At 41.4% G+C, this 125169-nt stretch overlaps 1 protein-coding gene across 2 annotated transcripts; it reads right to left on the reverse strand.

Moving 5' to 3' along the window:
- Positions 1-508: 508 nt before the first annotated feature.
- On the reverse strand, positions 509-88950 carry ada (adenosine deaminase). 2 transcript variants are annotated; one of them, XM_034173365.1, is made up of 11 exons: positions 88831-88950; positions 79588-79649; positions 70414-70536; positions 29866-30009; positions 29645-29760; positions 18169-18293; positions 13533-13604; positions 8773-8874; positions 3176-3243; positions 2962-3091; positions 509-2637 (listed from the first exon to the last, which is right to left on the reverse strand). In XM_034173365.1, exons 1-11 carry the CDS (start codon positions 88870-88872, stop codon positions 2533-2535), a joined length of 1089 nt encoding a protein of 362 aa, XP_034029256.1. In that variant the 5' UTR covers positions 88873-88950; the 3' UTR covers positions 509-2532. The 2 variants fall into 2 exon arrangements, 1 of the variants encoding a protein (XP_034029256.1); XR_004561444.1 differs by lacking the exons at positions 70414-70536; positions 79588-79649; positions 88831-88950 and adding an exon at positions 49442-49590 and having other exon boundaries at positions 509-924; positions 980-2637.
- Positions 88951-125169: the final 36219 nt, after the last annotated feature.

Below are 125169 nucleotides of genomic sequence, written 5' to 3' on the forward strand. Positions count from 1 at the left end.
TGCAGAAGAGGTTACAATTTGCCAAAGAACACATCAACTGGCATAAAGAGTAATGGAATATTTTGTGGACTGATGAGAGTAAAATTTTTCTTTTAAGGATGGAATTTTCCCAGTGCCCCCCCCCCCATTTCTCCATGTAATGTGGAGTTGTATCAGGAAGGGTATCTGGCGTAGAATTTGTGCCAATTCAACATGCAGATCCATGTCGGATTTGCTGTGGTGACCCAGAGTGCCAACACGGGACTTATGTACAGTTGACACTTTGCCACACATTTGAGCAGCTTGTCGCCATCTACTGGTTGATCTAAGCATTTCAGGGCTTCTGTATGTTTCCTACTTGAAAGCCAAAGTTCAGTTTTTAAAAACAAAAATGCATTTATAAATGTCAGAAATGCACGATTTTATTTGTGTGTGTGTGTGTGAGGGGGGGAATAAAGACCTCCCAGTATTGATGTATAAAATTTCTCTTGACAGGCACAACTTAGTTGTGAAAATACAGTATTACAGACAGTCTTGCAAAAATATTTATTTTTTTCTGTTAATTCAATTTCTGTAATTGGTGATAAATGATATTTAACACAGGTTGACTTGCAACAAGCCCCCACTTCACTTTTTTGCTTTAAATGAGCAAACATACTTCTTGGGGTCATAAATGAGGCAGTAAGAACAATGGAAGTGCTTTATAGTGAAGCCAAGCAATAGCTAAATACGTATTTAAAAAGTTTTTAATGAATCGTAAAAGCACACACTGTACATGAGCAGTGCTTTTTCCACTTCAGTGATGGCAGTGTGCCACCTGGTGTTCAAATGAAAGATAAACAGTGTTTGATATTCACCTTTTTCACCTGAAGTGTTGTTACTTTTATAAGATGACAGTAAATGCCACATTTTTGAAGGGATGGGACTGAATGACCTCTGGTCTCCCTTAAACTAAAAGATGACTGATCAGAAGAACTTTCTCTCAGCCTGGTCAAATCACCGGAGTCTTCAGCAAGAAGGCGACTACCTGCTGAATCGTGCTCAAGAAAACACGACACGGCGCTCATTTGACACAGTCATTCCAGTGGTACCCAGGGATTCTCTGAAGACATCAAAATCATGCTGAAACTAGCACCAAAAGTCTGAAAGCTTAGACCTTCATTCTTCTGCATAGATGGTGTACCATCTCAGTATCATACACTCCTGTCTAAAGACCTTGTGCCATTTGAGCTGAATTTACAGAAGCAGAGATGTGACTGCTGGGAAAAGTGAATTTCACAGTAGATTTAACATTCATCACACACACACTGCTTTTAGAACAGTTCCAAGAAGTTACTAAAAGCCTGGAGACTGGACATTCACAAGTCTAGACACTCTTGAGTCCTCACCCAGCTTCTTGAATGCTGCTGGTCATCCACAGTGTCCACAAAAGGCAGTGTCATCTCTGGAGTTAAGATCAGTGAACTTGTCCTCACAAAAGGCAATTGGGTCACTGAACTCCACTGAGCTCTAGTCAAAACTGTGCAGGATCGTATCTGGTACCAATAGCAGCAGAATGCACTCAGCTCCCAGCAAAGTGTAACAGCAATACAGGCAAACCCCATTTCCTTTAAAGACAGAGTGTGCTGATATTGTGAATTTATGGTCTGAAATGCATACAGCAAATCCATTTGGCATGTGTCAAAAAGATTTGTGCAGTTTAGGGGTAGGATTTGTTCTCTTCATTAGTCTCGGGTGTGTTTGGGGCATAACATGAAGTAAATAACAGTGCACCAGGCGCACAGCGCTCTAGCAAAAGTGGACAGTGAGGGTTTTTTTTTCTTCTTAATTAGCATCAACTTCTGTGTGCGTTAGCAGATGGCTGCCACTCAAGCTCCCTGAGGTGAAGCAGTAAGGCAGAGCTCTGTAATTTTCTACAAGTGTGTGTATCATGTGGTGGTTACCGATTGTATATCGAAGCAGGGTCTACATGTCGTAAACCTGCTTATGTAAGGTGTGCCTGAGTGATGTGCTCTGTAAATACCAAAAATACACTGCACTCAACTTTAGATCAGGTTTTAGCTGTTCTGTGGTGCAACAGTGTTCTGTTGCCAGATGATAAAGATCCACATGCACTCCACCTCACCACACGTCATTTTTAGGCCGACACACCCACAGGCCATCATACAAGCATCTTTCTGTTCAGTATTTAGACCACATGGGCACTAGGTGTGAAATCCACAATAGCATTGGGTGGGAATGATCAATAGTGCTTAGTGCATTTTTTTAAAAAGATGGGTCCCGGCGATAAGGACCTTCTTCCAGTGTGATTGATATCCATGTGCTAGAATGGAAGATTGTAGCGGTGCCAGGAGAGCATCATCTTATGCATGATGACGTTCAACCTGGATACCACAGAGCAACTTTTCTCGCCTTTTGTAAAATGCATATTCCCAGTCAACCATGTTTGGCGTAGGTAGCTATAAACCTACACCCAAGCCTTTAACGCATATAATTACTTTGCTGGATTCTATATATTTATTCCTGGATTAGCTCGGACTGTCTTCTCGTGGTTTAAAAGGCTGTGCTCTGGATCATCCCATAGGCTTCATACAGTCTGTAGAGAAGCTCCTTCTTCTCTCCCTCGGGCAAGAAGCATGCCTGTGCAGAATTGATGTTCTGGAAAACACAAGGCCAGATTTTAATCTGCATGCTAATACGTGACAACCTCATTTTGGAGCAGATGATCTACTGCATCCCAAATGCAATTATGCAAACCCGGTCGATCCTGGATGTGCGGGATAATTCTTCAGGCGTTTTAAAATACCTTAAGAAATGTATGCGAGGTTTCACCTTGCACGTCTTGAGTTTTTCTTCCAGATTTAATTAGCAAAGCATTGTAATGCACATCACATCTGTACTGTACCCCCCGGTATCATTTCAAATCACATCATGATGCTTTAATCCTGTGAAGTACTGCTGGATTTATTCATTTCAGCTCACCACTCTTATGAATTCCTCCTCGGTGAAACCCATATATTTCTGTGCAATGCTGTAGTCAAGGTTGAGCGTGGAGTTGAAAATTAAAGGGTCATCTGTATTCAGAGAGTAGTTAGCCTTGTCCTTCCTGAACCTGCACAAAATCCAAATTGAAGTAAGTGCAAATAAATGGCTTTCACATCATTGTATTGCATTAAAAACCAAGTGTTGCACTCACGTGATGATGGGATGCTTTGTAAAATCTGAGTCACAGGCACTTGTGAGCTTACTGGAAATAGGACACACCTGCAATCACAGCAATATAAGAGAAAATCACTGAAGGGTTTTCATCCTTCCAGTGATGCTATTAAAATCTCCAGTAGGGGTCACTGTATCACTTCAAAAGGTGTAATAAACTGCAACAAACAGTATATTGCATGACGGCACTGTGTTAGTGGTCCTGATATACAGGCACATATTCACCTCTAGCAAGGTGAAATAATATATATCCACAGAAAATACTCAGAGATATGTATCAGTCAGAGCAATAGTGTGACATAAACGCATGGGCCACTTTATTAGGTACACCTTTCTAGTGCTAAGTTGAATCCCCTCTTGCCTTCAGAACTGCCTTAATTCTTCATGGCATAGATTCAACAAGATGTTGGAAACGTTCCTCAAATGTTGGTCCATACTGACGTGACGGCATCACGCTGTCACCCAATCAACCAGTCTGCCCATTCTCCCGCCATCAACAAGGCATGTATGGTCACACAACTGCAGGTTCCTGCATGTGTTCTCTTTTTCAGACCGTTCTCTGTAAACCCTAGACATGGTTGTACAGTAGTGTTCAGAATAATAGTAGTGCTATGTGACTAAAAAGATTAATCCAGGTTTTGAGTATATTTCTTATTGTTACATGGGAAACAAGGTACCCGTAGATTTAGTAGATTCTCACAAATCCAACAAGACCAAGCATTCATGATATGCACACTCTTAAGGGTATGAAATTGGGCTATTAGTAAAAAAAAGTAGAAAAGGGGGTGTTCACAATAATAGTAGTGTGGCATTCAGTCAGTGAATCAGGTGTCCCATATTTAAGGATGAAGCCAGCACCTGTTGAACATGCTTTTCTCTTTGAAAGCCTGAGGAAAATGGGACGTTCAAAACATTGTTCAGAAGAACAGCGTAGTTTGATTAAAAAGTCCCTCTGTTAAATAAAAGACGTGCAGAAGAGGTTACAATTTGCCAAAGAACACATCAACTGGCCTAAAGAGAAATGGAGGAATATTTTATGGACTGATGAGAGTAAATTGTTCTTTTTGGGGTCCAAGGGCCACAGACAGTTTGTGAGACGACCCCCAAACTCTGAATTCAAGCCACAGTTCACAGTGAGACAGTGAAGCATGGTGGTGCAAGCATCATGATATGGGCATGTTTCTCCTACTATGGTGCTGGGCCTATATATCGCATGCCAGGTATCATGGATCAGTTTGGATATATCAGAATACTTGAAGAGGTCATGTTGCCTTATGCTGAAGAGGACATGCCCTTGAAATGGGTGTTTCAACAAGACAATGACCCCAAACACACTAGTAAACCAGCAAAATCTTGGTTCCAAACCAACAAAATTAATGCCTCGCAGATGTGAAGAAATCATGAAAAACTGTGGTTATACAACTAAATACTAGTTTAGTGATTCACAGGATTGCTAAAAAAAGCAGTTTGAACATAATAGTTTTGAGTTTGTAGCGTCAACAGCAGATGCTACTATTATTGTGAACACCCTCTTTTCTACTTTTTTTTTTACTAATAGCCCAATTTCATAGCCTTAAGAGTGTGCATATCATGAATGCTTGGTCTTGTTGGATTTGTGAGAATCTATTGAATCTACTGGTACCTTGTTTCCCATGTAACAATAAGAAATATACTCAAAACCTGGATTAATCTTTTTAGTCACATAGCATTACTATTATTCTGAACACTACTGTATGTGAAAATCCCAGTAGATCAGCAGTTTCTGAAATACTCAGATCAGCCCCTCTGACGCAAACAACCATGCGACGTTCAAATTCACTTAAATCCCCTTTCTTCACCATTTTGATGCTTGGTTTGAACTTCAGCAAGTCGTCTTCACCACATCTAGATGCCTAAATGCATTGATTTGCTGCCACGTGATGGGCTGATTAGCTCTTTGTGTTAATAAGCAATTGAACAGGTGTAACATTAGAACTACTAGTTTGATGGTTTTGAAAGTTTGACCTGTCATAACTCTGGTTAATTAAAACCATTCTCTTCCTGGCATCCTGACTTTGTCTAAACCTTTGTTCTGTTTGTTCCCGTGTCTTTATTTAAAATAAAAAAGTGCAAAGAAGATCTAAGTACACTCAACAAAAATATAAACGCAACACTTTTGGTTTTGCTCCCATTTTGTATGAGATGAACTCAAAGATCTAAAACTTTTTCCACATACACAATATCACCATTTCTCTCAAATATTGTTCACAAACCAGTCTAAATCTGTGATAGTGAGCACTTCTCCTTTGCTGAGATAATCCATCCCACCTCACAGGTGTGCCATATCAAGATGCTAACCCTAACCCTAAATCAAATTAATCCAGATAGATTAACTACATTAATGTCAACTCTGTCATTTGTACAAAGTGAAAATATAACACATCTGTTAATTTTAAAATAATACATTAATTCTGAAATTATGAATATTAACACACAGATGCCCAAAGGGATTATGGGTAAACCGAGCATCCGCTCACACTGATTGGTTGACTCAGTCATTCTATGTAAAAAACAACACAACTTAACGTAACGTGTGTTGGTGTTTATAAATAAATGAGGTTTTGTAATATCTGCCATTTTTTTCATTGGTAAAAAAAAAAAAAAAAAAGACATTTGCAAAACAGCTCAGTTTACCCATAATCCCTTTGGGCATTTGTGTGTGCTAAATGTTCAAAACTTCAGAATTAGTGCATTATTTTAAAATTAAATGATATGCCTTATAGTTTCACTTTGCACAAACGACAGAGTTGACATTAATGTAGTTATTCTATCCAGATTAATTTGATTTAAACATCAAAACAATAAGTCAAACCTTCTTTTTTTTCAAGACATCTCATGGATGGACCACTCTATGCTGTCAAGGAAAATGACTTTTTTTGGGACAGCTTGGTGGCCAGGCTCCTTCTGCTGGGGTATAGTTGAGTTCAGCACCTCATAGCCTCCTTGCTGCTGAAAAATACGTAGCAGGCAGGAGCCAACAGGGTTTATAAATGTTTTTCACTTTTTTTTGCACAAACGTTAGCGGTCTAATGGCGCGTTCACACTGCACGCGACACGAGCGACGGTGGTGACAGGTTGCCATGCAATCCCTATGGAAGGACACATTATGGCGCCACAAAAGTTCAAGCCATGCAACACGACGCAATGGACACAAGTGATTTTGAGCGATTAGCACGTTTGTGGCACGATATCGCGTCGCGTTGCCCTCCTCCCCAAGTTGAAAAATCTGAACTTTTTCATCTTGTCGCATCGCGATGACCACTCAGTGACTGGATATGTAGTGATGTGGAGATGTCTGGAGTTTATACTTGATGTGGACATGTCCTGTCTCTGGCAGCCAGCCCGTGAGCAGGACTTATGTCCCCTTTGTCCTTTATTTCACAATTATGACAGAGTTTGAGGGGAGAGTGAGCATCTAGTTTTTTTTTTTGTTTTGTTTTTTTTACACGTGTGCGCGCAAATGAATCGTCCGCAAGGTAATTTTATTAACTACACAGATGTATAATAAAACCAATGGTGACTGGTTTATAACACAATTATGATAGAGCTGGAGAGGAGAGCAAGGAACTGCAGCAGCCAGGTTTTTTTTTTTAATTTGTTTGCATGTGCGCACACAAACGGGACAGGAGGTCCTCAAACTGGGTTCTGGAGAGGTGGAAGTACCGCTGAAAGTGGCCGTCATCCAGACGCAGCTCCTGCAGCAAATGATGAAACTCCCCGAACTGGGAACATGTCATGAGGATGTTGTGAACCCAGGGATGGCGCCGCTGGCGATGTTTGTCAGCTTTCCACAACAAATAGAGCACAGCAACTCGCTCCATGTGATCAAGGTCCGCCATGTTGACTTGACGGCAAGCGGAATGGAAGCTCCTCCTATTTGATGATGCATTGGGGCGAATTTTTGCAGTGAAAGCAGAGCAACACACCGGGCGATGGTGGCACGTCCATCGCCAGGCGAGAGACGCAAATTGTGGCGTCGCGTGAACGCAGCATAAAAGTTATCAGAACTAAATTTATTCTAAGCTAATTTGTCCGCTGATGGTTTCTGAAGTTATCTGAAAAGCTCATCCACTAACAAGAAAGTTTGCTTTGCTAATCAGCGGTTAGTGGATCTGTGCCCACCACTGGTTAAGAGTGTCTTGGAGGTCAAGCGAGTGTCTGACAGGGTGATTAGTGTTAAGTTGGAAATTGAAGGGGTGATGATGAATATCATCAGTGCATATGCCCCACAGGTAGATTTCTGGAGTGAGTTAGATGAGGTGGTGGAGAGTGTGCCCAAGCATGAAAGAGTAGTGATAGTAGCGGACTTCAATGGGCATGTTGGTGAAGGGAACAGAGGTGATGAGGAAGTAATGGGTAGAGATGGTATCAAGGACAGGAATGGTGAAGGACAGATGGTAGTTGATTTTGCAAAAAGGATGGAAATGGTTGTGGTGAATACCTACTTTAAGAAAAGGGAGGAGCACAGGGTAACATATAAGAGTGGAGGAAGGTGCACACAGGTGGACTACATTCTTTATAGGAGATGCAAGCTAAAAGAAATTAGAGCCTGTAAGGTGGTGGCAGGAGGGAGTGTAGCTAGACAGCACAGGATGGTTGTTTGTAGGATGACTTTAAAGGTAAAGAAGAGAGTGAATGAAACCTCAAAGGATCAGATGGTGGAAGCTGAAGGAGGAAGACTGTTGTGTGAAATTCAGTGAGCAGGTGAGAGAAGCACTGGATGAGGGGAAGCAATTTTGGACAACTGGAAAAGTACTGCAGACATGGCGAGGGAGACAACTAGGAAGGTACTAGGTGTGACATCTGGACAGTGGAAGGAAGAGAAGGAGACTTGGTAGTGGAATGAAGATGTTCAGGAAATCATAAGGAGAAAGAGGTTGGCAAAAAGTTTTGGGATAGTCGGAGAGATGAAGAAAGTAGACAACCGTACAAGGCGATGCAGTGTAAGGCAAAAAGAGAAGTGTGAAAATCTAAGGACAAGGCATGTACAAGAAGATGAATAGTAAGGAAGGAGAAAAGGACTTGTACCGACTGGCCAGACAAAGGGACAGAGCTGGAAAGGACCTGCAGCAGGTCAGGGTGGTAACAGATGCAGATGATGAGATCAGGAGATTGGGATGGACCAGTTTGGTTGGGATGGACCACTTGTCTACCATGGTGGATGCTAATGCAGTGAAGCACGACACTAGCACATGGTCCCGGACCTGGTCCTTCTATTCAGAATTTGTGTTTATTTAGCCTGAACTCACTTGCAATATCTAGTCACTCCATTTGACCTATGGCCTGTGTTTTACTTTGCTTCAAGTGTCCTGTGTATTTGTATTTAATGTTAATGAATAACATTATACACCTTTGTTGTCTTGCCTTTTATCTATTTATGCCTCTTTTCAGCACTTTGCTCAATAGGAGTTGTTTTCAGTGTGCTATGAAAGTTGACTCGATATGGTCTTGACCAGACTGTAATATAACCTGCACGGCAGAAATATTTGTCTTGTTGGCAACTCGGCTGTTGATCCTGTCACTGTGCTGCTTCCTCACCTCAAAGTGCATATTTAGAGCCAACAGCTGCTTGTACAGATGTTCATCTTCCAGCGTTCTGTAACCATGTCCAACCCGTTCAGCTTTCAGCACTTCCACAGCCTGAAAAATCAAATGTGCAGGGTTGGAAATTGTAAACCAAATAGAGACACTTTGTTGCATTTATCAGCAGACACACCATACTTTGAAGACTGACCTCCTTGAAGAAAGAGTTCTTCACACTTACAGTGAGACAGAATACAATTTTTTTTTTATCATCTTACAGCTACAGTGTGTACTATTTACTGTCATCTAGTGGTGAGAATGGAGATTGCATTATGCCATCACCGAATATGATTTTGTCTCCCTTCATGTTTTTGCTTCATTGGTGACAGAGGTTCATCAAGAGAGGGAGGTCACAACGCGCCCAACGTCTCACCAGGTGGCAGACAAACTACAGTAGTCTTCAGAATAATAGTAGTGCCAGGTGACTAAAAAGATTAATCCAGGTTTTGAGTATATTTCTTATTGTTACATGGAAACAAGGTACCAGTAGATTCAGTAGATTCTCACAAATCCAACAAGACCAAGCATTCATGATATGCACACTCTTAAGGCTATGAAATTGGGCTATAAGTAAAAAAAAGTAGAAAAGGGGGTGTTCACAATAACAGTAGCATCTGCTGTTGACGCTACAAACTCAAAACTATTATGTTCAAACTGCTTTTTTAGCAATCCTGTGAATCACTAAACTAGTATTTACGAGGTCTGTCCGTAAAGTATAGGTCCTTTTTATTTTTTTCAAAAACTATATGGATTTCATTCATATGTTTTTACGTCAGACATGCTTGAACCCTCCTGCGCATGCGCGAGTTTTTCTACGCCTGCCGGTGACGTCATTCGCCTGTGAGCACTCCTTGTGGGAGGAGTCGTCCAGCCCCTCGTCGCAATTCCTTTGTCTGAGAAGTTGCTGAGAGACTGGCGCTTTGTTTGATCAAAATTTTTTCTAAACCTGTGAGACACATCGAAGTGGACATGGTTCGAAAAATTAAGCTGGTCTTCAGTGAAAATTTTAACAGTTGATAAGAGATTTTGAGGTGATACTGTCGCTTTAAGGACTTCCCACGGTGCGAGACGTCGCGCAGCGCTCTCAGGCGCTGTCGTCAGCCTGTTTCAAGCTGAAAACCTCCACATTTCAGGCTCTATTGATCCAGGACGTCGTGAGAGAACAGAGAAGTTTCAGAAGAAGTCGGTTTCAGCATTTTATCCGGATATTCCACTGTTAAAGGAGATTTTTTTAATGAAAGACGTGCGGGCGGATTGCAGCGTGGGCTCGCAGCCGCCGCGACGCTCCGCCACAGGAAAAACACCTCTTTTGGAAGCCTTGAGGACACGGAACATCTCCAGCTGATAAACAATTTCTCATATACTCACTCCACTGAAAGCCATCAAAAGCCAACTGGATTTTAACAAATGGTTATCAACATGGAGGTGTTTTTCCTGTGCTGCCGCGCCGCGTCGGCTGCGTCCGACGCGCGGACCCGTCCGCAGTCTTTCATTAAAAAATCTCCTTTAACAGTGGAATATCCGGATAAAATGCTGAAAACCAACTTCTTCTGAAACTTCTCTGTTCTCTCACGACGTCCTGTGATCAATAGAGCCTGAACTGTGGAGGTTTTAAGCTTGAAACAGGCTGGAGAACTGCCTGAGAGCGCTGCCACGACGTTCGCACCTGTGAAAGTCCTTTAAAGCGACAGAATCACCTCAAAATCTCTCATCAGCTGTTAAAATTTTCACTGAAAACCAGCTTAATTTTTCGAACGTGTCCACTTCGATGTGTCTCACAGGTTAGAAAAATTTTGATCAAACAAAGGGCCAGTCTCTCAGCAACTTCTCAGACAAAGGAATTCCGACGAGGGGCTGGACGACTCCTCCCACAAGGAGTGCTCACAGGCGAATGACGTCACCGGCAGGCGTGGAAAAACTCGCGCATGCGCACGAGGGTGCAAGCATGTCTGACATAAAAACATATGAATGAAATCCATATAGTTTTTGAAAAAAATAAAAAGGACCTATACTTTATGGACAGCCCTCGTAGTTGTATAACCACAGTTTTTCATGATTTCTTCGCATCTGCGAGGCATTAATTTTGTTGGCTTGGAACCAAGATTTTGCTGGTTTACTAGTGTGCTTGGGGTCATTGTCTTGTTGAAACACCCATTTCAAGGGCATGTCCTCTTCAGCATAAGGCAACATGACCTCTTCAAGTATTTTGACATATCCAAACTGATCCATGATACCTGGTATGCGATATATAGGGCCAACACCATAGTAGGAGAAACATGCCCATATCATGATGCTTGCACCACCATGCTTCACTGTCTTCACTGTGAACTGTGGCTTGAATTCAGAGTTTGTGGGTCGTCTCACAAACTGTATGCAACCCTTGGCCCCAAAAAGAACAATTTTACTCTCATCAGTCCACAAAATATTCCTCCATTTCTCTTTAGGCCAGTTGTGTTCTTTGGCAAATTGTAACCTCTTCTGCACATCTTATTTAACAGAGGCACTTTGCGGGGGATTCTTGCAAATAAATTAGCTTCACACAGGCGTCTTCTAACTGTCACAGCACTTACAGGTAACTCCAGACTGTCTTTGATCATCCTGGAGCTGATCAATGGGTGAGCCTTTGCCATTCTTGTATTCTTCTATCCATTTTGATGGTTCTTTCAATTTCTTCCACGCGTCTTTTTTTTTTTTCTTTTTTTTCCCCATTTTAAAGCATTGGAGATCATTGTAGATGAACAGCCTATAATTTTTTGCACCTGCATATAAGTTTTCCCCTCTCCAACCAACTTTTTAATCAAACTACGCTGTTCTTCTGAACAATGTCTTGAACGTCCCATTTTCCTCAGGCTTTCAAAGAGGAAAAGCATGTTCAACAGGTGCTGCTTCATCCTTAAATAGGGGACACCTGATTCACACCTGTTTGTTCCACAAAATTGACGAACTCACTGACTGAATGCCAACTACTATTATTGTGAACACCCCCTTTTCTACTTTTTTTTTTACTAATAGCCCAATTTCATAGCCTTAAGAGTGTGCATATCATGAATGCTTGGTCTTGTTGGATTTGTGAGAATCTACTGGTACCTTGTTTCCCATGTAACAATAAGAAATATACTCAAAACCTGGATTAATCTTTTTAGTCACATAGCACTATTATTATTCTGAACACTACTGTACATGTAAGCATCACAGCTGTTTGTGGTTTTTCATAATGCATCCAGCATGAACCAATCACAGTCAAGCTGCTCTGTGCAGACCTGATGGAATGTGGATCTGTACCAAATCCACCGTGGGGACCCTGAACAATTGGAGGCAGCCAAAAGCTGTGACAAACAAACAAATAAATAAATAAATAAAAATCCAGCATCCACTAATCATCCAGCAGGTGGCAGACATGCCTTTGGGATATTACATAGACAAAACAGTTGCTTCTAGGATTGGTATTAGTCATGATGTGCTCTTTTTTTTTTATTTGGGTGAGGTGTTGGCAAGGTGTCGTAGCACGGACCCACAACAGGGGGCGCAAATGAACGGACAATGAATAAGCCAAAAAGTAACAATTTAATGTTGTGACAACACACAATGAAATACACAAAATTTGTAAAGTCAATTAACACCAGGTGATGTGTGGGCAGGCTCGAAGATAGAAGACCCCCGACGAGAGAGAAGCCGCGTCCCACACGGCTTCCACCACCAACGGTCTGAAGAACACTGGAGCCGCCAAGTCCCGAGTCCCTAGGTGGCCTCTGTCTTTGGCTGTCGACCCTGGTACTGCTGGCAGAAAGCAAAGACAAGATGAATGAGTGTGAGTCCGCACACTCAGTAATCCACAGTCTGCACTCAGTTAGGAGGGAGCACCTCCACCTCCAATCACACACTCGTGCAGCTCCTGTTTAATCCACTTATCTGGTTTGGGGTGTGAGGCGAAGCCGTCGCTGTCACACCAAACACCAATCCCACAGATAAGGACGAACACCACAGGATAACGGCTGCAAGAGAAGTTCAGATTATCACTCAATGATATGAGTCCGCAGAGAAAATTACCTCTTCGGTAGTTGATTTCTCGGCGAGGAGGTGGAGTTGCAGTCCGGCTTATAAAGTGGTGTAGATGAGTGACAGCTGGTGCGATGAGTGACAGCTGTCACTTCTTCTGGGTCTGGCGCCCTCTCGTGCTTGGAGCCCGCACTCCAAGCAGGGCGCCCTCTGGTGGTGGTGGGCCAGCAGTACCTCCTCTTCAGCGGCCCACATAACATGAGGCACAGTATGACAGCATTTTTTGTGCTTGGTTTATTGTTTTCCAAAAGCTGGCGGGGCTGGACTAACCAGCTGGACGTTTTGGTGTCCAAGTCCCACGCTGTTGCTAGCACAGGAACTGGGATAAGATAACTTTATTCATGGTGTAGGAAATTATTTTGCCAGAGTACCTAAAGTGTGAACTTTTTTTTAAACAGTAAGTACAACAAATTTATATGAAATGACTGGAAGACATTTGCACAAGAAAATATTGCACATAACTGAGTAACTGAATAACTGTTCATTATGTAGTCATCCTGCAGAAGGGAGAGGAATTATACAGTCTGATATGTTAGCGTGACATGCAGGGGGTGGGAAGTGCTGTCCAGGATGCTGAGCAGTTTCCTCACCATCCTCCTCTCTGATGCCTCCAGATGATCATAAACTTCTCAGAAAATGTTACTTATTGGATATCTTACCTCCTTCACCACAGACGGAGGGCCCACCTCTCCTGCATGAACTGTTCTATGGATCCCAGAGCGCACTGCTTCCTGTTAACAATATTAATCACAGAGCACATCAGCAGCAGCCCAGCATCTGGTTTTCAAATCAACATTGTTGCAGTTCCTGCTGAGGAATCTTATTATCGACAAGCTTCTAAGTTCACTTTGTTTGGAGGAAAATAGGAGCTACTTTGTTCACATATGTCATAAAAGTAAACATTAACAAGAGTTTTACACTGTACCTGGGATGATATTTAAAATTCTCAAGGCGATAATCTTACTTACAAATCTAAAGGTTGAGACAACTCAGTATTAGCATGGACTCTTGTTCTTTGACTTCTTCCTTCAGTTAATAATCAGTTAAACTCAGATTTGTCTTCATGGAACTTGAAATCAGAATTTTCATTGCTGGGGTGGTTGAGCTGTTATGCAAGTTGCTGCTGACACTGGGAAAGAAGCTGGTTATATTTTATTGCGCAACATGTCTGGGAGCAGTAATTCACTGGATAGACTGAGTTGGTGTCCAACCAGTAGATCAGAATATTAAATCTGTTACTCCTGCCTTTGTGTAGAAGTGCCCTTGAGCAAGGCGCCGAACCTGAAACTGCTCTGCGGTGGATATGAATTTAAATTCTGTATCTGTGCCTGTAGAAATGTCTGGACAGAGTTGGAAAGCAGATCAGCACTCCACTCAAACACAAACAGTCACACTGCTGTAAAACAAAGGGCTGGAGACTGGACTGACGGGAATGTCCAGCCGCACAGCAATGTGGAAACAGACATGTTCCAAGAAGTTGTGACATATTCTACTTTAAAGCTCATTCATTGGTTTTATTTTCAAGAACCAGCACTCATGAAATAATTTTTTTTTTTTTTTTTTAGGGAAGACGTCACCTGACGGGTGAGTCAACAACACACATGTTGAACCAGGCACCTTCTTTGGCGTGTTTGCTGGAGCAGCCGTGTGGTGATGTGAGGAAAACCACCCAAGGCCTTTATTTGAAAGTCAAACTTGTTTAACAGAAGAGTACAACTGAACACAATATGAATGTGTTATTACAGTCATTGTCGACCGTACAGAATGGTTTTTACTTAGCGGGAAGGTCGACAGAAACCAGCCTCAAAAAGGAGTTTGTGAAAAGGTCACAACACCAGGAGATCTTGCAGAACTACAAGAATATTAGTGATTATCTGATCTGAATTTATACCTGCATATCATCTACAGTCCTTGTTAGAATTATTAACATCCCTTTATTTTAATAACAGAATTTAAGATTTATTCAGAAATAAATATACATTAATGAATTCTATATCATCAGAATGAATAAAGGCAAATAAGTATGTAGAAGTCTGCAGTTTGGATCCAGTCAAAACCAAATTTATTGTGCTGATGGCTTGAGTCTCTGAGCATATTTAAAATATGTTTTATTGCACATTTAACAGAATATTCACATTTCTTCTATTTACTGTTTTTTTTATTCTAATGGACAGTCAGCATTTACTCTGCCACGCTAAAACTGCAATTGCAATTCCCTGATGAATCACAACAGTTTGTCACTCCGTCCATAGGTACAACAAATAAAGCAGAACAGGAAACAATAAAATGAAAAAAGAAAAATCATGAAAACGCATTAGGAAACATTGTGAGTATATGATAGTTGTAGCACAATCACACAGAACTTCCAGAACATTGATTTTATGCAATTATTGACTAATGACTGAACCTTGTACTGTGTTGTGACTGGGAAAAATTTATTTTATTTCCAAAACTTAAATGACAGAATCTACAATAGCTTCATTCACTGTTTTACTTTCTGCATTTGACACACACATTATATATATATATATATAAAAATAAATAAATGTGCAGCCAGTACATTCTGAGTGCCAGTCCCAAGCCTGGATAAATGACGACGGTTGCGTCAGGAAGGGCATCTGGTGTAAAACGTGCTACAAAATTAGAGATACAGAGTACAAATCTAATTTCCATAACGTATCAGTTAAGGCCCGGCGTTGCAGACTGAATGGTCCCCCCTAAAAATCGGTCCCCCCTGCCTTCACTGTGCAAGTGTCATTTCTGTGCGTCAGCTGCAGTTCACTGATTATCACCTCATTTCTGCTTCAAACTGCCTCCAGTCATCTTCTAACTCAGCGACATATATCTGAAGCTTTTGCACAACAATCAGTTCCACATCAATTCAGCATTATTTCATAATGAAAAACGGAGGAAGCGATCAGAGCACCACAGCCAGACAAGCTGCTGATGCTGTGTTCACTGCGCCTCCGTCATTTCTAAGCGTCAGTCGCAACTCACAGATTATTGCCTGGTTTCTCCTTAAAATTGACTTAAGAATGATTTAAGAGGTTTTACTTTGTCATCTAATGGTTAATAATCACATTAGTCCTTTAAATTGCTTTGGGTGAAGAGACTCAGTCTCAGACGAGCTGCTATGGTCCGATATGACGCATGTGCAGTGAAGGCGGGGTGGGCCGTTCGGTCTGCGACAGGTGAACAACGACAGACACCGGTGCAGTTGGCCAACAGGGTGTCAGCGGAAATTGGACTACTGCTATATTATATACATCTTATTTAGATGAAGATAAATAAATAAATGGTCACGTTTTGCTCATTTAACAGAGTAATCATTTTTACTCTGATTGGGGGGGGGGGGGGGGGGGGGATTTAGTGTATGTCACAAATGTCTACATAATCTCACACCCGAACACTGACATCTAGACTCACTGCTGGTGAAATGAAATATCCACCCATATTTAAAAGAATGATAAACAATATTGCTGCTTTTTGACAAAAATGAGACGGAGCAGCAAAACTATTAAAACTACACATGAAGGAGCGAATCCTTAAAGTGTGTTGTTGGAGGCCTGCACATTTCATATCCAGCATTGGCTCGTACAAATCTTTACCACTCCAGAACTGTCGGTGGCGCTACCATTGGCAGGTTGTCAATAGGGGGCGCTACCCCGTCTGAAATTTGACAGAGAAAAATCTACAAAACATAGGAAAGTTTGTCATTATATTAAAATTTTAAATAAGCATTTACCACAAAATGACAGCCTGTCAGCACCTGTCATTTAATAAAAGGAGTTTCACAATGTATGAATTAATAGCTACGATGTTTTGAATACGTAATTTATGAACGGAGGGGCACCAGTATAACAGGAGTCAATGCTAAGCCTTGAACTTTTGCCCAGCACGTGACCTGATGCTTTTCTCTGATTGGCTGCCTCAATTTTGCCTGCGGGGCACACAGAACTGCGCCTCGGACACTCCAATTTTTTTTTTTTATTGACAGCAAATTATATTGTTTTATTGTTTGTTTTCCTCATGTGACTGGACAATTAGCACCATCAATCATATGCACATCATCTCTGCAGCAGATGTCATTTACTCATCCGCAGCAATCGTACACGCCCTTTCTCTCTCCTACCAGTGTCAAAAATGGCAGCTAGTAGAGCCACAGAAAACTTCTCAAGGCGTTCACTGGAAGAGATAAAGAGGATAAAGGAGCTCGGACCTGATACAGTTAAGTGATCGAGGGCGAGTTTACACTCCGGGCTTCTCTCGCTCTTGCTGTGCTAAGCGGAGCTGACTAGCAGGCTGCGGTGTGAGTAACGCCTTTTATTGCTCTCCCTGTTTGCTGTTTTGAACTCTCGGCACTGATGTGTTGTGACGACAGCGGGAGTTCAAGACCTGAAGCACCTCTCCGAGAAATGCAAACGGCACGAGAAGCCAGCTAGACAACTGTTTAAGTCTGACATTTTTTTGGACAGCACAGCATAGCTGAACAGCTCGGTGAAGGCTACAGGATTAGCACTGACACATTCTGTCTGGAATAATAAACTGTGTTAAACTTTGTGGAGCCTTTGAGTTGGTTCTAAGAAGTCATGATGGGAGCAAGAGCTCAGACAACTCTGGGATTTTCCGTGGCTTGGTGGACTTCGTTGCCTCTCTTGACGGGGTGTTGAAAGAGCACCTAGAGAACACCACAGTATTCAAGGGGACCTCAAAAATGGTGAAAAGTGAGCTGCTGGACTGTATGCTGTCTGCTGTGACGGAGGAAATCATCAAAGAAGTCCAGGGCAGTGAGTTTTTATCCATTCATGCAGATGAAACATGGATATTGCCACTCAATCCCAGTCCTGAAGATGCCCTCAGCAGCACCCTGAAGGCCTACCTGATGCTCAGTGGAAGCAAGCTGAAGACAGAGCTGAGTTCGAGGCCTGCAAGTGCAAGTGTAAGAACAAACTAAAGAGAATTGTAAAAATGGCGGGGAAAATTGGCGGGGAAAACCCCAGAAGCCCCTGGCCCACATTTCCACTGACAGGACGAGGACGAGCTCAGAGAGTCCTGGCAGACGGCTCTCATCCTCTGTCCTGTCAGTCTGAGCTCCTGAAGTCCGGGAGGCACGGCTGAGCTCCTCTGGCCAAAGGTTCTTGTGCCTATTATACGTTTTTCTGTATGACAATGTTTGTATTTTAGTGTTGTCTTTTTGGTGCCGGTGAGCCGAAGACAATTTTCCACCTCGGTGGACAATAAAGAATTATTCTATTCTATTCTATTAACGACACATTTTGGTTTTGACACTCTCACCTCATAAGCTTTCATGTGTCCCGGGCAGGTTTCACAATTCAGCAACTCATCTCCTGCCAGGTCAATGGCCACCACCCCCTCATGACGATATTTCTTACACAGCTCTACTACCTCCATGGACCAGCCTGAAAGGAGAAACAAAACACCAACACTTAGGCCCCTACCATGACGATTCATGGCGCATGGTTCAGACTGCATTGCACAAGTGCATCTCCACTTACACTTTGTTCCTCAGAAGGTGTGTAATCTGAGTGAGAAGTGAGATGTAGGGTGCATAGAGGTTGGAATGAGCCTAATTAATTAATCATGGATATGTTTTGGGTATCAAATCAATTTTATTTATATAGCGCCAAATCACAACAAACAGTTGCCCCAAGGCACCTTATATTGTAAGGCAAGGCCATACAATAATTACGGAAAAACCCCAACGGTCAAAACGACCCCCTGTGAGCAAGCACTTGGCAACAGTGGGAAGGAAAAACTCCCTTTTAACAGGAAGAAACCTCCAGCAGAACCAGGCTCAGGGAGGGGCAGTCTTCTGCTGGGACTGGTTGGGGCTGAGGGAGAGAACCAGGAAAAAGACATGCTGTGGAGGGGAGCAGAGATCGATCACTAATGATTAAATGCAGAGTGGTGCATACAGAGCAAAAAGAGAAAGAAACACTCAGTGCATCATGGGAACCCCCCAGCAGTCTAAGTCTATAGCAGCATATAACTAAGGGATGGCTCAGGGTCACCTGATCCAGCCCTAACTATAAGCTTTAGCAAAAAGGAAAGTTTTAAGCCTAATCTTAAAAGTAGAGAGGGTGTCTGTCTCCCTGATCTGAATTGGGAGCTGGTTCCACAGGAGAGGAGCCTGAAAGCTGAAGGCTCTGCCTCCCATTCTACTCTTACAAACCCTAGGAACTACAAGTAAGCCTGCAGTCTGAGAGTGAAGCGCTCTATTGGGGTGATGTGGTACTATGAGGTCCCTAAGATAAGATGGGACCTGATTATTCAAAACCTTATAAGTAAGAAGAAGAATTTTAAATTCTATTCTAGAATTAACAGGAAGCCAATGAAGAGAGGCCAATATGGGTGAGATATGCTCTCTCCTTCTAGTCCCTGTCAGCACTCTAGCTGCAGCAATCTGAATTAACTGAAGGCTTTTCAGGGAACTTTTAGGACATCCTGATAATAATGAATTACAATAGTCCAGCCTAGAGGAAATAAATGCATGAATTAGTTTTTCAGCATCATTCTGAGACAAGACCTTTCTAATTTTAGAGATATTGCGCAAATGCAAAAAAGCAGTCCTACATATTTGTTTAATATGCGCATTGAATGACATATCCTGATCAAAAATGACTCCAAGATTTCTCACAGTATTACTAGAGGTCAGGGTAATGCCATCCAGAGTAAGGATCTGGTTAGACACCATGTTTCTAAGATTTGTGGGGCCAAGTACAATAACTTCAGTTTTATCTGAGTTAAAAGCAGGAAATTAGAGGTCATCCTGTCTTTATGTCTGTAAGACAATCCTGCAGTTTAGCTAATTGGTGTGTGTCCTCTGGCTTCATGGATAGATAAAGCTGGGTATCATCTGCGTAACAATGAAAATTTAAGCAATGCTGTCTAATAATACTGCCTAAGGGAAACATGTATAAAGTGAATAAAATTGGTCCTAGCACAGAACCTTGTGGAACTCCATAATTAACCTTAGTCTGTGAAGAAGACTCCCCATTTACATGAACAAATTGTAATCTATTAGATAAATATGATTCAAACCACCGCAGCGCAGTGCCTTTAATACCTATGGCTTGCTCTAATCTCTGTAATAAAATTTTATGGTCAACAGTATCAAAAGCAGCACTGAGGTCTAACAGAACAAGCACAGAGATGAGTCCACTGTCTGAGGCCATAAGAAGATCATTTGTAACCTTCACTAATGCTGTTTCTGTACTATGATGAATTCTAAAACCTGACAAACTCTTCAAATAGACCATTCCTCTGCAGATGATCAGTTAGCTGTTTTACAACTACCCTTTCAAGAATTTTTGAGAGAAAAGGAAGGTTGGAGATTGGCCTATAATTAGCTAAGATAGCTGGGTCAAGTGATGGCTTTTTAAGTAATGGTTTAATTACTGCCACCTTAAAAGCCTGTGGTACATAGCCAACTAATAAAGTTAGATTGATCATATTTAAGATCGAAGCATTAATTAATGGTAGGGCTTCCTTGAGCAGCCTGGTAGGAATGGTGTCTAATAGACATGTTGATGGTTTGGATGAAGTAACTAATGAAAATAACTCAGACAGAACAATCGGAGAGAAAGAGTCTAGCCAAATACCGGCATTACTGAAAGCAGCCAAAGATAACGATACATCTTTGGGATGGTTATGAGTAATTTTTTCTCTAATAGTTAGATGTCTAGCTTTACGGAGGGCTTTTTTTTTTATAGAGCAACAGACTCTTTTTCCAGGCTAAGTGAAGATCTTCTAAATTAGTGAGACGCCATTTCCTCTCCAACTTACGGGTTATCTGCTTTAAGCTGCGAGTTTGTGAGTTATACCACGGAGTCAGGCACTTCTGATTTAAAGCTCTTTTTTTCAGAGGAGCTACAGCATCCAAAGTTGTCTTCAATGAGGATGTAAAACTACTGACGAGATACTCCATCTCACTTACAGAGTTTAGGTAGCTACTCTGCACTGTGTTGGTATATGGCATTAGAGAACATAAAGAAGGAATCATATCCTTAAACCTAGTTACAGCGCTTTCTGAAAGACTTCTAGTGTAATGAAACGTATTCCCCACTGCTGGGTAGTCCATCATAGTAAATGTAAATGTTATTAAGAAATGATCAGACAGAAGGGAGTTTTCAGGGAATACTGTTAAGTCTTCAATTTCCATACCATAAGTCAGAACAAGATCTAAGATATGATTAAAGTGGTGGGTGGACTCATTTACATTTTGAGCAAAGCCAATTGAGTCTAATAATAGATTAAATGCAGTGTTGAGGCTGTCATTCTCAGCATCTGTGTGGATGTTAAAATCACCCACTATAATTATCTTATCTGAGCTAAGCACTAAGTCAGACAAAAGGTCCGAAAATTCACAGAGAAACTCACAGTAACGACCAGGTGGACGATAGATAATAACAAATAAAACTGGTTTTTGGGACTTCCAATTTGGATGGACAAGACTAAGAGTCAAGCTTTCAAATGAATTAAAGCTCTGTCTGGGTTTTTGATTAATTAATAAGCTGGAATGGAAGATTGCTGCTAATCCTCCGCCTCGGCCCATGCTACGAGCGTTCTGGCAGTTAGTGTGGCTCGGGGGTGTTGACTCATTTAAACTAACATATTCATCCTGCTGTAACCAGGTTTCTGTAAGGCAGAATAAATCAATATGTTGATCAATTATTATATCATTTACTAACAGGGACTTAGAAGAGAGAGACCTAATGTTTAATAGACCACATTTAACTGTTTTAGTCTGTGGTGCAGTTGAAGGTGCTATATTATTTTTTCTTTGAATTTTTATGCTTAAATAGATTTTTACTGGTTATTGGTAGTCTGGGAGCAGGCACCGTCTCTACGGGGATGGGGTAATGAGGGGATGGCAGGGGGAGAGAAGCTGCAGAGAGGTGTGTAAGACTACAACTCTGCTTCCTGGTCCCAACCCTGGATAGTCACGGGTTGGAGGATTTAAGAAAATTGGCCAGATTTCTAGAAATGAGAGCTGCTCCATCCAAAGTGGGATGGATGCTGTCTCTCCTAACAAGACCAGGTTTTCCCCTGAAGCTTTGCCAATTATCTATGAAGCCCACCTCATTTTTTGGACACCACTCAGACAGCCAATTCAGGGAGAACATGCGGCTAAACATGTCACTCCCGGTCCGATTGGGGAGGGGCCCAGAGAAAACTACAGAGTCCGACATTGTTTTTGCAAAGTTACACACCGATTCAATGTTAATTTTAGTGACCTCCGATTGGCGTAACCGGGTGTCATTACTGCCGACGTGAATTACAATCTTACCAAATTTACGCTTAGCCTTAGCCAGCAGTTTCAAATTTCCTTCAATGTCACCTGCTCTGGCCCCCGGAAGACAATTGACTATGGTTGCTGGTGTCGCTAACTTCACATTTCTCAAAACAGAGTTGCCAATAACCAGAGTTTGATCCTCGGCGGGTGTGTCGTCGAGTGGGGAAAAACGGTTAGAAATGTGAACGGGTTGGCGGTGTACACGGGGCTTCTGTTTAGAACTACGCTTCTTCGTCACAGTCACCGAGTCAGCCTGCTTTCCCGGCTGCTCAGGATCTGCTGGAAGGGAACTAACGGCGGCTAAGCTACCTTGGTCCGCACCGACTACAGGGGCCTGGCTAGCTGTAAGCGAACTTGGCGAACTTGGAAGTGAGATGTTTTCTGGCAAGGAAATGGATCTGCACATAAAGCCGACACTCTCCTGTCAACAGATCTCCTCTATTCCATCCTGCACAGAGAACCTTCTCTCAACTAAACAGCCCCATCTTGGTGTGCTCCCCATCTGCAAACCCGGAGAGGAAATTCTCCTGAATGCAAATATAGATCTTTGTGCTTTTGTTCAAATTACAGCTGTTTCACCATCTATTAAAGAACAACATGCAAGGATATCATGCAGAAGATCAGGAACAAGAAACTTTTGTATGTGGCAAGAGAACATATGAGTCATCTCAGTACAGGAAACAGGTGTACCAACAAAGCAGATTAAACATGACTACTGTTGTTGATGGTGGAGCAGTTATTTCTACCACCACAACTCTACACATGAAGGCGGAACAATACGAGGACAAATTCATATTGTGATATTTTATGCTGTTGTGGTATAATTCAGCTATTTGAAAAATGTACTGTGACTCTACTGAATGATTACGATCTAAAACTATTTATTTCTTTAAGATTAGAAACAATTCAAACCTTTTTTTCCCTTATAGTTTATGTCAGTTTCATTTTGGCTGTTGTTTGAAACCTATTTGTTCACATCCGATAATTTCACATAAACAGAACAGTTACTGAAATAATGTTTGTGTCAGCAATGTAAAATGTCCTTGCACCGTTTGTCCAGTAGATGGAGCTTTGACTCCATTCAATTGAGAGCTGCTTACACCCCTGCTTAAATGTGTTCATCACCGACCCCCATAGTTCGCCATCACACTGCACTGATCGGCTGACAAAAGCATACAAGTAAGTTTATAAGGATGTTGTTTGTAATAACTTTGCGATTACATTCACCCCACATTTCTACTCAGTTCAACTCAGTTTGATTAACTCAGTTTATGTAGAAATGTGTCAAATGTGCTTCATTGCGTCGGTCATGCTTTTTATTAAGACCACATTGTGTAGACCTTATTTCTAGCATGAAAAACTTTCATTTACTGCTAAGAGGTTGAAACATTCAGATTCACTGATCGTCTGGAAGGGTTCTGGGAATTACTGCCGTTCGCCATTAACCCTTTGGGGCCAACACCGTCGTATATGATGGCTGGGATCAAGCTTTACTAAATTGTAAATAACTTTTTAATGATATGAGATAGAAACTTACTTTTTTGCTGAAAAGTTAACTCCGTGGACTTTCGGTCCACCGTTGGCCATCTTGGTACTCCTCATAGAGGATGTGTGATGACGTGCGCAATGTAGGTGTCCAATCGGAATTGGTTCTCCGTCACATGGTTTTCCAAAATCCAATCATAGGGCAGATTTACTACACATGATATGGCAAAGATCATTTTCAGGAGTGATATCTTACTAGTTGGCCCGTTTGAATAGCCCCCTAACTGCTCCAATTGCATTTTTGCATTTTTTTGAAATTCTTCTGTTACCAAGTTAATCAATATGAGGACAAAGCTTCAGCTTTTAGCTCATGCCTTTTTTGTTAAGGGTCCAAAAAAGAACATTTTATTCATTAAAAAAAAAAAAAAAAATCGGCTGGTTTATCGGCTATCGGCAAATCAGCTGATTTATCGATTATCGGCATTTTTTCCATCCAAATATCTTTATCGGTGTCGGCCTCAAAAAATCCATATCAGTCGGGCTCTAATGCATACAGCTGGGAAAACCCTGCATGACTGATTTAATTTTCTTACAACCCCAAGTCAGAAAAAAGTTGGTACGACCTGGAAATTTTTTTGGGGGGGGGGGGGGGGGGGGGGCAACAATTCTTACATTTTAACTTTCAACATGTCACGTTTTTTTTTTTTGTGGTCAACTTCATTTAATTTGTTCATATGCATCCATTCCTACAGTTAAGGCCTACAGAAAATCCCCCCCATCCCAAAAAAGTTGGGACAGGGAAAATGTATTCTAAATATCAGGATTAATCCATCAATTTTCAGTCAGTTTTCTTGAGACAAGTCAGGGGATGGATACATGAACATTTCAAAGTCACTGCACATGTCCTGGACTTCATTTACATTAGTCCTCAAGAAATAAACAGCATGGTACTGTATAGTAAATCTGTGCAGGGTAGGCAGTTCTCAAAAAAATGAGTGACCAAGCTGAAAGGAGAGTGAGGGAAGCCACCAAGACACCCATGACAGCTCTGAAAGGATTATAGTTTTGTGTGGATGTGAGGGCACAAACTGGTAATGATACACCATTGAACTGTTGCATCCCCATTCATATCTTCATGTTGGAGTAGAGTAGAGATGGATTCTAAACCAGGAAAATTGCTCAATCAAGGCTTGGGTTTCCGATGTGCCTTCTGGGAAACAGTAGCTGAAATTTTGCATGTTCTTTTTAAGAAAACCCTCCTATATACACTTCATCATGACGCTGTATAACTAGTGTTTCAAGAGGCAAACGTTCCACTGTATAGTTTCTCCTGTGTCTTTGTGGACTCCCCTGAGTTTCCTTCAAGTGTGTTCCCTTACTTCTTGAGAACTGCCTACTTGGCACACATTTACCATTCAGTACCATACTGTTTGAATTTAAGATAAAACTAATGATCTCACAGAGGAGAAATTCACATGTTACATCAGCTCTTAAAAAACACACAAGATGGGTGCAAGTAGAGGAAAATGTGCATCAAACAGCGTGTGCAAGGATAAGCAATAATAATAATACTTGTAACAGTACAATAAAATAAGAAAATGAGGTAGATATAGAATATGTATACACACACACACATATATATACGTATATGTACGTACATATGCATATATATAAAAATGATTGGGATTGAAAAAAGAGATAGGAGCATCTTATTTACAATATGTGAGATGGAGTTTAGATGTGATAAGGTGACATTAGTGCAGGGATTTGTAAACGAGTTGTTATTGCACATGATATGTGGACATATTAATAATATTGCACGTGATTTGGGGACATATTATTGCATGTGGTTATTTCACAGTGTTATTGTACAGTCTGACAGCAGCAGGGAGGAACGACCTGCGGTATCGTTCCTTCTTGCACTGATGGTGCCTCAGTCTGTCACTGAACGAGCTGCTCAGCTCCACTACAGTCCGGTGCAGAGGGTGAGAGGAGTTGTTCATGATGGATTTGAACTTGGCTAACATTCTCCTCTCAGCTACCTCCTCCAGAGAGTCCAGAGGACAGCCCAGGACTTCCTGACCAGCTTGTTCAGTCTCTTTCTCTCCCACTCTGTGCTGCCCGGGGCCCAACAGACGACAGCATAGAGGAGAGCAGAGGCTACAACAGAGTCAATGAAGGTCTTAAGCAGAGGCCTGCTCACTCCAAAGGATCTCAGTCTTCTCAGGAGGTGGAGGCAACTCTCGCCTTTTTTGTACAGGGCATCGGTGTTGTGAGTCAAGTCCAGTTTGCTGTTGAGGTGAACACCCAGGTATTTGAAACTGTCCACAGTCTCTATATCCTCCCCTGGATGTTCACTAGTGGGTGAGGTGGTGGTTTCCTCCTGAAGTCAATCGCCATCTCCTTCGTCTTACTAGTGTTGAGACAAGTTGTTGTGCTCACACCAGTCCACGAAGTCTGTGATGGCTGACCGGTACTCCAGCTCGTTCCCCTCAGACACACGACCCACAATGGTGGAGTCAGAGAACTTCTGGAGATGGCAGCTGCCTGTGTTGTAGGTGAAGATCGAGGTGTAGAGGGTGAAGAGGAAAGGCGAGAGGAAGGTGTTGGGCCTGTAGACGTACTGCAGTGGGTCCAGGGTGTCGCTCACCACGGTGCGGAGGTGAGACAGGACGAGCCGTTCCATGGTCTTCATGAGGTGGGAGGTCAGGGCAACTGGTCTGTAGTGGGCTGGTTCCTTGGCGTGCGGTGCTTTGGGAACCGGGACCACGCAGGAGGTCTTCCACAGGATGGGGACCACCCCCAGGCTGAGGCTCATGTTGAAGATGTGGCTGAGGACCTCACAGAGCTCATCTGCACAGGTCCTCAGCAGCCTCGGGGGGATCCCATCAGGTCCTGCTGCTTTCCTCTGCTTCAGCCGCAGAAGCTGGCCTCTCACCTCAGTCAGTCGGAGTTACAGTGAGGGGGAGCTGAGGTGTGAGCTGAGGTGGGCTGGTGCTGAATACAGTCCGGGGGGAGGAGGGACAAAGTCTGGGGTGCAGTGGAGGTGACCGGGGGGTAGAAGGTGGGGGGGTCAGAGGGACTGGAGGGCTGGCTGCTGGAGACATGTGGAGCGCTGGGAGCAGGCAGGGGGGCAGGTGTGGAGGAGCCAAAACGGTTAAAGTAACTGTTTAGCTCCTCTGCAAACCGAGAATCTCCGTCTGCAGTCCTGCTGGCACCCTGCCCAAATCTGGAGGCGGTCTTGAGGCATCTCCACATTTTCCCTGATGTTGTTCCGGGCCAGCTGCTCCTCCATCTTCCTTCCATACTCCTTCTTGGCTGCACGGATCTTCCACTGGAGCTCCTGTTGGACTCTACGCTGCTCCTCTCTGTCTCCCGAGTTGAAAGCCCTCTTCTTCTGGTTCATCAGGACCTTCACCTCGGGGGTCATCCAGGAGTGGTTGTTGGAAAGCACTGTACCCTCCAGGTGGGCACAGTGCTCTCCACACAGAAGTTCATGTAGTCAGTGACACACTGGGTCAGGCCGTTGATGTCTTCACTGTGGGAGTTTTGAAACATGATCCAGTCTGTGGTTCTGAAACAGTCCATCTGCCTCTCGGTGGCCTCTTCAGTCCAGAGTTTCACTGACCTTTTCTGCACTGGCTCTCTTCTCACCCTGGGTGTGTACTGGGGGAGCAGGTAGATGAGATTGTGATCCGAGTATCCCAGCGGGGGGGAGGGGAGTGGAGGTGTAAGAGTCCTCCACATTAGCGTAAAAAAGGTCCAGTATTCTATTGTCCCTGGTTTTGCATGTGACATACTGGGTGAACGTGGGGAGGGTGGCGAAGAGGGAGGCATGGTTAAAATCCCCGGTGATGCAGAGGAGGGCGCGGGGATGTTGTGTCTGCAGCCGCGTGACTGTACTGTGGATCCACTCGCAGGCAGCGTTTGCAGAGGGAGGAATATATGTGCACAGCGTAATTACACTTCCAAACTCCCGTGGGAGATAGTACGGCCTCATGCTCACCGCAAGTAGCTCCACGTCCGAGGAGCAGATCTGCTCCTTCATGTGAACATGAGCTGCCATCTCTCACTCACATAAAAGGCGAGCCCTCCTCCTCTTATTTTCCGCTCTCCGCCAACGTCCTGTCCGCGCGGATGAGTGTAAATCCATCCATGTTAATGACCGAGTCCGGTACATGTTCATCCAACCATGTCTCCATGAAGTACATGAGACTGCAGTCTTTATACAGCCTCTGGAAATGGGTTAGCGCTGCTAGCTCCTCGGTCTTGTTGTGGAGAGATCTTACATTCCCCATGACCACAGACGGAATTTAAGTCCTTCTCCACTTCGTCCGTCCACCCCTGCAGCCTCTCCGTCTCCTCTGTATGTCTGCAGGTATGTCCAGGTGTTCAGCATAGCGGGGACCGGTCCACTGTACATAGAGTCTCTTAGTCCAAGCAGCTATTCTTGCTATAAACAGTGGGACGTCCTGGGTCGCGGACAAAGGGATTTCCCCGCGCTGCCTCAAATAGTGCTGAAAGCAACATAAAACTAATCACAAGAGTAACAAAAGTGGGTTTCCCAAGTGCATACTTGCACAGGGTACCACCCACTGCAAATAAAGACAAATAAGAACGATTAAAAAGTATTAAAAATAGCGAAAGCAGGAAAAGAGGGGGAAGAGCTGCAATAACAGGCAGCTGCATCGGCAGCGCCATCTTAATGACTGAAGGTAAATGAAATCCAAGAAGCTATTGAGTGACTTGAAAATGTACATGTATCCATCCCCTGATTTGTCTCAAGAAAACTGGCTGGAAAAGTGATGGTTTAATTCTTATATTTAGAACAAATTGCCCCAGTCCCAATTTTTTTTTTTTTTTGGAATGTGTTGCAAGCCTGAAATGCAGGCACGGAGCTGTATTTAGGGAATAACCCTGTTGTGTCTGATGATCTGCAGATATTAATGCTGAATTGAGTTTTACCGGCTCCGCTAACGTGTCGCTGGTAAAACGGATAGTAGTGACCGTAAAATCGCATTAACATTTGCAAATCAGACACCAGGGGGTTATTCCCATATTCTAATCCAATTCCATCCTTTGCTCGCTTTATTTTCCTGTAAGTAATTCGACCTGGATCCCTGTTTTCAGTGAAAGACCGCTTCACCACTGAAGGCTACATCTAAACCCGCATAATAATATAGTTTGATAAAACTGTTATGCAGACCGTAGTTTTAGGGAAATGTTGCTAGATTCCTGGTCCCGAGTCATCAAATAATCACAGTTAGTATTGTATTTATCGGTTATAGTCACCCATTTTGGCATCATCGTTGTTCCACCACTTTCTCTCGCTCTCAGCTGATAGCGCCATTATTGACATCGGCGTAGCAACACGGTCAGGGTGCGGAGTAACACATCCAATGTGAAATGGTCAAATATTTTGCCACAGTCGACGCTATATTTTATGGTCGGAAATCTCACACGATTAACCAATAAGATTTGCGGATCAAATGTAATTGTATTAGAATCACAAATTAAGTGAAGCTAACCACACAAAACATGAAATATCTTGGGTGCAATGAAACCAAAGTCAATGTAAATTTGAGGATCACTGCAGTTTTAGAAATGTGCATTTTTCCTCTCTTGTCCTAGCTGTTTCTAATTTGGGCTGTAATTTTACAGTACGCATTTGTCAATACAAGTATTGCCTATAGCCATGCAATGATATACAGTATACGAGTATAGTATTGTGCAGCCCTAGTTCTACATAGTTTTTACTATGCTGTTTGCTATAAATCTACTACTATAATAGATATGGAAAACAATAATGGCTATAGTTTATAATGTGTTTGGATAGAATGTTCTTCAGTGAAGCAATCCTCTTTATATTGTGTTGATCTAAACAGGATAACGGAGTCAAAGCTGGAAGACAGTAAATGGCCTTATCTCACAAGGTTGTGTGGGCAGACAGGAGCATGAAAAGTTCATTACTTGGCATGTGGCGCATGCAGCATAGAATGGACCTGGCTTTAATATTGAAGCCCCTTTCCCCCTCTCTCAGGCCCTCATTGACCAAATGCACCACCTCATCCGGGCTCAGGTCACCCCTGACGGGAGGAAACACAGTGACACGTTTGGAAAGCATCATAACCAGAATGCACATTATTAAATGACTCCGTGATTTGGCAATAACAGCTGCAGGAAGCACTTACCGTTTCTGGTTCCATGGGATGGGATCCACCTTTGTGTTAGCCAGTAAATGTGGGCTGTATCTGACCTCAACATAAATCACTCCCTCCTTTGCTTTGTCCTCCACAAACTCGTAGGCCATCCTTTTTATGGCCTCCCTGTTGCCGCTGAACAAGAAACAAAGAACAACGAGCGGCATCTCACCCTTTGACTCTGATAAACTCAGCAATGAAGGACACATAAAACCATTACCCATCTGTTAATCCATTATCGAAATTGTGATGGCTTTAAAATGACTGGTGATGTGTATTTACACAATGATAGTTATGTTACGAAATTGGATTTCATTCACGCTGACTAGCTTATGGAGAGAATAATTCATTCAATGTCATTCATTCCCGTTCTATACTTATACTCCACTTACTCCAGCCAAGGGTCACAGGGAGGCTGGAGCCTGTCCCAACGGAGAGAAGAATGATCATTCCTTATTTTGATAAAGTTCTACATCATTTATTTAGACAAAATTCTTTGAGTTCTTCAAATTCTTTTATTTTGGCAAACACGTCACTATGTTCTACTTCTGTTATTTGCTGTAGCAGATAGAATCCCAAGTGAAACTGACAATACGTATGAAGGACTGTTAAAAATGCACCTACAAACGTCTGGTCACCAGTTTGCACAGCAAACTTTTAGGTTTTTAACCTGTTCAAGCTTCTCAACATTGAGTATGAGTGGACCATTCATACTCTGTGGGCCGTCTTTAATCCGATATATATATATATATATATATATATATATATATATATATATATATATACACACACACATACGAGGTCTGTCCAAAAAGTATCAGACCTTTTTATTTTTTTCAAAAACCATATGGATTTGAATCGTGTGCTTGCATGAGCCAACCTTGAACCTTCATGCGCATGCGCGTCGGTTGCATCATTCGCCTGTGAGCAGGCTTTGTGTGAGCACTGGTCCTCCGCTCTCGTTGGATTTTCATTGCGAGGTGGAACAATTTGGAGCTTTGCTGCATCAAATTTTCCAGAAACTGTGAGAGACAGCCAGGTGGAAACCATTCAGAAGATTCAGACGGCTTTCGGTGACGATCCTATGGGCATCACACAGATTAAGGAGTGTTACAACCGGTTTAAAGACGGCGCACAATGGCGAAGGGTGCGCCATGCTCCGAGCGGCCATCGACAGGCTGAAATGACCAGATAATTTCCAAAGTGAACGCTGTGTTGATCCGGGACGTCGTCTGACTACCAGAGAAATTGCAGAAGAGGTGTACATCAGCACTTTTTCAGCGCATTCCACTGTTACAGGAGATTTTGTAATGAAAGACGTGCGGAAGTTGGAAGTCTCACAGGACATGTTGTGACATGTCCAGCTCTTACACAATTCCTCGGATACGCACTCGACTGAAAAGCCACCGAAAGCCGTTTGAATCTTCCGAATGGTTTCCACCTGGCTGTCTCTCACAGTTTCTGGAAAAATTTGATTCAGCGCTGCTCCAATCGTTCAGACATTTTCCTCGAAATGAAAATCCAACAAGGGGGGAGGACCAGTGCTCACTCAAAGCCTACTCACAGGCGAATGACGCAACCGACAGGCGTGAAAAAACTCACGCATGCACACGAAGGTTCAAGGTTGGCTCATGCAAGCACACGTGATTCAAATCCATAAGGTTTTTGAAAAAAATAAAAAGGTCTGATACTTTTTGGACAGACCTTGTATATATATATATCGATATATATATAGATATATATATATATCTATATATCTATAAGGAGTAATGCAGTTAATGCATTACTCCTTCATGGGGAGCCTTAGAACTTTTCAGCCTACCCTCGTATATACGCACACACACACACACATATATATATAACATGAGATTATAATGATAAAAAGAAACACAATATGAATATACAACCCCTGGCAAAAATTATGGAATCACCGGTTTCGGAGGATGTTCATTCTGTTGTTTAATTTTGTAGAAAAAAAGCAGATCACAGACATGACACAAAACTAAAGTCATTTCAAATGGCAACTTTCTGGTTTTAAGAAACACTATAAGAAATCAAGAAAAAAAGATTGTGGCAGTCAGTAACGGTTACTTTTTTAGACCAAGCAGAGGAAAAAAATATGGACTCACTCAATTCTGAGGAATAAATTATGGAATCACCCTGTAAATTTCCATCCCCAAAACTAACACCTGCATCAAATCACATCTGCTCGTTGACATTAACCCTATGTCATGAAATTGACCCTATGTGTCTTTTTGCAAGGAATGTTTTCACAGTTTTTGCTCTATGGCAAGATGCATTATCTTCTTGAAAAATGATTTCATCATCCTTAAACATCAGAAAAGTGTCCAAAATATCAACATAAACTTGTGCATTTATTGATGATGTAATGACAGCCATCTCCCCAGTGCCTTTACCTGACATGCAGCCCCATATCATCAATGACTGTGGAAATTTACATGTTGTCTTCAGGCAGTCATTGGAACGGCACCAAACAAAAGTTCCAGCATCATCACCTTGCCCAATACAGATTCGAGATTCATCACTGAATATGACTTTCATCCAGTCATCCACAGTCCACGATTGCTTTTCTTTAGCCCATTGTAACCTTGTTTTTTTCTCTTTAGGTGTTAATGATGGCTTTCGTTTAGCTTTTCTGTATGTAAATCCCATTTCCTTTAGGCGGTTTCTTACAGTTTGGTCACAGACGTTGACTCCAGTTTCCTCCCATTCGTTCCTCATTTGTTTTGTTGTGCATTTTCGATTTTTGAGACATATTGCTTTAAGTTTTCTGTCTTGACGCTTTGATGTCTTCCTTGGTCTACCAGTATGTTTGCCTTTAACAACCTTCCCATGTTGTTTGTATTTGGTCCAGAGTTTAGACACAGCTGACTGTGAACAACCAACATCTTTTGCAACATTGCATGATGATTTACCCTCTTTTAAGAGTTTGATAATCCTCTCCTTTGTTTCAACTGACATCTCTCGTGTTGGAGCCATGATTCATGTCAGTCCACTTGGTGCAACAGCTCTCCAAGGTGTGATCACTCCTTTTTAGATGCAGACTAACAAGCAGATGTGATTTGATGCAGGTGTTAGTTTTGGGGATGAAAATTTACAGGGTGATTCCATAATTTATTCCTCAGAATTGAGTGAGTCCATATTTTTTTCCTCTGCTTGGTCTAAAAAAGTAACCGTTACTGACTGCCACAATCTTTTTTTCTTGATTTCTTATAGTGTTTCTTAAAGCCAGAAAGTTGCCATTTGAAATGACTTTAGTTTTGTGTCATGTCTGTGATCTGCTTTTTTTCTACAAAATTAAACAACTGAATGAACATCCTCAGAGGCCGGTGATTCCATAATTTTTGCCAGGGGTTGTACTGTGCAGGGGAGAGGTAGAAGCCAAAGAGGCTTATCGGAAACCCACTCCCAAACAAAAATAAAAACAAAAATATCACAATAATAAACAAAAGAATTAAATCAATTCATGAAGTATAAGATGTCTGAATCAGTTAAAACCAGGTAATATATTAACATTATAAATACTCATACAGAAGCTCTGCTTTTAATCCACTTTTATATCTGTATAAGGTGATGGGTGGATTTAGATGTACTGTATTATAGATTTAACACCATGATATCTAATGTGATGCTGATAACGAGTCGTTCTATGCAAAAATAAATGCAAATATGAGGTCTGCCTTGTCGGATAATTATGAATTTGATGGTTATGCGCAAAATAATATTTAATAAAAAAGGCCAACTAATATCATGAAGAGCTCTGAAGACAAATATACAGGTCAGGAAAATATTTATATGATAGATATTTAAGAGCTGCAATTAAAAAAAAAAAACAAAAAAAAAAACAAAGGTGCCCTAGGAGCGCTAGGTTTCGAAAAGGTAGCTGTTCGAACAAATTTTTTCTGTAAGAGAAAAATTTTGTTTATATAAGTTACAAAGGTGCTTCCACATACAATATTGCAATAAGTTAAATACGGATAAACTAAACTGCAATATAATGTTAAAAGACATTTGTAATGTACAAAATATCTTATTTTGCTTATGATTCCTACTGACTTAGTTATTTTTTACAAACATGTTCAATATGTTCTTTCCAACACAATTTGTCATCCATCCCTACACCCCAAAACCATGTAGAAGAGACCCTTGATATTTCTTCGTTGTCTATGTAAATTTTAATTTGATCATGACTACATTTTTTATTGCCAGCAAATAACATAAAATTAGACTTTTTATATTTAAAGATAATTGATTAGCTTTGAACCACATTGATTAGCACTGTTGCCTCACAGCGAGAAGGTCATGGGTTCAATTCCCGTGGCCTTTCTGTGTGGAGTTTGCATGTTCTCCCCGTGTTTGCGTGGGTTTCCTCCGGGTGCTCCGGTTTCCTCCCACATCTAAAGACATCAAATCAAATCAATTTTTTTATATAGCGCCAAATCACAACAAACAGTTGCCCCAAGACGCTTTATATTGTAAGGCAAAGCCATACAATAATTACAGAAAAACCCCAACGGTCAAAACGACCCCCTGTGAGCAAGCACTTGGCGACAGTGGGAAGGAAAAACTCCCTTTTAACAGGAAGAAACCTCCAGCAGAACCAGGCTCAGGGAGGGGCAGTCTTCTGCTGGGACTGGTTGGGGCTGAGGGAGAGAATCAGGAAAAAGACATGCTGTGGAGGGGAGCAGAGATCAATCACTAATGATTAAATGCAGAGTGGTGCATACAGAGCAAAAAGAGAAAGAAACACTCAGTGCATCATGGGAACCCCCCAGCAGTCTAAGTCTATAGCAGCATAACTAAGGGATGGTTCAGGGTCACCTGATCCAGCCCTAACTATAAGCTTTAGCAAAAAGGAAAGTTTTAAGCCTAATCTTAAAAGTAGAGAGGGTGTCTGTCTCCCTGATCCGAATTGGGAGCTGGTTCCAGAGGAGAGGAGCCTGAAAGCTGAAGGCTCTGCCTCCCATTCTACTCTTACAAACCCTAGGAACTACAAGTAAGCCTGCAGTCTGAGAGCGAAGCGCTCTATTGGGGTGATATGGTACTATGAAGTCCCTAAGATAAGATGGGACCTGATTATTCAGAACCTTATAAGAAAGAAGAAGAATTTTAAATTCTATTCTAGAATTAACAGGAAGCCAATGAAGAGAGGCCAATATGGGTGAGATATGCTCTCTCCTTCTAGTCCCCGTTAGTACTCTAGCTGCAGCATTTTGAATTAACTGAAGGCTTTTCAGGGAACTTTTAGGACAACCTGATAATAATGAATTACAATAGTCCAGCCTAGAGGAAATAAATGCATGAATTAGTTTTACAGCATCACTCTGAGACAAGACCTTTCTAATTTTAGAGATATTGCGCAAATGCAAAAAAGCAGTCTTACATATTTGTTTAATATTCGCTTTGAATGACATATCCTGATCAAAAATGACTCCAAGATTTCTCACAGTATTACTAGAGGTCAGGGTAATGCCATCCAGAGTAAGGATCTGGTTAGACACCATGTTTCTAAGATTTGTGGGGCCAAGTACAATAACTTCAGTTTTATCTGAGTTTAAAAGCAGGAAATTAGAGGTCATCCATGTCTTTATGTCTGTAAGACAATCCTGCAGTTTAGCTAATTGGTGTGTGTCCTCTGGCTTCATGGATAGATAAAGCTGAGTATCATCTGCGTAACAATGAAAATTTAAGCAATGCTGTCTAATAATACTGCCTAAGGGAAGCATGTATAAAGTGAATAAAATTGGTCCTAGCACAGAACCTTGTGGAACTCCATAATTAACCTTAGTCTGTGAAGAAGATTCCCCATTTACATGAACAAATTGTAATCTATTAGACAAATATGATTCAAACCACCGCAGCGCCGTGCCTTTAATACCTATGGCATGCTCTAATCTCTGTAATAAAGTTTTATGGTCAACAGTATCAAAAGCAGCACTGAGGTCTAACAGAACAAGCACAGAGATGAGTCCACTGTCTGAGGCCATAAGAAGATCATTTGTAACCTTCACTAATGCTGTTTCTGTACTATGATGAATTCTAAAACCTGACTGAAACTCTTCAAATAGACCATTCCTCTGCAGATGATCAGTTAGCTGTTTTACAACTACCCTTTCAAGAATTTTTGAGAGAAAAGGAAGGTTGGAGATTGGCCTATAATTAGCTAAGATAGCTGGATCAAGTGATGGCTTTTTAAGTAATGGTTTAATTACTGTCACCTTAAAAGCCTGTGGTACATAGCCAACTAATAAAGACAGATTGCTCATATTTAAGATCAATGCATTAATTAATGGTAGGGCTTCCTTGAGCAGCCTGGTAGGAATGGGGTCTAATAGACATGTTGATAGTTTGGATGAAGTAACTAATGAAAATAACTCAGACAGAACAATCGGAGAGAATTAGTCTAACCAAATACCGGCATCACTGAAAGCAGCCAAAGATAACGATATGTCTTTGGGATGGTTATAAGTAATTTTTTCCTCTAATAGTTAAAATTTTATTAGCAAAGAAAGTCTTGAAGTCATTACTAGTTAAAGTTAAAGGAATACTCGGCTCAATAGAGCTCTGACTCTGTCAGCCTGGCTACAGTGCTGAAAAGACATGCGGGTTAGGTGGATTGGAATCTTTAAAATTGTCCGTAGGTATGTGTGTGTGGGTGTGTCTGTGTTTGTTTGTCTATTTGTGGCCCTGCGACAGACTGGTGTCCTGTCCTGGGTGTACTCCGCCTCGTGCTCTATGACTGCTGGGATAGGCTCCAGCCCCCCGTGACCCTTAATTGGACTAAGCGGTAGAAGATGGATGGATGGATGAACCACATTGAATAATTCAAGAGATCATTATTTTAACTTTTAACCAAACCATCTCTATCTTTGCTGGAAATAAAAAGGTTAGTGTCATCAGTAAACAACAATGGGAATGTTGCAGTAGAAACAGATGCAAAATCATTGATATACATTATGAATAAAAGCGTTCCCAAAATCGAACCTTGAGGAACTCCACAGTCTATAGAATTAATTTCAGATTCCAAATTCAAAAGAACATACTGTTTCCTCTCTAGTAAATAATTACTAAGCCATTTATGAACAGTTGCTTTAAATCCATATTTGTGTAACTTAGAAAACAAAATTTCACGATTTACTGTATCAAACGCTTTCGAAAGGTCTAAAAACACACCAATTCCAAATTCACTGTTGTCTAAAGCTGCATGAATTCTATCCATCAGTTCAGTCAGCCATATATGTTGAATGATTTTTCCGAAATCCATATTGATAGTTATATAAAATTGAATTCTTAAGCAAATGATCATTTAATCTGTTATAAACAAGTTTCTCCAGAATCTTTGAAAAAGATGACAAATCTGAAATAGGCCGATAATTTGAAAAAGATGCTGGGTCACCTTTTTTAAACAACGGTATGATTTTAGCAATCTTTAATTCAGAAGGTACAATGCCCGTTTGCAAGGACAATGAAAAGATATGTGTAAGTGGTTCAGAAATTTCATGTATGACGTATTTTACAATAGATGTACTTATTCCATCATGGCCAGCTGCAGATGGACGTAGTCCAGCGATGATCTCACAAACCTCATTGGAATTTATAGGTTCATATTCACTCACTGAAGGGAATGAACCTTTGATGTAATCAACTGGATTTATATTTGTGGAATCAATTTTCTTTGCAAGAGAAGCACCGACATTTGAAAAGAAATTATTAAACTTGCAAGCAATGTCAAAGGGATCAGAGAAACATCTAGATCCACCTCAGAACGTTGACGGATATTTTGATGAACATGTTTTCTTTTTAAGTAGTTCATTGATTATTTTCCAGGTCCCTTTAATATTGTTTATTGATTTATGGAAATTATCACTGAAGTATTTCCTCTTTGCAGCCCTAAGAAGAGTAGTGTATTTATTTTTAAAAACTTTCCTTTTTGCTAAAGCTTATAGTTAGGGCTGGATCAGGTGACCCTGAACCATCCCTTAGTTATGCTGCTATAGACGTAGACTGCTGGGGGGTTCCCATGATGCACTGTTTCTTTCTCTTTTTGCTCTGTATGCACCACTCTGCATTTAATCATTAGTGATTGATCTCTGCTCCCCTCCACAGCATGTCTTTTTCCTGGTTCTCTGCCTCAGCCCCAACCAGTCCCAGCAGAAGACTGCCCCTCCCTGAGCCTGGTTCTGCTGGAGGTTTCTTCCTGTTAAAAGGGAGTTTTTCCTTCCCACTGTAGCCAAGTGCTTGCTCACAGGGGGTCGTTTTGACCGTTGGGGTTTTACATAATTATTGTATGGCCTTGCCTTACAATATAAAGCGCCTTGGGGCAACTGTTTGTTGTGATTTGGCGCTATATAAAAAATTGATTGATTGATTGATTTTTATAGACTTTGTAAGTATATACATTTAAAAGTGAAGGAGATGATAAATATTTTTTATACAGCTTTTTTTTTTTTAATAGGGATTTTTGTAGTCCCCTAGAAAACCATGGGTTTTGCTTTTTGGATGTATCACCAGATAATTTAATGACTGGAAATGATTTTTCATAAACTTCATTGAACATTTGCATAAATGCCTGATACGCTAAATTGGAATCCGTTTCCATATATATATATATATATATATATTTTTTTTTTTTTTCAAAAGGAAATATTTTCCATTAGTCTCTTGAATTTCATTTTATTAGTAATATTAACATTTCTATAGTAGGTAGTTGATTTCTTATTCGGGATATAGCAATTTGAAATACTGGGAAATGATCTGAAATATCTGTAAACAATATTCCAGATGCCATTACATAATTTAAATTATTAAATAAGATATTATCTATTAATGTAGCAGAATGTTTTGTAACTCTTGTCGGTTTGGTAATTGAAGTAAAGAAGTAATTTGCATAAAGATTATTTAAAAAATCAGTTGCACAATGTGTTTCCTTATTGACAAATTTATACTGGTTACCAAGAATTTGACAGATCTTATCCTCTCAGTTAGTTCCAGAATATTTGAAAAACACTGGTTGAAGTTCATGACATCTGTATTTGGTGGTCTGTAAATACAACCAATGACAAGATTTTTTGTTCTACTATCAGACAATATTTCTATGAAAATTGATTCTAAATCAGATTCACTTGAGTTCATAAGATCAGATCGCACATTAAAATCCTGATTTTTATGTACAAATATTGAAACTCCTCCTCCAGACCTTTGTTGCCTAACAAAGTGAGTAGAGTTATAAAGTGGAAATTCATACAAGCCAGTGTCTTTACACTCTCAGTCAGCCACGATTCTGTAAAGGCGATTAGAGAAAACTCAGGATTCAGGATAATACAATAATACAGAAGAAACTGAGCCTATGAGCAAGTCCAAGCGGACACCTCAAGCTGGCTGCGCCACATACGCTGACTCACTTCATATAATTTCCACATACTTGCTAAAATACACCATCTCCACGAGCCACTAAACATTCCCTCCAAACTGGGAAGGGCATTTTAGATAGAAATTTCTCAGCTCCCTGTGAAATACTGCCACTGCTACATCCATGTTACTGATGCTGCTCAGCACTGAACCTTCCCCAGCATCCACCTGTGGGCTCTAATTGGGGAAATGTATATATCTAATCATCACTTCCCAATATCATAAGCAGGCATCTGCAGGGAGTGAGGAGGTTGAAGCCGACACACCAAGCTCAAACTATGTTCTGTTGCTGCAATATGCTTAAACACGTGTTGTTTGACATTCAAATATGCACAGGACTCACTAAATGATGTGCACCTATTTAGCTATTAGGTTAGGGGTATTTTTTGTAAATATGGCATCCAAATAAGTTATATACATGCTGTTGAAACATCTTAAACACTTGTATTTATAAATTGTTTAGGTTCTTGTTATCATGTGCACACTATAGTACATTATTATCATTATCATTTTTACTTCTGTTTTCATTTGATTTTTAAAAGGACCACAATGGAAGTGTTTCATCTTCTTGTGTCATCCATGTATTTTTAATGTATTTACAATTATATACCTACACTGAACATATTAAGCAAAAGCATGCACGCACTCATGCTTTTAATATATAGACGATTTACTGCCCCCTGCTGGATTGGTGTGCGAGTCCAGAATGTAAATATCAATGTCCATTGTTCAGTGTTGTTAGAAGATATACTCAACAAAAATATAAACGCAACACTTTTGGTTTTGCTCCCATTTTGTATGAGATGAACTCAAAGATCTAAAACTTTTTCCACATATACAATATCACCATTTCTCTCAAATATTGTTCACAAACCAGTCTAAATCTGTGATAGTGAGCACATCTCCTTTGCTGAGATAATCCATCCCACCTCACAGGTGTGCCATATCAAGATGCTGATTAGACACCATGATTAGTGCACAGGTGTGCCTTAGACTGCCCACAATAAAAGGCCACTCTGAAAGGTGCAGTTTTATCACGCAGCACAATGCCACAGATGTCGCAAGATTTGAGGGAGCGTGCAATTGGCATGCTGACAGCAGGAATGTCAACCAGAGCTGTTGCTCGTGTATTGAATGTTCATTTCTCTACCATAAGCCGTCTCCAAAGGCGTTTCAGAGAATTTGGCAGTACATCCAACCAGCCTCACAACCGCAGACCACGTGTAACCACACCAGCCCAGGACCTCCACATCCAGCATGTTCACCTCCAAGATCGTCTGAGACCAGCCACTCGGACAGCTGCTGAAACAATCGGTTTGCATAACCAAAGAATTTCTGCACAAACTGTCAGAAACCGTCTCAGGGAAGCTCATCTGCATGCTCATCGTCCTCATCTGGGTCTCGACCTGACTCCAGTTCGTCGTTGTAACCGATTTGAGTGGGCAAATGCTCACATTCGCTGCCGTTTGGCACGTTGGAGAGGTGTTCTCTTCACGGATGATGCGAAGGAGATGTGTTGCACTGCATGAGGCAAATGGTGGTCACACCAGATACTGACTGGTTTCCCCCCCCCAAGTAAAACAAAACTGCACCTTTCAGAGTGGCCTTTTATTGTGGGCAGTCTAAGGCACACCTGTGCACTAATCATGGTGTCTAATCAGCATCTTGATATGGCACACCTGTGTGGTGGGATGGATTATCTCAGCAAAGGAGAAGTGCTCACTATCACACATTTAGACTGGTTTGTGAACAATATTTGAGGGAAATGGTGATATTGTGTATGTGGAAAAGGTTTAGATCTTTGAGTTAATCTCATGCAAAATGGGAGCAAAACCAAAAGTGTTGCGTTTATATTTTTGTTGAGTATATATGTAGCTTCTCTAAAAATATTAGTACTATCAATGTTTGGCTTTGGCGCCATTCAACCTTGACTCAAAATGCATAAACATACCCAATGGTAAATGTCAGCTCTTCACAGTTTATGTGTGATCAAAATAGGACACACTTGTCTTTTCTGTGTTCTGCTGTAAGCAGGTGCTTTTAATTTGACACACAGACACTGTGCCGGAAGACAAAAGTACTACAATTTTTGGTACCGGGAGCAAGACACTTAAATCACTCATGTTAACAGCAACATAACACTTAACTAAACTAACAAAACCAATTCAGCTACAAAAACACAATAAACACTAACAACAATGTTAAACTATCATGAACCACAATTATATTTAAAACCCCAAACTCCCATGGTGCATTGCAGCACAATGTCCGTTGTTTACTGGTTAGCTAAAATGACCTATTTACTTGGCTATTATAATACAGATATTTGCAAGCTTGTGTTTTTTACATTACAATCAAAACATTTTTGTCCGACTTGTCTGTTGGGTTGTGATGGATGTTGAATGTGATTACATCCATTTCCATCTTCCCTTTAGGACTGGCTCACTTTCATCACATACTGGAGAACAGCATGCTTCCAGCTTTAACAATGACCATGAATGCGGGTGTCTGAATGCCTGTTTGGCCATCATCCGTCACACCACTGCAAAGCTCATGGAACAATCCTGCATGAACTCAACTCAGCTAGCAAGTTCCCTGTGTTGTTGAAGCTGCACTGCACACAAGGCTTTCAAGAGCCTTGATATAGAAGAGTCCATTCAGCACAGCACGCTGCAATCCGGCCGTCACAAACCATCATTGTTACCTTTAGAGCTGCCGTGGACCCAAAAGACCTTCTCTCTTTTCTAAACAGTTCAGCCATGCCAGGGGTTCTAAATAAAAGAGTGGCCCCAGAAAGACTCTCTGAACAAATTTGCTCTCCTCGTTGCCAAGGTGACACTTGATCCAGATCATGACGATGTGCTCCAAGTCTGCGTGTCTGGCATTTAAAAAAAAACAAAACAAAAAAAAAAACACAGCTTCATCGCTTTGCGGAATTTGACTGTGTTAAACTTGCTGTACTTTCAAAGAGCACAGTGGCCGGACATTCAACAACAGCCAATCCCACACTTAAAGCTGTATGGCCTTTCAAATTTAACTAAACTGACAAAATTTGATTTCTTCTGAAATCCAACCATTATAATGTCTGTTATTTTTTAACCATGCTGCAACATTACAGCTCAGCTGAATGAAGTGAACAAGAGGGAATTCCAAAAAAATATTTTCTTTTTAATGCCTGTAGGAGGACATGTGTGTGTGTGTGCGCATGAATGAGGTTTTGAAATTACCGGAAGTTACCTTTGACCTCACGTGATGCTTGTACACGTTGCGTTCATGTTAACATCTGTAAGATGTTTTATAAATCACTTCAGAGGTGCTTTCCAATTTCAAAAACAGGATTTTTAGATTTAGAACTTGTACAAAATATATGAGAAACATGTTAGATTTACATGGAAATAGCATGTTTCTGAGTGTTTTCCATCATCTTCCAACCCGTAAGTTGGAGAGGAAATGGCGTCTCACTAATTTAGAAGATCTTCACTTAGCCTGGAAAAAGAGTCTGTTGCTCTATAAAAAAGCCCTCCGTAAAGCTAGGACATCTTACTACTCATCACTAATTGAAGAAAATAAGAACAACCCCAGGTTTCTTTTCAGCACTGTAGCCAGGCTGACAAAGAGTCACAGCTCTATTGAGCCGAGCATTCCTTTAACTTTAACTAGTAATGACTTCATGACTTTCTTTGCTAATAAATTTTAACTATTAGAGAAAAAATTACTCATAACCATCCCAAAGACATATCGTTCTCTTTGGCTGCTTTCAGTGATGCCGGTATTTGGTTCGACTCTTTCTCTCCGATTGTTCTGTCTGAGTTATTTCATTAGTTACTTCCTCCAAACCATCAACATGTCTATTAGACCCCATTCCTACCAGGCTGCTCAAGGAAGCCCTACCATTAATTAATGCTTCGATCTTAAATATCAATCAATCAATCAATCAACTTTTTTCTTATATAGCGCCAAATCACAACAAACAGTTGCCCCAAGGCGCTCCAGAACAATCTGTCTTTATTAGTTGGCTATGTACCACAGGCTTTTAAGGTGGCAGTAATTAAACCATTACTTAAAAAGCCATCACTTGACCCAGCTATCTAGCTAATTATAGGCCAATCTCCAACCTTCCTTTTCTCTCAAAAATTCTTGAAAGGGTAGTTGTAAAACAGCTAACTGATCATCTGCAGAGGAATGGTCTATTTGAAGAGTTTCAGTCAGGGTTTAGAATTCATCATAGTACAGAACAGCATTAGTGAAGGTTACAAATGATCTTCTTATGGCCTCAGACAGTGGACTCATCTCTGTGCTTGTCCTGTTAGACCTCAGTGCTGCTTTTGATACTGTTGACCATAAAATTTTATTACAGAGATTAGAGCATGCCATAGGTATTAAAGGTACTGTGTTGCGGTGGTTTGAATCATATTTCAATCAATCAATCAATTTTATTTATATAGCGCCAAATCACAACAAACAGTTGCCCCAAGGCGCTTTATATTGTAAGCCAAGGCCATACAATAATTACGTAAAAACCCCAACGGTCAAAACGACCCCCTGTGAGCAAGCACTTGGCGACAGTGGGAAGGAAAAACTCCCTTTTAACAGGAAGAAACCTCCAGCAGAACCAGGCTCAGGGAGGGGCAGTCTTCTGCTGGGACTGGTTGGGGCTGAGGGAGAGAACCAGGAAAAAGACATGCTGTGGAGGGGAGCAGAGATCAATCACTAATGATTAAATGCAGAGTGGTGCATACAGAGCAAAAAGAGAAAGAAACACTCAGTGCATCATGGGAACCCCCCAGCAGTCTAAGTCTATAGCAGCATAACTAAGGGATGGTTCAGGGTCACCTGATCCAGCCCTAACTATAAGCTTTAGCAAAAAGGAAAGTTTTAAGCCTAATCTTAAAAGTAGAGAGGGTGTCTGTCTCCCTGATCTGAATTGGGAGCTGGTTCCACAGGAGAGGAGCCTGAAAGCTGAAGGCTCTGCCTCCCATTCTACTCTTACAAACCCTAGGAACTACAAGTAAGCCTGCAGTCTGAGAGCGAAGCGCTCTATTGGGGTGATATGGTACTATGAGGTCCCTAAGATAAGATGGGACCTGATTATTCAAAACCTTATAAGAAAGAAGAAGAATTTTAAATTCTATTCTAGAATTAACAGGAAGCCAATGAAGAGAGGCCAATATGGGCGAGATATGCTCTCTCCTTCTAGTCCCCGTTAGTACTCTAGCTGCAGCATTTTGAATTAAGTGAAGGCTTTTTTAGGGAACTTTTAGGACAACCTAATAATAATGAATTACAATAGTCCAGCCTAGAGGAAATAAATGCATGAATTAGTTTTCAGCATCACTCTGAGACAAGACCTTCTAATTTTAGAGATATTGCGCAAATGCAAAAAAGCAGTCCTACATATTTGTTTAATATGCGCATTGAATGACATATCCTGATCAAAAATGACTCCAAGATTTCTCACAGTATTACTAGAGGTCAGGGTAATGCCATCCAGAGTAAGGATCTGGTTAGACACCATGTTTCTAAGATTTGTGGGGCCAAGTACAATAACTTCAGTTTATCTGAGTTTAAAAGCAGGAAATTAGAGGTCATCCATGTCTTTATGTCTGTAAGACAATCCTGCAGTTTAGCTAATTGGTGTGTGTCCTCTGGCTTCATGGATAGATAAAGCTGAGTATCATCTGCGTAACAATGAAAATTTAAGCAATGCTTTCTAATAATACTGCCTAAGGGAAGCATGTATAAAGTGAATAAAATTGGTCCTAGCACAGAACCTTGTGGAACTCCATAATTAACCTTAGTCTGTGAAGAAGATTCCCCATTTACATGAACAAATTGTAATCTATTAGATAAATATACTACATGTAATGTGGAGTTGCATCAGGAAGGGCATCCGGTGTAAAACTTGTGCCAATTCAACATGCAGATCCACCTTGGATTTGCTGTGGCGACCCCGAGTGCAAACAAGGGAGCAGCCGAAGGGACTTGTACTACTGGTGGTTGGCTCTCACTGCGGTATTGTATCACTTCCTGTTCCGGAGGACAGCAATGTTTTGCTGTATCTGTTAGCTGTTTAATCTGCGCAGTTAGATTGATCTAGTTAACTAGATAACGATTTGTTTCACAGTGTAATCTTCATGTGCCTTAACTAAAGCACTTCCTCTGCTGAATCACCTCTAAATTATTTACACATTATTCACTTTGTGTGTTTTTAGGAATCTGCTAGCTTAGCGCAGCTACTAGCTCTTAGCCGGTTTAGCATGGCGGCTTCTCCCGTCTCTCCCGCACTTTTCTGCTCTGGGTGTGAAATGCTTAGTTATTCCTCGGCCTCCTTTAGCAGTAATGGTACTTGTAATAAGTGTAGCTTATTCGTAGCTTTGGAGGCCAGGCTGGGCGAATTGGAGACTCGGCTCCGCACCGTGGAAAATTCTACAGCTAGCCAGGCCCCGGTAGTCGGTGCGGACCAAGGTAGCTTAGCCGCCGTTAGTTTCCCTCAGACAGATCCCGAGCAGCCGGGAAAGCAGGCCGACTGGGTGACTGAGGAGGAAGCGTAGTTCTAAACAGAAGCCCCGTGTACACCGCCAACCCGTTCACATTTCTAACCGTTTTTCCCCACTCGACGACACACCCGCCGAGGATCAAACTCTGGTTATTGGCGACTCTGTTTTGAGAAATGTGAAGTAGCGACACCAGCAACCATAGTCAGTTGTCTTCCGGGGGCCAGAGCAGGCGACACTGAAGGAAATTTGAAACTGCTGGCTAAGGCTAAGAGTAAATTTGGTAAGATTGTAATTCACGTCGGCAGTAATGACACCCGGTTACGCCAATCGGAGGTCACTAAAATTAACATTGAATTGGTGTGTAACTTTGCAAAAACAATGTCGGACTCTGTAGTTTTCTCTGGGCCCCTCCCCAATCGGACCGGGAGTGACATGTTTAGCCGCATGTTCTCCTTGAATTGCTGGCTGTCTGAGTGGTGTCCAAAAAATGAGGTGGGCTTCATAGATAATTGGCAAAGCTTCTGGGGAAAACCTGGTCTTGTTAGGAGAGACGGCATCCATCCCACTTTGGATGAAGCAGCTCTCATTTCTAGAAATCTGGCCAATTTTCTTAAATCCTCCAAACCGTGACTATCCAGGGTTGGGACCAGGAAGCAGAGTTGTAGTCTTACACACCTCTCTGCTTTGAAAGCTTGACTCTTAATCTTGTCCATCCAATTGGAAGTCCCAAAAATCAGTTTTATTTGTTATTATCTATCATCCACCTGGTCGTTACTGTGAGTTTCTCTGTGAATTTTCAGACCTTTTGTCTGACTTAGTGCTTAGCTCAGATAAGATAATTATAGTGGGCAATTTTAACATCCACACAGATGCTGAGAATGACAGCCTCAACACTGCATTTAATCTATTATTAGACTCAATTGGCTTTGCTCAAAATGTAAATGAGTCCACCCACCACTTTAATCATATCTTAGATCTTGTTCTGACTTATGGTATGGAAATTGAAGACTTAACAGTATTCCCTGAAAACTCCCTTCTGTCTGATCATTTCTTAATAACATTTACATTTACTCTGATGGACTACCCAGCAGTGGGGAATAAGTTTCATTACACTAGAAGTCTTTCAGAAAGCACTGTAACTAGGTCTTTATGTTCTCTAATGCCATATACCAACACAGTGCAGAGTAGCTACCTAAACTCTGTAAGTGAGATAGAGTATCTCGTCAATAGTTTTACATCCTCATTAAAGACAACTTTGGATGCTGTAGCTCCTCTGAAAAAGAGAGCTTTAAATCAGAAGTGCCTGACTCCGTGGTATAACTCACAAACTCGCAGCTTAAAGCAGATAACCCGTAAGTTGCAGAGGAAATGGCGTCTCACTAATTTAGAAGATCTTCACTTAGCCTGGAAAAGTCTGTTGCTCTATAACTTAGCTTAGGTAAATTATGGAGTTCCACAAGGTTCTGTGCTAGGACCAATTTTATTCACTTTATACATGCTTCCCTTAGGCAGTATTATTAGAAAGCATTGCTTAAATTTTCATTGTTACGCAGATGATACCCAGCTTTATCTATCCATGAAGCCAGAGGACACACACCAATTAGCTAAACTGCAGGATTGTCTTACAGACATAAAGACATGGATGACCTCTAATTTCCTGCTTTTAAACTCAGATAAAACTGAAGTTATTGTACTTGGTCCCACAAATCTTAGAACATGGTGTCTAACCAGATCCTTACTCTGGATGGCATTACCCTGACCTCTAGTAATACTGTGAGAAATCTCTGAGTCATTTTTGATCAGGATATGTCATTCAATGCGCATATTAACAAATATGTAGGACTGCTTTTTTGCATTTGCGCAATATCTCTAAAATTAGAAAGGTCTTGTCTCAGAGTGATGCTGAAACCTAATTCATGCATTTATTTCCTCTAGGCTGGACTATTGTAATTCATTATTATCAGGTTGTCCTAAAAGTTCCCTAAAAAGCCTTCAGTTAATTCAAAATGCTGCAGCTAGAGTACTGACAGGGACTAGAAGGAGAGAGCATATCTCACCCATATTGGCCTCTCTTTCATTGGCTTCCTGTTAATTCTAGAATAGAATTTAAAATTCTTCTTCTTACTTATAAGGTTTTGAATAATCAGGTCCCATCTTATCTTAGGGACCTCATAGTACCATATCACCCCAATAGAGCGCTTCGCTCTCAGACCGCAGGCTTACTTGTAGTTCCTAGGGTTTGTAAGAGTAGAATGGGAGGCAGAGCCTTCAGCTTTCAGGCTCCTCTCCTGTGGAACCAGCTCCCAATTCAGATCAGGGAGACAGACACCCTCTCTACTTTTAAGATTAGGCTTAAAACTTTCCTTTTTGCTAAAGCTTATAGTTAGGGCTGGATCAGGTGACCCTGAGCCATCCCTTAGTTATATGCTGCTATAGACTTAGACTGCTGGGGGGTTCCCATGATGCACTGAGTGTTTCTTTCTCTTTTTGCTCTGTATGCACCACTCTGCATTTAATCATTAGTGATGATCTCTGCTCCCTCCACAGCATGTCTTTTTCCTGGTTCTCTCCCTCAGCCCCAACAGTTCCCAGCAGAAGACTGCCCCTCCCTGAGCCTGGTTCTGCTGGAGGTTTCTTCCTGTTAAAAGGGAGTTTTTCTTCCCACTGTTGCCAAGTGCTTGCTCACAGGGGGTTGTTTTGACCGTTGGGGTTTTTCTGTAATTATTGTATGGCTTTGCCTTGCAATATAAAGCGCCTTGGGGCAACTGTTTGTTGTGATTTGGCGCTATATAAATAAAATTGATTGATTGATCTTGGTTTATTTTGTTTGAGTGAGCAGCCAATAGACATCTTAGTGCATTTCTCTATTTTGATTGGCTGTTGCCATGTACTTCCCAACATCCTTCGTGCATGTCAGTGGAAGCCCCCACGTCATCTATGACATTGCTATGGTTTGCTACCGAAAGACATTCATTGCCGTCTGTTCGTTTGAATCGTTTCCTTTTAGGGGAATTCATTTTTTTCCCCAGACAGAGCAAATTTTGATCATATTGGTAATGTCATATTATGAATCCCTTATTTAAAGGCTAAGGAATAAAATTATAGTGGTGCCAAAGAAATTCTTTTTATGACTTGCATCTTAAAAAGCCCAGTGGCCGTACACCTTTAAGAATGCCTGGGCCCACTTTGAAATAATTAAATATTTAGGTTATTTAAACTTTATTTAAAAAAAGAAGAAAATCAAAAGGCATTTTATTAATTTAATGACCTCTCATGGTCTACCTGCAGTACATTCACAGCCCACCAGGGTGCTGCAACTCACATTTAGGATCACTGTTCCACAGGTGTATTAGAAATTTCATTGCACAGGGAAACATGTTTCTTTACTGTGCATATGACAATAAAAGATTTGAATCTTGAATCTTAGAAATTCATAAGTGGCATAAAGGAATATGTATAATAATAATAAGAAGAAAATAATAATAATATCTGGGTGGCTGAATTTTGACCCCCAGAGCAGCATTTGGTCCTGTAACAGTCCTGTGACATTAATAACCCTGATTTATTACCAATCAAATTGCTCTTTGAGCTTTGTGCCACTTATCAAACAGCTTTGATAAATAAGAAGCGGCAACACTTACGCAATCACGTGCAGGTACTTGGCAAATGTTCCAATAAATTCTGTGAGGGTGGCTGGCTTATGAAGAATAATAGCCTGAGTCATCTCCTTTACAGTTGTTGCTGGTAGACTGATGCCACGTGTCCTGGAGGGAAAGGGGAATTTCAAATTTAAAATCAACTTACACAGCCTCTTTATTTCATTTTATCTGAAAAGATAAGAGTCTTTATTCACATATTCTGCTCTGTTACAGAGGAAGTGGATCAGAGGGCTGCACATTGTATTTATAAAACCAGAACCATCACGGTTAATTTGTTAATACGAACAGATAATAAAGCTTACAGGCAGCATTTTCCAAGAATGTTTTCATTAATCAAGAATGAAAGTCGGAGGTTTGAAGACAATCAGATACCGTCGTACTTCTGACCGTAAACGATGCCAATTAGCTATCTGGCGGCGTTATTCCATCCTCGTTTACGCGTTGCTGATAGCAGCCATGTATCCCTTCTGTCTGGACTTTTGTGGCCCTGGAGCTGGGAAAAACCCTGCACTTTTCGATCTTTTAACCTTATCGTGGTTGGTGCAGCCAACTACAACACACGATTGTGGCATTCTCTGTGAAAACTGGTGTATATTAAGTAGAAAAAAATATGGCAGAATGATGTGAGCGTGACGGACGTCAAGTAGGAAATGCGCGCGACAGTGGTTTGTTTTCAGCGCCTCGCTGGTTACTATGTGCGTTGCTATGTGCACGCACACATCAGGGACCCGGATGTCCGACTGTACCTATATTTGCATGGCTCGCTGACCACCCTGCTCAGAGCGCCGCTCTCATTGGACCGACAAGAAGCTAGTGGCGCTCATGAGACTGTGTTAGCTGACATGTTAGCCACAGCCATATACTTGCTGTTCGCTAGCATGGAGAGCACTGTGCGATAGCCCGAGGTAGCTAGTTATAGTTGTGCTCCAAGGTTTACATACCCTGGCAGAACTTTAGGTTTTTTGGCCATTTTTCCAGAGAATATTAATAACACAAAACCTTTTTTCCCCACTCATGGTTTGTGGTTGGGTGAAGCCATTTATTAATGGCTAACTAGTTTGGCTAATGGGGAGTTCCTCTTTGGCTGACCTGGTGGAGGACCGGTCTTTTGTGCGAGCCGCGTGGGTTCGATCCCCACCGTTGTCCCGGCCAAAGAAGGTCCTGTTGCTTCATTAACAAACAACTGTTTACTCTTTTTAAATCATAATGACAACAGAAACTACTCAAATGACCCTGATCAAAAGTTTACATACACTAATTTGGATTGGATTTCCATCTAATAAATCTATGTAGTCCCAACTAAATTAAATTCTTCCATGTATGTGTTTTTTTTTTTTTTTTTTTGCTAGGGCTACATAGATTTATTAGATAGAATCATGCACATAATTGAGTTCATCCAATGAGTATTTTTTTAGTGTATTTTGCATCACCACTCTTAGCTTCATAGTGGAGTAGAGCAGAGAAGGATATTCTTTCATCACCTCCTTTGCTTTGTCCTCCACAAACTCGTAGGCCATCCTTTTTATGGCCTCCCTGTTGCCGCTGAACAAGAAACAAAGAACAACGAGCGGCATCTCACCCTTTGACTCTGATAAACTCAGCAATGAAGGACACATAAAACCATTACCCATCTGTTAATCCATTATCGAAATTGTGATGGCTTTAAAATGACTGGTGATGTGTATTTACACAATGATAGTTATGTTACGAAATTGGATTTCATTCACGCTGACTAGCTTATGGAGAGAATAATTCATTCAATGTCATTCATTCCCGTTCTATACTTATACTCCACTTACTCCAGCCAAGGGTCACAGGGAGGCTGGAGCCTGTCCCAACGGAGAGAAGAATGATCATTCCTTATTTTGATAAAGTTCTACATCATTTATTTAGACAAAATTCTTTGAGTTCTTCAAATTCTTTTATTTTGGCAAACACGTCACTATGTTCTACTTCTGTTATTTGCTGTAGCAGATAGAATCCCAAGTGAAACTGACAATACTGTTGTTAAAAATGCACCTACAAACGTCTGGTCACCAGTTTGCACAGCAAACTTTTAGGTTTTTAACCTGTTCAAGCTTCTCAACATTGAGTATGAGTGGACCATTCATACTCTGTGGGCCGTCTTTAATCGGATATATATATATATATATATATATATATTATATATATATATACACACACACATACGAGGTCTGTCCAAAAAGTATCAGACCTTTTTATTTTTTTCAAAAACCATATGGATTTGAATCGTGTGCTTGCATGAGCCAACCTTGAACCTTCATGCGCATGCGCGTCGGTTGCATCATTCGCCTGTGAGCAGGCTTTGTGTGAGCACTGGTCCTCCGCTCTCGTTGGATTTTCATTGCGAGGTGGAACAATTTGGAGCTTTGCTGCATCAAATTTTCCAGAAACTGTGAGAGACAGCCAGGTGGAAACCATTCAGAAGATTCAGACGGCTTTCGGTGACGATCCTATGGGCATCACACAGATTAAGGAGTGTTACAACCGGTTTAAAGACGGCGCACAATGGCGAAGGGTGCGCCATGCTCCGAGCGGCCATCGACAGGCTGAAATGACCAGATAATTTCCAAAGTGAACGCTGTGTTGATCCGGGACGTCTGACTACCAGAGAAATTGCAGAAGAGGTGTACATCAGCACTTTTTCAGCGCATTCACTGTTACAGGAGATTTGTAATGAAAGACGTGCGGAAGTTGGAAGTCTCACAGGACATGTTGTGACATGTCCAGCTCTTACACAATTCCTCGGATACGCACTCGACTGAAAAGCCACCGAAAGCCGTTTGAATCTTCCGAATGGTTTCCACCTGGCTGTCTCTCACAGTTTCTGGAAAAATTTGATTCAGCGCTGCTCCAATCGTTCAGACATTTTCCTCGAAATGAAAATCCAACAAGGGGGAGGACCAGTGCTCACTCAAAGCCTACTCACAGGCGAATGACGCAACCGACAGGCGTGAAAAAACTCACGCATGCACACGAAGGTTCAAGGTTGGCTCATGCAAGCACACGTGATTCAAATCCATAAGGTTTTTGAAAAAAATAAAAAGGTCTGATACTTTTTGGACAGACCTTGTATATATATATATCGATATATATAGATATATATATATATCTATATATCTATAAGGAGTAATGCAGTTAATGCATTACTCCTTCATGGGGAGCCTTAGAACTTTTCAGCCTACCCTCGTATATACGCACACACACACACACATATATATAACATGAGATTATAATGATAAAAAGAAACACAATATGAATATACAACCCCTGGCAAAATTATGGAATCACCGGTTTCGGAGGATGTTCATTCTGTTGTTTAATTTTGTAGAAAAAAAGCAGATCACAGACATGACACAAAACTAAAGTCATTTCAAATGGCAACTTTCTGGTTTTAAGAAACACTATAAGAAATCAAAAAAAAGATTGTGGCAGTCAGTAACGGTTACTTTTTAGACCAAGCAGAGGAAAAAAATATGGACTCACTCAATTCTGAGGAATAAATTATGGAATCACCCTGTAAATTTCCATCCCCAAAACTAACACCTGCATCAAATCACATCTGCTCGTTGACATTAACCCTATGTCATGAAATTGACCCTATGTGTCTTTTTGCAAGGAATGTTTTCACAGTTTTTGCTCTATGGCAAGATGCATTATCTTCTTGAAAAATGATTTCATCATCCTTAAACATCAGAAAAGTGTCCAAAATATCAACATAAACTTGTGCATTTATTGATGATGTAATGACAGCCATCTCCCCAGTGCCTTTACCTGACATGCAGCCCCATATCAATGACTGTGGAAATTTACATGTTGTCTTCAGGCAGTCATTGGAACGGCACCAAACAAAAGTTCCAGCATCATCACCTTGCCCAATACAGATTCGAGATTCATCACTGAATATGACTTTCATCCAGTCATCCACAGTCCACGATTGCTTTTCTTTAGCCCATTGTAACCTTGTTTTTTTCTCTTAGGTGTTAATGATGGCTTTCGTTTAGCTTTCTGTATGTAAATCCCATTTCCTTTAGGCGGTTTCTTACAGTTTGGTCACAGACGTTGACTCCAGTTTCCTCCCATTCGTTCCTCATTTGTTTTGTTGTGCATTTTTCGATTTTTTGAGACATATTGCTTTAAGTTTTCTGTCTTGACGCTTTGATGTCTTCCTTGGTCTACCAGTATGTTTGCCTTTAACAACCTTCCCATGTTGTTTGTATTTGGTCCAGAGTTTAGACACAGCTGACTGTGAACAACCAACATCTTTTGCAACATTGCATGATGATTTACCCTCTTTTAAGAGTTTGATAATCCTCTCCTTTGTTTCAAACTGACATCTCTCGTGTTGGAGCCATGATTCATGTCAGTCCACTTGGTTGCAACAGCTCTCCAAGGTGTGATCACTCCTTTTTAGATGCAGGACTAACAAGCAGATGTGATTTGATGCAGGTGTTAGTTTTGGGGATGAAAATTTACAGGGTGATTCCATAATTTATTCCTCAGAATTGAGTGAGTCCATATTTTTTTCCTCTGCTTGGTCTAAAAAGTAACCGTTACTGACTGCCACAATCTTTTTTTCTTGATTTCTTATAGTGTTTCTTAAAGCCAGAAAGTTGCCATTTGAAATGACTTTAGTTTTGTGTCATGTCTGTGATCTGCTTTTTTTCTACAAAATTAAACAACTGAATGAACATCCTCAGAGGCCGGTGATTCCATAATTTTTTGCCAGGGGTTGTACTGTGCAGGGGAGAGGTAGAAGCCAAAGAGGCTTATCGGAAACCCACTCCCAAACAAAAATAAAAAACAAAAATATCACAATAATAAACAAAAGAATTAAATCATTCATGAAGTATAAGATGTCTGAATCAGTTAAAACCAGGTAATATATTAACATTATAAATACTCATACAGAAGCTCTGCTTTTAATCCACTTTTATATCTGTATAAGGTGATGGGTGGATTTAGATGTACTGTATTATAGATTTAACACCATGATATCTAATGTGATGCTGATAACGAGTCGTTCTATGCAAAAATAAATGCAAATATGAGGTCTGCCTTGTCGGATAATTATGAATTTGATGGTTATGCGCAAAATAATATTTAATAAAAAAGGCCAACTAATATCATGAAGAGCTCTGAAGACAAATATACAGGTCAGGAAAATATTTATATGATAGATATTTAAGAGCTGCAATTAAAAAAAAAAACAAAAAAAAAAACAAAGGTGCCCTAGGAGCGCTAGGTTTCGAAAAGGTAGCTGTTTCGAACAAATTTTTTCTGTAAGAGAAAATTTTGTTTATATAAGTTACAAAGGTGCTTCCACATACAATATTGCAATAAGTTAAATCCGGATAAACTAACTGCAATATAATGTTAAAAGACATTTGTAATGTACAAAATATCTTATTTTGCTTATGATTCCTACTGACTTAGTTATTTTTTACAAAACATGTTCAATATGTTCTTTCCAACACAATTTGTCATCCATCCCTACACCCCAAAACCATGTAGAAGAGACCCTTGATATTTCTTCGTTGTCTATGTAAATTTTAATTTGATCATGACTACATTTTTATTGCCAGCAAATAACATAAAATTAGACTTTTTATATTTAAAGATAATTGATTAGCTTTGAACCACATTGATTAGCACTGTTGCCTCACAGCGAGAAGGTCATGGGTTCAATTCCCGTGGCTTTCTGTGTGGAGTTTGCATGTTCTCCCCGTGTTTGCGTGGGTTTCCTCCGGGTGCTCCGGTTTCCTCCCACATCTAAAGACATCAAATCAAATCAATTTTTTTTATATAGCGCCAAATCACAACAAACAGTTGCCCCAAGACGCTTTATATTGTAAGGCAAAGCCATACAATAATTACAGAAAAACCCCAACGGTCAAAACGACCCCTGTGAGCAAGCACTTGGCGACAGTGGGAAGGAAAAACTCCCTTTTAACAGGAAGAAACCTCCAGCAGAACCAGGACTCAGGGAGGGGCCAGTCTTCTGCTGGGACTGGTTGGGGCTGAAGGGAGGGAGAATCAGGAAAAAGACATGCTGTGGAGGGGAGCAGAGATCAATCACTAATGATTAATGCAGAGTGGTGCATACAGAGCAAAAAGAGAAAGAAACACTCAGTGCATCATGGGAACCCCCCAGCAGTCTAAGTCTATAGCAGCATAACTAAGGGATGGTTCAGGGTCACCTGATCCAGCCCTAACTATAAGCTTTAGCAAAAAGGAAAGTTTTAAGCCTAATCTTAAAAGTAGAGAGGGTGTCTGTCTCCCTGATCCGAATTGGGAGCTGGTTCCAGAGGAGAGGAGCCTGAAAGCTGAAGGCTCTGCCTCCCATTCTACTCTTACAAACCCTAGGAACTACAAGTAAGCCTGCAGTCTGAGAGCGAAGCGCTCTATGGGGGTGATATGGTACTATGAAGTCCCTAAGATAAGATTGGACCTGATTATTCAGAACCTTATAAGAAAGAAGAAGAATTTTAAATTCTATTCTAGAATTAACAGGAAGCCAATGAAGAGAGGCCAATATGGGTGAGATATGCTCTCTCCTTCTAGTCCCCGTTAGTACTCTAGCTGCAGCATTTTGAATTAACTGAAGGCTTTTCAGGGAACTTTTTAGGACAACCTGATAATAATGAATTACAATAGTCCAGCCTAGAGGAAATAAATGCATGAATTAGTTTTACAGCATCACTCTGAGACAAGACCTTTCTAATTTTAGAGATATTGCGCAAATGCAAAAAAGCAGTCTTACATATTTGTTAATATTCGCTTTGAATGACATATCCTGATCAAAAATGACTCCAAGATTTCTCACAGTATTACTAGAGGTCAGGGTAATGCCATCCAGAGTAAGGATCTGGTTAGACACCATGTTTCTAAGATTTGTGGGGCCAAGTACAATAACTTCAGTTTTATCTGAGTTTAAAAGCAGGAAATTAGAGGTCATCCATGTCTTTTATGTCTGTAAGACAATCCTGCAGTTTAGCTAATTGGTGTGTGTCCTCTGGCTTCATGGATAGATAAAGCTGAGTATCATCTGCGTAACAATGAAAATTTAAGCAATGCTGTCTAATAATACTGCCTAAGGGAAGCATGTATAAAGTGAATAAATTGGTCCTAGCACAGAACCTTGTGGAACTCCATAATTAACCTTAGTCTGTGAAGAAGATTCCCCATTTACATGAACAAATTGTAATCTATTAGACAAATATGATTCAAACCACCGCAGCGCCGTGCCTTTAATACCTATGGCATGCTCTAATCTCTGTAATAAAGTTTTATGGTCAACAGTATCAAAAGCAGCACTGAGGTCTAACAGAACAAGCACAGAGATGAGTCCACTGTCTGAGGCCATAAGAAGATCATTTGTAACCTTCACTAATGCTGTTTCTGTACTATGATGAATTCTAAAACCTGACTGAAACTCTTCAAATAGACCATTCCTCTGCAGATGATCAGTTAGCTGTTTTACAACTACCCTTTCAAGATTTTTGAGAGAAAAGGAAGGTTGGAGATTGGCCTATACTAGCTAAGATAGCTGGATCAAGTGATGGCTTTTTAAGTAATGGTTTAATTACTGTCACCTTAAAAGCCTGTGGTACCTAGCCAACTAATAAAGAAGATTGCTCATATTTAAGATCAATGCCATTAATTATGGTAGGGCTTACCTTGAGCAGCCCGGTAGGAATGGGGTCCTAATAGACATGTTGATAGTTTGGATGAAGTAACTAATGAAATAACTCAGACAGAACAATCGGAGAGAATTAGTCTAACCAAATACCGGCATCACTGAAGCAGCCAAAGATAACGATATGTCTTTGGGATGGTTCTAAGTAATTTTTTCCTCTAATAGTTAAAATTTTATTAGCAAAGAAAGTCTTGAAGTCATTACTAGTTAAAGTTAAAGGCAATACTCGGCTCAATAGAGCTCTGACTCTGTCAGCCTGGCTACAGTGCTGAAAAGACATGCGGGTTAGGTGGATTGGAATCTTTACAATTGTCCGTAGGTATGTGTGTGTGGGTGTGTCTGTGTTTGTTTGTCTATTTGTGGCCCTGCGACAGACTGGTGTCCTGTCCTGGGTGTACTCCGCCTCGTGCTCTATGACTGCTGGGATAGGCTCCAGCCCCCCGTGACCCTTAATTGGACTAAGCGGTTAGAAGATGGATGGATGGATGAACCACATTGAATAATTCAAGAGATCATTATTTTAACTTTAACCAAACCATCTCTATCTTTGCTGGAAATAAAAAGGTTAGTGTCATCAGTAAACAACAATGGGAATGTTGCAGTAGAAACAGATGCAAAATCATGATATACATATGAATAAAAGCGTTCCCAAAATCGAACCTTGAGGAACTCCACAGTCTATAGAATTAATTTCAGATTCCAAATTCAAAAGAACATACTGTTTCCTCTCTAGTAAATAATTACTAAGCCATTTATGAACAGTTGCTTTAAATCCATATTTGTGTAACTTAGAAACAAAATTTCACGATTTACTGTATCAAACGCTTTCGAACAGGTCTAAAACACACCAATTCCAAATTCACTGTTGTCTAAAGCTGCATGAATTCTATCCATCAGTTCAGTCAGCCATATATGTTGAATGATTTTTCCGAAATCCATATTGATAGTTATATAAAATTGAATCTTAAGCAAATGATCATTTAATCTGTTATAAACAAGTTTCTCCAGAATCTTTGAAAAAGATGACAAATCTGAAATAGGCCGATAATTTGAAAAAGATGCTGGGTCACCTTTTTTAAACAACGGTTATGATTTTAGCAATCTTTAATTCAGAAGGTACAATGCCCGTTTGCAAGGACAATGAAAGATATGTGTAAGTGGTTCAGAAATTTCATGTATGACGTATTTTACAATAGATGTACTTATTCCATCATGGCCAGCTGCAGATGGACGTATAGTCCAGCGCTGATCTCACAAACCTCATTGGAATTTATAGGTTCATATTCACTCACTGAAGGGAATGAACCTTGATGTAATCAACTGGATTTATATTTGTGGAATCAATTTTTCTTTGCAAGAGAAGCACCGACATTTGAAAGAAATTATTAAACTTGCAAGCAATGTCAAAGGGATCAGAGAAACATCTAGATCCACCTCAGAACGTTGACGGATATTTTGATGAACATGTTTTCTTTTTAAGTAGTTCATTGATTATTTTCCAGGTCCCTTTAATATTGTTTATTGATTTATGGAAATTATCATGAAGTATTTCCTCTTTGCCGCCCTAAGAAGAGTAGTGTATTTATTTTTAAAACTTTCCTTTTTTGCTAAAGCTTATAGTTAGGGCTGGATCAGGTGACCCTGAACCATCCCTTAGTTATGCTGCCTATAGACGTTAGACTGCTGGGGGGTTCCCATGATGCACTGTTCTTTCTCTTTTTGCTCTGTATGCACCACTCTGCATTTAATCATTAGTGATTGATCTCTGCCTCCCCTCCACAGCATGTCTTTTTCCTGGTTCTCTGCCTCAGCCCCAACCAGTCCCAGCAGAAGACTGCCCCTCCTGAGCCTGGTTCTGCTGGAGGTTTCTTCCTGTTAAAAGGGAGTTTTTCCTCCCACTGTAGCCAAGTGCTTGCTCACAGGGGGTCGTTTTGACCGTTGGGGTTTTACATAATATTGTATGGCCTTGCCTTTACAATATTAAAGCGCCTTGGGGCAACTGTTTGTTGTGATTTGGCGCTATATAAAAAATGATTGATTATGATTGATTTTTATAGACTTTGTAAGTATATACATTTAAAGTGAAGGAGATGATAAATATTTTTTTATACAGCTTTTTTTTTTTTTAATAGGGATTTTTGTAGTCCCCTAGAAAACCATGGGTTTTTGCTTTTTGGATGTATCACCAGATAATTTAATGACTGGAAATGATTTTTCATAAACTTCATTGAACATTTGCATAAATGCCTGATACGCTAAATTGGAATCCGTTTCCATATATATATATATATATATATTTTTTTTTTTTTTTTCAAAAGGAAATATTTTCCATTAGTCTCTTGAATTTCATTTTATTAGTAATATTAACATTTCTATAGTAGGTAGTTGATTTCTTATTCGGGATATAGCAATTTGAAATACTGGGAAATGATCTGAAATATCTGTAAACAATATTCCAGATGCCATTACATAATTTAAATTATTAAATAAGATATTATCTATTAATGTAGCAGAATGGTTTTGTAACTCTTGTCGGTTTGGTAATTGAAGTAAAGAAGTAATTTGCATAAAGATTATTTAAAAAATCAGTTGCACAATGTGTTTCCTTATTGACAAATTTATACTGGTTACCAAGAATTGACAGATCTTATCCTCTCAGTTAGTTCCAGAATATTTGAAAAACACTGGTTGAAGTTCATGACATCTGTATTTGGTGGTCTGTAAATACAACCAATGACAAGATTTTTTTGTTCTACTATCAGACAATATTTCTATGAAAATTGATTCTAAATCAGATTCACTTGAGTTCATAAGATCAGATCGCACATTAAATCCTGATTTTTATGTACAAATATTGAAACTCCTCCTCCAGACCTTTGTTGCCTAACAAAGTGAGTAGAGTTATAAAGTGGAAATTCATACAAGCCAGTGTCTTTACACTCTCAGTCAGCCACGATTCTGTAAAGGCGATTAGAGAAAACTCAGGATTCAGGATAATACAATAATACAGAAGAACTGAGCCTATGAGCAAGTCCAAGCGGACACCTCAAGCTGGCTGCGCCACATACGCTGACTCACTTCATATAATTTCCACATACTTGCTAAAATACACCATCTCCACGAGCCACTAAACATTCCCTCCAAACTGGGAAGGGCATTTTAGATAGAAATTTCTCAGCTCCCTGTGAATACTGCCACTGCTACATCCATGTTACTGATGCTGCTCAGCACTGAACCTTCCCCAGCATCCACCTGTGGGCTCTAATTGGGGAAATGTATATATCTAATCATCACTTCCCAATATCATAAGCAGGCATCTGCAGGGAGTGAGGAGGTTGAAGCCGACACACCAAGCTCAAACTATGTTCTGTTGCTGCAATATGCTTAAACACGTGTTGTTTGACATTCAAATATGCACAGGACTCACTAAATGATGTGCACCTATTTAGCTATTAGGTTAGGGGTATTTTTTGTAAATATGGCATCCAAATAAGTTATATACATGCTGTTGAAACATCTTAAACACTTGTATTTATAAATTGTTTAGGTTCTTGTTATCATGTGCACACTATAGTACATTATTATCATTATCATTTTTACTTCTGTTTTCATTTGATTTTTAAAAGGACCACAATGGAAGTGTTTCATCTTCTTGTGTCATCCATGTATTTTTAATGTATTTACAATTATATACCTACACTGAACATATTAAGCAAAAGCATGCACGCACTCATGCTTTTAATATATAGACGATTTACTGCCCCTGCTGGATTGGTGTGCGAGTCCAGAATGTAAATATCAATGTCCATTGTTCAGTGTTGTTAGAAGATATACTCAACAAAAATATAAACGCAACACTTTTGTTTTGCTCCCATTTGTATGAGATGAACTCAAAGATCTAAAACTTTTTCCACATATACAATATCACCATTTCTCTCAAATATTGTTCACAAACCAGTCTAAATCTGTGATAGTGAGCACATCTCCTTTGCTGAGATAATCCATCCCACCTCACAGGTGTGCCATATCAAGATGCTGATTAGACACCATGATTAGTGCACAGGTGTGCCTTAGACTGCCCACAATAAAAGGCCACTCTGAAAGGTGCAGTTTTATCACGCAGCACAATGCCACAGATGTCGCAAGATTTGAGGGAGCGTGCAATTGGCATGCTGACAGCAGGAATGTCAACCAGAGCTGTTGCTCGTGTATTGAATGTTCATTTCTCTACCATAAGCCGTCTCCAAAGGCGTTTCAGAGAATTTGGCAGTACATCCAACCAGCCTCACAACCGCAGACCACGTGTAACCACACCAGCCCAGGACCTCCACATCCAGCATGTTCACCTCCAAGATCGTCTGAGACCAGCCACTCGGACAGCTGCTGAAACAATCGGTTTGCATAACCAAAGAATTTCTGCACAAACTGTCAGAAACCGTCTCAGGGAAGCTCATCTGCATGCTCATCGTCCTCATCTGGGTCTCGACCTGACTCCAGTTCGTCGTTGTAACCGATTTGAGTGGGCAAATGCTCACATTCGCTGCCGTTTGGCACGTTGGAGAGGTGTTCTCTTCACGGATGATGCGAAGGAGATGTGTTGCACTGCATGAGGCAAATGGTGGTCACACCAGATACTGACTGGTTTCCCCCCCCCAAGTAAAACAAAACTGCACCTTTCAGAGTGGCCTTTTATTGTGGGCAGTCTAAGGCACACCTGTGCACTAATCATGGTGTCTAATCAGCATCTTGATATGGCACACCTGTGTGGTGGGATGGATTATCTCAGCAAAGGAGAAGTGCTCACTATCACACATTTAGACTGGTTTGTGAACAATATTTGAGGGAAATGGTGATATTGTGTATGTGGAAAAGGTTTAGATCTTTGAGTTAATCTCATGCAAAATGGGAGCAAAACCAAAAGTGTTGCGTTTATATTTTTGTTGAGTATATATGTAGCTTCTCTAAAATATTAGTACTATCAATGTTTGGCTTTGGCGCCATTCAACCTTGACTCAAAATGCATAAACATACCCAATGGTAAATGTCAGCTCTTCACAGTTTATGTGTGATCAAAATAGGACACACTTGTCTTTTCTGTGTTCTGCTGTAAGCAGGTGCTTTTAATTTGACACACAGACACTGTGCCGGAAGACAAAAGTACTACAATTTTTGGTACCGGGAGCAAGACACTTAAATCACTCATGTTAACAGCAACATAACACTTAACTAAACTAACAAAACCAATTCAGCTACAAAAACACAATAAACACTAACAACAATGTTAAACTATCATGAACCACAATTATATTTAAAACCCCAAACTCCCATGGTGCATTGCAGCACAATGTCCGTTGTTTACTGGTTAGCTAAAATGACCTATTTACTTGGCTATTATAATACAGATATTTGCAAGCTTGTGTTTTTTACATTACAATCAAAACATTTTTGTCCGACTTGTCTGTTGGGTTGTGATGGATGTTGAATGTGATTACATCCATTTCCATCTTCCCTTTAGGACTGGCTCACTTTCATCACATACTGGAGAACAGCATGCTTCCAGCTTTAACAATGACCATGAATGCGGGTGTCTGAATGCCTGTTTGGCCATCATCCGTCACACCACTGCAAAGCTCATGGAACAATCCTGCATGAACTCAACTCAGCTAGCAAGTTCCCTGTGTTGTTGAAGCTGCACTGCACACAAGGCTTTCAAGAGCCTTGATATAGAAGAGTCCATTCAGCACAGCACGCTGCAATCCGGCCGTCACAAACCATCATTGTTACCTTTAGAGCTGCCGTGGACCCAAAAGACCTTCTCTCTTTTCTAAACAGTTCAGCCATGCCAGGGGTTCTAAATAAAAGAGTGGCCCCAGAAAGACTCTCTGAACAAATTTGCTCTCCTCGTTGCCAAGGTGACACTTGATCCAGATCATGACGATGTGCTCCAAGTCTGCGTGTCTGGCATTTAAAAAAAACAAAACAAAAAAAAAAAACACAGCTTCATCGCTTTGCGGAATTTGACTGTGTTAAACTTGCTGTACTTTCAAAGAGCACAGTGGCCGGACATTCAACAACAGCCAATCCCACACTTAAAGCTGTATGGCCTTTCAAATTTAACTAAACTGACAAAATTTGATTTCTTCTGAAATCCAACCATTATAATGTCTGTTTATTTTTTAACCATGCTGCAACATTACAGCTCAGCTGAATGAAGTGAACAAGAGGGAATTCCAAAAAAATATTTTCTTTTTAATGCCTGTAGGAGGACATGTGTGTGTGTGTGCGCATGAATGAGGTTTTGAAATTACCGGAAGTTACCTTTGACCTCACGTGATGCTTGTACACGTTGCGTTCATGTTAACATCTGTAAGATGTTTTATAAATCACTTCAGAGGTGCTTTCCAATTTCAAAAACAGGATTTTTTAGATTTAGAACTTGTACAAAATATATGAGAAACATGTTAGATTTACATGGAAATAGCATGTTTCTGAGTGTTTTCCATCATCTTCCAACCCGTAAGTTGGAGAGGAAATGGCGTCTCACTAATTTAGAAGATCTTCACTTAGCCTGGAAAAAGAGTCTGTTGCTCTATAAAAAAGCCCTCCGTAAAGCTAGGACATCTTACTACTCATCACTAATTGAAGAAAATAAGAACAACCCCAGGTTTCTTTTCAGCACTGTAGCCAGGCTGACAAAGAGTCACAGCTCTATTGAGCCGAGCATTCCTTTAACTTTAACTAGTAATGACTTCATGACTTTCTTTGCTAATAAAATTTTAACTATTAGAGAAAAAATTACTCATAACCATCCCAAAGACATATCGTTCTCTTTGGCTGCTTTCAGTGATGCCGGTATTTGGTTCGACTCTTTCTCTCCGATTGTTCTGTCTGAGTTATTTTCATTAGTTACTTCCTCCAAACCATCAACATGTCTATTAGACCCCATTCCTACCAGGCTGCTCAAGGAAGCCCTACCATTAATTAATGCTTCGATCTTAAATATCAATCAATCAATCAATCAACTTTTTTCTTATATAGCGCCAAATCACAACAAACAGTTGCCCCAAGGCGCTCCAGAACAATCTGTCTTTATTAGTTGGCTATGTACCACAGGCTTTTAAGGTGGCAGTAATTAAACCATTACTTAAAAAGCCATCACTTGACCCAGCTATCTAGCTAATTATAGGCCAATCTCCAACCTTCCTTTTCTCTCAAAAATTCTTGAAAGGGTAGTTGTAAAACAGCTAACTGATCATCTGCAGAGGAATGGTCTATTTGAAGAGTTTCAGTCAGGGTTTAGAATTCATCATAGTACAGAAACAGCATTAGTGAAGGTTACAAATGATCTTCTTATGGCCTCAGACAGTGGACTCATCTCTGTGCTTGTCCTGTTAGACCTCAGTGCTGCTTTTGATACTGTTGACCATAAAATTTTATTACAGAGATTAGAGCATGCCATAGGTATTAAAGGTACTGTGTTGCGGTGGTTTGAATCATATTTCAATCAATCAATCAATTTTATTTATATAGCGCCAAATCACAACAAACAGTTGCCCCAAGGCGCTTTATATTGTAAGCCAAGGCCATACAATAATTACGTAAAAACCCCAACGGTCAAAACGACCCCCTGTGAGCAAGCACTTGGCGACAGTGGGAAGGAAAAACTCCCTTTTAACAGGAAGAAACCTCCAGCAGAACCAGGCTCAGGGAGGGGCAGTCTTCTGCTGGGACTGGTTGGGGCTGAGGGAGAGAACCAGGAAAAAGACATGCTGTGGAGGGGAGCAGAGATCAATCACTAATGATTAAATGCAGAGTGGTGCATACAGAGCAAAAAGAGAAAGAAACACTCAGTGCATCATGGGAACCCCCCAGCAGTCTAAGTCTATAGCAGCATAACTAAGGGATGGTTCAGGGTCACCTGATCCAGCCCTAACTATAAGCTTTAGCAAAAAGGAAAGTTTTAAGCCTAATCTTAAAAGTAGAGAGGGTGTCTGTCTCCCTGATCTGAATTGGGAGCTGGTTCCACAGGAGAGGAGCCTGAAAGCTGAAGGCTCTGCCTCCCATTCTACTCTTACAAACCCTAGGAACTACAAGTAAGCCTGCAGTCTGAGAGCGAAGCGCTCTATTGGGGTGATATGGTACTATGAGGTCCCTAAGATAAGATGGGACCTGATTATTCAAAACCTTATAAGAAAGAAGAAGAATTTTAAATTCTATTCTAGAATTAACAGGAAGCCAATGAAGAGAGGCCAATATGGGCGAGATATGCTCTCTCCTTCTAGTCCCCGTTAGTACTCTAGCTGCAGCATTTTGAATTAAGTGAAGGCTTTTTAGGGAACTTTTAGGACAACCTAATAATAATGAATTACAATAGTCCAGCCTAGAGGAAATAAATGCATGAATTAGTTTTTCAGCATCACTCTGAGACAAGACCTTTCTAATTTTAGAGATATTGCGCAAATGCAAAAAAGCAGTCCTACATATTTGTTTAATATGCGCATTGAATGACATATCCTGATCAAAAATGACTCCAAGATTTCTCACAGTATTACTAGAGGTCAGGGTAATGCCATCCAGAGTAAGGATCTGGTTAGACACCATGTTTCTAAGATTTGTGGGGCCAAGTACAATAACTTCAGTTTTATCTGAGTTTAAAAGCAGGAAATTAGAGGTCATCCATGTCTTTATGTCTGTAAGACAATCCTGCAGTTTAGCTAATTGGTGTGTGTCCTCTGGCTTCATGGATAGATAAAGCTGAGTATCATCTGCGTAACAATGAAAATTTAAGCAATGCTTTCTAATAATACTGCCTAAGGGAAGCATGTATAAAGTGAATAAAATTGGTCCTAGCACAGAACCTTGTGGAACTCCATAATTAACCTTAGTCTGTGAAGAAGATTCCCCATTTACATGAACAAATTGTAATCTATTAGATAAATATACTACATGTAATGTGGAGTTGCATCAGGAAGGGCATCCGGTGTAAAACTTGTGCCAATTCAACATGCAGATCCACCTTGGATTTGCTGTGGCGACCCCGAGTGCAAACAAGGGAGCAGCCGAAGGGACTTTACTACTGGTGGTTGGCTCTCACTGCGGTATTGTATCACTTCCTGTTCCGGAGGACAGCAATGTTTTGCTGTATCTGTTAGCTGTTTAATCTGCGCAGTTAGATTGATCTAGTTAACTAGATAACGATTTGTTTCACAGTGTAATCTTCATGTGCCTTAACTAAAGCACTTCCTCTGCTGAATCACCTCTAAATTATTTACACATTATTCACTTTGTGTGTTTTTAGGAATCCGCTAGCTTAGCGCAGCTACTAGCTCTTAGCCGGTTTAGCATGGCGGCTTCTCCCGTCTCTCCTGCACTTTTCTGCTCTGGGTGTGAAATGCTTAGTTATTCCTCGGCCTCCTTTAGCAGTAATGGTACTTGTAATAAGTGTAGCTTATTCGTAGCTTTGGAGGCCAGGCTGGGCGAATTGGAGACTCGGCTCCGCACCGTGGAAAATTCTACAGCTAGCCAGGCCCCGGTAGTCGGTGCGGACCAAGGTAGCTTAGCCGCCGTTAGTTTCCCTCAGACAGATCCCGAGCAGCCGGGAAAGCAGGCCGACTGGGTGACTGAGGAGGAAGCGTAGTTCTAAACAGAAGCCCCGTGTACACCGCCAACCCGTTCACATTTCTAACCGTTTTTCCCCACTCGACGACACACCCGCCGAGGATCAAACTCTGGTTATTGGCGACTCTGTTTTGAGAAATGTGAAGTTAGCGACACCAGCAACCATAGTCAGTTGTCTTCCGGGGGCCAGAGCAGGCGACACTGAAGGAAATTTGAAACTGCTGGCTAAGGCTAAGAGTAAATTTGGTAAGATTGTAATTCACGTCGGCAGTAATGACACCCGGTTACGCCAATCGGAGGTCACTAAAATTAACATTGAATTGGTGTGTAACTTTGCAAAAACAATGTCGGACTCTGTAGTTTTCTCTGGGCCCCTCCCCAATCGGACCGGGAGTGACATGTTTAGCCGCATGTTCTCCTTGAATTGCTGGCTGTCTGAGTGGTGTCCAAAAAATGAGGTGGGCTTCATAGATAATTGGCAAAGCTTCTGGGGAAAACCTGGTCTTGTTAGGAGAGACGGCATCCATCCCACTTTGGATGAAGCAGCTCTCATTTCTAGAAATCTGGCCAATTTTCTTAAATCCTCCAAACCGTGACTATCCAGGGTTGGGACCAGGAAGCAGAGTTGTAGTCTTACACACCTCTCTGCTTTGAAAGCTTGACTCTTAATCTTGTCCATCCAAATTGGAAGTCCCAAAAATCAGTTTTATTTGTTATTATCTATCATCCACCTGGTCGTTACTGTGAGTTTCTCTGTGAATTTTCAGACCTTTTGTCTGACTTAGTGCTTAGCTCAGATAAGATAATTATAGTGGGCAATTTTAACATCCACACAGATGCTGAGAATGACAGCCTCAACACTGCATTTAATCTATTATTAGACTCAATTGGCTTTGCTCAAAATGTAAATGAGTCCACCCACCACTTTAATCATATCTTAGATCTTGTTCTGACTTATGGTATGGAAATTGAAGACTTAACAGTATTCCCTGAAAACTCCCTTCTGTCTGATCATTTCTTAATAACATTTACATTTACTCTGATGGACTACCCAGCAGTGGGGAATAAGTTTCATTACACTAGAAGTCTTTCAGAAAGCACTGTAACTAGGTCTTTATGTTCTCTAATGCCATATACCAACACAGTGCAGAGTAGCTACCTAAACTCTGTAAGTGAGATAGAGTATCTCGTCAATAGTTTTACATCCTCATTAAAGACAACTTTGGTTGCTGTAGCTCCTCTGAAAAAGAGAGCTTTAAATCAGAAGTGCCTGACTCCGTGGTATAACTCACAAACTCGCAGCTTAAAGCAGATAACCCGTAAGTTGCAGAGGAAATGGCGTCTCACTAATTTAGAAGATCTTCACTTAGCCTGGAAAAAGTCTGTTGCTCTATAACTTAGCTTAGGTAAATTATGGAGTTCCACAAGGTTCTGTGCTAGGACCAATTTTATTCACTTTATACATGCTTCCCTTAGGCAGTATTATTAGAAAGCATTGCTTAAATTTTCATTGTTACGCAGATGATACCCAGCTTTATCTATCCATGAAGCCAGAGGACACACACCAATTAGCTAAACTGCAGGATTGTCTTACAGACATAAAGACATGGATGACCTCTAATTTCCTGCTTTTAAACTCAGATAAAACTGAAGTTATTGTACTTGGTCCCACAAATCTTAGAAACATGGTGTCTAACCAGATCCTTACTCTGGATGGCATTACCCTGACCTCTAGTAATACTGTGAGAAATCTCTGAGTCATTTTTGATCAGGATATGTCATTCAATGCGCATATTAAACAAATATGTAGGACTGCTTTTTTGCATTTGCGCAATATCTCTAAAATTAGAAAGGTCTTGTCTCAGAGTGATGCTGAAAAACTAATTCATGCATTTATTTCCTCTAGGCTGGACTATTGTAATTCATTATTATCAGGTTGTCCTAAAAGTTCCCTGAAAAGCCTTCAGTTAATTCAAAATGCTGCAGCTAGAGTACTGACAGGGACTAGAAGGAGAGAGCATATCTCACCCATATTGGCCTCTCTTCATTGGCTTCCTGTTAATTCTAGAATAGAATTTAAAATTCTTCTTCTTACTTATAAGGTTTTGAATAATCAGGTCCCATCTTATCTTAGGGACCTCATAGTACCATATCACCCCAATAGAGCGCTTCGCTCTCAGACCGCAGGCTTACTTGTAGTTCCTAGGGTTTGTAAGAGTAGAATGGGAGGCAGAGCCTTCAGCTTTCAGGCTCCTCTCCTGTGGAACCAGCTCCCAATTCAGATCAGGGAGACAGACACCCTCTCTACTTTTAAGATTAGGCTTAAAACTTTCCTTTTTGCTAAAGCTTATAGTTAGGGCTGGATCAGGTGACCCTGAGCCATCCCTTAGTTATATGCTGCTATAGACTTAGACTGCTGGGGGGTTCCCATGATGCACTGAGTGTTTCTTTCTCTTTTTGCTCTGTATGCACCACTCTGCATTTAATCATTAGTGATTGATCTCTGCTCCCCTCCACAGCATGTCTTTTTCCTGGTTCTCTCCCTCAGCCCCAACCAGTCCCAGCAGAAGACTGCCCCTCCCTGAGCCTGGTTCTGCTGGAGGTTTCTTCCTGTTAAAAGGGAGTTTTTCTTCCCACTGTTGCCAAGTGCTTGCTCACAGGGGGTTGTTTTGACCGTTGGGGTTTTTCTGTAATTATTGTATGGCTTTGCCTTGCAATATAAAGCGCCTTGGGGCAACTGTTTGTTGTGATTTGGCGCTATATAAATAAAATTGATTTGATCTTGGTTTATTTTGTTTGAGTGAGCAGCCAATAGACATCTTAGTGCATTTCTCTATTTTGATTGGCTGTTGCCATGTACTTCCCAACATCCTTCGTGCATGTCAGTGGAAGCCCCCACGTCATCTATGACATTGCTATGGTTTGCTACCGAAAGACATTCATTGCCGTCTGTTCGTTTGAATCGTTTCCTTTTAGGGGAATTCATTTTTTTCCCCAGACAGAGCAAATTTTGATCATATTGGTAATGTCATATTATGAATCCCTTATTTAAAGGCTAAGGAATAAAATTATAGTGGTGCCAAAGAAAATTCTTTTTATGACTTGCATCTTAAAAAGCCCAGTGGCCGTACACCTTTAAGAATGCCTGGGCCCACTTTGAAATAATTAAATATTTAGGTTATTTAAACTTTATTTAAAAAAAAGAAGAAAATCAAAAGGCATTTTATTAATTTTAATGACCTCTCATGGTCTACCTGCAGTACATTCACAGCCCACCAGGGTGCTGCAACTCACATTTTAGGAATCACTGTTCCACAGGTGTATTAGAAATTTCATTGCACAGGGAAACATGTTTCTTTACTGTGCATATGACAATAAAAGATTTGAATCTTGAATCTTAGAAATTCATAAGTGGCATAAAGGAATATGTATAATAATAATAAGAAGAAAATAATAATAATAATCTGGGTGGCTGAATTTTGACCCCCAGAGCAGCATTTGGTCCTGTAACAGTCCTGTGACATTAATAACCCTGATTTATTACCAATCAAATTGCTCTTTGAGCTTTGTGCCACTTATCAAACAGCTTTGATAAATAAGAAGCGGCAACACTTACGCAATCACGTGCAGGTACTTGGCAAATGTTCCAATAAATTCTGTGAGGGTGGCTGGCTTATGAAGAATAATAGCCTGAGTCATCTCCTTTACAGTTGTTGCTGGTAGACTGATGCCACGTGTCCTGGAGGGAAAGGGGAATTTCAAATTTAAAATCAACTTACACAGCCTCTTTATTTCATTTTATCTGAAAAGAATAAGAGTCTTTATTCACATATTCTGCTCTGTTACAGAGGAAGTGGATCAGAGGGCTGCACATTGTATTTATAAAAACCAGAACCATCACGTTAATTTGTTAATCGAACAGATAAATAAAAGCTTACAGGCAGCATTTTCCAAGAATGTTTTCATTAATCAAGAATGAAAGTCGGAGGTTTGAAGACAATCAGATACCGTCGTACTTCTGACCGTAAACGATGCCAATTAGCTATCTGGCGGCGTTATTCCATCCTCGTTTACTCGGCTGATAGCAGCCATTTATCCCTTCTGTCTGGACTTTTGTGGCCCTGGAGCTGGAAAAAACCCTGCACTTTTCGATCTTTTAACTTATCGTGGTTGGTGCAGCCAACTACAACACACGATTGTGGCATTCTCTGTGAAAACTGGTGTATATTAAGTAGAAAAAAATATGGCAGAATGATGTGAGCGTGACGGACGTCAAGTAGGAAATGCGCGCGACAGTGGTTTGTTTTCAGCGCCTCGCTGGTTACTATGTGCGTTGCTATGTGCACGCACACATCAGGGACCCGGATGTCCGACTGTACCTATATTTGCATGGCTCGCTGACCACCCTGCTCAGAGCGCCGCTCTCATTGGACCGACAAGAAGCTAGTGGCGCTCATGAGACTGTGTTAGCTGACATGTTAGCCACAGCCATATACTTGCTGTTCGCTAGCATGGAGAGCACTGTGCGATAGCCCGAGGTAGCTAGTTATAGTTGTGCTCCAAGGTTTACATACCCTGGCAGAACTTTAGGTTTTTTGGCCATTTTTCCAGAGAATATTAATAACACAAAACCTTTTTTTCCCCACTCATGGTTTGTGGTTGGGTGAAGCCATTTATTAATGGCTAACTAGTTTGGCTAATGGGGAGTTCCTCTTTGGCTGACCTGGTGGAGGACCGGTCTTTTGTGCGAGCCGCGTGGGTTCGATCCCCACCGTTGTCCCGGCCAAAGAAGGTCCTGTTGCTTCATTAACAAACAACTGTTTACTCTTTTTAAATCATAATGACAACAGAAACTACTCAAATGACCCTGATCAAAAGTTTACATACACTAATTTGGATTGGATTTCCATCTAATAAATCTATGTAGTCCCAACTAAATTAAATTATCTTCCATGTATGTGTTTTTTTTTTTTTTTTTTTGCTAGGGCTACATAGATTTATTAGATAGAAATCATGCACATAATTGAGTTCATCCAATGAGTATTTTTTTAGTGTATTTTGCATCACCACTCTTAGCTTCATAGTGGAGTAGAGCAGAGAAGGATATTCTTTCATCAAAACAGATCCAGACTTGCATCTCAGATGTACCATCTGGTCATCTGTAGCTAAACTTTCAGGTCTTCTTGTTAAGAAAATCCTCCTCTATATCCCTTCATCATGAAGCTGTTTAACTGGGTCACAAGAGAACTCTGCCCGTGGGCGAAGTCAGCCCGAGTTAGGGGTAGGAGGTGGGGTTAGTCCCAGGCACAGCTCACGCTTGGGTCAAAGTTCGCATTGGGCCAACGTCTCTCCTGTATCCCTGTGGTGCTGATGATGCTCTGTGTGTTACATCGTCACAACATTATCTGACAATTTGTTTTATTTAAAAATATATGTCTGGTTAGAAAAGCTGAATATAAGTTTTTGTGTGCACATAATGGACATTATTAGAATTCTGAGATACACTCGACTTAAAGATGTTGAAAGAATCTTTTCAGGGATCTGATCTAAAAGCACACCATTCATGCCCTCTGTGTGTGTCATATATACACACACATATATACACACATATATATACACATATACACACACACACATATATACACATATATATATACACACACATATATACATACACAACAAAAATATAAACGCAACACTTTTGGTTTTGCTCCCATTTTGTATAAGATGAACTCAAAGATCTAAAACTTTTTCCACATACACAATATCACCATTTCCCTCAAATATTGTTCACAAACCAGTCTAAATCTGTGATAGTGAGCACTTCTCCTTTGCTGAGATAATCCATCCCACCTCACAGGTGTGCCATATCAAGATGCTGATTAGACACCATGATTAGTGCACAGGTGTGCCTTAGACTGCCCACAATAAAAGGCCACTCTGAAAGGTGCAGTTTTATCACACAGCACAATGCCACAAATGCCGCAAGATTTGAGGGAGCGTGCAATTGGCATGCTGACAGCAGGAATGTCAACCAGAGCTGTTGCTCGTGTATTGAATGTTCATTTCTCTACCATAAGTCGTCTCCAAAGGCGTTTCAGAGAATTTTGGCAGTACATCCAACCAGCCTCACAACCGCAGACCACATGTAACCACACCAGCATGTTGACCTCCAAGATCGTCTGAGACCAGCCACTCGGACAGCTGCTGAAACAATCAGTTTGCATAACCAAAGAATTTCTGCACAAACTGTCAGAAACCGTCTCAGGGAAGCTCATGTGGATGCTCGTTGTCCTCATCAGGGTCTCGACCTGACTCCAGTTCGTCGTTGTAACCGACTTGAGTGGGCAGATGCTCGCATTCGCTGGCGTTTGGCACGTTGGAGAGGTGTTCTCTTCACGGATGAATCCTGGTTCACACTGTTCAGGGCAGATGGCAGACAGCGTGTGTGGCGTCGTGTGGGTGAGCGGTTTTCTGATGTCAATGTTGTGGATCGAGTGGCCCATGGTGGTGGTGGGGTTATGGTATGGGCAGGCATCTGTTATGGACGAAGAACACAGGTGCATTTTATTGATGGCATTTTGAATGCACAGAGATACCGTGACGAGATCCTGAGGCCCATTGTTGTGCCATACATCCAAGAACATCACCTCATGTTGCAGCAGGATAATGCACGGCCCCATGTTGCAAGGATCTGTACACAATTCTTGGAAGCTGAAAATGTCCCAGTTCTTGCATGACCGGCATACTCACCGGACATGTCACCCATTGAGCATGTTTGGGATGCTCTGGACCGGCGTTCCTGCCAATATCCAGCAACTTCGCACAGGGATCCTCTTGCTTGCCTCTACTGGTGGTTGGCTCTCACTGCGGTATTGTATCACTTCCTGTTCCGGAGCACAGCGGTGTTTTTCTGTATCTGTTAGCTGTTTAATCTGCGCAGTTAGATTGATCTAGTTATCTAGATTACGATTTGTTTCCCAGTGTAATCTTTACGTGCCTTAACTAAAGCACTCCTTCTGCTGAATCACCTCTAAATTATTTACACATTATTCACTTTGCGTGTTTTTAGGAATCCGCTAGCTTAGCAGTAGCTACTAGCTCTTAGCCGATTTAGCATGGCGGCTTCTCCTGTCTCTCCCGCACTTTTCTGCTCTGGGTGTGAAATGTTTAGTTATTCCTCGGCCTCCTTTAGCAGTAACGGTACTTGTAATAAGTGTAGCTTATTCGTAGCTTTGGAGGCCAGGCTGGGCGAATTGGAGACTCGGCTCCGCACCGTGGAAAATTCTACAGCTAGCCAGGCCCCTGTAGTCGGTGCGGACCAAGGTAGCTTAGCCGCCGTTAGTTCCCCCCTGGCAGATCCCGAGCAGCCGGGAAAGCAGGCTGACTGGGTGACTGTGAGGAGGAAGCGTAGCCCTAAACAGAAGCCCCGTGTACACCGCCAACCCGTTCACATTTCTAACCGTTTTTCCCCACTCGACGACACACCCGCCGAGGATCAAACTCTGGTTATTGGCGACTCTGTTTTGAGAAATGTGAAGTTAGCGACACCAGCAACCATAGTCAATTGTCTTCCGGGGGCCAGAGCAGGCGACATTGAAGGAAATTTGAAACTGCTGGCTAAGGCTAAGCGTAAATTTGGTAAGATTGTAATTCACGTCGGCAGTAATGACACCCGGTTACGCCAATCGGAGGTCACTAAAATTAACATTAAATCGGTGTGTAACTTTGCAAAAACAATGTCGGACTCTGTAGTTTTCTCTGGGCCCCTCCCCAATCGGACCGGGAGTGACATGTTTAGCCGCATGTTCTCCTTGAATTGCTGGCTGTCTGAGTGGTGTCCAAAAAATGAGGTGGGCTTCATAGATAATTGGCAAAGCTTCTGGGGAAAACCTGGTCTTGTTAGGAGAGACGGCATCCATCCCACTTTGGATGGAGCAGCTCTCATTTCTAGAAATCTGGCCAATTTTCTTAAATCCTCCAAACCGTGACTATCCAGGGTTGGGACCAGGAAGCAGAGTTGTAGTCTTACACACCTCTCTGCAGCTTCTCTCCCCCTGCCATCCCCTCATTACCCCATCCCCGTAGAGACGGTGCCTGCTCCCAGACTACCAATAACCAGCAAAAATCTATTTAAGCATAAAAATTCAAAAAGAAAAAATAATATAGCACCTTCAACTGCACCACAGACTAAAACAGTTAAATGTGGTCTATTAAACATTAGGTCTCTCTCTTCTAAGTCCCTGTTGGTAAATGATATAATAATTGATCAACATATTGATTTATTCTGCCTAACAGAAACCTGGTTACAGCAGGATGAATATGTTAGTTTAAATGAGTCAACACCCCCGAGTCACTAACTGTCAGAATGCTCGTAGCACGGGCCGGGGCGGAGGATTAGCAGCAATCTTCCATTCCAGCTTATTAATTAATCAAAAACCCAGACAGAGCTTTAATTCATTTGAAAGCTTGTCTCTTAGTCTTGTCCATCCAAATTGGAAGTCCCAAAAACCAGTTTTATTTGTTATTATCTATCGTCCACCTGGTCGTTACTGTGAGTTTCTCTGTGAATTTTCAGACCTTTTGTCTGACTTAGTGCTTAGCTCAGATAAGATAATTATAGTGGGCGATTTTAACATCCACACAGATGCTGAGAATGACAGCCTCAACACTGCATTTAATCTATTATTAGACTCTATTGGCTTTGCTCAAAAAGTAAATGAGTCCACCCACCACTTTAATCATATCTTAGATCTTGTTCTGACTTATGGTATGGAAATAGAAGACTTAACAGTATTCCCTGAAAACTCCCTTCTGTCTGATCATTTCTTAATAACATTTACATTTACTCTGATGGACTACCCAGCAGTAGGGAATAAGTTTCATTACACTAGAAGTCTTTCAGAAAGCGCTGTAACTAGGTTTAAGGATATGATTCCTTCTTTATGTTCTCTAATGCCATATAACAACACAGTGCAGAGTAGCTACCTAAACTCTGTAAGGGAGATAGAGTATCTCGTCAATAGTTTTACATCCTCATTGAAGACAACTTTGGATGCTGTAGCTCCTCTGAAAAAGAGAGCTTTAAATCAGAAGTGTCTGACTCCGTGGTATAACTCTCAAACTCGTAGCTTAAAGCAGATAACCCGTAAGTTGGAGAGGAAATGGCGTCTCACTAATTTAGAAGATCTTCACTTAGCCTGGAAAAAGAGTCTGTTGCTCTATAAAAAAGCCCTCCGTAAAGCTAGGACATCTTTCTACTCATCACTAATTGAAGAAAATAAGAACAACCCCAGGTTTCTTTTCAGCACTGTAGCCAGGCTGACAAAGAGTCAGAGCTCTATTGAGCTGAGTATTCCATTAACTTTAACTAGTAATGACTTCATGACTTTCTTTGCTAACAAAATTTTAACTATTAGAGAAAAAATTACTCATAACCATCCCAAAGACGTATCGTTATCTTTGGCTGCTTTCAGTGATGCCGGTATTTGGTTAGACTCTTTCTCTCCGATTGTTCTGTCTGAGTTATTTTCATTAGTTACTTCATCCAAACCATCAACATGTTTATTAGACCCCATTCCTACCAGGCTGCTCAAGGAAGCCCTACCATTATTTAATGCTTCGATCTTAAATATGATCAATCTATCTTTGTTAGTTGGCTATGTACCACAGGCTTTTTAAGGTGGCAGTAATTAAACCATTACTTAAAAAGCCATCACTTGACCCAGCTATCTTAGCTAATTATAGGCCAATCTCCAACCTTCCTTTTCTCTCAAAAATTCTTGAAAGGGTAGTTGTAAAACAGCTAACTGATCATCTGCAGAGGAATGGTCTATTTGAAGAGTTTCAGTCAGGTTTTAGACTTCATCATAGTACAGAAACAGCATTAGTGAAGGTTACAAATGATCTTCTTATGGCCTCGGACAGTGGACTCATCTCTGTGCTTGTTCTGTTAGACCTCAGTGCTGCTTTTGATACTGTTGACCATCAAATTTTATTACAGAGATTAGAGCATGCCATAGGTATTAAAGGCACTGCGCTGCGGTGGTTTGAATCATATTTGTCTAATAGATTACAATTTGTTCATGTAAATGGGGAATCTTCTTCACAGACTAAAGTTAATTATGGAGTTCCACAAGGTTCTGTGCTAGGACCAATTTTATTCACTTTATATATGCTTCCCTTAGGCAGTATTATTAGACGGTATTGCTTAAATTTTCATTGTTACGCAGATGATACCCAGCTTTATCTATCCATGAAGCCAGAGGACACACACCAATTAGCTAAACTGCAGGATTGTCTTACAGACATAAAGACATGGATGACCTCTAATTTCCTGCTTTTAAACTCAGATAAAACTGAAGTTATTGTACTTGGCCCCACAAATCTTAGAAACATGGTGTCTAACCAGATCCTTACTCTGGATGGCATTACCCTGACCTCTAGTAATACTGTGAGAAATCTTGGAGTCATTTTTGATCAGGATATGTCATTCAAAGCGCATATTAAACAAATATGTAGGACTGCTTTTTTGCATTTACGCAATATCTCTAAAATCAGAAAGGTCTTGTCTCAGAGTGATGCTGAAAAACTAATTCATGCATTTATTTCCTCTAGGCTGGACTATTGTAATTCATTATTATCAGGTTGTCCTAAAAGTTCCCTAAAAAGCCTTCAGTTAATTCAAAATGCTGCAGCTAGAGTACTGACGGGGACTAGAAGGAGAGAGCATATCTCACCCATATTGGCCTCTCTTCATTGGTTTCCTGTTAATTCTAGAATAGAATTTAAAATTCTTCTTCTTACTTATAAGGTTTTGAATAATCAGGTCCCATCTTATCTTAGGGACCTCGTAGTACCATATCACCCCAATAGAGCGCTTCGCTCTCAGACTGCAGGCTTACTTGTAGTTCCTAGGGTTTGTAAGAGTAGAATGGGAGGCAGAGCCTTCAGCTTTCAGGCTCCTCTCCTGTGGAACCAGCTCCCAATTCAGATCAGGGAGACAGACACCCTCTCTACTTTTAAGATTAGGCTTAAAACTTTCCTTTTTGCTAAAGCTTATAGTTAGGGCTGGATCAGGTGACCCTGAACCATCCCTTAGTTATGCTGCTATAGACGTAGACTGCTGGGGGGTTCCCATGATGCACTGTTTCTTTCTCTTTTTGCTCTGTATGCACCACTCTGCATTTAATCATTAGTGATCGATCTCTGCTCCCCTCCACAGCATGTCTTTTTCCTGGTTCTCTCCCTCAGCCCCAACCAGTCCCAGCAGAAGACTGCCCCTCCCTGAGCCTGGTTCTGCTGGAGGTTTCTTCCTGTTAAAAGGGAGTTTTTCCTTCCCACTGTAGCCAAGTGCTTGCTCACAGGGGGTCGTTTTGACCGTTGGGGTTTTACATAATTATTGTATGGCCTTGCCTTACAATATAAAGCGCCTTGGGGCAACTGTTTGTTGTGATTTGGCGCTATATAAAAAAATTGATTGATTGATTGATTGAAATGGTGGTCACACCAGATACCAACTGGTATCCCCCCCCAATAAAAGAAAACTGCACCTTTCAGAGTGGCCTTTTATTGTGGACAGTCTAAGGCACACCTGTGCACTAATCATGGTGTCGAATCAGCATCTTGGTATGGCACACCTGTGAGGTGGGATGGATTATCTCAGCAAAGGAGAAGTGCTCACTATCACAGATTTAGACTGGTTTGTGAACAATATTTGAGGGAAATGGTGATATTGTGTATGTGGAAAAAGTTTTAGATCTTTGAGTTCATCTCATACAAAATGGGAGCAAAACCAAAAGTGTTGCATTTATATTTTTGTTGAGTGTGTATATATAATATATATATATATATATATATATATATATATATATATATATATATATATATATATATAATATATATATATACACACACACACACACACACACACACATCCATCCATCCATTTTCTTCAGCTTTATCCGGAGTTGGGTTGTGGGGGCAGCAGCTCAAGCAAAGCCACCCAGACCTCCCGATCCACACACACCTCCCCCAGCTTCTCCGAGGGAACCCCAAGGCGTTCCCAAGCCAGCCAAGAGACGTAGTCCCTCCAGCGTGTCCTGGATTTTCCCCGGGGCCTCCTCCCGATGGGACGTGCCTGGAATACCTCTCCAGCGAGGCGTCCAGGGGGCATCCGGAAAAGATGCCCGATCCACCTCAAATGGCTCCTTTCGAAGTGGAGGAGCAGTGGCTCGACTCCGAGCTCCTCCCGAGTGATATATATAGCACTGTACAAAGGCATCCCAGAGTTACAGTATAATAAAAGTAGTGTTTGATGCCCCACCCCTTTTTTATTGGTATTGATTATTGTATGGCCTTGCCTTACAATATAAAGCGCCTTGGGGCAACTGTTTGTTGTGATTTGGCGCTATATAAAAAAAAAGTTGATTGATTGATTGATGTCAACACAAAATCAGTTCCAACAAATCTGACTACAAACACAGTTGCAAATGATCATAAAACACAATTACTCATACTTTAAGTCACGTTTTTCTTCAGATAATTTTGATGTCCTGCGACTTATACTGTGGTGGGAGTGATACACCAACAGAAGAAGAAGCACCATGTAAATAGAACTCAATTTTCATACAAATTATCATTAAAGTTTAAATTCATCACACATTTCATTTGTTTATGAATATTTATCTGGTTTTCATCATTTTTAATGCTTTTATGATGCATTAAATGAGCCTAAAACATTTGCACAGAATTCTTTTTCTAACAAAACGGACAGTAGGCTGTAACATACTTAGCGACGTCAAGAATAGTCTGCACCCTGATGGCTCCATCCAGATGCACATGCAGCTCAATCTGAGGATGATAACAAATAATATGTTCAAACGGAAGGGTGGTGACCCACACATTGGAAAAAGAAAGCAGCTCGATTATTGTCAAATTTGATAGGTAAGAAAATCTGAAGCATCACTGAACAAAATGTCTTTAAAACGTTAACCTCTCCACAAGGCAACGGGTTTGAATTATTGCCTTTCATAAAATCAAAATAATCAGCACTTAAAAATGTTCATCTGCTCTCCAAATCACAAAGTCAAAGAACATCTGCTGTTTGATCCAAGTGTTTGTGTTGCAGCTGTTTCCATCTGTGCAAACGAGACAAACACACTAACAAAATGGAGTGTGTGAAGAGGACACGGGGAAAACGACAATAAAAAAAAGTGATATCAGATCTTTCCCCTCTTGCGTTTATGCATAAATGTGCACTTTGGGGACAGTTTGTGTAGATTTACAATCATAAACATCTACTTGATCCCCTTAAAAGCCTGAACGTATCTTGTATCTGACACAGATCAGACACAGCTGGTGATCATGACACAGGTTTCAACAGGAAGCGGTTACTCCATCTTCTGAGTTCTTCGTGTGTCAATACGAGTTGTACTTCAGCAAACCTTTAGAAAGTAAATGCAGTAAATCTGATGAAATGGGGTCTGTGTTTGACATTGTTGATGTTTGTCTTAGTCCATTGTATTGTTACCTCGTCCGCTCAAACAAAGTATCGGTGAGGGACACAGTTGAGATCTCAGCCCGTCCATCCGTCCGAACATTTTCCACATATCTCCAAAGCCACTTGGTCCAAACTAAGCAAGGTCCACACGTTTTGACATAACCTACAACTGACTCCAAGTCATCCACGATAGTAGGTATCAGATGACCTTACTATTTAGGTCATGAGGTCATCCGGTGCAGAATTTTACTCCGAGCTTTGGGGGGGGGGGGCAGTGTCAGTTCAAGTCTTCTTTTTACAGCAGCTGCATTTCATATTTGAAATGTAAATCCTGTTTGGGCGAATGAACCACACACACGGATTTAAATTTGTCATTAAATGGAGAATTTAGAGGGAAAAAAGGCTCCATTTTCACCCCGTCAGCACTTCGCAGTGAAACTGATGTGTGCGGATGATCTGTGCCAATAAAATAGACTTGTTTCATATTTAAAGTGAATTTGTGTGTTGGTGTACTTTTAAAACATGCTCTGCAGCTCTGCAATAACGCTGACTGGATGGATGCTACACTGATACCGTGCATAGAAATTGAAACGAGAGGAAATGCGCACTAATTTAATGAATCGGGACATCCCTGGATTTAATCAGAATGTCAGGCCACTGTAAGTACAGTCAAGTTCTTGTCCAAACGGACAACTGACAAATAGTACGCACTTAATACCAGAGAGTTTCTAGTTTTGCCGGACAAGTGGACAACCACTAATATCAAGACACACGTCAACATTCAAACAAAGAAGTTCTCAGCATTAAATACGTTGATCATGCTTGCCCTACTGAACCCAAAACAGACACCAGACCACAAACGTTCCAGTTCTAGGATTACTAAATCTACAATATTAACCCCGTGGTTATAAATAAGGTGGCCATCAGTCCTCTTGGCACTGCAGTAGTGGCCCATAACTTTTAACATCAAGTGTATTTATCTCCTGTCAGAGCGCAAACTGTTTCCACTACAAATCCATTTGTTGTTGTCACCTTTTTCAATATGGCATGCATGTGTTACTGACACAGTCCTGGGCATATGATTAATTAGTGGGTACTGACGTCTTGGTTGGCTTACAGTGCATCTGGAAAGTATCCACAGTACTTCACATTTTATGTCACAGCCTTATTCCAAAATGCATGAAATTTTTTTTTTTTTTTTTTCACTCAAAATTCTACACACAATACCCCATAATGACAATGTGGGGAAAAAAAGTTTTGTTTTTTATTATTTTTGCAAATTCATTAAAAATAAACAAAAAAAACAACAACTAAGAAATCACATAAACAGTACATAAGTATTCACAGCCTTTGACAGGAAGCTCAAAATTGAGCTCAGGTGCCTCTTGTTTCCACTGATCATCCTTGAGATGTTTCTACAGCTTAATTGGAGTCCACCTGGGGTAAATTCAGTTGATTGGACATGATTTGTAAAGCCACACACCTGTGTACATACACTCAACAAAAATATAAACGCAACACTTTTGGTTTTGCTCCCATTTTGTATGAGATGAACTCAAAGATCTAAAACTTTTTCCACATACACAATATCACCATTTCCCTCAAATATTGTTCACAAACCAGTCTAAATCTGTGATAGTGAGCACTTCTCCTTTGCTGAGATAATCCATCCCACCTCACAGGTGTGCCATATCAAGATGCTGATTAGACACCATGATTAGTGCACAGGTGTGCCTTAGACTGCCCACAATAAAAGACCACTCTGAAAGGTGCAGTTTTATCACACAGCACAATGCCACAGATGTCGCAAGATTTGAGGGAGCGTGCAATTGGCATGCTGACAGCAGGAATGTCAACCAGAGCTGTTGCTCGTGTATTGAATGTTCATGTCTCTACCATAAGCCGTCTCCAAAGGCGTTTCAGAGAATATGGCAGTACATCCAACCAGCCTCACAACCGCAGACCACGTGTAACCACACCAGCCCAGGACCTCCACATCCAGCATGTTCACCTCCAAGATCGTCTGAGACCAGCCACTCGGACAGCTGCTGAAACAATCGGTTTGCATAACCAAAGAATTTCTGCACAAACTGTCAGAAATCGTCTGAGGGAAGCTCATCTGCATGCTCGTCGTCCTCATCGGGGTCTCAACCTGACTCCAATTCGTCGTCGTAACCGACTTGAGTGGGCAAATGCTCACATTCGCTGGCGTTTGGCACGTTGGAGAGGTGTTCTCTTCACGGATGAATCCTGGTTCACACTGTCCAGGGCAGATGGCAGACAGTGTGTGTGGCGTCATGTGGGTGAGCGGTTTTCTGATGTCAATGTTGTGGATCGAGTGGACCATGGTGGTGGTGGGGTTATGGTATGGGCAGGCGTCTGTTATGGATGAGGAACACAGGTGCATTTTATTGATGGCATTTTGAATGCACAGAGATACCGTGACGAGATCCTGAGGCCCATTGTTGTGCCATACATCCAAGAACATCACCTCATATTGCAGCAGGATAATGCACGGCCCCATGTTGCAAGGATCTGTACACAATTCTTGGAAGCTGAAAATGTCCCAGTTCTTGCATGGCCGGCATACTCACCTGACATGTCACCCATTGAGCATGTTTGGGATGCTCTGGACCGACGTATATGACAGCGTGTACCAGTTCCTGCCAATATCCAGCAACTTTGCACAGCCATTGAAGAGGAGTGGACCAACATTCCACAGGCCACAATTGACAACCTGATCAACTCTATGCGAAGGAGATGTGTTGCACTGCATGAGGCAAATGGTGGTCACACCAGGAGTGGCCTTTTATTGTGGGCAGTCTAAGGCACACCTGTGCACTAATCATGGTGTCTAATCAGCATCTTGATATGGCACACCTGTGAGGTGGGATGGATTATCTCAGCAAAGGAGAAGTGCTCACTATCACAGATTTAGACTGGTTTGTGAAGAATATTTGAGGGAAATGGTGATATTGTGTATGTGGAAAAAGTTTTAGATCTTTGAGTTCATCTCATACAAAATGGGAGCAAAACCAAAAGTGTTGCGTTTATATTTTTGTTGAGTGTATAAGTTCCCACAGTTGACAGTCAGAGCACAAACCAAGCATGAAGTCAAAGGAATTGTCTGTAGACCTCTGAGACAGGATTGTCTTGATGCACAAATCTGGGAAAGGGTACAGAAACATTTTTGCTGCTTTGAACGTCCCAATGAGCACAGTGGCCTCCATCATCTTTAAATAGAAGAAATGCAGATCCATGAGAACTCTTCCTAGAGCTGGCAGCCCGTCTAAACTAAGACATCAGGGGAGAAGGGCCTTAGTCAGGGAGGTGACGAAGAACCTGATGGTCACTCTGTCAGAGTCTAGCATTCCTTTAGGGAAGGAGGAGAAACTTCCAGGACAACCATCTCTGCAGCAATCCACCAATCAGGCCTGTATGGTACAGTGGCCAGACAGAAACCACTCCTTAGTAAAAGGCACCTGAAGGACTCTCAGACCTTGAGAAACCAAATTCTCTGGTCAGATGAGACAAAGATTGAACTCTTTGGTGTGAATGTCAGGTGTTATATTTGGAGGAAACCAGGCACCATCCCTACAATGAAGCATGGTGGTGGCAGCATCATGCTGTGGAGATGTTTTTCAGCAGTGGGAACTGGGAGACTAGTCAGGATTGAGCGAAAGATGAATGCAGTAATGTACAGAGACATCCTGGATAAAAACCTGCTCCAGAGTGCTCTGGACCTCAGACTGGGGCGACTGTTCATCTTTCAGCAGGACAATGACCCTAAGCACACAGCCAAGATATCAAAGGAGTGGCTTCGTGAATGTTCTTGCATGGCCCAGCGAGAGCCCAGACCTGAATCTGAACATCTCTGGAGAGATCTGAAAGTGGCTGTGCACCGACGCTCCCCATCCAACCTGATGGATTTTAAGAGGTGCTGCAAAGAGGAATGGACCAAACTGCCCAAAGATAGGTGCACCAAGCTTGTGGCATCATATCAAATAAATATAATCAAATAAATTTTATTTATATAGCGCCAAATCACAACAAACAGTTTCAAGAAGACTTGAGGCTGTAATTGCTGCCAAAGGTGCATCAACAAAGTATTGAACAAAGGGTGTGAATAGTTACTGTATGTACACTTGATCTTTTTTTTTTTTTAAAGGAATAAGGCTGTAACATAAAATGTGGAAAATGTGAAGGGCCGTGGATACTTTCTGGATGCACGGTAGCTCCACTGTTACTCCAGTTAGCAATATTCTGGTGATTTTTCTTAAAATACCCAAGCTACCTGTTATGAAAACAGTAACAATAAAAATAAACTGAAAAAAAAACAAAACACCAGAACTAGATGTAGCCGCGTTCAGGCTTCATTCATCGTGCTTCGGTCATGTCACTTTTGTCCATGTGCCACCTCTTCACCATTTATGGGTCGGCCTGGACTTAGATGGAATCAGGCACTGACAGGATTGCAATATTTGGCCTCATTTGGGCGCCAAATTCATTCTTCAGAAAACCTGTGGGTGGAGTCACGGAGGGTTTGTGCATTATATACACAGTCTGTGGTGGCAACTCAAAGCTGATACTGCGCGCTTTTGCTTTTATTACAACAGCAACAAAAATGTTCATTTAAATTTAAGTAAAATTCTGTCAACAAAGCTCAACATTAGCTAATAATAAACAAATGTTTGCCTTGGCTAGCTTACCACAGAGGCTTATAATAAAGGATTATTAACCAAGCACAAGCTTAATAATTTGTTTATTATATGGCTGTTATATATATTAACACAAAAACTTCAGTATCGCCTGAATACGCTGCTGACGGTGTTGAGCTTGTTCACTTTCTTCACCTCCATGAAGAACATGCTAACAGATGGTCCGGTTGTTAGCTGGTAAGCTTTCAATCTATGTGTTTTTTCAATGTTGTTTAGATATTTACATGTTGTACGTTCATGTCCGACTTGCTTTTTCTAATCGCGCTTTTAGCTTCCTGGTTTGTAAAGAAAATATGCGTTGCAGACTGATTGTCATGGAAACCGGTCTGATATGGCAAAATATCAGACCAGTAATCAGCCAATCAGAATGCGTGTAGCGTTGCAGCCATATAATAATGTGTTTTATGTTGTACCTGTGTTATGTATATTGTATGATTTTGATCTATTTTTAAATGCATTTATTTGCTATAATGGGGGATTTTCAAGTTATGATAGAGTAGCACCTATGCACACGCATGATGTCACAACTGTGTCTGGTTAGGGAGACGCAGTTTTGTTCAACAACCAGAACTGTTAAGAAACTTTCTTGTTGCTGTTTGGACTTGTGCAGAGGTAGGAATCGCCTTTTGAATGCTTGAATAATGATGTCAGTTGCACAAAGAAATCAAATAATAGTGAAAACATGTTTATTGCGTCCAGAAGGTTGGTATTTTGGTCGCTGAACTTTCCTAGCAATGAATGTAAAGCCCCGGTCACACGGCACTAACGAAGGACACTGAAGCCAAAACAAAAAAGAAATCAACTTACGTTGACTTTCAGAGACCTTGTTTAACTGGCGTCCAGCTTCGATCGGTCAACCGCTCCGTGAGGCATCATAACAACTGGGAGTGACTATTGACCCCGGCGGCCGAGCGCCCACAGTCGAAGTTTGCTATTCGCCCGGCTGCTGTCTCTCTCTGCTGTGTGGGGGTGCTGAACCCCTCACACCGGAACCACACTGGAACAGTCTCTGAAAGAAGCTCCTCAGCAGACGTCCATAAGGCCTTTAATCCCCTAGTTGCTCCCGGTGTGTAGTGAGCACTTTGTATGGCAGCACCCTGACATCGGGGTGAATGTGAGGCATAATTGTAAAGTGCTTTGAGCGTCTGATGTAGATGGAAAAGCACTATATAAATACACACCCATTTACCATTCTGTTTTTTGCTTAGACTCGCAGACTGTTTCTCTTTTTAATTTTTGTTTTTTTGGAGAACACACAATGCTTCTCATACACGGTAACTGGCCCATAACAACCAAAGTTAGCCGCGAGTAGGTTGTTAGCAACACAGTAGATTTCTTATGTAATTTTGCTGCCATGTTGAGTGTACGGTGGATTTTGTACAACCTCAAGACAGCTATTGCATTCACTCATTTGTTCCTTTCATATGTATTTCATTCATTCATTTATTTTACAAACAACCCAATCATCAAAGATGAACAGCACGCTCAGTGGCTTGATTATGGACAGTTCTACATTATGGCTGGGTTTGGGTGGCTTAGTGGTTAGCACTGTTGCCTCACAGCAAGAAGGTTGTGGGATCGCTTCCCTACTGCTGCTTTCTGTGTGGAGTTTGCATGTTCTCCCCGTGTTCCTGTGGGCAGGTTAGGTGAACTGGAGCCTTTAAACCAGGGCTCTTCAGCTCCAGTCCTCGAGGGCCAGTGTCCTGCACCAACACACCTGAATCAGATGGCTGAATGACCTCCTCAGTATGAAGTCAAGTTCTCCAGAGTGCTGCTAATAACCTCATTAAATGACTCAGGTGTGTTGAAGCAGTGACACATCTAAAAGCTGCAGGACACTGGCTCTCCAGGACTGGAGTTGAAGACCCCTGCTTTAAATTGACTGTAGCTGTGAGTGTGACTCAGTTTGACTCTCTGTATGTGGCCCTGTGGCACACTGGTGTCCTGTCCAGGGTGCTTCACACCCTGTGACTGCTGGGATAGGCTCCAACCCCCGTGACCCTTGACTGGAGTAAGAGGGTATAGAAAATGAATGAATGATTGACTGGGGTTATGAAAAGTGCACTTGTCCTTAATTCTCCCCATTTCCTGAGCATACAATGTAAAGGGTCATACTGAGGTCATTTACATGACCCAATGGGGAAGGTTGCCACCAAAGACCCTGACTGCTATCAAATCTCCAAGAGGACATTAATATTTAATGAGTTTATCTGTGAGTGTGACAGCCACACCCTGAGGCCTGCCCTCATCATTCACGATCTCCCTCTTGCAGCTGCATCAGGCAGCCTCTGTCAGCGATCCAGTCTTTGACTCTGACCTTATCAGCTGTCAGCTTCTGTGCGTGCTCAGTCAGCACAAAGACTCCAAAGGGCACCCGCAGCTGCACATTTCATGCATGTGCTTAATGTGACAACCTACCTAAGAATAAATGGCAAGACTTTGGTGATTTAAAATAAATAAATCCATGTACTGCACAAAACAGAGCAAGAGAAACTAGAGCACCGCACTTGTAGAGCGCAAAGCCTCCGCCAACACTAGTTTCCAAATTCCTCAAATTTTTACCTTGGAAAAAATTTCAAGGTCACAGTCTACTTAGAAGTGACTTTTCATAAGCTAAAATATACAGAGTACAGTATAGATTAAAAAAGGCTTTTCAATGTTAAAAATAATCAAATATCCGCTAAATATACATTGAGAGTGCCAGTTTACATCTTAATGTCACAAATAAGAGTGATTGAGGCACTTTTGATTGAAACATAATGCAAAATGTACATCAAATGGGCTTTTCAATATTAAATTCAAACATCCACAAAATCCATAATCCAGATCAGATCCAGATTAAAATTTGTCAGGCAAAAGTGAGTGCCAGTCTGCACTACACATTCAAATATGAGCGTTTGTGACAAGTTTGATTAAGATCTAATGTAAAATATACATTAAATGGGGCTTTCAATGTTAAATTTAAATGGCCACAAAATCTGTAATCTGGATCAGATCTGGATCAAACTTGGTCAGCTGATAAAAGATACCATCCTACATGAAGATCTTAAATATGAAAGAAATTTGATCTTTTTTGACAGTTATGAATTTTTGAAAATTCATTCAGTGTTAAAGAAAAGGATTTTTCCAATATTCCAAGAGTTTTCCTGGCTTTGACCTTTGACCTAGAAAGTTGAGTCACTTCTTGCCTATCAGGATGTGAATCTTTGGTAAAAAAATTTATAACGATACATGAAAAATTGTGAGATCCAGGCTTTTCACAAACAAACAGGTGTGATAACATAACATCCTCCAACTTAATTGCAAAGTTCCATTTAGCTGATGTTGTGGTTTTTGTGCGTATGTGTGGGTTTTTTTTTTGTGCCACTCTACAGCCATGAATTAAAAGTGACTCCCTCCACCCCCACATACATGCTTCAGAGCGGAATCACATTAAGAATGATTAACCCAGGAGCAGGTGCAGAGATCAGCCTGCCGGTGTTCTTAATGTGACGGTTCAGTCTTTGAGGAAGGATGCCCTGTGCGCCGCAGGACGCGCACATGTCCGCTTACTGCAGCGGAGCCACGTGTTGATCTATTTATTATTCAATATTCAAAACTAAACATTAAACGTTAAAGTACTGACTCATACTGTGTGTTGAAGGATTTAACTCGAGTCCTCCACGCCGTCTTTTGCGTAAACGAACCAATGTTTACGCAGCCGCGCGCGCGCGGTGCGTAAAAGCAGGAAAAGAAAATTAGACTTCTCAATAATTCACCGGCTTTCCGTTTGAGTAGTTCATCCTCACACTGCCTTTGTGTTGATATAACGTACCTTCGGCTTGTCGAACACCAGTTCAGTGCAGTTCTCGGCCATCGCGAAGAGTCCGGTGGCGCACGCGCCGGGCGGTTATATACAAGTTGAGGGACACGCCTTTGTTCACCGACAGCAGGAAGCAAGTGGCCTCATCATCAAACACAGGGCCTGCAGACAAGGGCTGCGCGTGTGCGTGCACAAACATATGCGCTACAGCGGGCAGACGGATTAACTGCAGCGGCTTTGCGCCCATGTGATGAGAGCGGAGGTTTTTATATCAGTGTATCTGCCTGTTAACGGGATTAGACTACTGACAGAGCCCATCTTCTGCTTTTCAAACCAGGATCAGCTAATTACAATAACAATAATAATAATAATAATGAACTGCACTTATCTTTATCCAGAGGCTGATCTAGATTTATTAGAAGGGAGGGATTTGACTAGGGGCATGCCCCCACCCAAGGAAAATTTTGAGGGTGCATTTCCCTGCAATCTCACTCAATTTACACATGTATTTTGGACACTTGGAACAGGTTATTGCTATAATTAGTTGTTATTGTACTTGGCCCCACAAATCTTAGAAACATGGTGTCTAACCAGATCCTTACTCTGGATGGCATTACCCTGACCTCTAGTAATACTGTGAGAAATCTTGGAGTCATTTTTGATCAGGATATGTCATTCAATGCGCATATTAAACAAATATGTAGGACTGCTTTTTTGCATTTGCGCAATATCTCTAAAATCAGAAAGGTCTTGTCTCAGAGTGATGCTGAAAAACTAATTCATGCATTTATTTCCTCTAGGCTGGACTATTGTAATTCATCATTATCAGGTTGTCCTAAAAGTTCCCTGAAAAGCCTTCAGTTAATTCAAAATGCTGCAGCTAGAGTACTGACAGGGACTAGAAGGAGACACTATATCTCACCCATATTGGCCTCTCTTCATTGGCTTCCTGTTAATTCTAGAATAGAATTTAAAATTCTTCTTCTTACTTATAAGGTTTTGAATAATCAGGTCCCATCTTATCGCAGGGACCTCATAGTACCATATCACCCCAATAGAGCGCTTCGCTCTCAGACTGCAGGCTTACTTGTAGTTCCTAGGGTTTGTAAGAGTAGAATGGGAGGCAGAGCCTTCAGCTTTCAGGCTCCTCTCCTGTGGAACCAGCTCCCAATTCAGATCAGGGAGACAGACACCCTCTCTACTTTTAAGATTAGGCTTAAAACTTTCCTTTTTGCTAAAGCTTATAGTTAGTGCTGGATCAGGTGACCCTGAACCATCCCTTAGTTATGCTGCTATAGACTTAGACTGCTGGGGGGTTCCCATGATGCACTGAGTGTTTCTTTCTCTTTTTGCTCTGTATGCACCACTCTGCATTTAATCATTAGTGATCGATCTCTGCTCCCCTCCACAGCATGTCTTTTTCCTGATTCTCTCCCTCAGCCCCAACCAGTCCCAGCAGAAGACTGCCCCTCCCTGAGCCTGGTTCTGCTGGAGGTTTCTTCCTGTTAAAAGGGAGTTTTTCCTTCCCACTGTTGCCAAGTGCTTGCTCACAGGGGGTCGTTTTGACCGTTGGGGTTTTTCCGTAATTATTGTATGGCCTTGCCTTACAATATAAAGCGCCTTGGGGCAACTGTTTGTTGTGATTTGGCGCTATATAAATAAAATTGATTTGATTTGATAATTTCATTAACAAGTTGAGATGGATGATACATTAAAAAAAAAACCAAAAAACAAATTCAGTTTCTGTCATTAAATGTCATAGTCTTGTTTTATACTCTGCATAATGGTCTGGTTCCACACTAACAACCAGGCAGGCAAGGAGAAAGTTGGAAACAGCACATCATTATTTGGAGATATTAATGAGCCATCATTGTTCACGGTGATTTATCATCCTGGTTCTCAAATAACACAGAGAGGCGCCTGGGGTGAGCCTGAATGAAGCGTCTAACAACATCCTCAGTGTTAAGTTCCTTTGCCATCATGGTCAATCCTGCAAATCTCTCCTCAGACATGGTTGCTCTCAGATGTGTTTTCACACATTGTAGGACAGAGAAAGACCTTTCTGCTTCACAGGACCCCAGATTTTATGTTTTGTGTGAATTTAGGTTCATTTTGTTCATACAATATGTCAGAATTAAAGAAAAATTGTAAAGTCCCACAGGTGAGGATGTGCTAAAAAAATAAAATAAAATAAAATAAAATTACACCAAACAAGCCAAAGTAAGCAGTTTTTAAGGTAAAGTTTTGCAGGTAAAACCAAAAGTAGTAAAAAAAAAAAAAAAAAAAACACCAATTACACCCTGGACCCCACAGGGTTATGCTTTCGGCCAGCAACTTGTAACGTAGCCATTTAATTTTTGGCACAGCTCAAGGTGGGGGTGGGGGGGTGGGGGGTATCTAATCCCACTAAACCCCTTAGATCCAAGTGGCAGGTGGCTCTCCATGATGTTGGTAGAGCCAGCTACCCATCCATTATTAGGCTGGGGGTTCAATTTGTATTTTCTGTGTTCTTTTTTTTCTTGAGCAAAGGTAGCCACAAAATCTGTGATCAGGATCAGATCTGGATCAAGGTTTGTCAGCCAATAAATGATCCCATCCTACATAGCGCTCTCAAATATGAAAGAAATTTAAATGTAAAATATACGTACATCAAATGGGCTTTTCAATATTAAATTCAAATGTCCACAAAATCCACAATCAGGATCAGATCTGGATCAAACTTTGTCAGGCAATAGTGAGTGTTGGTCTGCACCTCACTTTCAAATATGAGAGTAATTGGGGCACGTTTGATTAAGACATAATGTAAAATGTACATTAAATAGAATTTTCCATGTTAAGTTTAAATGGCCACAAAATCTGTAATCTGGATCGGATCTGGATCAAACTTTGTCAGCCAATAAAGGAGACCATCCTACACAACACCCAAATATGACAGAAATTTGATCTTTTTTGACAGAGTTATGAATTTTTTTTTCAAAATTTGTTCAACATTAAAGGAGAAGGATGCTTCAAGTTTTCCAAGAATTTTTCTGACTTTTCCCTTTGACCTTAAAAATTAAATCAGTTCTTGCCTATCAATACATGAATTCTCTGTAAAAGAAAATCATAATGATATATGAAAAACTGTGTGCTACAGGCTGTTCACAAACAAACAAATAGGGGTGAAAACATAACCTCCACCAAATTTTGTTGACTGAGGTAAATATTGAAGTGCTGGCCAAGTCCGTTATTCTGATTATAATTGGTCACAGCAGCAGTAGCAGCATTCATCAGACATGTTCAGATAAGTTTGTAAATGTGTTTTCATTAAGCTGAAGACAGATTTATAAATGAAAGTTAGTCATCGTCCATACTTTATACTGTGGACAACATGGTTATATGTGCACTCAGGTGGACACGCTTCATTCAGAGGCACTGTCGGTTGGACGTCAGCCAACATTCCATGGGTTTTGTCATACACCAAAAAAATAGAACGGTATCAAGGTCATTTAATGTCATACTCCCATTGCTGAGCTTTTTTTTTTTTTGTAAGATCTGAGTAGAAATGTTTTTATACCTTAACTGTTATAGTATTATCTCTGTTATTCTTCAGGTTGCTTTGGTTTTACATTTTTATCCTGCAGTAACCACTGATCTTTTAAACTAAACTAGTCATCATCAATGCCTTGGTATTTTTCTGTGAGATCAGCTTTTTTTTTTTTTAACTTCTCCTTCCACTTGAAAAGTGTCAGCATTTTGGCCGACAGAGGAATCATTTTGCAATGTTCATCTCATGATCTAAACACAGTCTCGCATAATACCCCTTAATACAATGTCTCAGTGGAACAGAAGCACTTCCTTAAAAACACACGTCTGTAATTTGTCCAAGCCAATACACTGAGAATAAAAAATGGACATCAATCAATCAATCAATTTTTTTATATAGCGCCAAATCACAACAAACAGTTGCCCCAAGGCGCTTTATATTGTAAGGCAAGGCCATACAATAATTATGTAAAACCCCAACGGTCAAAACGACCCCCTGTGAGCAAGCACTTGGCTACAGTGGGAAGGAAAAACTCCCTTTTAACAGGAAGAAACCTCCAGCAGAACCAGGCTCAGGGAGGGGCAGTCTTCCGCTGGGACTGGTTGGGGCTGAGGGAGAGAACCAGGAAAAAGACATGCTGTGGAGGGGAGCAGAGATCGATCACTAATGATTAAATGCAGAGTGGTGCATACAGAGCAAAAAGAGAAAGAAACAGTGCATCATGGGAACCCCCCAGCAGTCTACGTCTATAGCAGCATAACTAAGGGATGGTTCAGGGTCACCTGATCCAGCCCTAACTATAAGCTTTAGCAAAAAGGAAAGTTTTAAGCCTAATCTTAAAAGTAGAGAGGGTGTCTGTCTCCCTGATCTGAATTGGGAGCTGGTTCCACAGGAGAGGAGCCTGAAAGCTGAAGGCTCTGCCTCCCATTCTACTCTTACAAACACTAGGAACTACAAGTAAGCCTGCAGTCTGAGAGCGAAGCGCTCTATTGGGGTGATATGGTACTATGAGGTCCCTAAGATAAGATGGGACCTGATTATTCAAAACCTTATAAGTAAGAAGAAGAATTTTAAATTCTATTCTAGAATTAACAGGAAGCCAATGAAGAGAGGCCAATATGGGTGAGATATGCTCTCTCCTTCTAGTCCCTGTCAGTACTCTAGCTGCAGCATTTTGAATTAACTGAAGGCTTTTTAGGGAACTTTTAGGACAACCTGATAATAATGAATTACAATAGTCCAGCCTAGAGGAAATAAATGCATGAATTAGTTTTTCAGCATCACTCTGAGACAAGACCGTTCTGATTTTAGAGATATTGCGTAAATGCAAAAAAGCAGTCCTACATATTTGTTTAATATGCGCTTTGAATGACATATCCTGATCAAAAATGACTCCAAGATTTCTCACAGTATTACTAGAGGTCAGGGTAATGCCATCCAGAGTAAGGATCTGGTTAGACACCATGTTTCTAAGATTTGTGGGGCCAAGTACAATAACTTCAGTTTTATCTGAGTTTAAAAGCAGGAAATTAGAGGTCATCCATGTCTTTATGTCTGTAAGACAATCCTGCAGTTTAGCTAATTGGTGTGTGTCCTCTGGCTTCATGGATAGATAAAGCTGGGTATCATCTGCGTAACAATGAAAATTTAAGCAATACCGTCTAATAATACTGCCTAAGGGAAGCATGTATAAAGTGAATAAAATTGGTCCTAGCACAGAACCTTGTGGAACTCCATAATTAACTTTAGTCTGTGAAGAAGACATTCAGAGAGCACTGTCTGCTCCTCCACCGAGGAAATAATGGCCAGTCAGAGGAGGGTGTCAGACCTTTGTGACATCATAAAGTAAGAGTGTTTGAGTTGGAATAGAATTGGCATCTAAATATGCTCAACTTTTCTCTGATGTACAGATCATCTCTGCACATCAAAACCCATTCCCCACTTTTTTAGTCGCACTATCACTGCCTGGGTTATTGTTTTATTTTTGCTTATAGAGGCCAAAGCTTTGATCTCATCTGTAAGCTGCTCACAACAATTCATCTGTTAATTACTGCATCATGATAGTAATGAGAATGGGACGACACAATCCTGCTAGCCTGGAAACCAGCCAGTGCCTGCCAGGCTGCTCCTCAAGGCTCCAGACAGAGGACATCAGCTCATTATGACATCATAAGGCAGGAATGTAACAAATAAATAAATAAATAAATAAAAGGAGCCAAATGTTTTGTTTCCTATCAGATGTTTGTGACATCATGATTCAAGTACTAACTGAAGGTTAAATTAAAGATCACCACTATAATGTGTTCAGCTGTTTGAAGACCAAAGGGCCATCGCACCGCAACATTTCATCATAACGACTCCCCGGGTTTTTGACATATAGTCTGCAGACGGAAAGATGAATAGACAGAGAGGAATCACTTCACCTCCGCCCTCTTCTCTTAATTTGTAGAGGTCATAAAATAATTTTGTGTGTGTGTGTGTGTGTTTGATATTAAAATGCCCAGTTTGGATTTTTTTCTTACATAAACTGGGTTCAAATTTCGTTGATACACCAAGTTTGGTAGAAGTCAGCAGAAGAACCTAGAAGTGGAAGGTCAACAAACAGACAGACAGACATGACTTTGGCCTCAGTGACTGACCTTTGGTAAATTTTATCTCACCTGTGCAATTCCAGAATTCATGCACATATTTTTGGCAAGTGTGGTGGACATCTGATTGAAAACAAAAAATTTTGTCTTTGACCCCACTGACTTTGACCTTTGCCAAAGCAAACCATTTAGGATGTTCTGGGGTTCACCGTTAGCCACATATCAAATCTGGTGGAAATCAGACGATGGACGTCAAAGGAAGAGCGGAAGAAACAGACAGACAAATGTTTCTCAAATTATAGTAAGATGTGAAGAAATATTTTTCATTTTCTGTTGAGACCATATTTCTGTGTAGTTTTTTTTATTACATACAGACTACATCCACTCATATTTTGCATGTATCTTTATGTGACTCAGGCCTTTTTCAAATGAACACACAGACCTACAAATGAGTAAGTAATACATGAATAAATGAATGAATAAATAAATAAATAAATTCATAAATAAATAAAATCCTGCATTCCATTCTACACCATCACCTTTTGGCCGCAAGAGGGCGCCTAAGTCACATAAAAATTGTTCTGCAGCACTAAAGTCTAAAGTCCGTGTGGAGGCGAAACCTTCAGCTCTGCAGAATATTATCTGCAAAGGGCCGTCAATTATTAAAAAACAAAACAAAACAACAAAAGTAGATAAACAGATACCGTCGATACTACGTCAGATATAATCAAATAGACCAGAATAATAATTGTGGACTACATAGTCCTGCTGAGAAAAACTGACACCCCAGAAATTTGAGTAAAATGTATTCATAAGTAAAGTGTTAAAGGTCCAAAGCTAATAAACAACAACAAACACTTTTATATTCTGGAAAAAACCCAGAAATAAAATCTCTGTCCAACAGTTACTGGCATCCTTTGATGATTTTATAGTAAACTAGAGCACAAACCTCCACCAACACTAGTTTCCAATTCCACACATTTTTACCTTGAAAAAAATGTAAAGGTCAAAGTCCTGTTAGAAGTGGCTTTTCATAAGTTAAATTAGATGTGATCAAATGTCAGGAGGATGTATTTAGGTCATGCACTTGAATCAAAGTTTTTTGTGGTGTTGTCAGGTTGTTTTTGTTTTTTGTTTTTTTGTTTCAAACTTATGAATGATTCTGAATTCTTTTTAAGATAAATCTCACACAACATTGCTTATCTCTCTATGCACAATATTTGCTATTGCTTTTTGGCACTTGGTTTCCAACTGATAACTGGAAAATAGACAAACGGGCATAAAATTGGCGTCTCCATTCAGTTTTGGTGGTGTAGGTAAATCCAGAACAGAAAAATGAGACAGACTGAGGCACTTTTGATTGAGATATAATGCAAAATGTGTTGTGTGGGCCGCCAGAAGAGGAGATACTGCTGGCCCACCACCAGAGGGCGCCCTGCCTGAAGTGCGGGCTTCAGGCACGAGAGGGCGCTGCCGCCACGGATACAGCCGAGGGTGACAGCTGTCACTCATTATCTCTTGACAGCTGTCACCCATCTACTGTACAGCATCTCACTCCATAAAGACCAGACGTCATCTCCACCTCGTTGCCGAGATATCGTACTTCTATGGAGGTAACTTCTCTGCCTGTATTAATTGATTCCAAGAGCTATTGTGTTGCAGCTGTCAACCAGAGGACCGGCGTGGGTCGCGACTGTTTCGTCCTACGTCCGTCAGATAAGTGGTTAAACAGACGCTGCACGAGTGTGTGTTAGAGGTGGAGGTGGCATTCCCACCGTTGTTGTTACTGGGTGTACACACACCCACACTTGACTGTCTTTGTTCTTCGCCAGCAGTACCAGATCCGACAGTCGGGGACGGTGATCACCTGGGAATTCGGGACTTGGCGGCTCCGGTATTCACCAGGTTCGGTGGCGGCGGAAATCGTGTGGTTCTGGCTCTTCTCAGGACAGACGTCTTCTATCCTCGAGCCTGCCCACACGTCACCTTTGTGGATTGACTGTTTTCAGATTCTGAGATTGTCTGTGTATTCGTTGTGCACCTTCACAACATTAAATTGTTACTTTTTTGGGTCATCTATTGACCGTTCATTTGCGCCCCCTGTTGTGGGTCCGTGTCACTACACTTTCACAACAAAATGTGCACCAAATGGGCTTTTCAATATTAAATTCAAATGTCCACAAAATCCACAATCTGGATCAAACTTTGGTGATAGTGAGTAGCAGTCTGCACCTCACTTTCAAATATGAGAGTGATTGGGGCACATTTGATTAAGATATAATGCAAAATACGTATACATTAAATGGGGTTTTCTAGTGATAGATTTCAATGGCCACAAAATCTGTAATCTGGATCAGATCTGGATCAAACTTTGTCAGTCAACAACAGATAGAACACTCTGAAATATGAAAGAAATTTGGTCTTTTATGACAGAGTTATGAATTTTTGAATATTCGTTCAATGTTAAAGATTGGGATTTTTCCAATTTTCAAGATTTTTCCTGACTTTGACCTATGACCTTGAAAATTGAATCAATGCTTATCTATCAGGATATGAATCTTCAGTAAAAATTTCATAACGATGTATGGCAAATTGTGGGCTCCAGGGTGTTCACAAACAAACAGGTGAAAACATAACCACCCAGATTCTTTGGCAGAGGTAATTATCACTTTTACAGCCAGTTTTCTATGGACAAGTAAGGGGATGCACATGAACATCTATGTCTTGGACTGCAATTACATCAACACACACACACGTCTGACTGATTACTGCATGAAATGTTGGGAAGGTGTTGTAGCACGGACCCACAACAGGGGGCGCAAAAGAATGGACAATGAATAAGCCAAAAAGTAACAATTTAATGTTGTGACAACACACAACTAAACACACAAAATTTGTAAAGTCAATTAACACCAGGTGACGTGTGGGCAGGCTCGAAGATAGAAGACCCCCGACGAGAGAGGAGCCGCGTCCCACACGGCTTCCACCACCAACGGTCTGAAGAACTCCGGAGCCGCCAAGTCCCGAGTCCCCAGGTGGCCTCTGTCTTCGGCTGTTGACCCTGCTACTGCTGGCAGAAAGCAAAGACAAGATGAATGAGTGTGAATCCGCACACTCAGTAATCCACAGTCTGCACTCAGTTAGGACGGAGCACCTCCACCTCCAATCACACACTGGTGCAGCTCCTGTTTAAACCACTTATCTGGTTTGGGGTGTGAGGCGAAGCCGTTGCTGATCACACCAAACGCCAATCCCACAGATAAGGCAGAACACCACAGGATAACAGCTGCAAAAGAAGTTCAGATTATCACTCAACGGTTTCAGTCAGCAGAGAAATTACCTCTTCTGTAGTTGATTTCTCCGCGAGGAGGTGGAGTTGCAGTCCGGCCTTTATGGTGATGGTGATGATGAGGAATGAGTGACAGCTGGAGCTGAGGATGAGTGACAGCTGTCACTTCTTCTGGGTCTGGCGCCCTCTCGTGCTTGGAGCCCGCACTCCAAGCAGGGCGCCCTCTGGTGGTGGTGGGCCAGCAGTACCTCCTCTTCAGCGGCCCACATAACATGAAATCAACATAAAATCAAAGCAATCAGCTTTTTTGTCTATTGATGTCAAGAATTGTTTATCAGTTGTTGTATTTTCAAGTCCACTTATTATTTTTCTGCAAATAAAGGCAATGTCCCAAAAATACTGAGGTGTGCATGTTCCTGTGAAGGCCGACATGATGGGAGTGACCACGCCTGAGTTTCTAACCAGGTTGTTACTTCTTTGCACAGCAGGTTAGAAAAAGCAGAAAAAGCTTCTCTGGAGTCGATATTCTGTGTATTTTCAGTCAAAACCTGAAGACATGTTTTAGTCATGACTGTTAATGAAGAAGCAAATATTCGTAAACGACAAAAAGCCGTTTAGGGAAAAGAAAGAATCATCCCCACATTTAAAGAAATCTAAGAAATGGTAAATGGTAAATGGACTGCATTTATATAGCACTTTTCCATCTGCATCAGATGCTCAAAGTGCTTTACAATTATGCCTCACATTCACCCCGATGTCAGGGTGCTGTCATACAAGACGCTCACTACACACCGGGAGCTATAGGGGATTAAAGGCCTTGCCCAAGGGCCCTTAGTGATTTTCCAGTCAGGCGGGGATTTGAACCCATGATCTTCAAGGACTCTGAAGGAAACATCTTCAGAGTCCTTGAAACCCAAACACACTGTAAGAAGGAAAAATCTACTGAGGGTAGTGGAGTTACCGCGCACTGAGGAAAAAAAGTATTTGTGCTTCATTTGGACATATTGTTCACTTGTTCAGGAAGCTAAAAGACACATTCAACTAAGACAGACCACAAAATAATTCTAAACCACAACAAACTGGTGTGAACAGGAAGAGCAGCTGATGATCTGAGCTCCAGAAGGACCTCCTGGACCATGTGGCCAGTTTCTCTGTGTCATGTTCACACTTGAACTCATTCTGACTCAAATCCAGTTGCTGCATAAATGATAGTTTAGCAAACACACGTCAATGTTGTGTGTTGGGGGTTTGGCTGGACATTTTTGTGTTGTTTTCTTTTCTTTGCTCTCCAGGTGGTATGCAAACTGGTTTTTGTCTGTGGAGAAGGTGCTGGCAGAAGAGTCCTTCACCCTCATCAGCATTATCGGCTGCACTTGTGGAGGATGTTCACGTGCAGGCCTAATGACTTGCAGCACCTGTGGATGATGCTCACGTGCAAACTTAGACTTTCAGCTGAAGCAGATAATGAGATGGCGTTCTGCATTTAAGCCATGAGTGATTTGAGCAGAATTGCCGGGAACTCGACCTTGTGACGTTCGTTTGTGAGACGCTGAGGACCGCGCCAGGGTTTGACACATCGTGCCTGTGAAGGAGGACGGGTGAGGGACACATGCTGTCAGCACACATCAGAGGTGATTATTGTCTGAATGATCGTTAATAGTAATTTGGCATTTTGTTACGCAGAATATTTGAACATTGATGAGAATTGTGCAGTTTGCTTCTCACTGCCGTGACGTACGGACTGATGATCCTCCACCTGTTGTGAGAAGCTGCTCATTTACATAAAGCTTAAATTCAGACCTGAATATGTTGCTGATAGTGTGTGCCTTTGAAGGATATTTGTTGTAGCTGTTGACTTACCTCACCTTTTCCATCCTTCACAGAGTCAGTTTGTCGTATCCACCTGGGGGGTGTTCGGCCTGAGTCTGGGTCCAGAAGCGCCGAGCTTTGATCCTTTTGGACGCTGGAGAGCGCGCTGTCCTTCACCTCGCCAGACAAACCACACATTTATGTTGTACACAATTATTGCACAGAAGGGAAAATAAATTTGTTTTGTTTTTGGAACCGCTTTCTGGTTATTTAGCGCTGGGTTCGGTCAGACGTTGGTCCGCTCCTCAACCCGCGTCGGCACATAACAGTCAAGATCCTGAAAGAATTAAACTTAAAAAAAGGATCTGGAGTCCCTCAAGTTCATCAGCAAAGAAAGAATCATTTTGACCAAATATGGGGAAAGTGCAGTCCAGTCTCACGTGTTAGTTGTTTGTTTTTTGTCGCAATACTGTCATGAAATGCATCTCATTTTCATGAGGCCTTAGATCGGATTTGGAAAGTGGCATTAGTGATTCAAGGTCAGTGAAAGTGACATCTATATGCAGAATTGAAGAAAAAGAAGAAGGTTTTGAGCAGTTTTTCAGTTACAATTGAGAATTGTGCAAAATGTTATTTTTGGCCTGCGGCGGGGGTCTGTGTGTCTACATTCGGAATGAGTGGTGCTGGGATGCTGTGGTGGTGTGCAAACACTGCACATCACTAACGGAGTTTATGATCATTAAGTGCCGTCCCTTCTATCTGCTCACAGTGTTTACTGTGATTCTGCAGAACCCTGAGCCTGGTTCTGCTGGAGGTTTCTTCCTGTTAAAAGGGAGTTTTTCCTTCCCAGTGTCGCCAAGTGCTTGCTCACAGGGGGTTGTTTTGACTGTTGGGGTTTTTCTGTAATATTGTATGGCTTTTGCCTTACAATATAAAGAGCCTTGGGGCAACTGTTGTTGTGAATTGGCGCTATATAAATAAAATTGATTTGATTTGATTTGATTCTGCTGGTCCCAGTCTACATCCCCCCACCAACAGCAGCAGTGACAGAAATGCAGCACTCAGTGAACAACAAACTGCACACCCAGATGGTTTTATCATCCTCACTGGAGATTTTAATCAAGCTGATCTCAACTGTCCTTCCAAAATTTCACCAGCACGTTGATTTCCCAACAAGGGGAAAAAATATCTTGGACTTGGCTTACACCACCCCCCCTCCCCCCAAATTGGACTATCTGACCACATCGATGTTCTGCTACTGCCGGCATACAGACAAACTGTGAATGTCATCAAATCTGTTAAGAAGCAGGTAAGAGTGTGGCCAGAGGGGCACCTCTGCTCTCCAGGTCTGCTTCGACACAACGGATTGGGAAATGTTCAAACACGCAGCAACCTACAACAACAACACTGACACTGAGGAGAACACAGACACTGTGACCTCCTACATCACAAAGTGTAATAATGATGTGACCCACACAAAAACCATCATCACCCGGGCCAACTGGAAACCATGGCTGACAGGTGATGTTCATAAGGTGCTAAGAGCCAGAGACAAAGCCTTCAGAGCCGGGGATGAATCTGCTTTGAGAACAGTGAGAGCCAACCTGTCCCGTGGCATTAGGAAGGCGAAAAAGGACAACACACAAAAGATAACTTCCCACTTCAGAGACAGCAAGGACACACAGAGCCTGTGGTGAGGCATTCAGGCCGTCACTGACTACAAACCAGCACCACAGAGCTGTGAGAGCAACGCCTAACTGATCAACAACCTGAACCGCTTCTTTGCACACTTTGAAGCACTGACACCACACAGCCACAGAAGACGCCCTCCCCACAACCAGACCCTGTGCTTCTCTGTCGCCAGCGTGAAGACGACACTGATGGCCATCAACACCCGCAAAGCAACAGGTCCGGACAACATCCCTGGTCGCGTGCTGAAGGACTGCACAGAGGAGCTTAAGGATGTCTTCACAGACGTCTTTAACACGTCCCTGAAGCAAGCTGTTGTTCCATCATGCTTCAAAGCTGCCACCATCATACCCGTGCCCAAAAAATAAATAAAAAAAAAAAAAAAAAAATCAGCTCCATCCTGCTTCATTGACGACCGTCCGGTGGCACTGACACCCACCATCATGAAGTGCTTCGAACGGCTAGTCATATCACACATCAAATCCATCCCTCCCCACCCCAGACCCCTCCCAGTTCGCATACAGAGCGATCTACAGAGGACACAATCTGCTCAGCCCTGCACCCAGCCCTCACCCATCTGGACAAGCAGGACTCATATGTGAGAATGCTGTTCATAGACTTCAGTTCAGCGTTCAACACCATAACACCACAACAGCTCATCTGCAAACTGGACAAAGTGGGGCTCAGCACCTCCCTTTGCAACTGGCTGTTGGACTTCCTCACCCAGAGGCCACAAGCAGTCCGTGTTGGCATCAACACCTTGAGCAGCATTGTATTGAACACAGGGGCTCCCCAAGGCTGCATGCTCAGTCCACTGCTCTTCACATTACTGACACATGACTGCACAACAACCCACAGCACAAACCACATAGTGAAGTTTGCGGATGACACAACTCTGGTGGGGCTCATCACCAAGGGCGATGAAACTCACTACAGGGAAGAGGTCAACCTTCTGACCACGTGGTGCAGAAACAACAGCCTCCTGCTGAATGTCAATCAATCAATCAATCAATTTTATTTATATAGCGCCAAATCACAACAAACAGTTGCCCCAAGGCGCTTTATATTGTAAGGCAAGGCCATACAATAATTACGTAAAAACCCCAACGATCAAAACGACCCCCTGTGAGCAAGCACTTGGCGACAGTGGGAAGGAAAAACTCCCTTTTAACAGGAAGAAACCTCCAGCAGAACCAGGCTCAGGGAGGGGCAGTCTTCTGCTGGGACTGGTTGGGGCTGAGGGAGAGAACCAGGAAAAAGACATGCTGTGGAGGGGAGCAGAGATCAATCACTAATGATTAAATGCAGAGTGGTGCATACAGAGCAAAAAGACAAAGAAACACTCAGTGCATCATGGGAACCCCCCAGCAGTCTAAGTCTATAGCAGCATAACTAAGGGATGGTTCAGGGTCACCTGATCCAGCCCTAACTATAAGCTTTAGCAAAAAGGAAAGTTTTAAGCCTAATCTTAAAAGTAGAGAGGGTGTCTGTCTCCCTGATCCGAATTGGGAGCTGGTTCCACAGGAGAGGAGCCTGAAAGCTGAAGGCTCTGCCTCCCATTCTACTCTTACAAACCCTAGGAACTACAAGTAAGCCTGCAGTCTGAGAGCGAAGCGCTCTATTGGGGTGATATGGTACTATGAGGTCCCTAAGATAAGATGGGACCTGATTATTCAAAACCTTATAAGTAAGAAGAAGAATTTTAAATGTTATTCTAGAATTAACAGGAAGCCAATGAAGAGAGGCCAATATGGGTGAGATATGCTCTCTCCTTCTAGTCCCCGTTAGTACTCTAGCTGCAGCATTTTGAATTAACTGAAGGCTTTTCAGGGAACTTTTAGGACAACCTGATAATAATGAATTACAATAGTCCAGCCTAGAGGAAATAAATGCATGAATTAGTTTTTCAGCATGACTCTGAGACAAGACCTTTCTAATTTTAGAGATATTGCGTAAATGCAAAAAAGCAGTCCTACATATTTGTTTAATATGCGCTTTGAATGACATATCCTGATCAAAAATGACTCCAAGATTTCTCACAGTATTACTAGAGGTCAGGGTAATGCCATCCAGAGTAAGGATCTGGTTAGACACCATGTTTCTAAGATTTGTGGGGCCAAGTACAATAACTTCAGTTTTATCTGAGTTTAAAAGCAGGAAATTAGAGGTCATCCATGTCTTTATGTCTGTAAGACAATCCTGCAGTTTAGCTAATTGGTGTGTGTCCTCTGGCTTCATGGATAGATAAAGCTGGGTATCATCTGCGTAACAATGAAAATTTAAGCAATGCCGTCTAATAATACTGCCTAAGGGAAGCATGTATAAAGTGAATAAAATTGGTCCTAGCACAGAACCTTGTGGAACTCCATAATTAACCTTAGTCTGTGAAGAAGATTCCCCATTTACATGAACAAATTGTAATCTATTAGATAAATATGATTCAAACCGCTGCAGCGCAGTGCCTTTAATACCTATGGCATGCTCTAATCTCTGTAATAAAATTTTATGGTCAACAGTATCAAAAGCAGCACTGAGGTCTAACAGAACAAGCACAGAGATGAGTCCACTGTCTGAGGCCATAAGAAGATCATTTGTAACCTTCACTAATGCTGTTTCTGTACTATGATGAATTCTAAAACCTGACTGAAACTCTTCAAATAGACCATTCCTCTGCAGATGATCAGTTAGCTGTTTTACAACTACCCTTTCAAGAATTTTTGAGAGAAAAGGAAGGTTGGAGATTGGCCTATAATTAGCTAAGATAGCTGGGTCAAGTGATGGCTTTTTAAGTAATGGTTTAATTACTGCCACCTTAAAAGCCTGTGGTACATAGCCAACTAACAAAGATAGATTGATCATATTTAAGATTGAAGCATTAAATAATGGTAGGGCTTCCTTGAGCAGCCTGGTAGGAATGGGGTCTAATAAACATGTTGATGGTTTGGATGAAGTAACTAATGAAAATAACTCAGACAGAACAATCGGAGAGAAAGAGTCGAACCAAATACCGGCATCACTGAAAGCAGCCAAAGATAACGATACGTCTTTGGGATGTTGAGTAATTTTTTCTCTAATAGTTAAAATTTTATTAGCAAAGAAAGTCATGAAGTCATTACTAGTTAAAGTTAAAGGAATACTCGGCTCAATAGAGCTCTGACTCTTTGTCAGCCTGGCTATGTCAGCAAGACCAAGGAGATTGTTGACGTCCGGAAAGGTCACACCCAACACCTGCCACTGACCATCAAGGGTGCTGCTGTGGAGAGAGTGAGCAGCACCAAATTCCTGGGTGTGCACATCAGTGAGGACCTGTCCTGGACCACCAACACTGCATCACTGGCAAAGAAGGCCCAGCGGCGTCTCTACTTCCTGCACAAACTCAAGCGGGCAAGTGCTCCACCAACCACCATGAGCACGTTCTACCGTGGCACCATTGAGAGCATCCAGCTGCATCACTGTGTGGGGCAGTACAGTGACTACAACAGGAAGTCCTGCAGCGCATAGTGAATGCAGCTGGAAGGATCATTGGTGCCTCACTCCCCTCTCTGCAAGACATATACACCACCCGCCTCACCCGCAAAGCAACCACAATTGTGTGCGATGCAAGCGACCCCGCACACAACCTGTTTAGCACTCTGCCCTCCGGGAAGAGGTACAGGAGCCTCCGGTCCAGCACCATCAGACTCACAAAGAGCTTCATCCACCAGGCTGTGAGATTATTGAACTCCACCGCCCCCCAACTCCACGTAGGCTTTCAAGAAGCTATTTATATATATATATATATATATATATATATATATATATATATATACACACAAGGTCTATTAGATAAGAAACCGACACTTTTATTTTTTTTTTTAACTATATGGATTTGAATGACGTGCGATTACACCAATCATGCTTGAACCCTCGTGCGCATGCGTGAGTTTTTTCACGCGTGTCGGTGACGTCATTTCCCTGTGGGCAGGCCTTGAGTGAGATGTGGTTCAGCCCTCTCGGCTGAATTCCTTTGTTTCACACGCTGCTCGAGACGGCGCGCGTTGCTTTATCAAAATTTTTTCTGGACCTGTGAGGAATATCCGAGTGGACACTATTCGAGAAATTTAGCTGGTTTTCGGTGAAAAGTTTAACGGCTGATGAGAGATTATGGGGTGTTTCTGTCGCTGTAAGGACTTCCCACGGAGCGGGACATCGCGCAGCGCTTCCAGGCGCCGTCGTCGGCCTGTTTCGACCTGAAAACATCCTAATTTAAGGCTTAATTCACCCAGGATGTCGTGTGAGAACAGAGAAGATTCAGAAGAGGCCGGCATGAGGACTTTATGCAGACATTCCACTGTTTAAGGACATTTTGTAATGAAAGATGTGCGCGCAAATTCGCCGAGTCGTCACGGAAACGACTCGGCGAATTTGCGCAATCTGTGTGCGCCGTGACAGGAAAAACACCTCCGTGTTGAAAACCATTTGTAAAATTCAGGCGGCTTTTGATGGCTTTCAACAAGTGAGTGAGAAATTGTTTAACAGCTTGGGCATGTTCCAACTTGCCCGTTAAGGTTTCCAACACGGAGGTGTTTTTCCTGTCGCGACCCCCGGTGGTCGGGTCCGGCCCGACATGCGACTCTGCCCGCACGTTCTTTCATTACAAAATGTCCGTTAACAATGGAATGTCCGAATAAACTCCTCATGCCGACTTCTTCTGAAAGTTTTCTGTTCTCTGATGACTTCCTGGATCAACAGAGCCTGAAATGTGGAAGTTTTCAACTTGAAACGGCGAGACGCTGCCGCCTCGAAGCGCAGATCGCCGTCAGGCGCTGTGGGCTGTCCTTACGGTGACACTACCAGACCAAAATCTCTCATCAGCCGTTAAAATTTTTACCGAAAACCAGCTGAATTTATCGAATGGTGTCCACTCAGTTGTGCCTTACAGTTTTTGAAAAAATTTTGATCAAACAAAGCAGCAGTTTCTGAGCCATTCCTAAACAATGAAAAAATGACGAGAGGGTGGGCGACTCCTCACTCAAACACTGCCCACAGGCGAATGACATAACCGACAGGCGTGAAAAAACTCTCGCATGCCCACGAGGGTTCAAGCATGTCTGATGTAATCACACGTGATTCAAATCCATATGGTTTTTGAAAAAAAGAATAAGGTCGGATACTTTTCTAACAGACCTCGTATAAACGTGGTCTATTAGATAATGAACCGACCCTTTTATTTTTTTTTAACTATATGGATTTGATTGACATGTGATGACACCAATCATGCTTGAACCCTCGTGACATGCGTGAGTTTTTTCACGCGTCGGTGACGTCATTTCCCTGTGGGCAGGCCTTGAGTGAGATGTGGTCCCACCCTCTCGGCTGAATTCTTTTGTTTCACACGCTGCTCGAGACGGCGCGCGTTGCTTTATCAACATTTTTTCTGGACCTGTGAGGAATATCCGAGTGGACACTATTCGAGAAATTAAGATGGTTTTCGGTGAAAAGTTTAACGGCTGATGAGAGATTATGGGGTGTTTCTGTCGGTGTAAGGACTTCCCACGGAGCAGGACGTCGTGCAGCGCTTCCAGGCGCCGTCGTCGGCCTGTTTCGAGCTGAAAACATCCTAATTTAAGGCTTAATTCACCCAGGACGTCGTGAGAGAACAGAGAAGATTCAGAAGAGGCCGGCATGAGGACTTTATGCGGACATTCCACTGTTTAAGGACATTTTTTAATGAAAGACATGCGCGCAAATTCGCCGAGTCGTTTCCATGACGACTCGGCAAATCTGTGTGCGCCGCGACAGGAAAAACACCTCCGTGTTGAAAACCATTTGTAAAATTCAGGCGGCTTTTGATGGCTTTCAACAAGTGAGTAACTGAGAAATTGTTTAACAGCTTGGGCATGTTCCAACTTGCCCGTTAAGGTTTCCAACGGAGGTGTTTTTCCTGTCGCGACCCCCCGCGGCCGGGTCCGGCCTGACATACGACTCTGCCCGCACGTTCTTTCATTACAAAATGTCCGTTAACAATGGAATGTCCGAATAAACTCCTCATGCCGACTTCTTCTGAAAGTTCTCTGTTCTCTGACGACTTCCTGGATCAACAGAGCCTGAAATGTGGAAGTTTTCAACTTGAAACGGTGAGACGCTGCCGCCTCGAAGCGCAGATCGCCGTCAGGCGCCGTGGGCTGTCCTTACGGTGACACTACCAGACCAAAATCTCTCATCAGCCGTTAAAATTTTTACCGAAAACCAGCTGAATTTATCGAATGGTGTCCACTCAGTTGTGCCTTACAGTTTTGAAAAAATTTTGATCAAACAAAGCAGCAGTCTCTGAGCCACTCCTAAACAATGAAAAAACAACGAGAGGGTGGGCGACTCCTCACTCAAAGACTGCCCACAGGCGAATGACGTAACCGACAGGCGTGAAAAAACTCTCGCATGCCCACGAGGGTTCAAGCATGTCTGATGTAATCACACGTGATTCAAATCCATATGGTTTTTGAAAAAAATAATAAGGTCCGTTACTTTTATCACAGACCTCGTATATATAAAATATCTGTTGCCCATGACCAATGTCCTGCACTGTTTCACTTTATCACTACCACACCACTTGCACAGTGTCTGAACAAAAATCTGCTGCTGCTACAGATACTGATGGTTTGCACGACTGCACTCTCCACTTTTACTATTACCTCAGACACTACACTGTAAATACTAAATACTTGTCCTTAGTGTCGAAATGTCTTGTCCTGTCATCACCGAGGGAAGGTGAGAAACAAAATTTCGATTCCTTGTACAGTATGTGTAGTACATGTGAAGAATTGACAATAAAGCTGACTTTGACTTTCAGGGGCCTTAGAAGGATTCAAACACAACAGCTTTTGTTATTATCTGTAGACAGCCAAGTTAGAATCTTCATGCAGAATCTGAGAAAACTTTCTTGAACAGTTTGTGTGTAATAACTTGAACAATATGAAAATTGTTGTGGGCTCTTTTTTATACATCTTTGGGAGTCCTGGTGGGCCAACAGGTATTCAATCAAAAAGTCAAGCTTGCCATGACCAGACAGTCCCCCTACGGTTGTTTGTATCAAATTTAATCCATCATTAAATCATTTGCTTTGTAGATTCTTTGTTATTTGAAGCTATTTGTGTATTTTTGTGTGGGGAGGTGATGGTTGAGTGGTTAAGTGTTGGGCTTGAGACCAGAGGATCCTTGGTTCAAATACCAGCCTGACCGGAAAATCACCCAGGGCCCTTGGGGAAGGTCCTAATATGCATATGTCGTGGACATGAATGAGTGAAGCTCGTTAACATCTCACCATGTCATTTAGGTCTTTCAGACTTTATTTTGAGTAAATGCTTCAGGGGAGCATTAGCATGGCAAAAACCTTACAGCTTCTGGGGGGGGGGCTTCGCCCCCATACGCCCCATCTTTCTAAGCATTATGCCGTGTTCACACCGCACGCGACGCGAGCGATGGCAGCGACAGGTTGCCATGTAATCCCTATGGAAGGAGGCATTGTGGCGCCATAAAAGTTCAAGCCACGCAACACGATGCAATGGACACAAATGAAGCGATTTTGAGCGATTGGCGCATATGTGGCGCGATATCGCGTCGCGTTGCCCTCCTCCCCAAGTTGAAAAATCTGAGCTTTTTCATCTTGTCGCGTCGTGATGACCAATCAGGGACTGGATATGTAGTGACGTGAAGATGTCTGGAGTTTATACTTGATGTGGACATGTCCGTCCTGCGTCTGGCAGCCAGCCTGTGAGCAGGACTTATGTCCCTTTTGTCCTTTATTTCACAATTATTACAAAGTTTGAGGGGAGAGCGAGCAGCACCGCAGCAGAAGCATGCGAACGAATCATCCATGAAGCTAATTTTATTAACTACACAGATGTATGATAACAAATGGTGACTGGTTTATAACAAAATGATGAGAGTTTGAGGGGAGAGAGAGTGAGGAACTGCAGGGGCAGCCAGTTTTTTTTCTTTGTTTACATGTGTGCGCGCGAACGAATCGTCCGTGAAGATCATTTTATTTTCTACACAGATGCATAATAAAACAAATGATGGCCGGTTTATAACACAATGATGACAGAGTTTGAGGGGAGAGAGAGCGAGGAACCGCAGCGGCAACCAGGTTTTTTTCCTTTAGTCGTATATGTGCGCGCGTGAACGGTACAGGAGGTCCTCAAACTGGGTCCTGGAGAGGCGGAAGTATCGCTGAAAGCGGCCGTCATCCAGATACAGCTCCTGCAGCAAATGATGAAACTCCCCGAATTGGGAACGTCTCATGAGGATATTGTGAACCCAGGGACTGCGCCATTGGTGACATTTGTCAGCTTTCCACAACAAATACAGCACAGCAACTCACTCCGTGTGATCAAGGTCCGCCGTGTTGACTTGATCGTGAGCAGAATGGAAGCTCCTCCTATTTGATGCCGCGGGCAAATTTTCGCAGGGAAAGTTCCCGCCCAAGCAGAGCGACACACGGGACGATGGTGGTGCGTCCATCGCCAGGAGAAGGAAGCGAATTTGTGGTGTTTTTTTTTTTTTTGCTTTTCAGCTGAACCATTTTTAAAATGTAGATGTAAATTAATATTCAAAGTTTTCAGCTAGTTGACAGTAGGGCTGTACAATATGGACAAATTATCGTATCTCAATATTGTCATATAAATTGTCATGTAAATGTCACTTTTATACATGCTGTCCATATTCTTGAGCCGCGTAGGTGGGTAGGTAGAGTTGTCATGGGATAAAAAAGCTTTTCAACCTACCATCCCTGGTTCCCAAGACCAGACACCTAAGTGGCTCTACTCTTTTTTTTTTTTAAAGATATTTCGGTGTACTTTAGTAAACACTAGTAGAGTTCCACCTTAGATTTGAAATGTACAATAGAAGATATACCTTACTGAATTTTCATATCAATATGATATACGATATGACTATGATTTGACACAAAGTGCAGCAACAGTGAAAATTAAACCTTCTTAAACCAAACAGTAATAATACCACACTCATCATACACTCATCCTAAAGTTAGGATACTGTGCCGTCCAAAAGTATTGGAACACTTGTAATTTCACACATTTTAATTTGTTTATGCCATTTCAAATACAAGAAATACAAAAGATATAAAGAATAAAAATTTCTAAAATTATCTTCCTCAAACTCAAACTGAAAGCAAATCTCTAAAACTTGATAAAACCTGTAAATAATAATCAGTTTTATTGCCAGTTTTCTTCAGACAAGTCAGGGGATGAAACATGAACATTTCCAAGTCAGTTGATCTTTATTTACATCAATTATGAAGAAATACAAAAGCTTCTTTTACCAAAACATCAAATCTAGGCTTTCAACAATAATAGTAATAATAACTAATCTAATGATTAGTTATTATATACAATTTTAGAGAAAGAGACAAAAAGAACCTGAATAAAAACACAACAAAAATATAAAATCAACTAATAATGGACATACATAAATACATACATACATACAGAAATAAATAAGTGTTTCCTTTTGAACACCTAGTGACTCTTACACCTCCATTTCATCCCTGTCTTAAGTTTAATGACAGTTTGTTTCCATCAAACCATATTTTCAAATGTTCATTTCTTCAGTTATTTCCTCCAGAACTATCTGTCAAGCTAGAAAACTGCTGCATCCTTGTAAGAACAGAATACTACTGGAATGAATTTGAATAAGGAAAGTTGGGTTTTTTCTCACCTAAATGGATGCTGCACTCACTGCAGTTTATTGTCTGGAATAGTCCCAGATTGCATTTCAGCCCTTCTAGAATTCAAACATTTTCGTGCAGGTGGTGTTGGGTTTTTGTTTTTCACCACTTTCATCCCTGAATATGTCAATCGTGAGTCACTTTCGTGTGGATTAAAGTTACTAACTGGGACTCCTGTCTTGTTGCGAGACAGAAATGAGAATCGTCCTCCGTTCTGTTCACACAACTCCAAACGCTGCGCGGCTCTCTGACGAGTCAAGTTAGAACGACAGAGTCCAGTCGGAATTAATAACTTCAAAGTGAAACACTGTTTTGTTTATTTTTATTTATGTCCAGAGATCAAGGATACAGTGACTAGTTTCATATTTATTTGCTTTAAGACTCAATGAAATACGAGGGCTGTCAATAAAGTATAGGTCCTTTTTATTTTTTTCAAAAACTATATGGATTTCATTCATATGTTTTTATGTCAGACATGCTTGAACCCTCGTGCGCATGCGTGAGTTTTTCCACGCCTGTCGGTGACGTCATTCGCCTGTGAGCACTCCTTGTGGGAGGAGTCGTTCAGCCCCTCGTCGGAATTCCTTTGTCTGAGAAGTTGCTGAGAGACTGGTGCTTTGTTTGATCAAAATTTTTTCTAAACCTGTGAGACACATCGAAGTGGACACGGTTCGAAAAATTAAGCTGGTTTTCAGTGAAAATTTTAACGGCTGATGAGAGATTTTGAGGTGATACTGTCGCTTTAAGGACTTCCCACGGTGCGAGACGTCGCGCAGCGCTCTCAGCCGCCATCGTCAGCCTGTTTCAAGCTGAAAACCTCCACATTTCAGGCTGTATTGATCCAGGACGTCGTGAGAGAACAGAGAAGTTTCAGAAGAAGTCGGTTTCAGCATTTTATCCGGATATTCCACTGTTAAAGGTGATTTTTTTAATGAAAGACGTGCGGACGGGTCCGCGCGTCGGGACGCAGCCGACGCGGTGCGGCAGCACAGGAAAAACACCTCCGTGTTGATAACCATTTGTAAAATCCAGGCGGTTTTTGATGGCTTTCAGTGGAGTGAGTATATGAGAAATTGTTTAACAGCTGGACATGTTCCAACTTGTCCTTAAGGCTTCCAACGGAGGTGTTTTTCCTGTGGCGGAGCGTTGCGGCGGCTGCGAGCCGACGCTGCAATCTGTCCGCACGTCTTTCATTAAAAAAATCTCCTTTAACAGTGGAATATCCGGATAAAATGCTGAAACCGACTTCTTCTGAAACTTCTCTGTTCTCTCACGACGTCCTGGATCAATAGAGCCTGAAATGTGAAGGTTTTCAGCTTGAAACAGGTTGACGACGGCGCTTGAGGGTGCTGCATGACGTCTCGCACCGTGGGAAGTCCTTAAAGCAACAGTATCACCTCAAAATCTCTCATCAGCCGTTAAAATTTTCACCGAAAACCAGCTTAATTTTTCGAACCGTGTCCACTTCGATGTGTCTTACAGGTTTAGAAAAAATTTTGATCAAACAAAGCGCCAGTCTCTCAGCAACTTCTCAGACAAAGGAATTCCGACGAGGGGCTGGACAACTCCTCCCACAAGGAGTGCTCACAGGGGAATGACGTCACCGACAGGCGTGGAAAAACTCACGCATGCGCACGAGGGTTCAAGCATGTCTGACGTAAAAACATATGAATGAAATCCATATAGTTTTTGAAAAAAATAAAAAGGACCTATACTTTATTGACAGACCTCGTACATAGAAAACTTGCAAAGTCTACTTTTACTACAAAATTCACAAGAGGTATCGATAAGGGAATCGATAAGGAATCGTATGGATAAGCAGAATCGATAATGGCATCGATATTGATAAAATCTTATCAATACCCATCCCTAGGCTCCATCCAGAGGTGGGTGTAGCATTTGTTTTCTGTTTCTGAAACCCTCCTGTCCTGCACACTGGCAACATTTCCTGCATTTTCGCTTTGTGAATTTTTCTGTAAATTGTGTCTGTATCATGGCCCAAGCAGAGGGTCACCCCTTTGAGTCTGGTCTGCTTGAGGTTTCTTCCTCAGAGGGAGTTTTTCCTTACCACTGTTGCTCTGGGGGTTAGTAAGGTTAGACCTTACTTGTGTGAAGCACCTTGAGCAACTTTGTTGTGATTTGGTGCTATATAAATGAAAATAAACTGAACTGAAATTGCTCCCGGTGTGTAGTGAGCACCTTGTATGGCAGCACCCTGACATTGGGGGTGAATGTGAGGCATTATTGTAAAGCGCTTTGAGCATCTGATGCAGATGGGAAAGCGCCATATAAATGCAGTCCATTTATTTAATTTCAGAGAAATCCGTCAGATGTTTTTTTTTTCGGAAAGTCATCTGGCCGTGTACTAACATTACAAATCTTGTAAAAAAAAAAAAAGTGAAATCATAAAAATATGAGCAGAACATTACTCCAAGTTAACTTTGCATTTTTCTTTCTTTCTTTCTTTCTTTCTTTTTTTTTTTTTTTTTTTTTTTTTTACATTTGTTTGACCCAGGAATATGAATTTCCTTTAATTTCAATATATAATATCCAGCTCACAGCCACAATTTGCAGTCCAGTAAATCTGCACATGTAAATAGATTTTGTGTTCATTCAGCAGATGTGAACATGACACAAAGCAGCCAGCGGTCCTCGGATGGTGGAGACGTCTCCAAGTGCTCTCGACCTGAGGCCTGTGCACAAGTTCAGCTAAAAATACTCTGTCCGTGTGCACCACAGGAGGAAGTGGTCAGTAAAATGAATCAAACGCTTGTACCTTATTTATTTGTTCTCATTTATTTTTAGCAGCTGAAGCTCAAAATGGATTTACTCTTAGTTTAGGTGTGTCAACAAATGCAAAATGTTATTTCCACTCCTGTGCGGCCGCGATCACCTCGCCACCAAGGTCTTCTGAACTCATGAGGGAATGTTACCGTCAGGATGAAACAGTAAGTTTATGTGCATAACCTGGTGTCACATTAAAGTTTAGAGGGTCCAAGCAGCAGCGCTGGAGCCATGTCCTGTTTGGAGACAATAAAGGGGTCTTCAAATAAAATCAATCTCATTATGAATTAACGTTTTCTCGATTTGTAATACACTTTTTTTGGTGTAATGACCTGCTGTTGATTGATGTAGGTGTGTGTGTTTCCTTCATAAGTTAGCATTGTCTTAATTTACAAGTGTTATGGCCTCTTTTGGCCACCGTACCATTTAGAAGCAATCCCTTTTTGCAGAGAAGGATTTTCACACAAGAAAATCACACATCTAGGCTTGAATCTCACAAGTGTCTTCTGGCAAACTATGTTTGAAATTTTACATGTTCTTTTTAAGAAAATACTTCTCTGTTCCATTCCAAGCCTGTAACTCCTGTCTTCATTTGTGTCCTGGTGGCTTCCCTCATTTGTCTTCTTCTTGCTCCATCACAATAGAACTGAAAAGAAACCATTAAGATGAGCTTGTCGTATAGATTTCATTCAAGGAGTTCACAAAATTCCATTAACGATTAGCTGTAACTCCATCAGTTATCCAGGTGTCTTAGTAGCTTCCCTCACTTGTCTCTTTCTTTCTCCAACACGATGGAGTTATAATGAAGTAATCAAGTTGTGCTTGTAGTGGAGAATTAAAAAAAAATGGCATTATCATAATGCAATCAGAATTATCTGGGTGTCTTGATGGCTTCTCTCTCCTCCACAGTGAATCTGAGGTGAAACAATGAAGATGTGCTTGTAGTGTAGGTTTTTGGCTATAATTGAAGGGGTTTAACAAAAATATGGCACAAACCATTAGCTATAACTACATCAGAGTGTCTGTGTGTCTTGGCAGCTTCCCTCACTTGTGTCTTTATTGCTCCATCACAATGGGGTTGAAATGAAACAATCACTATGTGCTAGTAGTGTTGATTTTGAGCCAAATTTTTCCAAATAGTTACGGGTCAGAGTGTTAGTCTTGATTTATCACTATATGACCAAAAAGAGTTAAATTGAAATGACCTGACAAAAAAAAATTGCTCATATATGATATGAGCTATTTGAAAGCTGTAGCTTGATTATTATTAGGGCCCTAGTAGGCAACGTCCTACGAGGACCCTATTGTAATTGCGCTGTTTATTATTATTATTATTATTATTATTATTATTATTATTATTATTAGGGCCCGAGTAGGCAACGTCCTACGAGGACCCTATTGTAATTGCGCTGTTTATTATTATTATTATTATTATTATTATTATTATTTATTATTATTATTATTATTATTATTAGGGCCCGAGTAGGCAACGTCCTATTAGGACCCTATTGTAATTGCGCTGTTTATTATTATTATTATTATTATTATTATTATTATTATTATTAGGGCCCGAGTAGGCAACGTCCTATTAGGACCCTATTGTAATTGCGCTGTTTATTATTATTATTATTATTATTATTATTATTATTTATTATTATTATTATTATTAGGGCCCCAGTAGGCAATGTCCTACGAGGACCCTATTGTAATTGCGCTGTTTATTGTTATTATTATTATTATTATTATTATTAGGGCCCGAGTAGGCAACGTTCTATTAGGACCCTATTGTAATTGCACTGTTTATTATTATTATTATTATTATTATTATTTATTATTATTATTATTATTATTAGGGCCCGAGTAGGCAACGTCCTACGAGGCCCCTATTGTAATTGCGCTGTTTATTATTATTATTATTATTATTATTATTATTATTATTATTATTATTATTATTATTATTAGGGCCCGAGTAGGCAACGTCCTACGAGGACCCTATTGTAATTGCGCTGTTTATTATTATTATTATTATTATTATTATTCTCACTCTTGAAATCGAAATTTCGGCCTCTTCCTATGCTCAAAAACTCACCAAACTTTCCAAAGTTGTCCGGCCGGATCCGAAATTCGATATTTTGGGGGCCTCGCACATGGTCGCAGAAAAATCGCGAAATAGCGCCCCCTAGAAATTTTCAAAAACCCCTCCGCATTGGGCTTTTTTCGTCGTAGCCTCACGAAATTCGGTACACATATTTACCATGCCAGGACGCATGAAAAAAAGTCTCTTACTGTCATGGTGAAATATCGATAGGAAGTCGGCCATTTTGATTTTAAGTTTCGATTTTGAGCAAATTTTTGCCATTTTTGGCCATTTCCACTACTTACATTTGAACGAACTCGTCCTAGGGATTTCATCCGATCGTCTTCAAATTTGGTCAAAATCATCACAACACAATGATGATCAAACGTTATCAAGAGATTCTAACTAAGTCAAAAGGCGAGACTGCTAGGGGTCGTCAAACTTTGGCGAGCTTTTCGGAGCACGCCATTTCACTTCGAACGGCTGTCACGCCCACATACTTCATCGTAGATCCTTCAAACTTGCTGGACATGATGAGGCCTCCACCCTGAACGTCTACATATCTTAAGTTCCCACCTGCGCCATAGCGCCCCCGGTGGTGGTGGGAAATGTCCTATTTTTACTTTAAGAGGTCCTGATGTCACATACTTAACCCAATCAACTTCATTCCACTTCTAAAACATGCACAACAAATTGGTGAACGTAGGCAATGAACGCCGTGAAGTTATGAGTAACGGCGTCCGTGTGGCGGCGTACCGAATATTGCCCATTCGCCATGAAATTACGTTCTTCCTTTTGACGGCTTTAATTTTGTCACATCATCATGAAAATTGACACACAGGTCGAGCACGACAACCTCTTACAATTCATAGGGGCGTCGTCCATGGGCGGGGCAAAATGCCTCAATAGCGCCCCCTTGAAACTTTCAAAAACCCCTCCACATAGGGGTTTTTTTGAAGTAGGGAGATGAAAATTGGTACACATGTGTGACTTGCATAGTTGTACAAAAACGTCTCTTGCACCATGGCTCTACTCCAAACAGGAAGTCGGCCATTTTGAATTTTCTTCTCATTTTGGCGTGATTTCCACATGTTGTATTTGAACGAACTCCTCCTAGGGATTTTGTCCAATGCACTTCAAATTTCTTCCAGATCACCCAGAGACAATACTGACCAAAAGTTATCGAAAGCTTTTCTTTATGTTGAAAGATGTGGCCGCTATGGCGCCGCCATTTTGACCCTTCACCATGGAACATTATACTTAAACAGGTACTGAAGTCACATAGTTAACCCCGTGAACTTCCTTCCACTTCTAAAACATGCAGAACAAGTTGTTGAACGTAGTCGATGATCGCTGTGAACTTACAAGTAACGGCTTCTGTGTGGCGGCGTACCAAATATCGCCCCTTTGCCATGAAATTACGTTCTTCCTTTTGACGGCTTTAATTTTGTCACATCATCATGAAAATTGATACACAGGTCGAACACGACAACCTCTTACAATTCATAGGGGCTTCGCCCATGGGCGGGGCAAAGTGCCTCAATAGCGCCCCCTTGAATATTTCAAAAACCCCTCCCCTTAGAAGTTTTTTTGGAGTAGGGAGATGAAAATTGGTACACATGTGTGACTTGCATAGACGTACAAAAAAGTCTCTTGCACCATCAGTCTACTCCAAACAGGAAGTCGGCCATTTTGAATTTTCTTCTCATTTTGCAATGATTTCCACATGTTGTATTTGAACAAACTCCTCCTAGGGATATTGTCCAATGCACTTAAAATTTCTTTGACAGCATCCAGAGATGACACTGACCAAAAGTTATCGAAAGCTTTTCTCTATGTTGAAGGGTGTGGCCGCTATGGTGCCGCCATTTTGACACTTTGCCATGGAACATCAAGTCATGATAACTCCATGATTTGCCAGATTGACTTGAAACTTCACATGTATGATGACGGTTGGCCCCTGAACACACCCAGACCCTCTGTTTGTACACTGAGCCCCCCCTAGTGGATGAACAATCAACATGTCATAACTCCTTGATGCATTGTGTGATTTGTTTAAAATTTTAACTGTGTGATGAGTGGTTGCCCCTGCATGCACATGCCCACATGTGGTCACAAGGGCACCCACTGGCCTGGGTAGGTGGTTGCGCGGAACGAGGGCCCGTATATGACTGCTTGCAATCCTAGTTATTATTATTATTAGGGCCCGAGTAGGCAACGTCCTACGAGGACCCTATTGTAATTGCGCTGTTTATTATTATTATTATTATTATTATTATTATTATTACTATGGCCCGAGTAGGCAACGTCCTACGAGGACCCTATTGTAATTGCGCTGTTTATTATTATTATTGTTTATTATTATTATTATTATTCTCACTCTTGAAATCGAAATTTCGGCCTATTCCCATGCTCAAAAACTCACCAAACTTTCCAAAGTCGTCCGGCCGGATCCGAAATTCGATATTCCATTTCTAAAACATGCAGAACAAATTGGTGAACGTAGGCGATGAACGCCGTGAAGTTACGAGTAACAGCGTCCGTGTGGCGGCGTGCTGAATATTGCCCATTCGCCATGAAATTACATTCTTCATTTTGACGGCTTTAATTTTGTCACATCATAATGAAAATTGATACACAGGTCGAGCACGACAACCTCTTACAATTCATAGGGGCGTCGCCCATGGGCGGGGCAAAATGCCTCAATAGGGCCCCCTTGAAACTTTCAAAAACCCCTCCACATAGGGGTTTTTTTGGAGTAGGGAGATGAAAATTGGTACACATGTGTGACTTTCATAGACGTACAAAAAAGTCTCTTGCACCATGAGTCTACTCCAAACAGGAAGTCAGCCATTTTGAATTTTCTTCTCATTTTGGCATGATTTCCACATGTTGTATTTGAACGAACTCCTCCCAGGGATTTTGTCCAATGCACTTCAAATTTATTTGACAGCATCCAAAGATGATACTGAACAAAAGTTATCGAAAGCTTTTCTCTATGTTGAAGGGTGTGGCCGCTATGGTGCCGCCATTTTGACCCTTTGCCATGGAACATCAAGTCATGATAACTCCTTCATGCTTTGCCTGATTGACTTGAAACTTCACATGTATGATGACGGTTGGCCCCTGAACACACCCAGCCCCTCTGTTTGTACACTGAGCGCCCCCTAGTGGATGAACAATCAACATGTCATAACTCCTTGATGCATTGTGTGATTTGTTTAATATTTTAACTGTGTGATGAGTGGTTACCCCTGCATGCACATGCCCACATGTGGTCACAAGGGCACCCACTGGCCTGGGTAGGCGGTCGCGCGAAACGAGGGCCCGTATATGACTGCTTGCAGTCCTAGTTATTATTATTAGGGCCCGAGTAGGCAACGTCGTACGAGGACCCTATTATAATTGCACTGTTTATTATTGTTATTATTATTATTATTATTTGTTATTATTATTATTATTATTCTCACTCTTGAAATCGAAATTTTGGCCTCTTCCCATGCTCAAAAACTCATCAAACCTTCCAAAGTCGTCTGGCCGGATCCGAAATTCGATATTTTGGGGGCGTTGCAAATGGTCGTAGAAAAATCGCGAAATAGCGTCCCCCAGGAAATTTTCAAAAACCCCTCCGCATTGGTCTTTTTTTATCGTAGCCTCACGAAATTCGGTACACATATTTACCATGCCAGGACGCACGAAAAAGTCTCTTACTGTCATGGTGAAATATCGACAGGAAGTCGGCCATTTTGATTTTAATTTTCGATTTTGAGCAAATTTTTGCCATTTTTGGCCATTTCCACTACTTACATTTGAACAAACACATCCTAGGGATTTTATCCGATCATCTTCAAATTTGGTCAAAATCATCACAACACAATGGTGATCAAAAGTTATCAAAAGATTCTAATTAAGTCAAAAGGCGTGGCTGCTAGGGGTCGTCAAACTTTGGAGAGCTTTTCGGAGCACGCCATTTCACTTCGAACGGCTGTCACGCCCACATACTTCATCATAGATCCTTCAAACCTGCTGGACATGATGAGGGCTCCGCCCTGAACGTCTACATATCTTAAGTTCCCACCTGCGCCATAACGCCCCCCGGTGGTGGCGGGAAATGTCCTATTTTTACTTTAAGAGGTTCTGATGTCACTTCATTCCACTTCTAAAACGGAATGAGCGGGGGCAAAATGCCTCAATAGCGCCCCCTTGAAACTTTCAAAAACCCCTCCACATAGGGGTTTTTTTGGAGTAGGGAGATGAAAATTGGCACACATGTGTGACTTTCATAGATGTACAAAAAAGTCTCTTGCACCATGAGTCTACTCCAAACAGGAAGTCAGCCATTTTGAATTTTCTTCTCATTTTGGCGTGATTTCCACATGGTAAATGGTAAATGGACTGCATTTATATAGCGCTTTTCCATCTGCATCAGACGCTCAAAGCGCTTTACATTTATGCCTCACATTCACCCCGATGTCAGGGTGCTGCCATACAAGGCGCTCACTACACACCGGGAGCAATAGGAGATTAAAGGCCTTGCCCAAGGGCCCTTAGTGATTTTCCAGTCAGGCGGGGATTTGAACTCATGATCTTCTGGACTCAAACCCAACACCTTAACCACTAACCTTAACCATCACCTCCCCTCACATGTTATATTTGAACGAACTCCTCCCAGGGATTTTGTCCAATGCACTTCAGATTTCTTCCACACCACCCACAGATGATACTGACCAAAAGTTATCGAAAGCTTTTCTTTATGTCGAAGGGTGTGGCCGCTATGGCGCCGCCATTTTGACCCTTCGCCATGGAACATTATACTTAAACAGGTACTGATTTCACATACTTAACACCATCAACTTCCTTCCACTTCTAAAACATGCAGAACAACTTGGTGAACATAGGTGATGATCGCCGTGAACTTACGAGTAATGGCTTCTGTGTGATGGCGTACCGAATATCGCCCCTTCGCCATGAAATTATTTTCTTCCTTTTGACGGCTTGAATTTTGTCATATCATCATGAAAATTGATACACAGGTCAAGCATGACAACCTCCTACAATTTATAGGGGCCTCGCCCATGGGCGGATCAAAGTGCCTCAATAGCGCCCCCTTGAAAATTTCAAAAACCCCACTGGCCTGGGTAGGCGGTTGCGCAGAACGAGGGCCCATATATGACTGCTTGCAGTCCTAGTTATTATTATATTTCTTATCGTGGTTTTCTGGGTTTAAAAAATTTTGTGGGAACATCAATGTGTAGACAGAAGGACAGAGGCACAGACAGACACTCCATGATAGCCCCCGGGTATCATTTGAGCTTTTAGGTAAAAAGGTACATTTGCATTTCAGTTTCGTCCAGTAGGAAGCAGCAAAGATGCAACTCGATTTGCATAGAGTTTGATCCATGTTGTAAGCTGTCACTGGTCATCACAGCAGCATTCAGTACTTTTGATGAACTATGGACGGCTGAATTTTCCATTAATCCATCTGCTGGTGATGATGAGTGGGTGAGTCTTTCACCGCTGCAGACGAGGCCGTGACCTCAGCCCCGTATACGTCAGGAGGTGACCTTTGGTCCAGACGACGTCTGGGTGTTCCTGTGGCAACACTGTGGGATTTTCACACATGCAGCTGGAATGCCTGGAATCTGGGTATCATTTAGGAAAAACATTTCCAGTGTTCCATCCCGGAGGACCTCTGACTGCGCATATGTGGAACAAACTGTGTATTGACTTATTAATGACACTCATGAATGTGCATGAAAGAGCTCCATAAATCCCCCCTGTTCCCTTCAAAATTTGTGGTTTCATGATTCAGTTCAAAGACAACATTGTTAGACTTTTGGCATTCAGAGTTTTGGCAGTTGCTGTATTTAGTCTCTGCCACACTATGTGGAATTAAATCATGTCTCAGTTCCTTGTATTCGGATATATTTAGACCTGTTTCTTCACTTTGTGTAATGTCACGTAGCAGCTATGCACCTGCAGTAGTTCCTCTTTAATTACGCATGAGTGGATTTCAGAGGAAACACTTTCTATTTGATCATGTAAATGTAGAGCAATTATCCATCTGCAGGAACATGAACTTACTCATCGCCATGAAAGGAGTCAAATAAATATACTTGATGTTGAATAGGTCAGCCTGTGGATGAGAAATCCAAGACGGCATTCATAGCGATCTCTAATGAAGGTCTGTTGTAACGGACGGTCAGTATTTAATGGCCCAGGTGTTGGGTAGGGTTGTGGAAAATAGTGGCTTCAGTTTTCTGACCCCGACTTTGCAGACGATGCTGTGATGTTTGTGGAATCCTGATGGCAGCACTTGAGAGGCTGACGGAGGAATCAGTGTGTCTGAGGTTGCAATTGTCACTAAATCAAGACTGAAGACATTTTCACAGCTGCAAGTCTCGAACAAGACCCGCACCAAGGTTCAAGTTGTCATACGTTTGGTTTTACATTGCAGTCTTGCATCCACACTTCACAACTTTCCACAACGTACTTATGCCCCGTCGTTATCATCTAGATAGACTGCCCCCCTATACTTGACACTGATTGATTTTTAGACATGCGTGCGTCTGATGTTGGTTTGTTTTCATTTTGGTGAGTAGTCACGTTTGAATGAATAAAAGTTTGCATCTTTTGACCAAATTACAATTAAAAACTATCCTCCACATGTGCAGCCACGGCTAATTTTTACTACTTTCTTTTTTCTTCTACTGTCCAGTGGCTGATGATAACCTGCCAGTCCAAAAAGTGTTTGCACACTGCAAAGAAACCAGATCATATTTCAGTTTTATCCAGATGTAAATCACTTCTAATGATCAGACAAAGTTTTGGTCATTTGGCCCGGACCATAGTTGGAGGCAGCTTTCACACCTGCAATTTGCTGGAGTGGTTTGAAGGTCTGGACCTAACAAGGTAGGTGTGAAGGCACCCTAAGGTCTAGGCGTTCAATGACTTCCTGGACATTCATGTCTCTGGGTCCTTGGCTTATGGAATTACGAGTTCACTTCACAGATTTGGCGATGCAGATATTTTTTGCAGTAGAATGAAGGTGCAAGTCTTTAGAGTTTTGGTGCTTCCTGCCTGACTGTAGGGTTGGCGTGATCTGGATGTTAACCAGTAACTTAAGGCAATGCTTAGATGTCTACTACATCTCTTTAGAGGAGCTTTGGGTTAGAGGTGGGCGATATTGGGAATTTTGGTATTGATCCGATACCAAGTAAATACAGGCCCAGTATTGCCGATATCGATACCGATACTTTTTCATATTTAAGCTTCATAGATCCAAAGAATCCAAAATACCTAGGATAGAATTTCGCCAAACATTGTACGTGACAACAAAATACTTTATTATCACAATCAACATTTTTGTTTAAAAAAATATCACTCAACCCAACTTAAAACAAAATCTCCTGAGGTAGGGGGCTAAAAAACCACAATACAAGGGTGCGCTGCTCCGTGTTGTGTGACACAGCGCAGCGCTGCTCTTACAGACAGAGAGTAGACTTTGATGAATCTGCGTGCGCAGCAGTCAGTGCACGCAGGAGAGGAAAAAATAAAGCTTGAGTATCGATTTTTTTACACGACGATTGTTCAATATCAATACCAGCGTTGGTATCGATATTAGGATCGATCCGCCCACCTCTACTTTGGGTACCACTGAAATGACCAATGTGTCAAAGAAACAGTTACAAAGTGATAATCAGATGAAGATATCACTTGCATGGTGAGCTAACGTCAGCTACCACATCGTGGCCATGTGGCACGTTTCTCTGGGAATGACCTAGCATGTAGGTGCATCAATGTTGAGGACCCCAATAATGGGACAAGGCCAAGAACACACCCATGCTTCACCAGATTGATGGTTACACCCCGTTTACACAAGTCCGATTGAAAAACGGCTTCTGCTCACCATTACTCTCACTGGCTCTCACCAGGGTTGCAGGCTGGTCACAGTGGGGTCTCCATGGTCAATCAATCAATCAATTTTTTTATATAGCACCAAATCACAACAAACAGTTGCCCCAAGGCACTTTATATTGTAAGGCAAGGCCATACAATAATTATGTAAAACCCCAACGGTCAAAACGACCCCCTGTGAGCAAGCACTTGGCTACAGTGGGAAGGAAAAACTCCCTTTTAACAGGAAGAAACCTCCAGCAGAACCAGGCTCAGGGAGGGGCAGTCTTCTGCTGGGACTGGTTGGGGCTGAGGGAGAGAACCAGGAAAAAAACATGCTGTGGAGGGGAGCAGAGATCGATCACTAATGATTAAATGCAGAGTGGTGCATACAGAGCAAAAAGAGAAAGAAACAGTGCATCATGGGAACCCCCCAGCAGTCTACGTCTATAGCAGCATAACTAAGGGATGGTTCAGGGTCACCTGATCCAGCCCTAACTATAAGCTTTAGCAAAAAGGAAAGTTTTAAGCCTAATCTTAAAAGTAGAGAGGGTGTCTGTCTCCCTGATCTGAATTGGGAGCTGGTTCCACAGGAGAGGAGCCTGAAAGCTGAAGGCTCTGCCTCCCATTCTACTCTTACAAACCCTAGGAACTACAAGTAAGCCTGCAGTCTGAGAGCGAAGCGCTCTATTGGGGTGATATGGTACTACGAGGTCCCTAAGATAAGATGGGACCTGATTATTCAAAACCTTATAAGTAAGAAGAAGAATTTTAAATTCTATTCTAGAATTAACAGGAAGCCAATGAAGAGAGGCCAATATGGGTGAGATATGCTCTCTCCTTCTAGTCCCCGTCAGTACTCTAGCTGCAGCATTTTGAATTAACTGAAGGCTTTTTAGGGAACTTTTAGGACAACCTGATAATAATGAATTACAATAGTTCAGCCTAGAGGAAATAAATGCATGAATT

This window comes from Thalassophryne amazonica, chromosome 6, assembly GCF_902500255.1.
Source record: "Thalassophryne amazonica chromosome 6, fThaAma1.1, whole genome shotgun sequence".
Classification (NCBI taxonomy): domain Eukaryota; kingdom Metazoa; phylum Chordata; class Actinopteri; order Batrachoidiformes; family Batrachoididae; genus Thalassophryne; species Thalassophryne amazonica.

Bases quoted from the DNA above. Each gene is read 5' to 3' on its own strand.
- ada (XM_034173365.1), bottom strand. From the start codon at position 88,872: ATGGCCGAGAACTGCACTGAACTGGTGTTCGACAAGCCGAAG. The intron at 70,537-79,587 runs GTATGTTACAGC...CTTTCCCTCCAG, and splicing joins ACTATTCTTGACGTCGCTAA to GACACGTGGCATCAGTCTAC. The intron at 30,010-70,413 runs GTAAGTGTTGCC...TTTCTTGTTCAG, and splicing joins AAGTACCTGCACGTGATTGC to CGGCAACAGGGAGGCCATAA.